The 144,179-nt window shown below is 43.1% G+C and overlaps 2 protein-coding genes across 3 annotated transcripts; both read right to left on the reverse strand.

Moving 5' to 3' along the window:
• Positions 1 to 1,151: 1,151 nt before the first annotated feature.
• On the reverse strand, positions 1,152 to 66,024 carry LOC147631006 (V-type proton ATPase subunit a3-like). 2 transcript variants are annotated; one of them, XM_086809339.1, is made up of 18 exons: positions 65,383 to 66,024; positions 64,927 to 64,971; positions 63,801 to 63,923; positions 62,960 to 63,067; positions 62,593 to 62,706; positions 62,337 to 62,510; positions 29,861 to 29,998; positions 29,641 to 29,748; positions 29,390 to 29,497; positions 29,137 to 29,285; positions 28,881 to 29,034; positions 28,579 to 28,739; positions 28,242 to 28,451; positions 4,215 to 4,398; positions 4,039 to 4,122; positions 2,625 to 2,806; positions 2,474 to 2,533; positions 1,152 to 1,789 (listed from the first exon to the last, which is right to left on the reverse strand). In XM_086809339.1, the coding sequence occupies exons 1-18, from the start codon at positions 65,515 to 65,517 to the stop codon at positions 1,588 to 1,590; spliced, it is 2,439 nt and encodes an 812-aa protein (XP_086665465.1). In that variant the 5' UTR covers positions 65,518 to 66,024; the 3' UTR covers positions 1,152 to 1,587. The 2 variants fall into 2 exon arrangements, with proteins under 2 accessions (XP_086665465.1, XP_086665466.1); XM_086809340.1 differs by lacking the exon at positions 2,474 to 2,533 and having other exon boundaries at positions 65,383 to 66,023.
• A 57,873-nt stretch (positions 66,025 to 123,897) lies between these two features.
• LOC147631007 (uncharacterized) lies at positions 123,898 to 126,259 on the reverse strand. Its single transcript, XM_086809013.1, has 5 exons — positions 126,168 to 126,259; positions 125,548 to 125,739; positions 125,040 to 125,114; positions 124,768 to 124,908; positions 123,898 to 124,460 (listed from the first exon to the last, which is right to left on the reverse strand). Exons 1-5 carry the CDS (start codon positions 126,168 to 126,170, stop codon positions 124,035 to 124,037), a joined length of 837 nt encoding a protein of 278 aa, XP_086665139.1. The 5' UTR covers positions 126,171 to 126,259; the 3' UTR covers positions 123,898 to 124,034.
• Positions 126,260 to 144,179: the final 17,920 nt, after the last annotated feature.

A 144,179-nucleotide genomic window follows, 5' to 3' on the forward strand; every position in this document is an offset into this window, starting at 1 on the left:
GTTGCAAATTTATAGAATTATTGAGGGATAGGGATCTCACACCCACTTTCAAGTGGGGGAATGGTTGACCCAATGTCCATTGCTTTACATCATCAAGAACTATGGAGTGATAGTGACCTGCAAATTATCTCCATGTGAATCTACGTGTTGTTACAATTCTAAGACTGATCAAATAATTGTTTTTTGATAATTATGATTATAAACAAAATACTCTTGAGTGATGGAGACAATTTGTGGACTCCTTTCCAAAAGGGAGCTGATTTTGTGGCTGTCAGAATTAACCACCAATGACCCTAGACCATGATATTGTGTGATGGAGTGGGATACGGGCAACAAGTGTAACTACAATATGTCAATATGCATGACCATAAGTAGAGCGGCATTGTGAGCAAGTTGAGTATACATTATATGGTTTTCAAAATGCATGTCCATAAGTAAAATGACATCGTGAGCATTTTGAGTATATATTGTCTTGTAGTGTCCCCATTGTATTTATAGTTCAAATCAAGAATGTCTAGAGCATATGGTGTTTCATTTATTATCATGTAGGAGTATAGAGACTCCAATGTGAGTGCTAATTAAACTTATACCATTCAATATTCAATTGAAAATAATGTAGGAGTATAGAGACTCCAATGTGAGTGCTAATTAAACTTATACCATTCAATATTCAATTGAAAATAATGTACCTACATTGACTCCATGTATATTCATTGATGTTTACCACAAAAGCGTTCCAAACCTTCACCTTGTGATGGACGCTTTAGGGATTCACCTTTCTAGTGAAAACAAGTGATAAAAAGAAGAGACTTTTATCTTATGCATACATGGTTAGTAACTAAAAAGGTTGGAACATTTTTTTACGAGCCTTGTCAGGCATTTTATTACTCAAGTATATAAGGGAAAATTTAATTCTTTTTAAGCAAAAATCAAGCATTCTCAACCATATAACATGGATGTATATAAATTGTGGCACTTTTTTTTAATGCAAAGTGGGAATTTTAGCATAAATGCATTAGCATCCCAAACTAAGTTACCACACACCAAGCGTGTCAATTCATTAGAGAGGGTCACAAACAAAAATTCAAATTTATATTATTCATGCGTTATGCAATTCCATCAATCAACAAGCCAAAAAAAAAAAAAAAAGATATGTTAAAGGCGTGCGGGGCCTTCAAACTACTTATTTCAAGATTTGAAATACTAATATGCCGAAATTGGCAAGGGAAAAATACATCGGATTCCAATATAGCAACCTGAATCTTCTATTACAAACAAAAATAATAATTGATGATCAATAGGAACGGACTGCTATCAAATGCCACACAAAAAAAAAAAAAATCATAAACATCCCTGGAGCCCTTCCGACTCAGCTTGTAAGATAGCATGAATCAAAAATGCTGGTAAAGGAATCTCGGGCCCCTTGAGCCTATCAAAAACCTGTCTAAGAATCTGAAGGTGGCCGGGAATTCCATGGGATTCAACAGGTAACATTTCCACTCTAATTATCAATGATGTCCGGTGCCAAGTGTTTTGTTTGTGTAAAGACCCTTAACATTGCCTGTCTATCAATGATGTCCGGTGCCCTTAATCATCCTCTTCGATGGCTGCAAAAGAATATGGGTTGAACTTGTAGCCATCCCCCTCATAGAACTTGTTTTGGAACTCTACCCAATGCAACCGCAATGCATGCAGAAAGGCACTGAGAGTCTCCATACACAGCAGCACACCAACAGTAGCACAAATAAAGACGATCAATCCAACAATGATGATAATCACGTTCTGGTACCTGTACATGCAAGACCAGTTAACAATAAAAACAGCGTAAGACTTCTAACTGTGTATGTCTTTTTTTGGGGGGGGGTTAAGTGCACCAGCTTTGATTTATGTCAGTCTTCCAATAAGAAGGCGTTATCATTGTTTATTAGCCTGAAGTGTTGGCAAACATGCATCCTGTGCTCTCTTCTCTACATAATCAGTGTACAGCAAAGGGTGTTAAATATTTGTATACATACACATAAATAAACATACACGCAGCCAATGAGGTAGGTGATAGCTTAAGTGGTGAAGGTGTTTGCCTAGGACCAAGAGGTCCTGTGTTCAAAACCCTCCTTGGTGCTTCCTTTGGCATAGCCTACGGGTGGATAAATAAGTGCCTATGGGCGGCTGTCTATGGGACAGTGAAATTTAGTAACTATGGGAGGATCTTGGGCCAAAAGGCCAGTTGAAAAAATTAAACAAACATACACGCGCACACACAAACATACATTTACATATACACATATATGTATATGTACAGAAAATTATATAAATATTTAAAACATAAGAGCTATTCACACACACACACATCCCCCACCCTCCAAATGCAGACAGTGTGCACACATGCGTATGCCACGAGTCTACTAAGTAATTCCATCAGCAATCATGCTTGCTTTTGATACACATCACAGAACTGTTGAAAGAGAAAACTTACCCCCAAGCCAGAACTAAAACTCTGTCATAAAATACAGAAGACAACTCTGAATGTGCCAGACTGACATAAAAAACATATATAATTGTTAGTATATAACCTTGCGCTAAAATTAAACTGTCCTTTAAGATCTACATAGAGAAAGTTCTCATACCTGAGGGCCCAGAGACGAAGGTACGAGGCAGTATTCGAGACAGCACCCAAGACAAACTCTATAGTGTGAATCATTTGATGCACAAAGATCTCACTGAACTCAAACTCCTCGAGGTCTGCATCACCGCTTTCATGGTCAAGGTCGACCGAATCAAGTATGGCATATGTATGTCCTTGCGATTTCTGCAACAATACGGATAAGCCATGTAGTGTTATCAAACTGCTGAACGTCCGTAGAAGGGCAACACATAGGATCATTGCTTCAAGCAACATTTCCATACCCATGCATACTGCTCGAATTTAACGATTTTCCTCAAACTCATTCACATCCATATATTTGATAACCCAAAAAAAAAAAAACTCAGTTGTTCACCAAATGAACACATACTGGGAACTCAATTTAAGCAATCTTCATATTACTCACATCCATATATTAACCCCAATGTCCTTTGTCCATTGGCTTTGGACTTTCTATGGGAGGTCCTGGGTTCAAATCCTCTTGGCGAAACCTCATACTAAGGGTGTATTCACTTGCAGGTGGGCACGTAGGCTGCCATCCACACACCTTAGGCTGTCATTGTCCGATCGTCCTCGGCGCTTGATTCCACCCTCCTCTTCGGCGATCTTGCACGACAACAGTGTGCAATGCTTGCCTTTCAAGCTCACGGTCTGTATCAAGGACAATGGTTGCTATGGACATCAAAGATCGTGACTCAACTTGAGATGCCCAATTCTACCAAAGCTGTGCAGGGTGTTCACTCCGATCGGCCGAGCGACTTACTTGTGGAGCTCGTCCCGCGCTTGTCCAGTGCCTACAAAGTGGTCAATATTTGGAAGGGTGGTATCCCCTTGTGATACTCCAGTGTGTGTGTGTGGTGAGTAGAGTATGGTGTGTGTAGCCAGGTGAAATTCCCATGTGCAACTAGGAATGGAACAAGACCTCATGAAAAAAAAAATGATGCATATATACACACGAGCATACATACATGTATGCGTGCACACAAACATTACCCATATTGTAACATGATTGCAAGAGCCAAAGTAGATTGATGCTAGCTAATGCTGATTAACGCTAATCATTAATGTTGCGAATACAGACCTAACCTACAGCATATTGCAAAACATGAATGTATACAATGGGTACATCCAAACTCAGATCTGTCTATGCATAAATGCACAAACAGCTACAATGCTAACTGCTGATTTGTTGTCCTCTACTTGAGCAACAGGTAAATGCTTATAGAAGCTGCAAAACTCTGTACATGTGCATCTTGCTCAAAGCATGCATGTGACATACATTATATACGCACGCACACGCACACGCATACATATCCATTTATTCGCTTATTATTTGCATATTGATAACACTGTGTATTCACACTATAAGATTCTAGAAATTAAATCTCAGTATGTACCTGATGGTGCCGCCATCTCAAAATCAATGGTTTTGGGAGAAGCATCCAAGGAACTGCCACGAAAGCTAAGAGGAGAAGTGTAATCTAGAAAGACAATCAGACTACGGTTTAGTCAAGATTCAGCACAGTCAAACACGACGGTCAGAAAAGAAAACCAATCCACCATACATAATTACCTGAAGATATCTTTGTCCCGGAAACAGTTGGTTGTCTCCTAAATCACTAGTTGGACTAAGGAACATGTAAATCATGACATGGTAGAGATCGGCCGTAGAGCCCGTACACCACTTGACGATGATCAAGATGGAAAGGTACCCAAAGAGGGCATTTAAAAAAATAACTTGAGGTATAAATTGATACCTGCAAAATAAACTTCATGCTTTCAGCTAACAATAACGATACACATGTAGCACTCGCGAGGTGATCTCCAAGGATGGGAACGTCTCACTCGAGAGAGAGACCATGGCCTCTCTAGTGACTCCCCAGGTGAAATGGTGCCAAAGGCACACGGCCTTGGTTCAGATGTCTATCCTCTCTCTAGTCCAGGCAAGAGCCTAGGTGGTGGTCGCCTCGTGGGCCCCAAAAAATGTCTACTGGAGGTCTGAGGTGTCCTACAAAGCCAGAGTCACAAGAAACATTTCGTTTCATCTCTATGGACGAAATGGAGAGGTTTGGAAGTCAAACTTGTCAAATTAAATTTGGAAATCAAGGAAAATGCAAGAAATTTCAATAGTTGGGTGTGAAGTTAGATGTGATTGGGGTTGAAAGTATGAAATTGGGATTTACAAATTAGGGGAAAGTGAGAAGTTGAATCAACAATAGGGTGTGAGCAGTTGAATCAACAATTGAGGCCTAAGTATGAAATTGGGATTTATAAACTGGAAGAAAGTGAGAAATTGAAGATCTAGTGGAATATGTCACCGTTTTGCGTATTTCCAGAATTCATGTGTGTGGATGGGCTTTGGATGCCCAAAAAATCAAGAACGTACAAGCTTTGGGAATGGGAGATTCTCCAGTATAGAGGACCAAGTGTTCGTAGCATGGTCCAAGCACTCGAGACGGTTTCTTGGACACAGAAATGGGCTTTGGAGCTCAAACAACAAGTGGAAAGTATGAATGGCGAACTCTTGAGGATATTTGGAAGAGATCGAGCAATGAAACATGTTTCTACATGGTGCTTACATGTATTTCTTGTGTGGTGGAACACAAAGAGATCATCTCCTAAATTTTAGGAAAAGTTGCTATTTTGGGCGATCTCTAATGGAATTTCCATTCGCGTCATTACCTTTGGGATTCAACAGAGATCAAGGATTGCCAAAGCGCCATTGTGAAATTAGCAATCATCTGGGATAATTTTAGAGCTAAAGATTGAAGGCACTCTATGCGTATGTGTAGTGCTACATGTGAACAGGCACTTACCAGGGACACTTTTTATCCTACGGGTTTTTTCTCCCTGGACATTCAGTGTGCAGGACACCTAGACTAGGTTTATTATTATCACTTGCACTTGTCTATTTGTTTATTATTGAGTGAACATACGTGCAAGCTCTTATGCCACCCTCTCTCCAGGTTCCTGTGTGAGTGTGTGAGCTTCTTTGCCCTGCAAACCCTGACATTAGCTTCTTGAGAGCCAACATTTGGTATCATAGCCCTTGGTTCCCACCCTTTGGGGGTTTCTGCAGATTTTAGGTTTTCAGCCCGTTTTAGGATTTCTACTCTAAATCTTCCCAAACCCTTCATACACGGGACACTACACGACATCTCGGAATTACAAATCTGGTCTAAATCTGAAAACCCTAATTTCAAGCCTGTACAACTTGCTCGTACAACTGCACAACCAATCCTAATTAGAGTTTCGCCTGCAGATCTGTGTTCGCCCAGCCCTGTACAGTTGTCCAAGACCCTATCATACAGCTTTCTGTACAAGCTCCTATACAAGCGGTCCTGTGGTTACGGATTGATACAGGTAATTTTCATACTTTGCAATTTGAAAATTTTGGAGCTTTTCTATTTGGGAGCCACATTAGTGCTCCATTGCAAGCATTTAATACAGGTTGTAAGCTTGGTGTTATTAGGGCACAAAACCAGCACATTGGAAGGAGGTTACAACCTCTATTTGCATTTTTTGTGGGCAAATCTTTGCACAGGGACTTCCAAGTTCCCTAGTATAGCGCAGCAGTGCTTTTCGTTTTGGCCTACAGATGTTTCTGGTCTACTTGCAGCTTGTGCATACAGTCATTATGGCACAGAATGCAACTGATGTAATTGGTGTACTCACTCAAGAGGATAAGTTGGATGGCACCAACTATTCACTTTGGAGCTTTATGGTCGAAAATCTTCTTGTGGCTAAAAGTCTGTGGGGTTATGTGAACAGGGATGAACCTCGTCATGCACAGACATTGCACCTGCCACTCCAAGGCGAGGTGCTCAGTAGGCTGCACAGCCTATAGGCCACTCCGAAGCAAAAAAGGTGGAATGCACGTGATGCCCAAGCCATGGCAGTGATCTCTTTATTAGTGAAGAGATCAATTATCCCACACATTCGCTCAGGTAAAAAACGTCACAGCATGCATGGGAAGTCTTGGAGACCATGTATCAGGCCAAGAATGAGGCCAAAGTTGCCTTTTTGAAGAAAGAGCTTGAAAACTTGGACATGAAAGAACATCACAGTATGGCTGATTATATAACTAAGATCCAAGATCTTACAAAAAAATTGCTCAATATAGATGAAGTCGTACCGTAAAAAGAACTTGTATTCAAGACATTGAATTCATTGCCAGAGTCGTACCTCAACTTCCACACTTCTCTCACCTTGTCATTGAAGGGCAACCCTCAACCCCTATTGTTTGAGGAGTTGGTTGGTTTGCTATTACAAGAGGAACAAATGTAGAAGAATAAGTCTTCCATAGAGTGGCTATCAACCCAAGGCTGATTCTAGATAGCCATGCAAAAGTGATGCAAATCAGCCCAAGAAGAAGGGCAAGTGTCACTACTCCAAGAAACCAGGGCACTACATTAGTGAGTGTAAGAAGACTAAAGAGAGGAAAAAGGAATCAAGTTTGTCAGTGGACTCTTCCAATATGCTTGCAATAAGGGCTGAGGATTCAACTCACTTTGTGCACGATGATTGGGCATTCTTGGTATGTAGTTATGATGCATCACAGGAGCACTTGTCTCTCAATGTGAATGAGAAACAAGTCAATTGGTACTTTGATAGTGGGGCTTCTAGACACATTACATCAAAGAAGGATTTGTTCATGTCATTGAGGGCTGCCCCAAGAGTGAAGAAGGTCACATGTGCAAACAATTCTTCATCTCCAATACAAGGCATTGGTGAGATTATGCTCACAATTGGCAGATGGTTCAGACCTATGCATTTCAGATGTGTTGTATGTGCCTGCAATCAAGATGAATTTGCTATCTATGCTGTGAACTTTGAGGATGACAGATGCACAGTGAAAAATAGAGAGAAAGATTATGCTATAGTCGCTTCTAGCACATTGTACCAAGGCTTGTATCAATTGGACACATACGAGAAGAATGGACAAGATGCATGCTTGGCCACCACTTATACTTCTACCATGCAAGAAGCAAAGTTATGGCATACCACAGTTGCACTTCGACCTAATGTATTTATGAGTGCTCCACATCTAGCTTTTGTGGAAGCAACAATGAACCCAAAGCATGTCACAACATGTATGTGAAGGATGCATTTTGGGCAAGATGCATAGAAATGCCTTCCCCAAGGATGGATCTGTAAGGTCTGTCTAGAAATTATAGCTCATACACAGTGATGTGTGTGGTCCCATGGGGACACCATCATTTGGGAAGCATCTATACTTTGTAACATTCATTGATGACTCTTCGAGATTTACTTCGGTTTACCCTTTGAGGGCAAAGTCTAAAGTCTTCATGTGTTTTTAGCATTTTGTTGCTAAAGCTGAAAATGAGATAGATTACAAAGTACAAACCCTCTCCTCAGATCGAGGAGGGGAATACATGGCAGATGCATTTAAGACATATTTTGCAGAAAGAGGCATAAAGCATCAATGCACTTTGCCTTACACACCACAACAAAATGGTGTAGCAGAAAGGAAGAACATGTCATTGATAGAGATGGCAAGATGTATGGTTAAGGGCAAGAATCTGCCTCAAATTCTGGATGGAGGCAATTATGTGTGCTACACATGTTTTGAACAGGTGCCCTACGAAGGCTTTGAAGACCATCACTCCTTTTGAGACCTGGTATGCTAGGAAACCATCTCAAAATTTTTGGTTTCTTTGCATATGCTCATGTGCCTTCACAGCTTAGTGGCAAGTTGGATGACAAGGCAATCAAATGCATATTTGTGGGCTACATCAGTAGCAGCAAGGGATACCGTCTCTACAATCCATGCAGTCAAAAGATTTTTGAAAGTAGAGATGTTGTATTTACTATTTACTGAAATTCAGCACAGCCACTTGCAAAGTTTAGCAAACACTTTGAAAATGGTCCACAGAATATGTTTGAGGGGCTGATTCCATTGGGCATAGATAGAACATGAAACCAACCGCAAGAAATGCATATTAGACAGCCTATGGGTACTGAAAACCAACCCCCAAATCAGCCTATTACTCCTCATATTGTACAAGAAGCTGTTCAGGAAGAGTGGACAGCCATGCAAGAAGCTAGAACACTGCCTCGTTGGCTGGTTCGTACATTGTAAGCGAGAAAAATTTCAGCTCCTCTACCTGGAAGGACACGAGCTAGCTCTAGAAGTGCTCAAGAACAAGCAAATGTATTATGCATGAGTACTATTTGTGATGAAGATAAGCCATATTCACTTGAAGAGGCTCAAGAGAATGAGCATTGGATGGAAGCCATGCAATCAGAGATGGATGCTATCCATAAGAACAGCACTTGGCATTTGGTTGACTTGCCTCCAAGCAAGAAACCCATTGGCACAAAATGGGTGTACAAAGTCAAACGGAAATCTGATGGTACTATTGATAGGTACAAGGCCCATCTTGTGGCCAAAGGTTATGCCCAACAGAAGGACATAGACTATGATGAGACTTTTGCACCTACTACTCAACTTACGACTATTAGATGTGTTGTTGCATTGGCTGTCCATCATGGATGGAAAGTGCATCAATTGGATATAAAAACAGCTTTTCTTATTGGAGACTTGCAGGAAGAAGTTTATGTAAGTCAGCCTATTGGATTTCTGATGCATGTTCAAGAAGGCAAAGTGTGCAACCTCCGCAAAGCACTTTATGGTCTCAAACAATCTCCAAGAGCTTGGTATGAGAAAATTCATGCATACTTGACCAGCCATGGATTCAACAATAGTCCAACTAAGAGCACCCTCTATGTCAAAGAGGGTCATGGTATTTTGATTACGCTCGTAGTCTACATGGATAACATGCTTTTGACACGAAATAATGAGAATGCAATTTCAGCTTTCAAAGCTGCATTAAAGGCCTCATTTGAAATGTCAGATTTGGGTTTATTGTAATATTACTTGGGCATACAATTTGTGCAGATGGATGAAGGCATTTTTATGCTTCAATCCAAATACATACAGAAACTCGTGCATACCTTTGGCTTCCAAGATTGTAAGCCTATTTCTACACCAGTAGAACCGGGCTCAAATTGAGCATGTATGATGCAAGAGAGCCTTATTACATGAGCCTGTATAGTCAGGCAGTGGGCTGCCTCATATACTTGTGCAATACACACCCAGATATTCAGTTTGGTGTGTCCCAGTCGAGCAAATTTGTGCACAGGACAGGGACAACATTCGCAAGCTGTGAAACGCATTTTTGCCATCTTCAGGACACCCTGAATCTTGGATTGTTCTATCCCGGGGAGAGGCAGTTTGCATCTCCATGCATCAATATTCAGACTGGGCTGGTGATTATGACACTCGACAATCTCCCAATGGGAATTGTATTTTTATGGGCGGTTCATGCATATCATGGTTAAGTAAAAAGCAACCCACTATTGCCACATCTACCTGTGAAGCTAAGTATAGAGCAACCTTCACCACTACGGTAGATTGTGTATGGCTAAGTTGTAGGCATATGCTCACTTATGGTAGTGCTATGTGTGAACAGGGCTTAACCAAGGGCACTTTTTCCCATGTGGTTTTTCCCCTTGGACATCAAGTGTGAAAGGACACATAATATATTTTGTAGTTCTATATTATATGGATGTGGCACACATGCAAGGGTTGACTTGCATTTTGTGGATACCACACTTTTGGCTCTCTCTCTCTCTCTCTCTCATTTCTGTGTGTGAGCTTCTCTACCCTGCACCTAACCCTAATGTGCAGGTTTGTGTGTGTGAGTGTGTGAGTCCAACACCCAACATTTGGTATCAGAGCTGGGAGCTTGCCCCGGAGCAGTGCTTGTGTGAATCTGCAGAAAAAAACTGTGAAATTCCGTCGACGCTGTGTTTTTTCCGTCGACTGCGAATTTCCGTCGACGCTGTGTTTTTCCGTCGACGTCCGTCCGTCCGTCCGTGGCTTCCGTCCACCGGTTCCGTCCAGTTGCTCAACCATCCGGCCGCCAGAGACGGGCGGCACTAGTGGGGAGCCACCACCTCCGCCCAGCTCGCGGGCGGCACCGTCGTCAATAGCCGCCGTAGTCCCGTCAGCGTCACCAACCCAGTCCCGTCGACGGTCAGCACAGGCATCGCCCCTCCGTTCCGTCGACGCCTGCAGATCAGCCACCGGACGTCTCGTCTCCGTCACAGTCGTCGCCCTGCGCTCCGTCACAGCAACCGCCGGCCGACGACTCCGTCGCTCCTGCCGTCCGGCATCTCCGTTCAGGCCGACTGTGCTCCGTCTTGACCCGCCGCCCACGTCGTCCCTCTGCTGCTCCGCCAACGCCCAGAGCCGACACCGGCTTCCGCTTCTGACCTGTGCTCGCCGTTTCACCGACGACTCCAGTTACATCTGCTCGCTCCCCGTGCTGGCCCACGGCTTCCGCTTCCGCCTGCTCGCCTGCCTGCCACCAGCTCGACTACCCAACATTCGACTGCTTGCACACCTCCCACTTGTTCGACTCCCTACAACAACTCCCTCCACAGCCTCCACCTTGCTGCCAGCTACACGCAGCAGCCTCCATATTCGTGTCCTTCTCATTGTTGAGTCTCCACCTGCAACGTCTCCCCGGCTGTGCAAAAATTGCTGCCCAGGTACCTTTGTTTCAGTAAACAAAATAAGGTTTGCAGGCAGATTCAACATATTTTGGGGGTTTGCCAAGAAGATTTGAATTTGCAGGCGGTACAGGAGTCAAGAAATTTGGGGGATTTATCAATTTTAGGACAAATTGAAAAAATTGAGCATTTTGCTTTGCCTGCAATTTGGGGGTTTTTGAAATTGAGGTCAAAATCAGCAAAATGAACCTCTCTAATTTGCAAAAATTTGGGGGTTTTTGAAATTGAGGTCAAAATCAGCAAATTGAACCTCTCTTATTTGCAGAAATTTGGGGGTTTTCAAAATTGAGGTCAAAATTGGCAAATTGAAGCTCTTACATTTGCAGAAATTTGGGGCTTTTCTGAAAATTGGCCAATTAGATGCACATTGAAGCGATTGGAGTGCATACAAATTGGGGATTTTCTGATTGGAGCATGTAATTGGGCATTACAGCTGCGATTTGTCGCGTATGTATACACATTGGGTGTAATTGGACAATTTGGTGCAGGTTTACACTTGCTTTGGTTTGCAGGCATACATTTGCTCAGGACATTTGGTTGCCTGGCAGTGCACATTGGTGCTTGGTTTGCTTGCAGATATATTTTGTTGACATGGCATAGAATGCTACAGATGTATTTGGTGTGCTCACCCAGGAGGACAAGCTCGATGGATCTAACTACTCACTCTGGAGTTTTATGATCCGTAATTTGCTGGTAGCCAAAGGGCTTTGGGGCATCGTGTGTGGTGATGACACACGCCCACAGACCATTAAGCCAGCCACGCCTCAAAGGAGAGGTGCTCAAAGAGCTCTTGATGTAGATCCTGCTCCCACACAAGAGCAGAAAAGATGGGACTCTAGAGACGCACAGGCCATGTCATTGATAGCCCTTTCAGTGAAAAGGACTATTATTCCGCACATTCGTTCATGCAAGACATCGAAGCTTGCATGGGACACATTGGAAGCAATGTATCAGGTACGCAACGAAGCAAGAGTTGCCTACTTGAAGAGGCAATTGGATCTTCTTTCTATGGATGAGGGTGACTCCATGGCAGATCATCTCACCAAAGTGAAAGATTTGCAGGAACAATTGCTCAACATTGATGAGGTTATCCCAGACAGACAGATGGTCACCAACACTCTTCATTCTTTACCGCCTTCCTACTTGGGCTTTCACACCTCTCTCAACCTCTCGATGAGAGGAGGTGGTGATCCCGTCACTTTTGAAGAGCTCGTGGGTTTACTCTTGCAGGAAGAGCAAACAAGAGCAAACATATCGAGCAACCGTGGTGGAGAAAAGGCATTTACAGCCAAGGACAAGGGTAAAGCAAAGAGCTTTAAGCATGGGGGACAACAGTCTAACAAGGCTGGTCATGGACAGCCCTCTTCTAGTGGTGAAAAGTCTGACAAAGGGGATGCAAACAAGCCCAAAAAGAAGGGCAAATGTCACTACTGCCATAAGCCTGGACACTACATCAGTGAATGTAGGAAAAGGATTGCAAAAGAGAAAAAGAAAGAAGCAGGCAATGCAGTAGCAGACTCTTCGGATGACAAAGCAAAGCAATCAGCTAATGTAATCCAGGAAGAGTACACTTTTTTGGTCACATGCACTAGTGACACACCAAGTGCTTCGGACACTGATATGTCTTGCATTGCATCTGACAGACAGAATGCATCATGGTATTTTGATAGTGGTGCTTCGAGCCACATCACTTCATGCAAAGATATATTTCAGCACTTGGTTTATGCTTCAAATGGCCGCACTGTATCATGTGCAGATCATACCACATATCCAGTAAAGGGAATTGGTAACGTCATACTTATTGCAGCCAATGGTGCCAATATATGTATGAAAAATGTATTGTATGTTCCAGGAATAAAGAAAAATCTGCTCTCCGTCTCAGCCATAAACGACCAGGGTTTCAAGGTTGAATTTGAAGACGGGAAGTGTTTGGTAAAAGACCCATCAAAGGGTTATGAAATAGTCACTTCTGGAACACGATACAAAGGCTTGTATAAGCTGGACAGCTATGACAAGCACACTTATGATGCAAATACAGTGGCTGCCCACACTTCTGCTATGCATGATGTAGAGCTATGGCATGCTCGTTTTGGGCATGTAAATTTTTCAGAGTTTGATGCTTTTGCAGAAGCATCATATGGTTGATAATATGCCGCCTCTTGAGTCTCCACCAAGACATGTATGTGAGGGGTGTATTTTGGGAAAGATGCAACGAAAACCATTCCCCAAAGATGGAGCTGTTAGAGCTGAAAGTAAATTACAGCTCATACATAGTGATGTATGTGGTCCAATGCGGACACCATCCATAGGGGGGCATCTTTACTTTGTCACATTCATTGATGACTACTCCAGGTTTGCTTGGGCTTACCCTTTGAAAGCAAAAGAAGATGTGTTTACATGCTTTCGACACTTTGTCGCAATGGCTAAAAATATGTGTGCATGTAAAGTCCAAACACTTTGCTCAGATAGAGGTGGAGAATACATGTCAAATGCATTCAAGGATTATATGCTTCAAAAGGGCATCAAACACCAATGTAAGAGACTTTTGCTCCTACTTCGAGAATGACCACAATAAGATCTGTGATTGCATTGGCTGCCCATAAAGGATGGAAAGTGCATCAATTGGATATCAAAACTGCATTCTTAAATGGGGATTTACAGGAGGAAGTATGTGTAAATCAGCCCATTGGTTTTGTAGTTCCTGGTGAGGAACATAAAGTATGCAGGTTGCACAAAGCATTGTATGGGTTAAAGCAAGCTCCAAGAGCTTGGTATGATAAGATACATGCTCATGGTTTGCTCATTACATGTACAAGCAAAGCACAAATTTCAGATTTCAAAGCTGATTTGAAAGCTGAATTTGATATGTCAGATTTGGGGCCTTTACACTACTATCTCGGCATACAGTTTATGCATACAGATGATGGCATTGTTATGCAGCAAACTAAGTACATAAAAAGTTTGCTAAAAAGGTTTCACATGGATGAATGTAAGCCCATTTCTACTCCGGTAGAACCAGGTGTACGGCTTACTATGCATGATATTGGAGAGCCTTTTGAGACCGGCCTTTATAGCCAAGCAGTGGGATGCCTCATTTACTTGTGTAACACGAGGCCAGACATATCTTTTGGGGTGTCTTTGTTGAGCAAATTCATGCACAACCCAGGCACAAAGCATTGGCAAGCAGTCAAACGCATTTTTCGATATCTTAAGGGTACCCTGGATCTTGGTTTGTTCTATCCCAGGGGGGGCAGCTTGCAGCTTTATGCATACAGTGATTCAGATTGGGCTGGTGATTATGATACCAGGCAATCCACCAGTGGGAATTGTTTTTTTCTTGGCAGCTCATGCATATCTTGGTTGAGTAAAAAGCAACCCACTGTTGCTACATCTACTTGTGAGGCTGAGTACAGGGCAGTCTTTACAGCTACAGTAGATTGTGTATGGTTGAGGAGACTATTGACTGATCTTCGTGAGTGTCAGCAAACACCCACCACCATTCTCACTGATAGCCAGAGTGCTATGGCCGTGGCACGAAATCCGGTATTTCATGCACGTACCAAGCACATAGAGATTCATTATCACTATGTCAGAGAGAGGCTACATGCAGGGGAGATCAGTTTATCTTATTGCCCTACACAGGATAATGTTGCAGATCTATTCACAAAGGCTTTACCTCGAGAAAAGTTTGAAGCTTTCCGCAAAGCTTTGGGCTTACTCTCATACAGAGAGTGATCTGCTTCCTTGTACAGGTTCACACTTCCACTACAGGGGGGATTTGTAGGCATATGCTCACTTATGGTAGTGCTATGTGTGAACAGGGCTTAACCAAGGGCACTTTTTCCCATGTGGTTTTTCCCCTTGGACATCAAGTGTGAAAGGACACATATAATATTTTGTAGTTCTATATTATATGGATGTGGCACACATGCAAGGGTTGACTTGCATTTTGTGGATACCACACTTTTGGCTCTCTCTCTCTCTCTCTCATTTCTGTGTGTGAGCTTCTCTACCCTGCACCTAACCCTAATGTGCAGGTTTGTGTGTGTGAGTGTGTGAGTCCAACACCCAACATAAGTAGGTTACTTGCAGATCTTCGTGAGTATCAGCAGACACCCACCACCATACTCACTGACAATCAAAGTGCTATGGCCGTGGCACGGAATCCAATTTTCCATGCTCGTACCAAGCACAGAGATACATTATCACTATGTCAAGGAGAGGCTCCATGCAAGCGAGATCGCTTTGACCTACTGCTCTACACACGATAACATCGCAGATTTGTTTACAAAAGCATTATCTCGAGAGAAGTTTGAAGTTTTCCGAAAAGCTTTAGGCTTGCTCTCCTACAGAGAGTGATCTGAATCCTTGTACAAGTTCACATTACCACTATAGGGGAATTTAAAGCACTCTATGCGATGTGTAGTGCTACATGTGAACAGGCACTTACCAGGGGCACTTTTTATCCTACGAGTTTTCCCCCCCTGGGCATTTAGTGTGATAGGACACCTAGACTAGGTTTATTATTATCACTTGTACTTGTCTATTTGTTTATTATTAAGTGAACATACGTGCAAGCTTTTCTACCACTCTCTCTCTCTCTCGGTTGTTTTTGCTTCCTGTGTGAGTGTGTGAGCTTTCTTTGCCCTACAAACCCTAGCATTAGCTTCTTGAGAGCCAACAAAGATTGTGGAATTTTTGGCCTATCGATTTGGGACATGTGGAAGATAAGAGGATTAAAGTGAGACAAGTGTTCTCACACTTGTCATTTCAGCTCTACACATAGCATTGTAGCATTTTCTTGCTTATTTTGAACATGAGAGAGTTATCTCTTGGGCGAGTTTGAGCTTCAAGCAAGTTTGTGAAGGCTGTAAACTCTGCTTTTTCACTATTGCTCCTCATTTCTAAGCCACCGTCGCCATATCCAGCTTGGGGAAGATGATTTTCATTACTCTACATCATCTTGCACACCCCAGATGGCTGTTTTTCAGCAAAACAATCCTAAAGCTGGCTGAAATTTCTGGTTGCATGCGATATAAAGGCTGTTCTACAGGTTTATGCGCTCACGGATAAGGTACATGTGCTGGTCTACACATTTATGAGCTCATGGATGAGCCACATCGGCTGGTTTACAAGTTTATTAGCTCATGAATGAGCCACATGGGCTGGTTTACAGGTTTATGTGCTTGTGGAAGAGCCATATGGGCTATCATACAAGTTTATACGCGTATGGAAGAGCCATGTGAGCTGTTATACATGTTTGTGCGCCTATGGAAGGACATGCTAGATAGCCATATTGGATGAAGGACAGGTTTATGGTTGTATATGGATAATTCGGCATCTCCCATGGGGAGAGAAAGCCCTCAAAGCTTGTACATAATATTTTATCCTTCGGTAATAAAATACTCCAAGAAGGGGGTCGGCCGATTCTAGCCTCTATGCAGTGTTATATGTGCAACTTTTATTTTCAGCTTTGTGGATTGTTTAATGGCTGCGATTAAATGCAGAAATGTTTAATTGTGCTCATGGTCAAGCGATGCACACCCACTCCCGCACTTCTCGGCCAAGTTAAAGAATACTTGGAGATTAGGTGTGAAGTTAGGTGAAATCAACTAAGAAGCCAAATTTGGGAAAAAATGGTGTTGCGAAACATTGAGGATGAACAAATTGGGGGAGAATTAGAGACTAAAGAGCTAGTGGAATACTTGTAACAAATTTCAACAATTGGGAGTGAAATTAAATGTAATTGACCTAGTAGTCAAATTTGGGAACTATTACACATAGTCACAAGAAAAGTTTCGTCTACTTCATCAGTTCATCTTTACCAGTTATTATAGGAAAATTGAGATGTAGAGAAGTCTCGAGAAGAAAGTGAAGAGGGAAATAAGAAGAAGAGGCGAAGAATAACTTTTTTAATTTGAAAAAAATCAAATTTGAATGAAATGGTGTTTCGTTTGGAAGTGTTTCGTTTTGTTTCAAAACGTTTCATCGATTTCGTCTATGTCATATACCTAGATTGTGATATGCAGCGGAAGTCTTTGTATTGGAAGATCCTGTCACACAAATGCTCACACTGTCTTCTGTATCCTGAGTTTCGTGAGTTTGGCAATCCATTTCAATACTTCAAACTTTAAAGAGATATGAGAGAGAGAGATGAGAACTGTACACCAGATTGGGTCCCGAATTACCCACTGAAGGGCCCCCTATCCCGATAACGAGATAGTATTTGCTTTATTTCTTTAGAGAGAATGACTCTGGACTATAGATAAGCCAAACGCAAGATCTCGGAGGATCGGAGCTTGGCTGAACCGTACACGGCTGTAGAAACACCTCGATGAACTGATCTCGAGCCTATGCACTCTTCCCAAGGGCATAAGGAAGGGCTGCACACCTGAGGCTGAGAAAAGAAGACGGTGGACTGTTCTAAGCTATGTTAGAATGCTGTAAATGCTTATGAATGCTATGTTACCTTCACCAGATGACTGTTGCATGTATGGATGATGCACAGAAGGCTAGATACTGATGTAAACTGATGATTCAGGGCTGAGAACTGTTGTGGACTGAAACGCAGACCTCTAGGGATGATGCTGGACTGAAACGCAGGTGTGCTACTACTGGACAGAAACGCAAGTGACTGTACGGCTGCTGAACTGAACTGTAAACGCAAAATAACTGTACGGCTGGTTCACATGCAAAAAACGCAGGCTGTATGCTGAATCAAGGACTGAACTGATGCTGAATGCAGGCACCTAGGGCTGTAGGGACTGCTGAACTGCAGGTGTTGGATGAACAAGGCTGGCTGAAGCAACCTCAAGCACTCCAAGGGCTAGATGAGACTAGTCTAGTGCTGAAGGCAAGGGAATTCCCAGGGCTGAGGAGGAAAGCTCTTAGCACACTGAAGACTGAATGAGAAACTAAGCCCTATGCAAGCCTATTTATACTAACTGGAGGTTGGTCAAGTTGGCTGGTCATTTAATAAAGTTTATATTTGTAAATGACAAATAATGCAAATAATGCTAAATAAATGCTATAAAATATGAAAAAAATACCAGATAAATCCTAGTAAATTCCCTAAGACTTCTGGGATGTTTTAAATGATGCACAAGCATATGAATGCATATTATGCAGGATGCAAAGTGCTTTCTGATGCAAACCCTCAGGCTTCTATTGACTCTACATGCATGAATGATTCTCTCCAAGTGGGTTAAGGGACTTGACTGACTGACTGACCCGCTAAGACTGAGGAATGACCTACGTAGCTCGTGCCTGACTTATCCTGGACTGAGGATGTACAATGGGGTCACGGCGTACAACAAATATCATCTTATTGGGTTCTAATACTGTACAACTATTGCACTGCTGATGATGAGCCATCTTGTCACCATGCACTGAGTGCAGAGTGCATGTGACATTCCCTCCTGATTAGCTTGGCGGCAAGTTCATGGCTTCCAAGTAGTCCGCCAATAACTGGGGGTACGCCTGGAAGAACTCCTCGTCGAGCCATATGGCTTCGTGGGTGCCTCGATCTTGAAATTTCGTATAGAACTGACGAATCCGTCGACCGGAACCATGCTTCCATCGATGAAGAAGGATCTGCTCAGGCTCAATCACTTCTGCCTCGTCTACCACGTCTGGCTGCTGTTCATCTGAAACATCAAACACTTCTGGACTAACATATGGTTTCAGCACCAAGAAACATGGAAAACATCATGCATTGTCCATTTGGCAGGCAACTTTAACTTCATGGAGACATCACTTAACTTCTTAACTATTGGAAAAGGGCCAAAACTACGGAATGAAAGCTTGGGACAATGTTTGCCCACTTGTTTCAATCTTTGTTTCATGTTGCATTGAGAGACCCAATTCCCTTCCTTGAAGTGGATATCTCGTCTAAACTTACATGCCTGTCTGTGAACTGAATGATGGCCAGGCTCAAAATTGGGAGCCAAACTGGGTTGAGTACCAAACTCTGCGGAATCGACATACTGATCTTCTAAGTCTTTTCCAGAGATGTTGAGAATGGTAGACTCCTGACTGGTCGGGATGCTGGTCTTTCTACTACAAACATCTGCCTGCTACTGGGTTATGCTGACCAGGGATGTACTTAATCATTCCTCCAACTTGTTGGAAGAGCTGACCCTGTCTAGTGTGCTGAGCACTCCACTGGGCACTTACCATCGTCGAGAGCCACTTCAGTGCTAGGTGGTCTGTGGTGACTGTGAAAATGTGTCCATAAGGAACATGTTGCAAACGTTTGAGAACTGACTGCTGTTCTAGCTTGCCCTTGAAAGTCTTGGAAAGACAAGAGGAAAACTTGCTAGGAGGTTCTGCTAACTGTGGGATACTGGGTAGGAGATCATCCTTAAAAATGTCTGAATGAGAAAGGAGATCTGCTAACTGAGGGACTGAAGATGATGAGACTGCGGGTATTGATGAGATAGAAGCTGTTTGAGCATAAATTAATGCTCCTTCTGCTCCCTTGCACATAGCTCGTCGGGCCTGGAGATGAGAAATCATAGGAACGCCGAGAATGCTCCTATCCCCCCGAATCATGACAGGCTTAGGAAAACCTTTAGAGATAATAAAGGTGTCCTGCCCCCACTTGGGAATAGGTTCATACTGACGAAACCACTGGATTCCTAAGATCATGTCACATCCCAAAAGAGGAGAGATGTTGGATAAATGTAATCCCAACTCCTTAGTCCAATTTAATGTGTGCTGGTTAGGCTAGTGGTCAGTGGTTGGTGTAAAGCCTGCAAATGGTTGGTGCATATGGTTCATGCAACTCATGCAACTAAAAATAGGGTAGAGGGGTCTCTAAATAAGGTACAAGTCGTGATCAAGTGATTATGTAAGTTTGGTTCATGCCTAATCATAATTAGTGTCTTTTTGTGTTAATCTCAACAATTTTCTGCATATACTAGTTTTTGTCTCTCATATTCATGATGTTTTGTACAAGCTTTGATCCACCTTGAGTATGTTTTGATCAATATTCATAGTTGAATTATCATATCCAACATTTGGTATCAGAGCATGACTCAATTAGGTTTAGTTTATTAGCAAAAACCCTAATCTATCTCTTAATCACCATAGCCTGATTTTTCCTATTTGGACAGCATGTTGTAGATTGCCTCCATGCTTGCATCTGAGGAGATTATACCTCAATATTTTGATATAGGCCTCTTGCTTTGCTCCCACGCAAGCCCTCAAACGCAGCTCAAAGACGGATTTGATCGCTTCTTCATGAATTCGTCGTCGCCATCAAAACGGGCAGTTTTTTGCTAATCGCGTTCATTCGGCGCCGTCTCTATGAATTAGTCTAATTCCTCTTAGGTGCTTCAAGTCTATAATGTAAGGATTCAGCATATCAAATCTTGTAGTAAATGGTCCACAGGAGCTACTGTACGAAGCATTTTTTCAGTCGCCTGTTTTCTGCTTCTCTTGCTCCCACAACATGGTGCTTATTATTTTGATCTATATTGATGATATTATTATTATTTGGGCTTAAATGATCTATATGAGCAAGTTATAAACATCAAGCATCATATTGCATCATCATGAGCTCCAAATTTCCCGACAAATTCAACGGAACTGGGTTTCATACCTAGCAAATCAAGGTGAAGGGCTACCTCATGAAGAAAAATCTGTGGAGTACGGTCAAGCCACTTCCTAAAGATGAAGCAGGTATTTCTGCTGCAGTTACAAGAGCTACAACAGCTGCACTTCAAGCAAAAGATGAGCAAGCACTTGGTATTATCATTACTGCTTTGGAAGATGATTTTATTCATTATATTGATAATGTTGAGTCATCTATGGAAGCTTGGGAATTATTAGAGCGTGCTTTTGGTGCAAAGGCAAAGCATTCCAAGATCAGTTTGAAGATGCAACTCTTTGATCTAACCATGGAGAGTAATGAAAACTTAACAGCTGTGATCAACAGGTTGAAGAGCTTAATGACACAATTGGTTTATGTTAAGTCTCCTGTTCCTGAAGAGGATGCTATTGTTATCTTGCTTAAAAGCTTACCTTCAAGCTTTAGGCAAATTGTGACGGTACTTAAAGAGAAGGAGCCAGTCCCTTCCTTGGAAAGTATCATAAATTCTTTGCAGGAAGAAGACAAGGTTACAAAGGATGTGATAGATCTTTATGCGTATACTATTACTTCGACATCGGCAAAGAAGAAGTGTACTATTTGTGGTCGTACAAATCATCTTACTAAGGATTGTTTCTCCAAACATCCTTGTGAGTATTGCGGAAAGACGAATCATCCATCCGCAAAGTGCTACCAAAGAGATCAAAAGCTAGCAAAGGCACATGTGGTTGAAGAAGTCAACCAACAGAAAGAAACAAATCTTTGTTCTAGTCTTAGTATAAAAGATGTAGATGATGATTATGCTTTTTAAATTATGTCATGTATGTGGTTGAGTCAAAACTTATGTTGTTCCAACTTGACGAGTTGTAGACGAGAGTACACCACCCTATGTTGTTGTTAAGGGGGGGCTCTTACTCATTGTGTCAAGGAGGTATGTTAGACTTGTTCATGTTCTTGTAAGAAGTTGGTCTTAAGAGGGGATTGTTGGATAAATGTAATCCCAACTCCTTAGTCCAATTTAATGTGTGGTGGTTAGGCTAGTGGTCAGTGGTTGGTGTAAAGCCTACAAATGGTTGGTGCATATGGTTCATGTAACTCATGTAACTAAAAATAGGGTAGAGGGGTCTCTAAATAAGGTACAAGTCGTGATCAAGTGATTATGTAAGTTTGGTTCATGCCTAATCATAATTAGTGTCTTTTTGTGTTAATCTCAAAGCAATTTTCTGCATATACTAGTTTTTGTCCCTCATGTTCATGATGTTTTGTACAAGCTTTGATCCACCTTGAGTATGTTTTGATCAATATTCATAGTTGAATTATCATACCCAACAAGAGACAATGAAATCTCGCTGGAATGAGGCCTTTTGAACTTGAAAAGAAAACTGTTGTGCCTTCTGAGAGATGTGGGTGCGGAGACCAGGTGTAAACCCGTCTACCTCCAAATGATAGGACACTAAGGTACAGCTCATGTTGGTAGCCAACTGGGGAGAGATGGCGTCCTCAGAACTGCCCATGTCAAAAAGGATTATGAACTGTCGGCCCCGGCAGAGCCATAAGCTCGGATCAGGCTTTTCTGTGTGGTTGTTGCCTCACCCTCCTGCTTAACATCAAGTACCACGAATGGCATGGAATGCATAGAAGGTAAGATCTAAACCGCATTGGTGGTAGCAGGTAGGTCTGGAGGAGCGGGGGATACTGCGGCAACTATGGCAGAAGGCTCTTTGGAGGCTTGCTTCGCTTGTCTTTTTGGACAATCCTTCTTACCATGCCCAATGGTATGACAGAAAAAACATCTGTTTTCTGACTGATACTGTCTTTGCTCCTCTGGAGGAAGATAGCCTCCAGTGATGCCTGCTTGAGCCTTTTCCTCAGGGATCTTCTTAGGCTTGGATTCCTTACCCCCTGAACTAGAGCTAGGACTGTTGTCTGTCTTAGTGTCTTTAGAAGATGAATTACCCTTCCCCTGTTGGGGTTTGGTACTGGACTGAGATGACTGCTTGGCCTTGCCTCCGTTCATCTTCATTTCTTCATTCTCAGCGAGAGTCAGAGCCCGGTCATATGTACTTGGTTCAAAGTTACGAACTGTGAACCGAATGTTCGAGTCCAATCCACGAATGAATTGCTCCATCTTGGCCTGCTCAGATAACCCTAACTGTTGTGCTAAAGTAATAACCTTACCGGAAAACTGAAGCACTGGAGATCCGTTCTGTCTGAGTCCATAGAACTCGTCTTTCAGACCAGTCATGTACTGGGGCGGGAGAAATCTGGTCTTCAGGTCATGGACAAAGATGTCCCAATCAAAGGCTGTGACACCTCTGGCCTGGTCTGTATGAATACTAGACCAATGCTGCCACCAAGTGATTGCCTCACCACTGAGATGGGAAGCCGCTAAGTGGACTTTTGTCTTGAGGATCTTTGATCCTAGCTAAAGGAAAATGAGCATTAAACTAATGAATAAATTGATTAACTGATGAATGATCACACACTTACCATCATACTTACTGAAGTTTGGTTGACTGCGAATGATGGTGGTTGATGCTACTGCAGACTGGTGGCTGGTGACACCTATGACTGGGAAGACTGAGAAGAGCTGCTGATACCTCAAGTGTATGGCCTCCTTTTCCCGTTGGTGTTCGAGTAACATACGTTCTCAATCAAGCTCACGTTGGTGTTCCCGAGCGGCGAGTTCAGCCTGACGCTGGTCTTCGTCGATCCTGCATTGGGCTTCCTCATAGTCCCGTCTTTCTGCTTTTTCTCTTTTCCTTCGGGCCTCATCCTCTCTCCTTTGTTGTTCCATCTGAAAGAAGAGGGAGATGTAGTCGGGTGCTGCTGGAGGTGGAGAAGAACGTGCTGCTGCCTCCAAGAGTTGGAGACGCTCCATGAGCAGCTGGTTCTGAGCTCTAAGAAGAGCTATGGTGTCTGCTATAGGCGAAAGAACATGGTCTCCTTCGGGGGAGACGTCTTCCGGCTGATGAGTACTCTCTTCTGTAGACATGATGCTGAAGTCGGTGGTCGTGCCGGAACGCAATCTAACCATCCAAGGATGCCCCCACGCTAGGATACGGTGTGTGTGGACAATCTGGCTCTGATACCAATGTGATATGCAGCGGAAGTCTTTGTATTGGAAGATCCTATCACACAAATGCTCACACCGTCTTCTATATCCTGAGTTTCGTGAGTTTAGCAATCCATTTCAATACTTCAAACTTTAAAGAGATATGAGAGAGAGATATGAGAACTGTTCACCAGATTCGGTCCCGAATTACCCACTGAAGGGCCCCCTATCCCGATAACGAGATAGTATTTGCTTTATTTCTTTAGAGAGAATGACTCTGGACTATAGATAAGCCAAACGCAAGATCTCGGAGGATCGGAGCTTGGCTGAACTGTACACGGCTGTAGAAACACCTCGATGAACTGATCTCGAGCCTATGCACTCTTCCCAAGGGCATGAGGAAGAGCTGCACACCTGAGGCTGAGAAAAGAAGATGGTGGACTGTTCTAAGCTATGTTAGAATGCTGTAAATGCTGTAAATGCTATGAATGCTATGTTACCTTCATCAGATGACTGTTGCATGTATGGATGATGCACAGAAGGCTGGATACTGATGTAAACTGATGATTCAGGGCTGAGAACTGCTGTGGACTGAAACGCAGACCTGTAGGGATGATGCTGGACTGAAACGCAGGTGTGCTACTGCTGGACAGAAACGCAAGTGACTGTATGGCTGCTGAACTGAACTGTAAACGCAGATGACTGTACGGCTGGTTCACATGCAGAAAAGGCAGGCTGTATGCTGAATCAAGGACTGAACTGATGCTGAATGCAGGCGCCTAGGGCTGTAGGGACTGCTGAACTGCAGGTGTTGGATGAACAAGGCTGGCTGAAGCAACCTCAAGCACTCCAAGGGCTGGATAAGACTAGTCTAGTGCTGAAGGCAGGGGAATTCCTAGGGCTGAGGAGGAAAGCTCTTAGCACACTGAAGACTGAATGAGAAACTAATCCCTATGCAAGCCTATTTATATTAACTGGAGGTTGGTCAAGTTGGCTGGTCATTTAATAAAGTTTATATTTATAAATGACAAATAATGCTAAATAAATACTATAAAATATGGAAAAAATACCAGATAAATCCTAGTAAATTCCCTAAGACTTCTGGGATTTTTTAAATGATGCACAGGCATATGAATGCATATTATGCAGGATGCAGAGTGCTTTCTAATGCAAACCCTAAGGCTTCTATTGACTCTACATGCATGAATGATTCTCTCCAAGTGGGTTAAGGGACTTGACTCACTGACTGACCCGCTAAGGCTGAGGAATGGCCTACGTAGCTCGTGCCTAGCTTATCCTGGACTAAGGATGTACAATGGGGTCACGGCGTACGACAAATATCATCCTACTGGGTTCTAATATTGTACAACTGTTGCACTGCTGATGATGAGCCATCTTGTCACCATGCACTGAGTGCATAGCACTGAGTGCAGAGTACATGTGACATAGATGAATCCAGGAACATGCCCAAATTCACCTTTTAGGAACGTGCACGTTATATACTCATGGTAGTCAACCCACAAGTCCATTATGCATAGTATGGACTAGATACTACGACATCCCCACTAACGTCATCAATGCCCAATAGTGGGTGTAGAACTCTGTATCAAGATATGCTCTCACACACGCACTCCACACACACACACACACACACACACACACACACACACACACACACACACACACACAGAGGAGCATATATTCACACAAAGCCCTTCGTACTGAGTTTCTATCAAACCTCCGGAGATGCAGGGCAGACTCAGTCATAATGAAGCCTAGCACTAAGGGAAGTAGCAAATAGAAAGAATTAGTACAACAAATAAGTAGTTGATAGGGCAAATGCACCGCTAAAGATAGAAAGAATAAGCAAATTTCGTCTATGTCATGCGGGTTTTCATGTGACTATGCCTTAAGCCCACCTCCCGGAGTGCGGCCTCATCAATCTCTCACTAATATCCAAGCTCTATTAAGTATAAGCCCAAACATCTCTAACCTATATTGCGTCACTCGTGAGAGGGAGGTAAATCTATCTCAGAAGAGAGAATGAAATCTCTTGTATCTCATAGTAGGCTCGCCATCTGTATCCATAATGCTCCTCTATCTTAATCTCTCCGATATTGCATAACTTACATACATGTGCCTCCAATGGATTACTTCAACTCTCCCAAACACATTTCAAAGGCAGTGGGAGGATACCTTTGTATGATGGAGATTCTCACCGCATGCAATGTGTGCTCTTGTACCACAATGAAGGCATCCTTTGAAACTCTCAAGCAATGCTCTCTGTCGACTTGAAGCTTTGTGAGAAGCACTAGCGGGGACATCCATATCCAACTCGCATAACGCAGAGAGTCAAGTTATCCCCATGAATTATTGTAGTCTCAAGAAAACCGTCAACTTTGTGATCCGTTTTTCCATTGGGAGCGTACATGTTGAGGAGACCAAGTCTGATCTCCCCAACCTAAAGAATCTGCCATTGAGGTCAGACGAGGACTAAAGTGCCTGTGTCCATCGCATAGGAACTCTCCAAGTGAAATGCAAACTCCACCATGATTTTCAAGGGGCTCCGAAGCTAGGGACTAGTAGGTGTGACACCAACTATGAAGAATCTTCCCTTGACGCGTGCAACTAGCAGTAAGGTGGTACTCGTGGATACAAGCAATAGTTCCCCCCAAGGGCCTTGTGAAGCTCCGTCATGACAGTCACAAAAGACACCTCCAAGCCCACGAATATTCTATGAGAAACTCCTCATGGTTGAAAAGCTAGGTGTCAAGCCTCTCCATGCCGAGCGAATCTTTGAGGTGGGTTTTGAGGGGGGGATAGAGACACTTAGCACGAAGGCGAAGCCTCTCCAACTGCTCTCGGATGCATGCAAAGAGATGCACCTACTCCTCTCGTTCCGTCTAGCAGAACCTCCTCCATGTCCGGTGTCTATATACTCCTAGCTTTATCCCATTTCCTTTGCTCCTATGTAGGAGGGGGTTGATCTGCAAGTTGTGCAACATTCTCCTCTGGCAGGAGTATGCAATGCAGCTGCATTTGCTGGGCGAACTTCATTTTCGGTGACGTTTCTCCAAAGCCCTTTGGCTACAAGCATATGCCACGTCATGTACGTCCAGAATGCAAAGTTGGACCCATCCAAACTGTCCTTTGCTGTCAACATTCCAAATATATCACTCTGAGCCAGTTCTGAAAAAATACCAAACACAAAATGCAAGTTGTCCCTCTCAAACTCACTGCAAGTAATGATGCTCTATTTATACCAAACCGCTGAAACCTGCAAGAAATTGATTAAAAAGCAGAGAACATTGAAAATTTCACCCAGAATTAGTGAAATTGATGGCTCCAAACGAGAAGCCCCAAATTGTTGATGCTCCATCCGATTTGATGCAACAGACTGATTTTTGCAAAAGGTACAAGATGTGACCTTTAAAGGTCACTTAGTCACTTACACATCATAAGGGTGTGTTCAGAAACTCTTTGATATATAAAGGTAAAAAGTGCCGAGTGTGAAGATTTATTACTCCTAGTTCACATGTCGCTGTTAGGAAGGACTCGAGTAACCCCTCTTCTTCTAGAAAGAAGACAAAGAAGAAGACGGTGAAATGCTATTACGACAAGTCCATGCAAAAAGCATGCAAGCAACGAGAGGCAGATGAGAAGAGCGGTACTTTGAAGCCGTCAAAGGAGTCAAGTAACAATATTGGAGCTCTTTGTGACAATTGAGGAAACATGTGCAAAGACAGCATTCTACAGCTTCCAGTGGTTCATGGATCATCAATAGCGAGGTTCATGGATCATCGATAGCGAAGTGTCCCAACAGATGACCAATAAGAAGGACTGTTAGAGGAACTTGCTCTCTGTTGCAATCACAACGGATCGTGTCATGCGAGATTTGAGCACCTGAGCTATGTGATCTTGCAAGAGATGGAGAAGTCTGCAATTGGGGCGCGCCTACCTACTTTTTCGGAGATGTCAAGTGCATATGAAGCTTGTATGATGGGCAAGCAACATCGATAACCCTTTCCACAAGAGAGGAGCAACAGGGCTAAGTTTCCTCTAGAGCTTGTACATGCTAATTGAGAGTCCTTCATAGCTATGGATCTCGAGCATTAATGTCCAGCTGTTAACATCAGCTATGTCTGCCTCGTGTGAAATCGGGTAAGGTTTGAAGTCAGGTCAGGTTCTGAGGGATGATGCAGTTGATCACAACTAATCCATGCAAAAAGGAATTGCAAACAAAAAAACTAATGCACAACTTTCAATACAAACAATCATATAAATATACGTTCTAAGCCTTGCATGCATGTGTGTACAATGACCAGATCTGTGCCACACACATCAACACTTACCATATATTCAAATCATTCTTGAAGAATATGCCATTAAAAAAGCTGAGGAAAATTCCCACATTCATCTGCGCCACACCGATCAGGATGGACATCTTCATCTTCAATGAGTTGAGAAACGTGAGCTCTGTGCTGGAGCCATGCCAGACAGGATCTACACCAAACGGATAGGGTGTCGAGCGCGTCTTGACAAGTCCCGTCGTGTATGCATCACTGCCATTGACGTTCTACAAGTGGATTAGGCATAGAACTATAATTTATATAGATAAATTATTGCTTAAAAATCATGAATAAATTCTTGTAAAATATGAGCACCAATTGTAAAAAAGAGAGAAAATACCTGCAAGTAGAATCACTACAGTGGTAGGCTGAAGATCCAAAGATTGCAAAAGGTACCGAGAAGAACTCATTGTAAATGAGCCCAGTGTATATTGAGAATATAGACATGAGCAAGATAACATATCGGCCAGAAAAGGCCATGCTCATCATGTCTCCTAGTTTCTGCTTAAAAAGAGACCATCAACACCAAATTAAAACAAGCTGTGCATATATCATGTATCCTAGTTTCTACCAAAAGAAGAACACGCGCACACAGACGGGTGTGGACATGGACACAGACTAGATCAAAAATGTCTACAATACCTGACTGCTGTACTTTCTCTCATTCCAAATGAGCCAAAGGACTCCAACCAACAAACAAATCCCATGGCCCCAATCACCAAACATGACGGCAAAAAGAAAGGGGAACGTCACAATTGTAAACACTGCTGGATTGGCTTCTTGATACCTTGCTATACTGCTCAGAACAACATCAAGAAAGTTTAGGCCTAAAAAAAGTTGAACTGTATTTGGCTTGTATGGAAAAATAAGTTTTAAAAAGTCGTTCTCAGGGACTGACCCATATGCATCAACAATCTCCTGGAAAGCCCCGGTAAATTTGTTTGTTTTGAAGTAAGTGGGAGGCATTTCCTTTGTTTTTATGACTTGGAATATAGTCACCACTTGAGAGTTACTGTCAAAGGCTGCACGCTGGAGGGCATCTTGAATCTGCAAGCAACATAGTAGCCCCAAATGCACACAAAAATATAATAATTTCTAACTTTCATTTGTATTTTCAACTGCAAGGCCAAGAAGCTTTGTTGGCATGATACCTGAGGCTCTGCAGATACTGGACACCACCCTTCTGCAACCAGGCACTTCCTCGTAACATCAATACTCAACATATTCAGAGTATGGTAAACCGCCTTTTCTCTTCTGACCTGCTCACACAATTTATGCATATCAAGAGAATGCAAGAGCCAAAGGGCACCAAAGTAAAACGAGGTAAGAGCATTCATGGTTAAATTGTACACATCCAAAAAAGCACCGATCTCAAAGCCATAGATCACTAGACTTATCTCACCATTGAAGTCCACAATTCAATTTCACATGCAATTGAGGAGAGCAGGTTATCCCTATGCCTGTTAGCAGCATCTACAGTAGTTTTTAGTTCCGATAACCTCGCAGAAACCTACAAAATTTGAGCAACTCATGTACCACACATGTAGCTCAAGGATTGATTTGCATGATACAATATTACATTGTCACATGGATAGTGAATTGCATTTTTTAACATCAAGTACCTCATCTATCATTTGTGCTTGTCGACCAGCATCTTCAGGAAATGGATATCTATTTGCACCAAATGCTTCGCATATCTTCGTTATCTTCATCTTTGCTCGTTCACCAGAGAAAAAGACAAGAAATACAATCTTCTCCAACTGTCATTCAAAATAGAAAAAGAAACAAGAAGAAATTTAATATTAAAACAAAAGCCAAAGAGAAAGAAAGAAAGAAAGAAAGTTATATTAAACGTCTCCTAAAGACCCAATGGGTCTATGAGACCAAAGTGATACAATGCTATCCATGGTATGTCTCATCATGGAAAAGAAAAACAAAACAAGTACAAATAACATGGCTCTTTCAAAGTGGAGGCTGATACAATGATCATCATGAGGAAGTACATGTTGGGTATTTCGGAGTCATATGTGCATCCATCATTAACATATAGCCTAGTTTCTGTCTGTGTGTGAACAGCCCTTATAGATATGTGTGAACCACCTCTTTTCACCGTTTTTGTGTGTGAGTGTGATAAGCAATGACGTCATTAGCCTAGCCAAGTGTCATTGCTTCCTTACATGTGATGTGTCGAAGTTAAGGCCTTCTAGCCTATTAAAACATATACTTGATACAAGGATTAATCATCAATCAATCAACAGATTATTGAGTCATGCAAATCTCTGAGTTTACTCTCTCTCTCTCTCTCTCTCTCTCTCTCTCTCTCTCTCTCTCTCTACACACACACACACACATCATGGCAATCTTCCATCCCCCATAGCTTCCAGTCACATGTGCAACTACAGCTCCTTCAATTGGTATCAGAGACGTGGTTTAGGGTTTTGGAAGATGGTTCATTTGTGTGCTGCCCGTTATGAAGCTCTGTGTTATCTTCTAAGGCTCGGCATTTTTTTTCCCGAGAAAAGATCCTTTCATTAGTTATATAAAAACGCCCGTAGGGCTACAAAAAGATCTCTCCTGCTCATAAGAGAAACAGAGCAGTGAATACAGCAAGGCAGCCCGGGAGACTCTCCCTAGGTGCTACAAAATACAAGCATCAGTACAAAGGACTGAGGGGCTAAATCATACAATAGGGGGGGGGGGGGGGGGAAGCCAAACAGGTGGCCTATAATGCCAACGGGGGGATCCCGTGTGTAAGGTATAGAAGGGGCCACTGCGCCAGGTGGTGCGAAAGGCCTGGCACCGCAAGATCGCCTCATCCCAGTCGCCCCGGATGTGGTCATACTGTCCTCGCAGGGTGTAGATCAACTCCTACCAAATCCCCCGTACAGTCTCTGCTGGTGGCTCCAGTCTCCCCTCAAAGGCCGTGAAACACCGGGCCCTCCAGGTGAACCAGATGGTGAGGCTGCTGAGGAGCTCCCATCGTAAATCCCTCTCCTGTGTCCAGCTGGCGGACGATAAATCCGGTGACGGAACCAGGCGAGGCTGGCCCCTAATGAATCTGAAGGCCTGACTGTCCTGATCCATCTCATAGCCCATAGCAGACCCTGACGAAGTCGACCAAGCAGCGGCACCCCACGTAAACACACCCTTTGGAGAGAGGGGGGCCAGAATACGCAGCATCCGCAGCCAAATCTGCTGCGCCTGAGGGCAATCCCATAGGCAATGTCTCTGTGTCTCCATAGGGTGGCCGCATCGGACGCAGGCCGCCGGAAGACTGCTGTAAACAAGCCAGGTGCCAACTGTTGAGCCCCTGTGGGCGACCAGCCACTGGAAAGTCGAGATCCTACGGGCCTATCGACTAGCCCAGAGCCGAGCCCAAAAATCCTCCAGGAACTCCTGTGAGAGTCCCTGTAGCCGCCAATGCCCCGCTACAGCTGGAGAGACCATCATCTTCCCCGTCAAAATATGCCACCCCAGCCGAACAGTATACTGGAAAAAGGTGATCTCTGTGGCCTCAAGGGAAGCATAAGGATCATGCCACTCGTACTCACCAGATCCCACTGTAGCCGGGCCAAGGGGCGCACTGCATATGCCCATATGCGCCAATCCGGGAGCACATCTGCAGGGTCGGGGTCAATATGCCACTTCCGAGAAGCGGCGGCCACTACCCGTATCCTCTGAAAGGTGCACTTTGCAACCAAAGGCGACTCCACCTCCACTCTCTGAAGTCAACCCACATCCTGAATCTCATAGTACAGGCATCTGCCATCCTCAATGCAAGCTCTGACAGCAATCAGGATCTCCAACTGTGTAAAGGCTCCCATCCACCGCGGGGCCACTAGCTCGAAAGGCGTGAAACACTCCTCTGTGAGTGCCTCCTGAATATCATCCCTCATAATCAACCCCCCTCTGAAGTGACTCAGCCTCTCCACCTAGATCTCCTCTGGGAGACTGCAGAAGGCCTGCCAGTCTCCAAAACTACGTGCTGGGCCTGCCGCTAAAGGTCCCCAGGCTAGACGACGGCCGAGAACCCAGCATATGACCCTGCTCTCTGCGAACCGCTGGGCTCCAGATGAGCGGCTGTCTGGCCCGCTCCTCAACACAAGAAGGAGGTCGCTGAGAGAGCCCTGGTCTCAGCCCGGGAGAGTCTCCCTAGGTGCTACAAAATACAAGCATCAGTACAAAGGACTGAGGGGCTAAATCATACAATGGGGGGGGGGGGGAAGCCAAACAGGTGGCCTGTAATGCCAACGGGGGGATCCCGTGTGTAAGGTATAGAAGGGGCCACTGCGCCAGGTGGTGTGAAAGGCCTGGCACCGCAAGATCGCCTCATCCGAGTCGCCCTGGATGTGGTTATACTGTCCTCGCAGGGTGTAGATCAACTCCTGCCAAATCCCCCGTACAGTCTCTGCTGGTGGCTCCAGTCTCCCCTCAAAGGCCGTGAAACACCGGGCCCTCCAGGTGAAGCAGATGGTGAGGCTGCTGAGGAGCTCCCATCGTAAATCCCTCTCTTGTGTCCAGCTGGCGGACGAGAAATCCGGTGACGGAACCAGGCGAGGCTGGCCCCTAATGAATCTGAAGGCCTGACTGTCCTGATCCATCTCATAGCCCATAGCAGACCCTGACGAAGTCGACCAAGCAGCGGCACCCCACGTAAACACACCCTTTGGAGAGAGGGGGGCCAGAATACGCAGCATCCGCAGCCAAATCTGCTGCGCCTGAGGGCAATCCCATAGGCAATGTCTCTGTGTCTCCATAGGGTGGCCGCATCGGACGCAGGCCGCCGGAAGACTGCTGTAAACAAGCCAGGTGCCAACTGTTGAGCCCCTGTGGGCGACCAGCCACTGGAAAGTCGAGATCCTACGGGCCTATCGACTAGCCCAGAGCCGAGCCCAAAAATCCTCCAGGAACTCCTGTGAGAGTCCCTGTAGCCGCCAATGCCCCGCTGCAGCTGGAGAGACCATCATCTTCCCCGTCAAAATATGCCACCCCAGCCGAACAGTATACTGGAAAAAGGTGATCTCTGTGGCCTCAAGGGAAGCATAAGGATCATGCCACTCGTACTCCCCAGATCCCACTGTAGCCGGGCCAAGGGGCGCACTGCATATGCCCATATGCGCCAATCCGGGAGCACATCTGCAAGGTCGGGGTCAATATGCCACTTCCAAGAAGCGGCGGCCACTACCCGTATCCTCTGAAAGGTGCACTTTGCAACCAAAGGCGACTCCACCTCCACTCTCTGAAGTCAACCCTCATCCTGAATCTCATAGTACAGGCATCTGCCATCCTCAGTGCAAGCTCTGACAGCAATCAGGATCTCCAACTGTGTAAAGGCTCCCATCCACCACGGGGCCACTAGCTCGAAAGGCGTGAAACACTCCTCTGTGAGTGCCTCCTGAATATCATCCCTCATAATCAACCCCCCTCTGAAGTGACTCAGCCTCTCCACCTAGATCTCCTCTGGGAGACTGCAGAAGGCCTGCCAGTCTCCAAAACTACGTGCTGGGCCTGCCGCTAAAGGTCCCCAGGCTAGACGACGGCCGAGAACCCAGCATATGACCCTGCTCTCTGCGAACCGCTGGGCTCCAGATGAGCGGCTGTCTGGCCCGCTCCTCAACACAAGAAGGAGGTCGCTGAGAGAGCCCTGGTCTCAGCAACTCCCAAGCTCTCAGGATGCTCAAAGCAAATCTGTCCTCCCATCCTCTACTGAGGCCTGTCCTCCTCATCTCTATGAAGATCCAGCGAATCTCTGGTGCCCAAGTACCCCCTGCTGGGGGAGCCCGAGCCTGCAGCCGCTGCAAGAGAAGCTCTTTCCAAGGCTCAGCGCCTGGAAGCAACCCCCGAACAATAAGCTTCCCCAATAAGGCTCTACTCTGATCGACTGGATCTATAATGCCCAAGCCTCCCTGAGCCAGCGGAAGTGTAATAACTGCCCATGCAACCTTTGCCCGGGCTGGCTGACCGTCCCGCCCAGACCAAAGAAAGTTCCTGATCAGCCTCTGTACTTGGCTGATGCAAGAGCTCGAGAAGATCCAGCAAGACGTAATGTACCACATGGTCGCTAACAGCACCTGATTTGCCACCACCACCCTCCCAGCCAAGGATAGTCGAGCTGTACTCCAATACAAAAGCTTCTTCCGAATGCTAAGAAGAAGCAAGGCAATCTGCTGCTCAGGTGACAAATCTAGTCCAATTTGGCATCCCAAATACCGCACTGCTGTGCCAGGAGGAATCGATCTAAAACCGGGGTCCGGGCTCCATGCCGGAGTGGGAGCACTACTGATCCAAAAGGCCACTGTCTTGCGCCAATTGATCAATGCTCCCGAAGGTGCACTAAAAACCTGGAGCGACTGCTCTGCCCGAAGAAGATTGGCCTCTTGACCATGCAAAAATAAGCCCGTGTCATCTGCAAACTCAGCATCGAGCAGGTCCTCCCCCCGGACTGGGAGCTGGAGTCCTCTCAAACCAACCTCCTCTGCCCGTCAAATACATGCTCATAGCCTCCGCAAAGAAGAGAAAAAGAGAAGGGGCAAGGGGACACCCCTGACGGACTGATCTGGTCAGCTCAAAACTCGGCCCCCGTCCTCCTGCAATCAACACCTGGCTACGAGCTGTGGAATACAGAGCCGCCACCCCTCTGATCCATCCTGGCTCAAAGCCTAGGCGAAGCATAGTGCCCTCTAAGAAGCCCCAATCAACTCTATCGTATGCCTTCTCAAAATCGAGAAGCATCACGACCAAGTCCTCACCAAGAAATCTAGCTCGGGCCGTCGCCTCCCAGAAAGTAAAGATGTTGTCAAGGATACTGCGCTCCTTGACGAATCATGTCTGGGTAGCATGAATCAACTCCCCCAGGAAGGGCTGGATCCTCAAACTCAAGGCCTTTGCTAAGACCTTGTAGACAGTATTGAGGATCGTAATAGGCCTCCAATGCCGAATATCATCTGATACTCCCTCCCTCTTGGGGATAAGAAAGATCAAGCCCTCTGAAAAGCTCTGTGGCATCACCCCAGTGTCCAAAACATACTGAAAGCCCCTGCGGAGGCCTGGCCAAAAGGTCCCAATAGCGCATAAAAAAGGCCGGCGTCAGTCCGTCCTCCCCTGGGCAACTATGTCGCGGCAGGACCCTCAAGGCCTCGGCAAGCTCAATCTCTGAAAGAGGCGCACCAAGAACTGTACGCATACGATCTGTGACTCTCCTCTGCACATGGGCCCACACAGTCTGTCTGCAAGCATCTCGATCCTCAGTGGCTGGCTCCGCTGAAAGCATGTCTCTATAGAATGCAGTGGCAATGGCTCTGATCTCCCCGGGCTCAGTAGCTACCGATCCATCCGGTCTACCAAGCTGACGGACTTCTGCTCCAGCATGGCGGGGTCCAGTGATCTCAAAAAACTCCCCAGTCACTCTATCACCAAGCTGCGTCCACTGAGAGGCCTGACGACGATAGTAAAACTCATGTCTCTGCTCCTCTGCCTCTCTAACCTCCTGGCGTGCCTGGCTCAGCTGTGACGCCACCCACTCACATGCACGCTGCTGCTCCTGAAGGCGCTGTAGCGAAGCTAGGCTGCGTCTCAACCGATGCTCCCGCTCGCGAATCTCTCCCAGCCGTGTCAAAGCTGCAGCGTGCAAAAAAGAGCTAAGCTCGATGAGTCCCTGGGCACACTGGCCTGCTGCATCCTGGTCAGAGCACTGACTATCATGCCAGATCCTCTCAATGTCCTCAGCGAGACTGGGATCTGTAACTACCCTCTCTGGGATCCTCAACTGCAAGCTGGGCTCCCGTGTCCTCTCCTCCAATGTCAAGATAACTGGCGCATGATCTAAAAATGAGGTGCCAGCGAGAATGCCGACGGAGCCCCCTCGCTCCCCTAACCAATCGCCCACATAAAAGCGATCAATCCGTGATAGATTAGTCCCTCCCTGCCGGCGATCCAACCGAGAGAAACTAAGACTGTCCTGAGAGCGGGAGAAGGCCCCATGCTGCCATGCATCAGTGATCCTCAGTGACATGCAAAACCGGTCCCAAGCTGAGGCTCCGTGCCGTGCACTGTAACATGACTGCCTCCCACCCTATCGGCCGGGTCCTCAAGCATGTTGAAGTCTCCCCCGACACACCAATGTGGGGCCTCTGGCAATGCATCCAAAACATGGATCCAGAACTCTGCTCTGGCACTAGCATGATTGGGCGCATAGACGTTGAGCACGCCCAGTAGCTCATCATGCATCCTCAGAATGACATATACTCCTCCCTGTCCACCCAAAGGACCAAACCCTGCAGACCAAAAGGTGTCCCATCTACCAGGCATCACCGAACCATATCTCCGGATCTTGCTCTCACCCAAGTGGTGCTCCTGCATCATCAAAATATCAATGCTGCCACCAACCAGGCATCTCTGAAGCTCCTGCCTCAAGCAACCACGATAGCGTATAAAATGTGCTCCGCCAAGGCCCTGTACATTCCATGAGATGATCCTCATGGATGACCTGCTGAGGTGGATGCTGTCTCAGCCGTACGGCGGGCCTTCGCAAGCGGCTTGGATGGAGAGTAGTCCCCATCCGCGAGCGGCTGCGAATCTGCCCACCCGGTGTACTGCAAGAATCACGGATCAGGCGCCAGTGGCTGTGGCCCATGGCGACTACCTCCCACTCTGACAAAGCAACCTCGTGTATACATACATATCCATGGTCGCGTGCTAAGTCTGCCACTATGCGAACGACCAAATGCCAAATCCCTGAGACATCCACACTCCCAGGATCCAAGAAAAAATGAGCCAACTCCCATAGTCGGCCTATCACATCTGTCACCTCCAGATCGCTCACATGATGAGAAAACTCAACTACCTGAGTCTTCAAAGTGCTAAGAGCGAGCTCTAGAGTCCACTCCCGGTCGCTAGGGCCACATAGAGGGAACGAGAAGGCCACCGCTGAATCAAGTGCCTCCTCCCCGCGGGCCGGAGGTATCACTACATGAACTCGGATGGGTGCTGGCTCATGGGGGCCCTCTGCTCCAAAAAGCCGTGTGAAGGCGTAATCAAAAGCCTCCGAGCGCTGTCTAATGCCGAGGCGACTCAACCGACTACGGATAGATGATATCCGTGAAGCCCGAATCGGCATGGTAGGTCTCCTCCGTGGTGCTCGAGCGAGGTCGGTGCTCAGCGCCCTCCGAACTGCAGGTGAACGCCAGGGGACTGCCAGGGCCTCCCGGGAAGGTGAGGCGGGCGGGGGGGGAGGAGGGGGGGCGAGGGGGGTGGAGAGGGAGCCGCTGCCGAAACCGAAGCGGGGACGGGAGGAGGCGAAGGTGGAAGCGAGGCGGTGGGAGGGGACGGGGGTGGGGGGGGGTGAAGGAGGGGGTGCTGGCATCTCCTGGTCCTCCGTTGTCGCCGCAGGGGTCTCCTCCTGGAGGGGAGCAAAGCTGTTCCTCACGGGAACCCAGTGAGGCTGAGACTGTGGCTGCTGCTGCAGCGGTCTCTGGACGTGCTGCTGTGGCTGTCTCCCTCGACGGCGCCCCTGTCCAGGCTGCCACTCCGAGGTCTCTGTGGCCTGAGCAGGTGTCCCTGAGGCAGCCTGCCGAGCCGCATCTGTGGGCGGGCCATCAGGGGCCTGCTGCTGTGGTGAGGGTCGAGGTCTCCTGCGAGGGCAGGCCTTGGCCAGATGACCGACCTGCCTGCAAATGAAGCACTGGTTCGGGAGCCCCGAGAACTCCACTCTCTGATCAATCCATCCCCCCCCTATCCTAGGTAGCTGAATGACCTTAGGAAGGGAGAAGATGTAAGACACCAAAACTCTGACCGAAGGTAGCCCAGCTGCTCTGGCCACCACTGAAGCTGTTGTGGGGCCAGTCTCTAGTACCGAGCCCACCAATGCTCCTAGCCTAGAGAGGAGCGGAAGATACTCCCGACGGAGTCCAGGGAAGCAAACAGTAACATGGAAAAGGCGCTCTCCCTGCTCAGCCGCTACTGGGTCAAAGCCATGCTGCCAAGGTCTGAAGAAAGCCCGAGCACCCCTGATGTCAAGGGGACTCATGGCAAGGACCTTTGCCATGCTCTGGGCGGTCTCGAACTCGATCTGGTAATGTCCACGGCCCAGTAGCTGTACGTCCAGGATCTTGCCCACATCTGCAAGAAGGCAGGCCTGGAGAAGATCCCGGATCTCCCCTCTACTAGGGCGAGTGCCGACTATACGGCAGATGGTGGAATGAGCCTGGAGGCGTTCCACCTCTGCGGTGAGGCTCGCTTCCTCTTCTGGCGAAAGAGAAAGCCTGATGGGGGTGTCCTCAGGGGCGGGCGAGGGGGCTGCGGGGAGTCCCTATGAGGCGGGGCGGGAGGAGCCTCCATCAGAGTCTGAAGCTATGGCGAAGGCGAGGCGAAAGCGGAGATCCTGCAAGAACCGAGCTGCACACAGAGAGGCGGAAGACGAAGGCCGGAGAAAAAGGAAAAACCCCCCTGGGGGCGGAAGTCAGCAAGAAAAGGGAGGGGGGGTGAAGCGACGAAGGAGTAGCCCTAGGGGGGGGGGGGGGGCGGAAGCTGCGCGCAAGAGGGGTGGAGTGGAGAAAGAGCTGGCGGAGGAGGGGGGTCGGGGCACTGCAGAGGGGAGGTGGGCGCGAAAGAAGGGGGGGGGGGCGTGAAGGCGAGGAGGGGCGGCGGGCAATGCAGCGAGGGAGGGGGGCGCAGTAGCGAAGGGGGGGGGGGGGGGGGGGCAATAGGAGGGGCGGCGGGCAGTGCAGCGAGGGAGGGGGGCGCAGTAGCGAAGGCAGGTGGGGGGGGGGGGGGGCAAGGGGAGGCGGAAGGACTGGGGGGGGCGCGAGGGGACGAGCAGGCAGATAGGCGGGGGGCGCAGGTGTGCAAGAAGCGCGAGCAGGGGGGGGCGGGAGCTTCAGCGAGCCAAGCCGGTTAATCATGTGCCACCTCTAAGGCTCGGCATTAATCATCACTGTAGCTGAACAGCGCCTTCAAGCCAAGCTGTCCCTGCTTAACTGAATCTGCCACTGCTCACCAATCTCCAATAAAAATTGAAAGCTTTCTGGTCCCGAACTGTGCGAATGGGTAGTGGCATACCCCGACCTAGCTAGAGGGAGTCCAGCACCACCAGCACCGTTCAGCCTCTGATCCCAGGAGCCAGTGTGACGCCCAGCTTTACCACGCTTCCAGTCTCCGTGTAGCATTGCCACTGATGCCAAGAGTCGTCACCGTCGCTCCTAGTGTGCAGAGGAGCACCTCCGTGTCCAGTGGTCAGTCCACCTCCAACTCCGCCTGGTACCTCTGCCAGATGCTCATCACCTGTGTACTGCAGTGCCTCTGCCAGCTGCTGGTCGCCTTTGTCGCCTGCCACCTCGATGCTAGCAGCCTACTGAATCAGATTTGACTGTGCGGCACAGCCTTGATGTTGCGCCAGTCGCCGCCACCGTCCTCTCAGCTCTGCTGCATCAACCAACGCGGGCGCCTCTAGTGCGCATCACCGGCGTTATGCTGCTCCTGCAACGTCTGGACTCTGCTGCCCGACCAGCTGAGCCTCTTCCACCGCCTGCCCAACAGCATGCTACTGAGCCGCCTCCTGCTGCTCCTCTTCAAGGCCTTCTTCCTCCAGCAGTTCTCGACCTTGCTGCCACCTGCACGGTGTTGCTGCCCATCTGTTGCTGTCGCCGCCCTCTCTATCTGATCCTCCTGTGTGTACCTGCTCTCCACGTGGGCCCCTCACACAAGCTTCTGATGCTTCTATACTGCCCACACATCCTCTAGCTTATCTACTTGTTAGCAGAGGTGTAGCCAATCACCCGTAAACTTGTTGCCAATGGCGACAAGTTCTCCGGTGCTGACTTTCCAACGTGGCAGACCAAAATCAGGCTGCTCCTGATGCGAGAAGGACTTTGGAAGATTGTCAAGGGTGATGAGCTGAAGCTTGAAGGTGTACCTATGGAGCCTGCCGGTTGCCTCAACAAACAAAAATGACACAGCCATGGCATACATAGGACAAGGATTAGCTGACAACCTCGTACATCACATTGATTTCAACAAGACAACAAACCAGGAAAGGACAAAGCTTGAGAATTTGTTCCGCAACAAAATAAATAACTCTAAAGTATTTCTCAAGCAAAAGTATTATGGCCTTAAAATAAAAGAATATCATACACTTCAAGAGCACTTAAGCATCATAGGGTCACTTTTGCTACAATTGACCTCAATGGCAGCACAAGTAGAGGCAGTCTTATTTTCAAGCCTTGAAGAAATTACCAAATATAACAAGGTCTTGCCTACACTCCGAGTATCGCGTACCATGCACTATGAGGAGATGGTATAGCAATACTCCTTGACGAAGTCCACATACTTCAAGACCAAGCCAACTCCGCTTTTGATATGGATAAGGATTTCTTCTCCAAGAATAGAAATCCACCTAGGGGAAAAGGAAAAGCTGTCAAATGCAAATTTTGCAGAAAACTAGGACGCACGGAAGATAGGTGCTTCAAAAGGCTGACAAAAGCACAAGATAAGAATCATGCCAACCTTGTTGCTGCTAAAGAAGAAGAAGAAGAAGATTTTGAAGATACTCCGGAGAAGCCCGAATCCTACACTATAATGGCTTCTCTCTCTCTCTCTCTCTCTCTCTCTCTCTCTCTCTCTCTCTCTCTCTCGTTCTCGTATAGATACAAATTGGAATTTTTAAATTTATGTGTGAGTCAATAAGGATTCTCTACCCGGGTTGTCCCCCAAAATTTGTTTGTACTTATTTGCGTTTTTGAAACGCCTTATGTTATAAAAGGCTCCACGATACCAGTTTATACATGTTTTGCGTGGCAACAGTAGTCTAAAGGGCTGAGGAATTTTATGTGTGGTCAATCCCCATATTAGGCTTCTCATGAAAGTGCAAGTGTTGGCACATTCTCTTCTTTTGTATCCAGTGTTGCAATCAAGGGCCCAAATCATCATAAATATGAAGGCCAATTCATAAGACACCACCTTGACTCCAAAAGGGGGGTTTGTTGGGTATTTCAGAGTTTGTATGTATCCATCATGTACATGTAGCCTAGTTTATATGTGTGTGTGAACATCCCTTATATGTGTTGGAATGAATTCTTGCCCTCTGCTTCTCATGCTGCCATGTGGCAATCTATTACCCCACATGGTGAGTTGGGGTCAACTTAACCCCTCTATATAGGGCAAAATGCCCCTTGGTCTCCCCTCATCCCCCACCTTTATCAGTGGTCTCATGGGATGTTTGGGTGGGGGAACCTTGCCGATGTGTACAATCCGATCTATGTTGGCCTACAACATGACCCACATATACCTAGACTCCTCGTCAAACCGGCCTCTGATATAAAACCAGAGTGCGGTGGACTAGCAGTCACCCGTCCACTTGTAGTCTAGATGTGAAAACAAAACAGATTGGAGCTATAGTGCCCAAATCTGAAAACAAAGTGACACCTGTTGGCCCCAAAACTTGGCGCCCCTTGCGGTATTTCTTTATTCAATTCCAAAAGTATGGAAGGCTGAGTACAACCAAAATCAGCCAAGAGATTACACCTGTATGTCCAATCTGACGGCCCACAATACCTCTTAGCACAGAGGATTCACGCACACAGATCTGTGTCTCAAAACAACACACTGTGCCTCCCTCTCATCAGCCAAGACCACTAAGCAGGGCAGCCATGAGCATACATCTGGCATATCTCAAGCACATGATTCAACATCTCAGCTCATACATACATTCACTGTTCAACCTCTGTCTCCACCCTTTTCAATATGCCATACCCCTCCTCTCACAAGGGGCCAGATAGCTCAAATCTGCAACAGACATAAAGCAATAGAAAGAGAGATAGATGAACAGATGCGGAGCTTACCAAAATCAGCTTGTGGATCTGCACCTGAGAAAGTAACGGTACCAATCTGTACTTGCAAGCACTTGTTTCAACAAGCCTGCTTCACACGTGTGAGTGTACTTGTCTATACCCTCCTTGTATCCACCTCAGTGCTGTACCTGTCTGTACAGTCCTGAAAAACAGCACTGTACCAGTCTGTACTTGATTGTACCTGTCCGTACAAGACTGTACGGGCTGTGCCTGCAGTAATCAGAAGTAACCCGCCTGCTGTCTGGATGCTGGACGCCTGCGCCGCCTAAAACAGATGATGCCCAGCACTTGTCCAGCACCTGTTCTGGCCGTACAGTGTACCTGCAAAAGTACAGGACTGTACTTGCAGTCGTACCAGCCTGTACTGCCTGAATTCTGCAGCTGCAGCCGCCTGTTGCAACCTGTACCTGTTCCACAGCCGCCGCCTCTGCCTGCAGCAGTACCTGCTGTCGTACAGAACTGTACGGATGCTGTACGGCCTGCTCCAGCACACAGAAAATCAGCAGCAGCACCCTATTCAGCAATCGACTCCTTCTCCTCTTGCTTTCCACGCTTCCCAACAGCACGTAGACTTCACGTTTCCAAAAAAGGAAGAGAGAGAGAGTGGAGAGAGAAGCTTACACTCCAAAAGTGGAGTTGCCCCCTCCCCATAATAATCCTAGGGCCCCAACTTTAATTGTTATTAAAGTTCCCTAGGGGCCACTAAGGCCTAGGGGCAACTTTCAATAAAACATTAAAATTCTAATGTTCTAGTTCCCCCCTTCACACCTAGGGATGTCCACACATCATTGACTCTGTCCGGGCACCCCCCATGTGAATCATTCAATATTTTGACTCAGCAACCACCATGCCCACACTTGTGCTGTTCCATTTTCACAGGGCCATGACATACCCCCCTCTTGAAAAATGGCAAGCGTCCTCGATTGCATTCTGGTGATACAGCAAAATATCCAAAGTGAAATATACAATATGGGCAAGATCAACGTCCCAATCTCTCTAAGCCATGCACATGTATCAACATTCACTGCAAACCAATGGCGTAGTCATAGTCCAAGTTGTATACCACTGTGAACCATACATATCCACAAAATCCCATGTGACTAGTACACATATATCATAGAAGTCCCATATCAGCCTCAGTACCTTCGGGTGAGATAAAAACTGCACCAAGCGACCTCTAGATGTCATCTGAGCCTGTCTGTATCAAGGGAGTGGAGGTGCTACCCCCCTCTTGAGCATCAGGTAATGCTCCAGACCCATGCTCTGCTGAACCTGAATGAGCCACAACAAGAGTCGGCTCTAACTCAAAGGCATCGAGATAAAGCTGCAAAACCTGAGGTGAATCTGTTAAGTCACTTTCCTCCATCCACTTCGCATCCATCGGTGAATAGTTCTTGAACTTCACAAGATAGCGACGGGAAACTTTACCTCGTACCTTCCTTTCTTTATGTGCCAGTATCTGCTCTGGAATCAGAACCTCATCAAGTTCCTCAACTTCCGGCTGAGCCTCATCTGATACATCCTCAGGCACATCCCCACGGAAAGGTCTAAGAAGACTCACGTGAAAGGCATTGTGAATCCTCCAGTGATCTGGTAGCTTCAAGCGATAGGCTACCTCACCAATCTTTTCCAGTACCTGAAAAGGCCCATAATAACGCATGCTCAACTTAGGGAATAAGCGCTCTTTACCCTTCATCTTCTTGAGTCTAGCCTTTTCAAAGCGCAAAAGAACCCAATCACCCAATGCAAACTGTAAATCACGTCTGTGACGGCTTTCTTTTGCTTCTGCTGAGTTTTCTGGAGTGCCAACTTAACTCTCCGATAAGCTTCATCCAGACTCTCCACATACTGATCAGCCTCAAAGATCTTTTCCTTTGTATGCAAAATGGGTGGTACCTTCTTCCCTCCTTCCACAATCTCAAAAGACGCCTTGCCTGTCGAGGTATGTACAGTGTTGTTATATGCAAACTCCACTAAAGGAAGATACTTTTCCCATTGTTGCTTGTGCTCTGACACATAACACTTGAGAAGATCCAATACTGTAGAATTAGCCTCTTCTGACTGACCATCTGTTTGTGGATGAAATGACGATGAAAACTTGAGAGTTGTACCCATGTTGTCAAAGAACCCTCTCCAGAACAAACTCGTCATCCGTGGATCACGGTCACTAATGATAGACGTAGGCAAGCCATGATACTTGAAGATGTTCGCCATGAACAACTTTACCATATGATCCACTTTGATCGTCTTACGCACGGGAATGAAATGAGCCTGCTTACTGAACCTGCATATGATAGTCCAGATGCCATCATTTCTCGTTTGTGTCCGTGGAAGATCAAATATAAAATCCATGGCAATGCTCTCCCAAGGTCTATCTGGAATAGGTAAAGGCTGTAATAACCCTGGTGTCTTTTGACGGTCAAACTTTACCTTCTGACATACGATGCATTGCCTCACAAAGGCATCAACATCTCTTCTCAAGGTTGGCCAATAAAAGAAAGTCTCCACTGCTTTGACCGTGGCGTCAATACCTCTATGACCTGCATACGGTGGAGCATGACTTTCAATCATAACCTTGAGTCGCAATGGCCTGGTAACACACAGTCTGCCATGCATCAATAGAAACCCATCTCTGAGAGTATAGTGCTCATGCCGTCATGATGATAAGCAAGTGAAACTGCAGAGACCTGTGGCTTGCGTGACAAAGCATCTGCCACTACATTCTTTTTGCCTTCCACATGCACAATCTGGAAGTGAAACATTGACAAAAAGTTTGCCCAAAGCATATGCTTCTCTGAAAGCTTAGTTTGCGTGAGGAAATAACGCAAGGTCTGATGATCTGTCTGTACAGTGAAATCAGCCCCAAGCAAGTAGTGTTTCCATGTAGAAAGAGCGTGAATTACAGCCAACATCTCTTTCTCATAAACCTGTAAATGCTTCTCAGCATCTTGCAATATTCTACTCTCATAGGCTATGACATGTCCCTCTTGCATGAGAACTGCACCAATGCTACTTCCACATGCATCACACTGGACAACAAAAGCCTTTCGGAAGTCCGGTAACACCAATACTGGGTCCGAAGTAAGCTTGTCTTTGAGCTTTTTGAATGCTGTAATTTCCCGATCAGCCCATCTAAACGGAGTTGCCTTCTTCGTCAAGGCATGAAGAGACGAAGCAATTTCAGCAAAGTACCGTATGTAACGCCTGTAATAGGAACACAATCCTAGAAAGCTGCGTACATCATGCACGGTCCTCAAATCTGGCCAATTAAGAATCGCTTCCACCTTTGTTGGATCCATACGGACTCCATGCTTAGACACAATATGCCCCAAGAAATGTATCTCCTGCAAAAAGAACTCACTCTTCTTGCCATTAACAACCAGCCTATGGTTTCTGAGTTCTGCAAACACAATGGCCAAATGCCTTCTATGCTCTTCCTCAGTTTGTGAATGCACAATCATATCATCAAAGAATGTGCCCACAAACTCTCTATGAGGCCTGAAAATCCTGTCCATCATTTTGTTAAATGTGGCAAGCGCATTTGTCAAACCAAAGGGCATAACCAAGAACTCATACAATCCAAACGTGGTTCGAAATGCTGTCTTATGCACATCCTCGGGTCTAATGCATATCTGATGATACCCGCTTTTCAAGTCAATGCGACTAAAGACTGTGGAGCCCTGTAAGCGGTCCAAAATGTCATCGATCCTCGGTATGGGAAATCGATTCTTGATGGTATTCTTGTTCAACGCCCTGTAACCAATACACATGCGCCAAGAACCATCCTTTTTTTGCACCAAGAGTACAGGTGAGCAAAAGGGTGATGAGCTAGGCTGTATCAACCCTTTATTCAAAAGCTCCTGCACCTGACTCATAATCTCTTCCTGTTGGGCTGCACTAACACGGTACGGCGGTCTATTCGGTGGAGAACTACCAGGAATCAAATCAATGGAATGATCTTCTGGCCTCTCAGGAGGAAGTTCTCGTGGCAATGACTCGGAAAAACAATCTTGAAACCCACATAAGAAATCAGTCCTGTCCTTATCTAACATAGACAAATTAGACTTAGACTCATCATCTTGTGCATCCTTTACATAAATCAAGTATGCGGAAAGATGCTTTTTCATTACTGATGAAATCGCCGAAGCGGATACAATAGGAACAGATTCCCCTTTGAGTTTTACATCCAATACATGTTCTTTCCCTCTATGAGTCAGAGTGATTTTCCTACTGTAAGTATCCACCACCGCATGTACTCTATGGCACCATGGCATCCCCAACAAAACATCACAGCCATCAAGTGGCATGATAAAGAACTCTTCGCTGTCCACATAACCCTGCAAATGAAGCCGAAGCTTCCCAATGATAGGAGTAACGGGTTCTGCATACCCTGGACAAGCCATATTAGCCTCATCTAACAGCCCCATCTCCTCTGCGCGAATCCCCAAACGGCCAGCCAAATCTGGTGAAATGAAGTTGGCTCTAGCACCTGTGTCAAAGAATATCAAGGCATTCTGATCTCTCACTTTGCCCCATGCCCTGCACAACCCTGTTGCTTCACCACCTGGCTGTTCCCCAACAAGATCAGGAATTAACCCTGCAGAAGGTTTTGGTTTCTTTGACTTGGGCTCTCCTTTATTGTCAGAGTCCTTTTGGAACTTTCTCTTGGGACAATTGAATGACATATGTCCCTCTTCAGTACAGTAAAAACACTTCCGAGCATCTCTCAAAGCCTGTCTTTCCTCACAAGTTCTCTTGGGCATTGGCAACTTCTTATACTTCGTCTCTGAAGACCCTTTAGCATCACGAGAAGCATGCCCAGATTTTTCAGCTTTCTTGCTCATGTTCTTACTGCCTTTAAACCCAGATGATCCTCCAGTGAGTAACGCATTAGCTGTCATAGCATTTTCAATCATCTGTGACATGTTCGTTACTCGTCTTGATACAATAATCTCGTACCTCTTTGGGCAGGGCAGCCCACAACAATACTTCTCTACCTGCTCAGACAATGGCACTGCACGGTAAGAAGTCACAGGGAGTAAAGCTTCCCAAAACTTCTTATTGTAATCCTCCAAATTCTCACACTTTGAAGCATCCAACTTGTGCCATGCGGTCATAACATCCACCTCAAACGTAGATGTGAGCCATACGGAAGAGAAGACCTGTTTAAATTGTACCCAAGTGGTGGGTGCTATGCCCTGCAAAAGAAGAGTAGACCACCACTGCAAAGCATTGCCCTTGAGAAAAGTGGCAGCTTTCCGCACCTTAGAGGACTCTGTGTAATTCCCACCAGAAAAAGCAGCATCAAACTGCTGTAAGAAGGTAAGTGCTTTCAATTTATCTTTGGCTCCACTGAATGTATCAAACTTCACAGCAGCTCCCCCTTCCTTATAATCCTTCGCCTTTCCCATAGGCGTTAAATTATCATATGGAAGTGGCTTTGCAAGATTGCTGCCCCCAACATTCATGCCCATCATTGGGTCAACATTTCCCATTCCCACACCAGGCATACCATACATTCCAGCCATGTTTCCAAACATTCCATTATGCATACCTGGCTGCATACCACCAAACATATTGCCTTGCATTCCAGGTTGCATGCCCCCAAACATATTTCCTTGCATACCGGACTGCATACCACCATACATATTCCCCTGCATACCAGGCTGAAAATTTGCTCCAAAAGGCCCGTGCATACCCATGCCTCCCTGAGGATAACCCCCAGTCATAGATTGGAACACCAAGCCACCACCAAAATAACCTGGATGCATATTCTGCTGAGGAATTGATGGCTGTCCAAAGAAGGAACTCTGTGAGTTTGCTCCATAAGCATGCTGCATGTTCGGAAACTGGCCAAGAGATGGTTCCTGTGGGATGGCACCACTATGACCCTGAGGAAGATTCTTAGAGCGAACCTTCTTCTTCTTTTTCTCGGGCTCTGTGTGGGATCTCATAAATTCAGCAAATCTCTCACTCTGAGTGAGCTGCATAAATACATCCATAACACTAGCCAAACGATCTTTGAACCGAGCATCATCATCCTCTTTACCATGAACATCTTCTGGCTGTGTTACATCCTCATAAGGCTCAGCATCTGCAGCCTGTTCTCCTGCATGAATATCCTCAGATACATCTCTCTCAGGAGAAGTCTCTTGCTCTTCCTCTTCATGATAGAAGTACTCATCCTCTGTATCAGACATGTTTGCTGAATTTTTCAGCGATGGCTTTCTTCGAGGCAACCACGAGCTCACCCCCTTCAGAAAGTTGATGATTGGTCCCGGCAACGGAACCTTGAAACCGGCCTCTGATATAAAACCAGAGTGCGGTGGACTAGCAGTCACCCGTCCACTTGTAGTCTAGATGTGAAAACAAAACAGATTGGAGCTAGAGTGCCCAAATCTGAAAACAAAGTGACACCTGTTGGCCCCAAAACTTGGCGCCCCTTGCGGTATTTCTTTATTCAATTCCAAAAGTATGGAAGGCTGAGTACAACCAAAATCAGCCAAGAGATTACACCTGTATGTCCAATCTGACGGCCCACAATACCTCTTAGCACAGAGGATTCACGCACACAGATCTGTGTCTCAAAACAACACACTGTGCCTCCCTCTCATCAGCCAAGACCACTAAGCAGGGCAGCCATGCGCATACATCTGGCATATCTCAAGCACATGATTCAACATCTCAGCTCATACATACATTCACTGTTCAACCTCTGTCTCCACCCTTTTCAATCTGCCATACCCCTCCTCTCACAAGGGGCCAGATAGCTCAAATCTGCAACAGACATAAAGCAATAGAAAGAGAGATAGATGAACAGATGCGGAGCTTACCAAAATCAGCTCGTGGATCTGCACCTGAGAAAGTAACGGTACCAATCTGTACTTGCAAGCACTTGTTTCAACAAGCCTGCTTCACACGTGTGAGTGTACTTGTCTGTACCCTCCTTCCTGTATCCACCTCAGTGCTGTACCTGTCTGTACAGTCCTGAAAAACAGCACTGTACCAGTCTGTACTTGATTGTACCTGTCCGTACAAGACTGTACGGGTTGTACCTACAGTAATCAGAAGTAACCCGCCTGCTGTCTAGATGCTAGACGCCTGCGCCGCCTGAAACAGATGATGCCCAGCACTTGTCCAGCACCTATTCTGGCCGTACAGTGTACCGGCAGAAGTACAGGACTGTACTTACAGTCGTACCAGCTGTACTGCCTGAATTCTGCAGTAACCCGCCTGCTGTCTAGATGCTGGACGCCTGCACCGCCTGAAACAGATGATGCCCAACACTTGTCCAGCACCTGTTCTGGCCGTACAGTGTACCTGCAAAAGTACAAGACTGTACTTGCAATCGTACCTGCCTGTACTGCCTGAATTCTACAGCAACTGCAGCCGCCTGTTGCAACCTGTACCTGTTCCACAGCCGCCGCCTCTGCCTGCAGCAATACCTACTGTCGTACAGAACTGTACGGATGCTGTACGGCCTGCTCCAGCACACAGAAAATCAGCAGCAGCACCCTATTCAACAGTCGACTCCTTCTCCTCTTGCTTTCCACGCTTCCCAACAGCACGTAGGCTTCACGTTTCCCAAAAAGGAAGAGAGAGAGAGTGGAGAGAGAAGCTTACACTCCAAAAGTGGAGTTGCCCCCTCCCCATAATAATCCTAGGGCCCCAACTTTAATTGTCATTAAAGTTCCCTAGGGGCCACTAAGGCCTAGGGGCAACTTTCAATAAAGCATTAAAATTCTAATGTTCTAGTCCCCCCCTTCACACCTAGGGATGTCCACACATCATTAACTCTCTCCGGGCACCCCCCATGTGAATCATTCAATATTTTGACTCAGCAACCACCATGCCCACACTTGTGCTGTTCCATTTTCACAGGGCCATGACACCTCGTCCTTTCCAACTATGGTACGTATCTACCATAGATACGACAAAATATTCCTAAAAAGGTGATCCTACTATATATATGTTGCACAAATGTAGAGCCAATGTATGTCACATAGCACTCCAATACAAGGTGCATGTGACAAGCATCGCACAAAGTTTTTGATGATAAGGCAGTGAAATGCATTTTTGTAGGCTACAATTCAAAGAGCGAAGGGTGTTGTTTCTACCATCCTACCTCATAGCGGATTATGGTTAGCAAAGATGCGGTTTTTGTGGAGAACTCATTACAACCCTTGCTTTCAGTGCAAAAAAACAGCCACATGTAGGGTCACAGGATCTCTTTGATACTCTTCTTCCTTTGTATGGTACACATTTACCAAGTGTTGGGCATTTGGATACTCAACCTATGGCTGGAAATCAACCCAAACATGCTGAAAATCAGCCCATAACAGCTGAAAATCAGCAGTCAAACATACTTGATGTTGACCCCAGTGGTCAAGCAGATGTTGATGATGCAGTGGGCAGAGGAAAGGAGAGCCATGCACGAAGCTAAAGCAATACCTCGTTGGCTGTTGCAAACCTCACTGGAGAGACACATGGTATTTGGCAGACTTGCCTCATGGCAAAAAGGCCATTGGTACGAAGTGGATTTACAAGTTGAAGAGAAAAGCATATGGTAGCATTGACCGCTACAAGGCAAGACTTGTTGCCAAAGGTTATGCCCAGCCAAGGTCACCGCGAAACATTTCACTATCGAAACGAAACGATGCTGAAACGATTTATTTTGGAACAAAACGTTTCAACAACAGGTAGGTGGACGATGAAATGTTGGACTGAAATGATCATATACATAAAACGTCAAGGTACTAGCCAATAGTTATAAGATGATATTAGCATATTTATCATCAATAAACAAAGAAGACATACAAAAGAGAAGAGAAAAGAACAAATACGATGAAAGAAAGAAGGAGAAAGAATTATAAAAGCTAAAAAGCACACAAAATCACAACCTTTTTCCCCACATGAAACGATATGGTTTCACTCTGCACATGAAATGTTTCAACACTGAAACGTGAAACGAGTTTCAAAGCCACCGAAACGAGTTTCATGGTGACCATGTGCCTAGCAAAAGGGCATCAATTATGATGAGACTTTTGCACCCATGTCTCATATGACCACCTTTTGGTCCATCATTGCATTGGCAGCACATCATGGATGGCATGTACATCAGTTGGACATCAAAACTGCTTTCTTAAATGGTGACTTGCACAAGGAGATATATGTATCTCATTCTCATGGTTTTGTACAAAAAGGGCAGGAAAGCAAAGCATGGAGGCTGAAGAAAGCCTTATATGGCCTTCAACAGGCTCCTAAGGCTTGGTATGAAAAGATTCATGCATACTTGATTAAACAGGTTTCGGCAACTGTCCTACTAAGAGTACCTTCTATATCCAAAGGACTTGAGATAGTTTCTTGGTCATCGTCTCTTGTACGATGATGACATGCTACTCACAGGCCCTGATAAAGAATAGATTTCAGCTTTCAACACTGAATTACTTTCATCATTTGAGATGTCAGATCTAGGCCAATTGCATTTTTTCTTGGACATTCAGTTCTTATAACGTGATGATGGCATAGTTATGATGCAGTCAAAGTACACACAAAGACTACTTAAAACATTTAAGCTTGAGAATTGTAAGCCTGTGTCTAGACCAGTTGAGACAAGTGCCAGGCTTAGCATTCGGGATTCTGGAGGGCCTTTTGATCAAACATTATATCAACAGACTGTTGGTTGCTTGATTTATTTAAGCAATACAAGGCCACACATTCAATTTGGGGTCTCTCAGCTTATGCATAGCTCAGGCTCCATGCATTGGTAGGGTCACGGGTGTCAAGCGGGTTTTCTGCTACTTACAGAGCACTCAACACCTCCGATTGTTCTATCCTGAGGGGGTGATTCACAACTGCATGCCTTTACACTGGGCTGGATGTCTGCTACCGACTTTTGCTTCCATCTTGGTGATTCATATATATCATGGCCCAGCAAAAAGCAACCAACAGTGGGCACTTCCAAATGAGAAGCACAGGGCAATTTTTACAACTACAGTTGCGTGTGTCTAGCTTAGACTCCTTATGACTAATTTGGGTTTTGGACAGTCATCCTCCACTACCATTTTCGTTTGTTAGTCAAAGCGCACTTGCAGTTGCCAGGAACCCAATGTTTCATGCTCGCACTAAGCACATTGAGATGCATTATCATTATGTTAGGGAGAGCCTCTCTGCGGGAGAGATCAACTTGGTTTTATGTGCCTACACATGACATGGAAGATTTGTTCACCACAACTCTTTTTTGTGAAAAGTTCGAAGCTTCTCGAAAAGCTTTGGGCTTATTGCCTTTCGGGGATTAATCAACCATCCCTATACATGCTCACATCATCGCTCCAGGGGAGTTTGTTGACATCTATGTCATATGGGGAGTGGTGTGTGAACACTAGGATCTGTCGGGACAATTTTTACTCTCTTTAGGAGAGGTTTTCTCCCCCGAGCTCTTGAACCGGCCTTTATTTCACTTAAGGGATTCAGGTATTATTGTACTTTTGCACATAATCCATACTCAAGATTGTGCTTCTTTGAGTGTGTGTATGGATTGTTGTGATTGGCTCCATCATCTCTCCAATAGCTGAGGCACCATTCTCTCTAACAACTGAGACATCATGCGATGACACAAATTGCACACTTCCACGAGAGTAGGCAACAATACCGTGGATAGACTGATGGCAAGTATCACTCCAGCCATCGGTGATGAGAGAAATCCCATTTCTCTGCAGTACATTTATGAATATCTACTATCCGCCTAAGGTTAAAAGCACTACTCAGATATTTGTTGGGGCAGCATCAATGGCAACTTTCTCCTCCTTCAAAAGAGTGGTTCTCAAGGTTTCTGACAATGGAAGACTATAAGTAGGGCCAAATTCAGCGATTGCATGAACCATCTATTGAAAGTAACGAGACCTGGCCACATTGAAGGCAATATGGTCATGGCAAAAGAACCTAGCAACTGCAACATCTAGTGCTTCCTTCTTTTTGCGAGGATCCCATGCACTTGCTAAAGTCCTTTGGCTACCTCTAGAGAGTAGTGGAGATGGAAGCACAGAGGGTCTAAGGAGAAAGGCGAGATAAGAAGAATTGCTACTAGTAGATGAAAAGTATGAGGGATCCACAGCCACAAACCTTGGAGGTGGAGCATGAAAAACGACAACATTATAACGTTCTTGAAGCTCCTTTTTCTTCTCTACAAGGATGGCATTGCAAAAGGTAATGTCATGACCGTCCCATACCACCAATGTTGCGTGCACGCCCGTGCCATGGCTAATCTTTGACATGAACATCATTAATCCCTGATTAATCATCACTTAAGTCAGCATCAGTGGTAGCATAAGTACCATCAGCATCAGTAGCCTCATCTTCAACCGCACATCATCATCACCATCATCATCGTCCCTACGAGGGCAGGGACCCTGTCGCAGCCTGTAGACACATGTCGGCAGGCAGTAGAAGGTCCCATGCAGCATGTGGCAGGCATCAGCTTGCATGGCAGCAGTTTTGGACAGCATTAAATAGGGCACAGCAGTTCAGAGCAGTAAGTGCCTCATTTATGGCAATTAAATGCCCATTTTCAGGTCCAAGCAACAGGCCGACTGCAGCTTAGCTACCCGACCAGCTTCCTAGCAAAGTATATAAACCCAAAGACATCTTTCAGCAAATTCATCAAGTCATATTCATCATTCAGCATTGTAGTTAGCAGAAGAAGTCATGTAAGAGGCCAGAGGTCACCCCCAAGGGTTTGGCCATGTACATTCATCGGTAACCTTTTTGTACCATATAAAATACAAGAAAAAAACTGACATCAATCTCCTCTTCTTCTCTCTCCTCTGTCTTAATCATGTTTATTTCGACATCTTGTTCTTAGTCAGGCTTTGGGCTGTGGATCAGTACAGCAAAGGCTTCCGCTCATGCAACAACCAAGACATAGCCACTAGCGCTAACAGCTCCATGGCCATGAGATCTTGCACGTTCTAAATAGACCTGAGAGAAATCTGTGCTACTGCTGTAAATCCGAAAATAGAGAATAAAACAGCATATATGTGTAGACAGTAGACTGCAAATGATCAAGAACATGATTCATGAATATGAATGAAGGTACAGCACGAGGGAGGCCCGTGAGTGCTGGTTTGTACAAGTCAAGGCTGAAATCAGAGATGAAATGATGTGGAAATGAGGCACCCATTTATATAGGTCCTCATGAGCTGGTTGGCCAAGTCCTACAGGCCGACCTACACAAGCGTCCATAAAATAAGCTAAAAATGCCCCTAAAAATGGTGCAAAAAATAGTAGATAAATATGGAGTTATTATTATTAGCCCATGGCTATTATTTCCAATCTCATGGCCAATCTAGACCTCCTCTTGCTGGCACCATTAGCCTACGTGTGAACCTTCCGGTCCCCACACCCTTGGATAAGCCTTACCTCTAATTTTGGGTTAACCCTAACCTTAATCTTGGGTTAGTACACGCGTCCCTAGCCCTAACCCTAGGCTAGTAGGGATGTAACACAAAGTTTGTGATCTACTCCCCAAAGTAAGTTTTCTCTATCTCCTCCACCTCTGCTTGCTGCTGGAACTCCACTTGATCCCCTTCAGGCACAGGATTCTCCTCGTGATCTGATAGGGTGTTATCAAATCAGAGATCTTCCGCCATGGGCGAAGCGAAGGCAGTAAAGTGTATGCCACTGAAAGAAAAGATATGTGCCAATTCTGAATTTAAATGGGAGAAAAGACCACGCTTTTATGCGAGAACTTGTTTTGCAAGCTAAAAAAGCTTCAATGCTTTTTTACTTCTTAAAAAAAAGTACGGTTTCTTTTTGTGCACGCGCAAGGGGGGGGGGAAACAGCCCCCTTTGTCTACGGTTTTGTAGAAAACAGCCCTTTATGCTTTTTTTTTATAAAAATAGCACATTTTTCCAAAAAACTGTGGTCCCTAATTCAGAAAACTGTGGTCCCTAATTCAGCATGTAATCTGTGCTTACTTGCCGGCTGCTTTGCATGTGCCTCCTCCTCTCTGCCATCTCTGCCCACCATAGGCCCACCCTGCTGCCCTCCTGTAAAGGCAGCATAACAGGCACCTGTACAGCCTGCTGCTGGAAGGCTTGGCTGGCTATGGGCACCTGCTACAGCAGCCCTGCCTGCCGTCTCCTAGAGGTCATAGCCTACATGCACCCTCTCTTCCATATACCCCATGATTTCTGGTGCAGCTTCCGACAGAGACCATCAAGGGAAATTAGGGTTCCACACATAGGGGTTTCCAAACAGTTTTCCCCTCTTGCATACATCTACGAATTCTTTTCTCTCTTCCCTCCCTCTCTCAGAATCCATATGCATCCTATCTTGCCAGCAAGATCAAAACACATATAAAGCGATTGAGAGAAATACCGGAGTTTGGGCGACACAATTGAAAAACACACATGGGACATGTAAACCTTGTTTTCATGCCTTCTAGATTAGGTATAAAGCGATTGAGAGAAATACCTGAATTTGGGCGACACAACTGAAAAACACACATGGGACACGTAAACCTGGTTTTCCTGCCTCCATGATTAGGTTAGCTCTGGTACCAACTATAAGATCCCCCAAGGATCAGGCTCAATACAAGGTTGGTACAAACATAGAAGGGTGCAGGCAAGCTCACCACCCAACCACGGTCCGCGTCCGCAAACTCCCTCGAGGCAGGAGCTAGGGCTCACTCCCACAAATCCATGCCAATCAACCCTGGCATCCCATACCAGCAATGTCTGCGCGTATAGGCCCTTAGCGCACACGCATGCGCGCGCGCACGCGCACACACACACACTTTTTTTTTTTTTGTAAAGCTTCATGTCATTAATTACAGGTGGGAAACCTCAAAACGAGGAAAACCCACCAAAAAGACCATATACAAGGGAAACTACTAGAGTGTTCACTATGTTCAGTGTGAACATAGTTAAACATCTAAAAACAATCTGTAAAAAGAGCATACAGAGATGAGTCTATCTCATGAAGAGAGAGACAGTCATATAAAGATTGCTGAAGAGAGCAACGGAAGAATGAGTAAGCATCCAAATGAGGCCCAGCAAAAACTATCCTGTTGCGAGACTCCCACGTAGTCCATAAAGCCCAATAGCGAACCCAATCAAAGAAGACTTTATAGGATCTAAGGGGTGAAGGGAGAAGGCCGAAGATCCAAAAGTATTTCCCAAAGGGTGCCTGTCGGAAGCGGGCTCTCAAACGTGTAGCAATCCAATCCAATAAAGTCCTGGTGAGAGGACAACTCCATAAAAGATGAAAGACTGTCTCTTGAGAAGCACCACAACTATGACAAGTTGAAGGTGCCAAAAGTCGCCTAGCCAAGAAAAGACCGACTGGCAAGACTCCAATCAAGCATCTCCATAAAAACAGTTTACTTTTCAAAGGTAGACTGCATTTCCAAAGAGAATGAAGCCGCTGTTTCCACCAAGCCTGGCTTTTATGAAGATGCCAAATCTGATTTGCATGTTCTTGAACCCAAGAGGCAGGCAACAAGAAATGATATATCGAATGAACCGAAAGTTTAGCCATTGATAAAGGGCCTCGTGCAGGTTGTTCTCTTTTAAGGCTCCAATCAACCAAACGATCAGAACGATCCAAATCTGCAATTGGTTCAAAAGGAGCAAGAAGCTCTCGAATAAGCTGCCAGATTGATCTATAATGCATCCCCAGACCAAATTTCCTGGCGGCAACCACAAAAGAAAGCACATGGCCAGCAGCATCCAAAACATCATCAATAAGATAAACTCCTTTCTTTGAAAGGAAATATGCCTTCCTAGGCTCACGTAGAGCCAGTGGTACATCAAAAACCTTCGACCAATGAATACTCTCAAGGCGAAGCGAAGAAGATTGCGCATTAAACCTCGGATTTCAAAAAAGATATTGCGTAATCTGTTTCCAGGCAAAAATTAACTTAGATAAAAGAGGACAGCCGACAATCTTTCCATTGAAATGGCTGAAAATTGCATCCCAATACGTAACAGTCCACTTTCCAAAAGCAGGTGAAGACATAGACATACACATATGACCCAACATAATAGCCCATGGCTGGCGTTGTTGCACAAATTCCAATAGCAAAGTGGATTTACGAGCAAGCACATGAAAATGAATATTCAATATGTTCAAGCCACCATGTGTCTTTGGAGAACACATCTTTGGCATTGACAAAAGACGAAGACCCTTTTTACGATGTTGAGTTTTCCACACAATTGCCATTGCCAGAGACATAAACCGATCTATATCAGCTTTCCTCCACATAATCAATGGAAGAAAGAACTGTATGTAAGCCATCACAATAGCCTGCACTATCCTGAGACGTACATGAAGAGGCCAAGTGGAAAGCTGCCAATAATCAATTTTGCGATTCAATTTTAGCATAACCCATTGAATCATTTGTGAAGATGACAGCGGCCAACCCAAAGGGTAACCCAAATGACGAACGATATGTCCAGCAGGAGGTATTCCACCGGGCCACAATATATGATGCCATTGCTGTACACTAAGCGCAAGCAAGGTAGACTTACGGAAGTTTACTTTCAAACCAGCAGCCAGACCAAAAAGTTCCAAAGCCTTCATTAATCTCTGAAGATCTTGTTGCGTATTCTTGGGCATAAAAAAAGAATCATCAGCATAAGCCTGAGCCAGGAAAGTATGCCCAGCAGGAAGCTGTAAGCCATGCACTTCATCAGTGGCTTGCAAAAAATCCAAATAACAAAGAAAAGGATGTGTGGCAATAGCAAACAACAAGGAACTAAGCGGACAACCCTGGCGAACTGAACGTCCCAATTTCCAAGAATCTGATAGAGAAGAGCTCAAAATCAAAGAAGCATCACTGTCATTATAGAGCCAATACACAATATTTTGCCACTTTGCACCGAAACCAAGAGAACTCATAGTCATAGCTATATAGTCCCAATGCACAGAATCAAAAGCTTTCTCAATATCAACCTGCAAAATGAGTACATCCTGCTTAGTGTATTTGGCATATTCAATGGCAATATAAGCATTGGCTAAATTATCATTGATTTGCCTCCGAGGCACAAAACCATATTGCGCAGGATGCAAACCATCATGTAAAAATCCTTTGATACGATTTGCCAACATCTTAGTCAGAAGCTTATAGATGACAGGCATAAGAGTAATGGGCCTCCAATCAGAGAAAACTTCACAAAGATCCCGTTTAGGGAAAAGCTTAACCAATCCTTCTTTCCAAGAAGATGGTAGTACATCATTTGCCCAAGCTTCATTAATCATATACAGCAATGATTGTTCCAAGTGAGGCCAAAAAGCATGGAAAAATTCCACTGTCAATCCATCCCATCCGGGAGATTTCCATCGACCCATTGAACGTAAAGCATCTTTAAGTTCAATATCAGTGAACGCAGATTCTAATTCCAATGCATCCTGTGGAGAAATAATGGACTGAACATGATGCAATAAAGCATAACGAGCATCAAGTATGTCAGACGAAGTAGTTGGCGGTTTAGCAAAAAGGGCTGCAAAATGCTGACTAGCAATATATGAGAGCTCCGATAAAGAATGAGTCCATTGACCATCAGATTTTTTCACCCTTCTGATGCATTCCTTTTGTCTTGAAGCATGTAGATTTTTGAAAAAATCTTTGGAAGAGAAACCCTTATCTATGATAGCTCGATGTCGCGAACGTGTCAACCATTTTTGCAATTTTCCTTGATCATTTAGCATGAGGAAGTGCTTAGCCTGCATTAAAGAATCTTGTTCATTAGTATTTAAAATCCTATACTGAGCAAGCTCAGCCATGGATTGACATGTTTCTTTAGCCTGCAAGATCTGATCCCGCAAGTCGGCCATGTAATAACGACCATAATCACAGATCACAGCCTGCATGCGCTGAACAAATTGAAACCAAGCAATGTCAATGTCCTCATGCATTTGAAGGGGCAAGGGCTCAATGGCTTGCAAAACCATTTCCTTGAAATCAGCATGGACAAGATAACTGTTGTTTAAAAGCAACAGCCTATGTTTCTGAAGAATAGAGAGATCTTGTGGCATGTCGAAATAAAGGCCTAACCATAAAGGAGAATGATCAGAGAGTAACATGGAACGATCAATCCATAGTTTGCAAACAAAATCATCATATTGGTCAGCATGTAACAAGTACCAGCGATCCAGACGTGTCCAGATATGTGGAAAAGCATTGTGGTTAAAAGTAAATCCTTGCAGATGAGGGAATACATGTTGCCATAGGTCCAAAATATTGCAAGAAGAGAGCAAATCATTCCATGTTCTGCGTTCAGCTCCAAGCATATGAGTTCTTCCAGTGGAGTTAAATTCAGGAGATGGAGCATTATTAAAATCTCCACAAAGGAATGCATTATGGAGCCAGGGATAAGCCAACATTTGTGACCATATATTTGCCCTGTCAGCTGAGCTTTGTGGTGCATAAACTGCTGCAAATTCATAAATTTGTCCATATAATAAACATTGAATGACCATCCATCTGCCAGCAGAATCATTGTAGGCCAACATTGGTTGTAGATCATGCTTAACAAGCATAAAAACTCCCGAGTAATGCTGAGTGCCCGCATAAAATATATCATAACCTGCAAAGTGACCTGATTGACCCACTAAGGTATGCTGATTGTGTTCTTGCACACACACTAGATGAGGCTGCATTTTATGTACATAGTGCCAAAACAACCTAAATTTACTTGGATCACAAAGTCCTCTAATATTGTACGAAAGACATTTTATTGGAGCATCAAACATCAGATCTGTACAAAGGTATATACAGTGAACAGCCAGCAAAATCAATGCTGCATAACAACAACTGAATCAGGGAGATAGCCCTCGCCCTGAATCAAGAGAGACTCATGCATATTCGTATCAACACACATATCCAAAGCATTTACATCGGCATCCATACTCGAGGAAGCACCTCGAACTACATCTGACCATATTCTAGAAAGCATAGTCGATGAGGTGGAAGACTGTGTAATAGTGGCAGATGCAGTCCAATTACGTGAAGGAACGGGAGCACGACGAACCATAGTACCTTTTTTCGGAGTTTTCCATTCAGCCGAAGATATTTTATCTTTTCCTTTATCCTTGGTTTGATTAGGCACTGCCAAAGAAGAAACAGCTTGTGGAAAAACTTTAGCTTTTCCTTTCTCTTTCTCCTTTTGAGTATTTCGAGTGGCTTGATTTGTTGGTATCTCCTTAATTTGAGTTGGCTGCTCATTCGCTGATATGGGAGGTACAGCAGATAACGGCGGAGGATGCAGCAGAGAAGAACATTCAGAAGCCATATGCCCAAACTTATGACAAGTGAAACAAGCACCTGCAAAGACTCCCCAATTTAATTTGAAGTAACGTGCACCCATGCCACGCACATTTTCTACTTCAACAGCAATTGCTGGTGGTTGCTCATGGTCCGTATCCCACAAGATGCAAAATCTGTTTTTGTTTCCTGTAGGACGAGGTGCACAAACCACTTTGCCCAGAGTGGCTGCTATACCTGGCAAATGTTCCCTCAAATATTCTGGAAAATCCACGACCTCGACCCAAACAGGACAACGATGCCTAATCAAGGACTGATAGTCCTTGGTTGGGGACCAAGGTAACACATGTACCAACTGTACACCAAACATAAGGGGAGAAGATTCAAGCATCTGCTGCTTATATTGACCATCAGACAGTAATACATCATAAAAACCCCTTGCTGCAAAGTGAACTCCATCTACAAAGGGTCCACCTAGAATGGACTGAATCCATTGAGCTACTTCTTGCGCAGAAGGCATTTTACCTGGAAAGAAGAGAATAATCCCTTTCTCTGAGTATCTACGCAAAGGAGACACAATCGTCGGCAATTTAATCTTATAACTGAAAGAAGGAGGCGGGTCCTTCCATTTGACACGACTGTCTACAAAGTCCTCACATAAAGCCTCATATACAAACTGTGCATCCGACGAATCTTGCTTGATCATGGTGACAGATTCAATTGCAGCATGCTGCCTCTTGTTACTGTCTGCAGCATTATCCCGGCGAGCATAGGTCACAACAGTCTCAGACATAATTGCAAGAGTAAAGTCTGTACAACACTGCTAAACAACTCTCTCTTTTTTTTTTTTTGAAAAGCTGTATGCTGTATACAGGAGGCTTTGAAATTTAGGCGAGTAGACTTGCAGCTTCGAAGCAAAAGGAGTCGCAGGCGAAGAGGCGAACAAGGTCGCAAGCAATAGGTGAGTTGGGTTGCAGGCGATAGGCGAAATACGAGCAGTCGAACAGGCGACCTGGGTCGCAGGTGAATAGAGTCGCCGCTTCGATGGCAAATGGAGTCACAGGCGATAAGCGAGCTGGGTCGCAGGCGATAGGTGAACTGAATCGCAGGCGATAACCGAGCTGGGTCGCAGGCGATAATCGCAGGCAAGCAGTCGAAGAGAGAAACTGGGTCTCAGGCGAACAGGCCTCTCTCTCATACACGCGCGCGCGCGCACGCGCGCGCGCGCACACACACACACACACACACACACACACAGTTATATTAAACGTCTTCTAAAGACGTTTAATATATTAAACGTCTTCTAAAGACCCAATGGGTCTATGAGACCAAAGTGATACAATGCTATCCATACAAAACAAGTACAACTAGCATAGCTCTCTGAGAGTAGAGGCTGATACAATGATCATCACGTGGGGAGTACATGGGATATATAAGTACTAGTAAAAGAGAATCTCATCATGGAGTGCCTGAGAATATGAAGCACCAGGGGCACATCACCCTCCAGTAGAGGGTACACCTCTCTCAAGTATATCGAGGAAAACAAAACAAGTACAACTAGCATAGCTCTCTGAGAGTAGAGGCTGATACAATGATCATCACGTGGGAGTACATGGGATATATAAGTACTAGTAAAAGTGAATCTCATCATGGAGTGCCTGAGAATATGAAGCACCAGGGGCACATCACCCTCCAGTAGAGGGTACACCTCTCTCAAGTATAACGAGCATGGGGTGCCGAGAGGTCCCCTTCTGTCATGTACGTGAGAAGGTGGTGTGGTGGCAGTGGAGCATGTCCTGGATCTGGAGCTGATGGCAGGATCGTGGTTGGTGTCCCATGGGCTGGGGACACCGGGTACTGAGAGAGAGAGAGAGAGGGTGGGGGGGTAGAAAGTTAAAAATGAATATGACTATAATAAGGGGCATTCCCAGGTGAGGAATAAGATAACTAAGTGAATAGAATGCAGAGCATGCAAACAAGCATTGACAAACCTTTTCACCCGTCGCAGGGTCTAATACAGGATCCTCAACTTGCACCTGTTTGAGAAACAGATTACCACGCGTAGCCCGGAACAGAATCCGCTCAAAAGCTGCAGCCTTGGATGTGGCAACTAGACCAGTAAAAAATCCTAGTCTTGCTTGCTTTGATGGCTCTGACTGCATTTCCTGCAACGGAAAAAATATGCTAGCTGTAAAAAATACACGATGCAAATAATTGGGTGAAGTAGTGGTGGGCAAGCTTCTCAACCTGTTCTATCAGAAGTGGACTATCAATAGACGTCTCGGCTGAATAAGACGATTCTTCAAATTCTCGTTGTTGGGCACTTGCATTGCTTTGGGCCGAATAGAAAAGCATGCCAGCCTGTGAATTTAATATACAAAATAAGAGGCTGGAAACCAAAAAAAAAATGTGAGAAAAGAAATGACATGCCTTGCTACACAGAAGTGCTCCCACCGGGTATGTATCCACCTACTTGTAAGTGGGCATGCACTTGTCTAAGCGTGTGTACATGGGTGCGCAGCACATGCATGCATGCATGTATGTGTGTGTTGTGTGTGCATGCGTGCACACAAGTGCATATGCTTCCTTTAGAAATGTGGACTTTTGAGAGTACCTTCTGCAGCACAAGCTGAAATTCCAAAAGTTCACTGTAGCTGCGTAGTAATTTATCACTGTTAGAATTGATTTCTGAAAGCTCTGTCTCCAGCTCACTCAGCTTGACCTAGTTGCAAACATAAAGATCAACCAATGATACTTGTTACTGATACAGAACCTCATTTTGACGAGGCATTGTGTAAAATGATATTGACTCCGTGAGAAAAGAAAGCAGTATTGTTAGGAACAAGTACGAAGATGGCGTGTAGGTCAAGATCTGATCTAAGCAATGAGGCAGAGGATAGGACTGCCAAACCCCCTAGTGGTTGCCGAGCATGGTATGGGAAGCAACCAGTAGTCATCTGCAAGAACGGTGGTCTATGGTCTTGAGGCTCCTCGTCCAGGTGTATTCACCCGATCACCTCCCATGCTCGGTTTCATTCTTCAAAGTGGTTCTAAAACCAAGCTTCCCCATGCTGCATTGTGACCATGTGAACATACAAACTCCCCATTGTAAGATGCACCAAAAATGCAGAGATAATTATGATGTTTAGGCAATGCCACAAGGGCAAGACAAATCAACGAAAACAACAAATGTGAGCATTGTCTGCTCAAGCAAGATAACTGGAGTTAAAATGCCCCAAACAGAGATGATCAAAGAAGAATTCAAGTGCATATTGAGAGGGCAGACAACCCACAGGCAGGTCCCTTAGGATGTTCTAGTAACAGTTGAATTTTCTACCCAACACTAATGACTTCCACAAAAAGGGCTCTTGAAAGTACAATGAGCTTGTTCCCCAAATGATGCTTGCATGTGCTAGTAAATCAACTTTTCAAACTTCTTGAGAATCAAATTTCACCTCAAGCTCATCTAAATCAATGTCTTTGCTGGCCAATGCCCCAGTGGAAACAGAAATGCCAGCCTTTGTGATTTGGTCCTTAAGAAACCGCAGCTTGCGCAGCATTTCCCCACACCGTTTAACCTGAATTGGGAAAAAATGTAATCAACACCTACAAGCATTAGACCTTCTCGCAAAAAAGTAAACTAAATTCACAAATCTAATGTGAAAAGTTAGGCCAGTCTTCCAATATCCAATAGCAAAACATTCAACTATATTCCTTGCAAAGCATCTACACCACTTTACTTCCACAAACCTAACACAGCCCTTACAAATGCAGAATAATATACCCTAATTAAATTTATAGTTGACAAAACTTGGCATTGGCAAAGATGATGCTAAGGACTCCAGCTCGTAGTTGATCAGCTTCTTGAACGAGCTTTTATGGCATCTTCCAGCCTTCCATATGCTTGACGCTATGTGATCTAGCTCATGTAGAGCTATAGTGCCCTTCCTAGCTCTTGAATCTCCTTTCTCTTAATGCAAGGACCGGTCAATGTCCATCAACTTGTCCCTCAAGAGATTCACAAAGAATCATTAAATTTGTACCCATTCCATTGGATGGGATGTATGTACATGTAATATAGAGCTTCCCTCTGTTCCAAAGAGGCAGAGAGTACTCAAGCCTAGCCCCTACTCTATAGCTTGCATAGAATATTGTGTAGAACAATCCATGTCCAGATTCTGACTGTAAGGAAACTATTGCAGTTAGTTAGCAAAATGTTGGCCATTGTGACACCTGTTTAATAAAGGGACAGAAGCCTAAAGTAGTGATGAGGTTTAGGGAACCGTGTTTGGACAACAGTGACTGCGCATCAAAAGCTGCAGGTTTCAGCCACATAGTCAGCCCAAACTGGCACCCAACGCTGGGCTGGGGGCTCAAAATGTGAAAAGCACCGAAAGGAGGTAATAACCAGGATGACCTAGAAGGAGGATCATACTTGCATTGTTCCTCGCCTGTATTAGCCTTGCCAATATAGTTTCTGCAATTGGACTTTCATTCTTATATAAGTTAAGCAAGTAAATAATCACAAGATAGCTAAACAGATCTGCATCACATTAAGAAGAACAAGTAAGAGCTTGTTACCTGTTTGGCATAGGTCCGTTGAAAAGGACTCTTGTCGGTGTTGAGCTGCACAGAGACAAGAACCCTACATAAGGACTTGGCTTACTTGTACACAATAACTAAAATGACCAAAACTAAATATGCACACCCCCCCGCACACACATTTCATACATACATACACATAATGCTCTCTCTCTCTCTCTCTCTCTCTCTCTCTCTCTCTCTCTCATGCATGCTGTATATATTTATCTGTTTATTTATATTTTTATTACATTCTTTATTGTTTATTTATTTACATACATTTATATTATATTTAGTATTACATTTATATTATATGTTGTGTCTATCATTTCAGGTTTTTACTAAATAGAATAGAAAAATAAAATAAACAGGTGACCCTGAGGACACTGGTTTTGCTTGGTACAGGTTAACTTTGATTAGGAATGAAACCAAAAAACACAGCAGGGGGGATCTTACATCTTTGAACTGAAGGAGACCCAGCTCGCCCAGGTAGGTCATGGCATGGTGTGCAGACTCAACAGGGATGATGAGCTGCACCAAGTTCATCTCTTCTGACCGAAACAGGTCCATGGAAGATCTGCTGCTCGCCATTGCAGACTCTTCAACCTTCGTCAAGGTCCCTACTCCATAGAAACTTGTCTGCAGAAAACCTCCCCCCAACAAAGCTTTTGCCGATCTGGGATATCCAATTCTGCAGCAAAACAAGCTAACCTGTGTATTTGAAGAGAGCGCCTGTGCAGGATGAGGGCGCACAACAAAGAAAAACTTCTGAGCAGGAGAAGAGGAGCGTTGACGAGGAAGGTCACAAGGTTAGGGCCAGCACACAGGGAATTTCTGTTCAGGAGACGAAGAAGACAGAAGAAGGTCCGTGTCCGCACGTTGTTGCAGAGACGATTTTCCTCTTTTTTTCATAACACCACATGGCATAGATAATTCACTCCATACTTAATACTAAATTGCCAATGGTAGATTAAATGACAAAGTCCACGTGATCTACCATTACGTTCGTCCACAAAGAAATGCCTCCTAGGCTATGCCCTCGTGCAAAGGTGAGGTTCCAACTCCACGATGGACTTTGGAGCGATTTACAAGTGTGCAAGAGTGTGTGTGTGTGTCATGAGATATATATGTGTGTGTGTGTGTGAGTCTGATGCATCTTTTGACGTTTTAGTCAAGGCATCCAAAGCACGTATGATCCATATAACAACACCAAAGTGCACGAAATTGAACTTGATGTTGAACTTGAACCCAAGATCTCTTACATGATGCATAAACCGGTTTGTGTGTGTGTGTGTGCACGCGCGCACATGCATGTGTGTGTGTGCGTGCGTGTGTGTGTGTGTGTGTGTGTGTGTGTGAAAGTCTAACATAAAAATGTGTGTGTGTGTGTGGAGAGAGAGAGAGAGAGAGAGAGAGAGAGAGAGAGAGAACTAAAATGAAAAGGAGAGAAATTGCTATAGATCTTCGATATGCAAAAGCAACTTATATGATATTATCATCATTCAAGCTTTCAAAAGTACTCATCATCCTATGTTCTAGAATAGAGGAGAAAAAGATAAAAGTAGGGTGGAGATCTCCCCACAAAAGACCCAAGAGAGAAGTGAAGAGTGAACATTATCTTGCATAGGCCACCAAATATTGAATAGGCTTGTAAATGTGGTCTTACTCGTGCCAAATATAATTGATTCAATATATCTAGCAATAGGTCTTTCTAAAGGTGACCACAATTTTATTTGTTTTTTTAATGTGGATCATATTCATCCAAGGCCATAAGAAATCACAATTTGTGTTATATTATATAATAATAGTTAGGTCTGCATAAGTACACTCGATGAATCAAAGGAAACGTTAACGCCTTTGTCATTATTATAACACTGAGATTTAATATGAAATTTTCATAACTACTTTTATTAAACGTCTCAAGTTAAAAACTATTATGTGGACCAATGCATGCATGCACTTTCATAACAAATTCATTGCTTTGCAAGAGTATAATAACTATAACTAAGAGTACTATAACTATAACTATTATGTGACTATGTCATGTTGCAGTATTATCTTGACCCCCAAAAAAATCTATGAAATAAAAAAACAAATTTTTAAAATTTATTGTAAGGAAACAAAATCTCCATATGCATAATGCTGTGAAGGAAATCTTACTGATGTTAACTACAGTTTCAACCTTAAAATTTGAAGCTACATCCATGTGAAAGAATGAGAAAATAAAGTTAAGTTTCAATTGATGAAAGGTCTTATAGAGCACTCAACAACTTAATGGTTTACTCTATTTGGGGAAAGAAGAACAATGATATTACATAACAAGCATAAAATTTCCAAGATGTAGCGTTACGTATGTGGAGAGTTAGAGCTCAAAGTCACTCAGTCCCTACACATGCCTAGCCTAATATGAACACCCCTTTCATATACAAGTTTCTTTTGTACGTTTTCTTTATTTAATAAATATATTCCTTTCTCACCAAAAAAAAACCTATGAGCTCTTGATTGTCCTTTGTTATTACTAAGAGGGGACCCGCGTGCTCTCACTTCCCCTCACACTTGAGCTGGGGAGCTAGGGGATTTGCCACACGTATGGACATATTTAATAGTATGGACGATAACTCAATCATATATACTTGTCATTTTAGTTTGAATAATAGTATGGATGATAACCCAATCTAGTATCACTATCATTTTAGTGTGAATAATAGTATGGACATATTTAATAGTATGTACTTGTCATTTTAGTTTGAATAATAGTGTGGATGATAACTCAATCAGATGATGTCACACTCATTTTAGTGTATAAAGCTTTATTTCTTATTCAAGATAGTACATCCTTTTGTAGGCTCAAAAGAGAATTAATATGCACACACTTAATGTGACTACTATTTTCCAAGTGACTTGCACACTCCATGTCTAATCTCTACACCTTTTCTCACCCACTTGCATTTGCCAAAGTTCAAACAACATCGGGCCGTTTAAACCTTTGCAGACATAAACTCAATGATTATGTTCTTCTTTTAGATCTTTGCACACATAAATTCAAGGATTATGCTCTTCTTTTAGATCTTTTCACACATAAATTCAAGGATTATGCTCTTCTTTTGGATATTTGCACACATGATTTGGTTGTAAAATTTTTTATATAAAATCTTTCTTTAATAATTCCAAATCTTTTAGAGGCTAGCTATTAAGGTTGTGTTAACGTTATAATATTGGGTCTCCTTACGCCAAACCTTAAAGCCTTCACAGTTTTGGACCAAAATAAAGGAATATGTTTGTGGAGACGTGTTGATGAAGCTTGAGCCACTGCTTATGATGGAGACATGTGAGTGGATGCATTGCTTGTTGTGTCAACTTGAAGAATACAGAGAACAATTGTGTTTATATAAGTAAAGTTGGCTTCCCTCTTCTCTATTGAGCTTGTGCCTATATAAGTAAAGATGTGTAGCTACATGTCATCAAGCCATATTGTTACAACTATGGTTACTTCTTAAGTGTGACAAGCCCTTATCCACTTTAACCCTTTGAACTAAGGTTTGTAAAACTTGTTTATCTGGGTTTACAAAGTGCTATTTTTTGTGAGTTGAGCTAACAAATGCTATTATTGCAAAGGTGAGCTTAGAGATGCCATTATGGTCAAATTAAAGGGCAAGGAATGAGTGCCCTTACACCCCAGTTGTTATTATCTGCTTGTGGCCTTATATACACCCAATTCTAGGAATTCTAGTATAGAAAAATCACCTCAACCAATGCATACAAAGAGTCATCTCGACAAGGATAAGGTCCATGGCTGTGAATTCATGCATAGAAAGATTCAACTTGATAAAGAGAAGGCCAATGGCTATGAATTTACATGCTAAATGTAGACATAGCCTTATGTTGATTAGAGACCAAATGTATCCACCATAGATGAGCCATGGGTATGAAATCAAGAGAAGGTCACTACTTATGAATTCACATGATAAAAGTAGGTTGTAAATATAGCCCTATGTTGATCCAAGTGTTGTGATTGGGTTCAAACTCTCTCTCTCTCTCTCTCTCTCTCTCTCTCTCTCTCTCTCTCTCTCTCTCTCTCTCTCTCTCTCTCTCTCTCTCTCTGGAATCTCTACACCTTCTCTCACCCACTTGCATTTTCCAAAGTTCAAAGCATTGGGCCTTTGAAACCATTACACACATAAATTCAAGGATTATGCTCTTCTTTTAGATCTTTGCACACATGATTTGGTTGCAAATTTCTTTTATAAAATCGTGTTATAAAGCCTTTTATTTTTAAGCTTTTTAAATGGTTCGTACTTTAATAATTCCAAGGCTTTTAGAGGCTAGTTATTAAGGTTGCGTTAACCTTATAATATTGGGTCTCTTTATGATGAGCCTTAAAGCCTTCATAGTTTTCGACCCAAAGAAAGGAATATGTTTGTGAAGATGTGTTCATGAAACTTGAGCTAGCCGTTTTGTTACTTATGATGGAGACATGTGAATGGATGCATTCCTTGTTGTGGCCACTTCAAGATTACAAAGAGCTATTGGAGCTATGTTTATATAAGTGAAGCTAGACTCCCTCTTCTCTATTGAGCTTGTGTCTATATAAGTGAAGGTGGCTCCCCTCTTCTCTACTCAAACTATGCCAAATGGTTTCTACATTGAGCTAGGGAAGGTCACCTCAATGCTAGATTCTTATGTAGCCATATGTCATTAAGCCCTATTATTACAACTATGATGATAAGCCCTTATCCACTTTAACCCTTAGAACTAAGATGAAAGAAGAGGGAAACGGGGAGGCTCGTTTACATGGAGTCTAGAGTCACGAGACGTCGTTAACATGGAAGTCTAGACATGGGTGAAGGTCACCATGAAAGCTCGGGCATAAGGTCCAAGAAGACAAGATGTCTATAGAGTAAAATATCATAAAAAAGGGTATAATTCCCATGAGACCTATGCCTAATATAGCCCAAGGCCCTAAAAGTACACATGTAAATGACCCTAAGCCCGAGTGCCTAGGCTCTATGTGCATGTGCGTACCAAATCTACTTCATTACAAACCATCCCCTCGTGCAATGATTTTGTCCTCGAAATCGAAGGGTGGTTGTGCATAAATCAAATACAAAGGCCATATACAAAAAGCCCAATACATGACCAAGTGTCACCATCGCAAAGAACCAATACCAATACATGAATCTCATGACCGAGGTCAAATGGAAAAGATAAAGGGCTCTTGTCGATGATGAGGCTAGTCAGGTATCCTCCATGATCAAATGGAAAAGATAAAGGGCTCTTATCGATGATGAGGCTAGTCAGGTATCCTCCATGATCAAATGGAAAAGATACGAGTATCGCCCTAAAGATGAGGTAATCCATACAACCATAACCGCATGGATGAAATTGAAATCCAAGCCATGTAGACTCCAAAGCATTGGCTCTCAAACTGCCTGGATCAAACAAAAAATATAGAGAGTCCATGTCAATGACGCGATTGGCCGAATGGATAGCCACAATATAGATTATCCAAACATGAAACAAATACGTGACCTCCTCGGATCAAAATGAAAGCCATGATGATCCTGCTTGGACCACTTTCATAAGTGCTTTGATTGATGCATTTTTAGGTCATGATATGATGCTTTGATTGATGCATTTTTAGGTCATGATATGATGCCATGAGATCATGAAGACATGATCATTGAGGATGTTTTGGATGTGCATACAATTGTTGTTAACACAACGGATGATGACTCATGAATGATTTTATAACTATGCTTTAGATAATTATGCATTGGGTGACACATTAAGTGATTCATTGAAGGCCTATGGGAATGCATTGTATGATCTATTCTTGAGTTTAAATTGGATGACATATGATGGTCTATTATTTGATTATGGGGACTTGAAGGATGTGAATCTTGATGTATATGAGAGAGAACTTTCTCATGGACAAGATTGTCTATACATGTGTTGATGATCATGCATATACGGGTGGTACACATGTTGTTCATGGAGATAATGATAATCTTGAGGTGACATATTCTACTCCTAGTAATTATGGCTCTCACATGGATTTTATACATGCCATTGACCCACGAACTCATTGGTGGGTGACTTGTCAAGAAAGAACTGGCATTGAGGTATCCTTATTTACTTGTTGTCCACAGATTATAGCTAGTGTCTTATCCACTTAAACACCCACAACGTGTGTATAAAAGAACCACATAGTCATACTATGTGCATTGACCACATAGTCATACTCTGTGCATTGACCAAATGTGAGTGTATGGAAGTCCTCTTTTGCATTTTCTCAAGCCCAAATCTTACACTGCATAGTATATCTTCTATTCCCACTTAAAGCAAGAGGGAAGCCAAGTGTCGATACTCCAATCACTCCCTTTGAAGAAAAGAGTGTCTAACTATGTGCCTCATTGTTAGACAAGGGTGAAGTATATTGTTGATGCTTCCATTTTTTGAACCACTCTGCTTGAAACGGCATTAAAAGACATCATTAGACTATTAAATGATTCACCATAAGCGTTTTAACTTGTTGCAAGAACACCATCACCTTTTGCTTGTATTACATTTGTTTACAGGTATATATTTTATTATATTTTTGATGCATAATAATCGTACAAAAAGATGCTTGATTAAATGTGTGCAGAAATGAGCTTAATAAATGGAATGTGCAAATGTGCATAAGGTTATTATATGTGCCAATGTGTATAAGGTTATTTGATGAGTTATTTCTGTTGGCCATGTGCCAAATGTTTGTACAAATTATTTATGCAAGCTTGTGCATGACCGTTGCTATATTCCTAGCACATATGTTAGAAGAGGTTTTGACTATTTACACTTAGTGTGTGAACAAGCTCTAGTGCTTGAGCTATTGTTGTAAGAGTGGAAAAGTAAGCCCATTTTTGTACGCACAACTATTAATAGCTCCTTGGGCTATATATTGAATACAATCCTCAAAATACTCATGTCGTGGAAGTGGAGCTATATGTATGAGGGGGAAGATTACACCCAATAGTGTCTTGATGGTGATGTTGTCCTATTTCTCTTGTTTTATGCTATGCTATGCTCTATCATATTAGTTTAGCTATACATAGAGAAACTACAAAAAATTCGCCATAGTTTCCCCTAAAATCGATGCATATTTCATTTTCCCATTATCAAGTGATTATCCCAATATATACATCATACATGTGACCCATCATTCCCAATCATAATCTTGCATGTGTTATTGAATTCCAAGATAGATGCACCAACACTCAAGTAGTGACCTTGCCAAATCTCACCCATGCGTCTTGCCATATGTGATCATTTTGTCAACACAATTGTCAATCATGTAGAGTGGCTACCATAGCCCATGGTCATCAGATGACCACGATTCAAATCTTAAGGCATTTGTGGCAAGGAGGATTCATGAAAACACTCCCCAATGGCTCCCTCTTACTCCTCTAGTAGCCATGGGTACTCCTCTTCCACAAACTAGATTCTAGTTTGAAAAGAGAATACAATGAACTTTGCTTCAAGTGGATAGAGTTAAACCAGTTACTTCAAATGCATATGCTCATGCTTACATAATCCCATGGCATGGACTCATGCTTATTTCACCATTAATTACAACAACTCCTTGCTCCCATAGGCATCAATAGATCACAACACACCACATTGCAATGTATGCCCTCACCATGACATCACATGAGCATAATCATAGGCTTTGGCAAGCCTCTTTATCCCCAAATTCAACTTATTCCATATGCAATGTTAAACTTGATGAAGGCGCCCCATGGAATGATTTGAAAGCATGATTAGAGTCATGGCAAGGTAGATATGGAAAGAGGGAATTAGTGATATGAATGGGAAGAGAAAAGCAAGGAGAAAAGGATTCTGGCTTCAATTTTTAAAAAATTGGTTGGAAACCCTAATTTTGAAAAGAGGTCACAAACCCTAATTTCTCACCAATATTCAAACATTGAAGCATATTTGTGAAGAGGAAACCATGGAGAAGAAAAGAATGGCGACTATGTAATCATTTCCCCAAATGAAACCCTAAGATGTAAGCATAGCCTGTTTTCCCCATTTGGAGCAAGATGATTTTTAAATCAAAGCATGGCACCCTTGTGTGAATTATAACATGAGAAAAAATAATTAAAAAGCATGCTTTGATGATTGCAATGGCTAGGGCTTGGAGAAATTACTGGAACGTCGCCGTGAGGCTGTAGTGGCAAAATAGTCTTCATTTCTCTCCATTGAGGCCTCAACAAGTTGCTACAATGCTTCGCGGTGTCACCCAATGCTTCAATGATGAACACACTTGCTCTCAATCACCATAGCCTTCAAAAACGTGAAGGGGAAGAAGATTTACATCCACACTTCCAAAATTTGCTTGCCCTAATCAAGTTTTTGGTCCCATTGAATTTCTCTAAAATTGATGCAATTTTAACCAAAATAGACTCAAATCTTGACCAAGCTCCATGATCCTCGTGCTCATTAATCCATGTATGATTAGCTTGAATATGTAATAAGATTTTCAAGAAAATTTGGAGAAATTTCAAGAAAACCAAGAACTTCAAGAATCACACATTTTTTTATTTTTGACTTTTTGTAATAATGAATTGAGGTGAAGAGTGAGATGATGGATCAAGAGCTAGGCTTTGATACCAAAGAAAGAAGGGGGAAATGGGGAGACCCATTTATGTGGAGCCTAAAGACACGAGACATAGCTTGCATGAAAGTTTAGACATGGGTGAAGTTCGCCATGAAAGGTTGGGCATAAGCTCCAAGAAGACAAGATGTCTATAGAGCAAAATATCATAAAAAAGGGTACAATGTCCATGAGCCCTATGCCTAATCTAGCCCAAGGCCTCCAAAAGTACACATGGAAATGACCCTAAGCCCAAGTGCCTAGGCCCAATCCCCCATGTCCATGTGCATACCAAATCTACTTAATTACACTAAGGTTTGTAAAACTTGTGTATAGGGGTTTACAAAGTGCTATTTTCTTGTGAATTGAGCTAACAAATGCTATTATTGCAAAGGTTAGCTTAGAGATGCCATTAGGGTCAAATGAAAGGGCAAGGGATGAGTGCCCATATGCCCCACTTGTTATTATTTACTTGCAGCATTATGTGCATCCAATACTAGCAATTCTATCATAGCAGAGTCACCTCAACCACCGATGCATAGGAAGAGTCACCTTGACAAGGAGAAGGCCAATGGCGATGAATTCACACGCATAGAAAGAGTCAAGTTGATAAAGAGAATGCTAATGGCTATGAATTCACATGCTAAATGTAGACATAGCCTTACGTTTATTGTTGGAAACCAAATGTATCCATAGAAGAGTCATGTGCATGAAATCAAGAGGTCACTCACTCCCTATGAATTCACATGCTAAAAGCAAGTTGTAGATATAGCCTTATGTTGATCCTAGGGTTGTGTTTGGGTTCAAAGATTCTCTCTCTTGGCAACTTGGATTTTTTATGTGTGGAGCTCTTGCTCACAAGCTTGTGCAACACTTGCCTCCACTTTTGGCCATAATACCATCCATCTCTATGGAATCTTTACACCTTTTCTCACCTACTTGAATTTTCCAAAGTTCAAACAACATTGGGCTTTTTAAACCTTTACACATATAAATTCAAGGATTATGCTCTCCTTTTAGATCTTTACACACATGGTTCAGTTACAATATTCTTTTATAAAATCTTGTTACAAAGCCTTTTATTTTTTAGTTTTTTAAATTCTTCATACTTTAATAATTCCAAGGCTTTTAGAGCCTAGCTATTAAGTTTGTGTTAACCTTATAATATTAAGTCTTCCTATGTCATAACCTTAAAGCCTTCACAATTTTGGACCTAAATAAAGGAATATGTTTGAAGCTTGAGCCAGCCATTGTGCTGCTTATGATTGAGACATGTGAGTGGATGCATTGCTTGCTATGGCAAATTGAAGATTATAGAGAGCTATTAGAGCTATGTTTATATAAGTGAAGTTAGATTTCCTCTTCTCTATTAAGCCTATGTCTAAATAAGTGAAGGTGGCTCCTCCTTCTCTATTCAAACTATTCCAAATGGTTCCTACGTTAAGATAGGGAAGATTGCCTCAATGCTAGATCCTCATGCAATTATGTGTCATCAAGTCGTATTGTTAATGACTATGGTTACTTCCTTAAGTGTGATAAGTCCTTATCCACTTCAACCCATTCGAACTATGGTTTGTAAAAGTCATGTATTGGGGTTTACAAAGTGATATTTTTGTGAGTTGACCTAGCAAATGCTATTATTATAAAGATGAGCTTAGAGATGCCATTAGGGTGAGCTAACAAATGATATTATTGCAAAGGTGAACTTAGAGATGCCATCATGAGGGTCAAATTAAAGGGCAAGAAATGAGTGCCGTTATACCCTAATTGTTATTATTTGCTTTGCGGCCTTATATACGTCCTCGATTGTAGCACAAAAGAGTCACTAATGCTCTCTCTCTCTCTCTCTCTCTCTCTCTCTCTCTCTCTCTCTCTCTCTCTCTCTCTCTCTCTCTCTCTCTCTCTCTCTCTCTCTCTCTCTCTCTCTCTCTCTCTCTCTCTCTCTCTCTCTCTCTCTCTCTCTCTATATATATATATATATATATATATATATATATATATATATATATATATATTTTTTGTCGTGGGGTAACCCGGATTTTGTTTTGTGTAGCTCTTGCTCACATGCATGTGTAACACCCACCTCCACTTTGTGCATGACAACATCCATGATCTATGGAATCTCTACACCTTTTCTCACCCACTTACATTTTCCAAAGTTCAAACATCATTGGGACTTTTAAACCTTTACAAGCATGAAATCAAGGACTATTCTGTTCTTTTAGATCTTTGCACACATGATTCGGTTGCAAAATTCTTTTATAAAATCTTATAACAAAGCCTTTTATTTTTTAGTTTTTTAATGGTTCGTACTTCAATGATTCTAAGGCTTTTAGAGGCAAATGATTAAGGTTGTGTTAACCTTATAATATTGCATCTCCTCATGTCAAACCTTAAAGCCTTCATAGTTTTGGACCTTAAGAAATAAATATGTTTATAGGGATGTGTTGATGAAGTTTGAGCCAGTCGTTTTGCTGCTTATGATGGAGACATGTGAGTGGATGGATTTCTTGCTATGGCAACTTGAAGATTAGAGAGTAGTTGGGGCTGTGTTTATATAAGCGAAGCTGGCTTCCTTCTTCTCTATTGAGCCTATATGTATATAATTGAAGGTGGCTTCCCTCTTTTTTATTGAACCCATGTCTATATAAGTGAAGGCGGCTCCCTATTCAAACTATGCCAAATGGTTTCTATGTTGAGCTAGCGAAGGTCTCCTCAATGTTAGATTCTCATGTAGCTACATGTCATCAAGCCTTATTGTTACAACTATGGCTACTTCTTAAGTGTGATAAGCCCTTATTGTTGGGAGTCAAAGACTCTTCAATATTAAATTGATAGAGATAAAAACACGATATTACGTCCAATTTACCCCTAAATAAGAATGAGCCCACGGTTCCTCTCGGTGTATGTCAACTTTAAACAAAAATAACTTGCTTTATTGAATATACAATCCATCTACTCAAAATAGGTGTGAACGCTTAGCCATATGAATATATACAACCTTTGTAATAAAATCATATGTCCATAAGGAAGCTTTTATATATCCAAATAAATATATCTCGTGCTAGTAAACATGAACACCACCCAAAAATGTCCATAAATAGCACGTGTTCACAAAATCAAATAATAATCCATCGACACCCAAAGTTGAGTGTCTCAAAATCTTTGTGATAACACCACCACTAGTTTGCCTCCATTATCCAACCCAAGAATTTACAATTACATCAATTATGCCAATTAATTAATAAATGAGTTGATTAAAAATATAAATAGTTAACCACATAAAACTCAATAAATAAAGATGATGCAACCTATACTCTCACGCATGTATAGAATCACCCATGTACGCGTAAAGTAAGCTATTATTGCTTGAATTTAAAATGGCATCCCAATCTAACCCATCTTAGAGAATTCATAAATAATGAGAAACGTGGTAATATTAAATCATATGAATTTACTCCTCATAACATGCCCCAATAAGGGTAAGAAACAACTATCCTCAGTTATCATGAAATCTATAATAATCATAGACTAGTATGAATATAAGATGTAATCAAGGATGGATTAGCAGCACGAGGGCATGATCAAGGAGCCATTGAGCCTCTTCAATAGCTTACTCATGCCATTGCCTATTCCTGATTTTCGTGGGAAAGAAATTTGTAGGGATTTTATTACTGGCTTGCATGTTACTTCTTCATGACATGATATGCTTTAGACTATTGTTGATAGATTTAGTAAGCAAACACATTTTCTTGCCTGTAAAAAGACTTTGTGTGCTTTATAAGCTACCAATCTTTTCATTAAGCATATTTTTACATATCCTGGTTTGCCTAAAGTTAATGTATCAAATCGTGATTCCAGATTTTGTAATCATTTTTGGATTGCTTTATTTTCTCATCTTGGATTTAAAATTGATTTCACATTTACTTTTTATCCTACACTATTTTTAGACTAGACACTCGGGACCAACACCTTCGTTTGCTACAATTTGCTTATAATAATACACCACACTATGCTACTGTCAAAGCTCCTTTTAAGCCGTGTATGGTAAGAAATTACCAACACCTATTTCTTAACTTTCACATGCTACTTTATCTATAGGAGATGATTTTACTAGAGACCATACCCATATTCTTCAATAGGTACATGAAGCTATTGCCAAATCCCAAACATAATATGTGACCCAATCTTACTTATATCTTACACTCATACTTATCTATAGTTATTTTAGATTTTGTGATATAACTGAGGATAGTTCCCTGAGGCATGTTATGAGGAGTAAATTCATGGAATTCAATATTTCCATGTTTCTCATTATTTATGAATTCTTCTAGACGATTTTAGACTAGGATACCTTTCTAAAGCCAAACTATAGTAGCTTACTTTATGTGTACACAGGTAATTTCATACATGCATGAGGGTATGGGTTGCACCATCTTGATTTAATGAGGGTATGGGTTGTACCATCTTGATTTAATAAGTTTCATATGGTTATTTATAATTTTTGTCAATTAATTTATTATTTGATTGGAATAGTTTGTGTAAGTGTAGATCCTTGGGTTGGATAATATTGAGTTTCTTATGGTTATTTGTATTTTTAATCCTTTGATTTTATTACAAAGGTTGTACATATTTATATGGTTAAGAGTTCATACCTATTTTGAGTAGACAGACTTGCACGTTCAATAAAGCAAGCTGATTTTTTTTAAGTCAACATATTTGTAAAAATGGAAGCTATTTTGAGCCGCATAAAATATTTCAAGTGAATATGATTAAAAATACACCAAGAGGAAGCATGGGCTCACTCTTGTGTGGGGGAGAGCCCTTGATTAGGGAAAGGAGATGAAAATCAAGCTTTGGGTGATGTAAGAGTGATTTAGTAATCTTAAAGCCTAGCCAAACACATTTATGAAGCCTAATTTTGAAGAGGATTAGGCATGGAGAAAGTGGTTTTGGGATTTTAAAATACAAGCTTTTAAGCTTTGAAGCTAAAAAAAGGCTTATGAAAGCCTTGTCCATGGAGTTTGGTGAAAGATTTGAATGCTGAAATTTTTTTGATAGCTCTCCAAGGGTTCCAAATCAATCATAATATTTTTCAAAAGTTTTTTTGTATTTTAAATATTTTTTTGATCCTGAAATAGTATATTTTGGTAGTTTTCAAGACAAAAAAGCTTAAAAATTACTATTAAAATTTAAAAAATCCTTGTAATTTTTTAAATTTTTTCTTGAGGTTTTGTAAAATTTCCTCGCCACTTTCAAGTGCTAGACCAAGTTTCTTGAATCCAAATCAATGGATTTTTGTTGCCATATATATAAGCAGTGATGTGTGTGAACACACTTACACTTTTTTTCCTCTTTAGGAGGTTTTTTCCCCGGCTTTTATATACGCCCATCATTCTAGGGCTAACTTATCTTTTGTACATTGACACAATCTAATACATTGTGTGTTGTGTGCATTCTTGCTTCGTCTTCTCCAAGCTTTGTGTGCTTTCCCTGCAACCCTAATTCCAACAATTGGTATCAGAGCAGGCATTGGCTCCCAGGGCTACGCCGCTAGCACCCTCCGACTCACGTTCTCCGATTGAGGTGAGCTTTCACGAGCGCTTGTAGGTCCCTATACTCTGCAGATATACCCGTAGGACTTTGCGTTTTCAAAAATTGCATCTGAGGTCGTTTCGGGCTCCGTTTTTGCATGCAAGTTCTGTATAGGTGTTTTCGTCACTTTGTGCAGAAATTTCGACAGTGCAGTTTTCTACAAATAGGCATACGTATTCCATTGTGGACCGTGCTACATAGCACGAGTTGTTTTTTGTTCAGTCTTTGCCTCATTAACAGGTAGCTTTTGCATCAGTTTCAGTCAGTGGCCATGGTTGATAACAGCAATGATGTATTTTGTATGTTGTTTGCTGATGACAAACTGGATGGAGACAGCAACTACCCACTTTGGGCATACATGATGCAGCATGTTTTGGTTGCAAAAGGAGTGTGGAACATTGTGCAGGGTATAGTGGATGCTTCTACAAATGCAAATTCTGCAAATGTTATGCAGGATACAGAATGGGCGTTTAGCGTGTATTGCCAGTATGACCCATCTATACATGATGCATGTTTGGCAGTTTCTGTTGACTCTGATGTATGGTATTTTGACAGTGGTGCTACAAAGCACATTACCTCGCATCGTGATATGTTCACTTGTCTTGAGGCTATCCCTAATGGGAATACTGTCACATGTGCCAATAATGCTTCTTACCCAGTGAAGGGCGTTGGTAAAATTATGCTTACTGCTGCAAATGGCAGCGCTTTTACACTTTCAGATGCTTTGTATGTGCCAGGGATAAAGAAGAATCTATTGTCTGTCTCTACGCACTTGCTAGACTTGGACTTGTCGTCAAATTTGTGGATGACAGATGTACTGTTCATGATTTGACTTCTGGTGACACGATTATTGTATCTGGCACCTTGTTTCATGGGTTGTATAGGCTCAACTCTTATGACAAGTGTGTGGAAGATTCAGCAAATGCAGTTTCTGATGAAAAGGCAGTTTCAGATGCAAAACTATGGCATGCATGTTTTGGTCATCTGAACTTTGCTAGTTTGCTGCGTTTGCAGAAATTTGATATAGTTGCTTCATTGCCCCCTCTTGAGGCACCATTGAAACATGTTTGTGAAGGCTGTATTTTGGGCAAAATGCAGCGTTCTGCGTTTCCAAAGGATAGTTTTGTGCGGGCCACTCGCAAATTGCAACTTGTACATAGTGATGTATGTGGGCCTATGCAAACTCCGTCATTTGGTAAACACTTGTACTTTGTGACTTTCATTGATGATTACTCAAGGCATGCATGGGTATATCCACTGAAGGCAAAGTCCGAAGTATTTTTGTGCTTCAAACAGTTTTTGCTTATGGTTGAAAATGTATCCAATTGTACTGTGGGCACCCTCCATTTTGATCGAGGGGGGAGTACATGTCTAAAGAGTTTGATGCATTTCTGGCTAGTCGTGGGATAAAACACCAATGTACAGTGTCGTATACCCCTCAGCAAAATGGTGTTGCTGAGAGGAAAAACAGGTCACTTATTTTTGAGATGGCACGATGTATGGTCAAGAGCCAAGCTTTGCCACATGCGTTTTGGCTTGAGACTGTCATGTGTGCTGCATATGTACTCAACAGGTGTCCCATTAAGGCCTTGCATTCTGTTACTCCATACGAAGCTTGGCATGGCAGGAAGCCTTCTATTGGTCACTTGCGTGTCTTTGGTTTCTTAGCCTATGCTTTAGTGCCTGTGCAACAACGTAGAAAATTGGATGATAAGGTTGTCAAATGCATTTTTGTTGGTTACAGTGCTGAGAGCAAGGGTTACAGATTGTATCATCCACAGTCAAAGCGTATCTTGATTAGTCGAGATGTTGTTTTTGTGGAAGATGCTTTGCAGCCTTTGTTATCATGTACCAAAGAGACAGGTGTGAGCTCATGGGATGTATTTGATACGTTGTTGCCTCTGTTTACAGGTGGGAATTCAAATGTAAGTCCTGATGAGGCAAATATTCAGCCTATGCAGATTTCAAACGACATCATAGATTAGCCTATTTCTGATGCAGATTTATAGGATGTAATTTATGAGGATAGGATTGAAAATGAGCAGGCTAGAGGTATGCCTAAATGGCTGATGTAAACCTTGCGTGATAGTAAAATTGATGCACCTATGTCTAGTCATACTCGTTCAGGTTTTCAGCATGCCTCTTATGCATCAAATTGTTATGCTTTGGTTGTGTCTAGTACGTGTGAAGAGGAAGAACCTCTTTCATTTGATGAGGCACAAAAATCAAAAAATTGGTTGGCTGTAATGCAAAGTGAGTATGATGCTATAATGAAGAATGGTACATGGTCTTTGTGTGATTTGCCTATTGGTAAAAAGGTCATTTGGTATAAGTGAGTTTTTAAGTTGAAACGAAAGCCAGATGGCAGTGTTGATCGCTATAAGGCTAGACTTGTTGCAAAGGGTTATGCTCAAGAAAAGGGCATTGATTTTGATGAGACCTTTGCTCCCACTTGTCGTATGACTACCATTCGTAGCATTTGTGCATTGGCAGCTCATAATGGTTGGAATGTACATCAGTTAGACATAAAGATTGCGTTCTTGAATGGAGATTTGCATGAGGAGGTGTATGTATCGCAGCCTCGTGGTTTTGTTCAAAGAGGGCAGGAAAACAAAGTGTGCAGGTTGAAAAAGGCTTTGTATGGTTTAAAGCAAGCTCCACGAGCTTGGTATGAAAAGATACATGCATATTTGACTGCACATGGTTTTCAGAATAGTCCAACAGAAAGCACTTTGTATGTTAAATGTGTGGATGATGTACATCTAATCATTGCTCTCTATGTCGATGACATGCTGCTCACAGGACCAAATGAGAGTCATATTGCTGATTTTAAGGCTGATTTGAATGCCTCTTTTGAGATGTCAGATTTGGGGCATTTGCATCATTATTTGGGGATACAATTTAAGCAGTGTGATGGAGGTATTGCTTTGTGTCAAACAATGTTACATTCCCGTAACGCCGCTACGGGTGTTACCACAAGAGGGGACGGCCTCTGGCTCACCACCCAGCCATAGAGGAAGAATGAGGATTGCCCCTCATCCCCCAGGCTATATAGCGTGTGGCCTGCCGTCCACACTAGCCTGGCCGCCCATGACTCCGCATGGGCGTCCTCTCCCACCACTGAACCCCGGACATGGCCATCCGGTCTGCCGTCGGTCACACAGGCATTACAGCCTACGTGACATTACCCCCCCTTAAGAAGAGTTTTCGTCCTCGAAAACAAACTGGGGAACCTTTTGGAAATTGCACTACGGCATTCTTAGGTAGCTACCTCCTCATCCCTATCTATCCATTTAACAAGTACCTCCTGGTACACTTTATGTCGGGTTTGTCTGTCTCTCGATACCCAAGAATCCTTTCCGGTTCATGTGGTATCTTTGGTGGAGTGATCAATTCTACCAAAATATCTAAAGAAACTACGTTCTCTAACCCGTGAACTAATTTCTTCAGTTTACTAACATGGAAGACAGGATGAACTTGAGAACTCTCCGGTAACTCAAGTTTGTAGGCTACGTCCCCAATCTTCTTAAGGACCTTGAAAGGACCGCAATATCTAGGAGAAAGTTTATCACACTTTCCCGTTTGCATGGTTGCTGACTGTGCAGGAACCTTTAAAAATACAAAGTCACCTTCTGCAAAGGTCACTTGTCTGCGTCCTTTATCGGCAAATGTGTTAGCGCGATCCTGTGCGCTACGGATGCTCTCGCGTGCAGCTTTGAGCATATCATTCATTTATTCAAGAAACTCCTTAACAGATTGAATCTTCTCCTTTTCCAGGCCTACAGCCATCGGAGATCTCGGCTGGAATCCATACATTGACATGAATGGTGTAAATCCAGTCGCTGAATGCTTGGAGCTGTTATAAGCAAATTCCAATATGAGTAAATATTCTTCCCAATTTGATTGCTTCTTACTTACATAAGAACGCAACATATCCTCGAGTATTTGGTTAACTCTTTCAGTTTGACCATCAAACTCCGGATGATCTGCCGTACTCATACTCAGAGTAGTATCCAACTTTTTGAAGATTTCCCTCCAAAAATGACTGTTGAACTTTCTATCTCTATCCGACACTATATCTGCGGGCAGGCCATATAGCTTGTAGAGATGTTCAATAAAGAGTTTTGCCAACTCTGGCATTTTTACAGTTTTCTTCGTGGCAATAAACTTTGCCATTTTAGTTGTCCACTACTACCCACACCGAGTCATTCCCTCGACTCGTTTTGGGTAAACCGGTAATGAAATCCATGGAAATGCTTTCCCATTTCCCTTGAGGAATCTCCAGCGGATGGAGTAGTCCTCCAACCTTAAGACGTTCATGTTTATTTACCTGGCACTTATTGCATTTCAGCACATAAGTTTGGACGTTCTTAAACAAACTAGGCCAATAAAACTGTCTTTTTACTAGTGCATAGGTCTTCTGAATCCCAGGATGACCCGCACTTGGACTATCATGACTTTCTTTAAGAATTTGGGCCCGAAAGTCACCAATAGTTGGTACACATACTCTACCCTTGTAACGTAAGTACCCGTTGTCAATGGAGTAATTAGCATGTTTCTCCCCCTGACGAAGTTTAGCATCATGTTTTGAAACCGTGTAGAAAAACAACAAAGGTGATGAAGGGCCTACGTCTGAGCTCTCCGGCTCAAAACTATACCCCGAAGACTTGGCTAGCCTCTCCGGACTAACTTTTGCCTCGCTACCCGCCGCACCTACGGCCAGTCTCTCCGAACTAGCATTACGTGCCGGTGAGGAAGGTGGGTGCGGCTGTGACAAAGTGCGTACGCGTACAGCGCGCCAGACCTCTGTAAAGACAGGATCATGCTCACACAAGCCATGATTTGGTATTTCAACCAAAACCTTAAGGCAAATTTCATGCCTTGATTTTGCATCATGTCATTAGCACAGAAGCTAATGTACTGGAAAGCACTCTAGTAGCGCAAGTTCTTAGACTATGCTACTAGATATTTATAGACTACGCTACCATGTTGCATCACCAACTTGTTAAAACTTCTCCTTGGAAAGCTCTACGGCCATAGGAGAAATAAACTAGAGTCAATCTAATCATGTATCACAAGGATTAGTTCCAAAGCTTAGAGATACTTTCTCTATTAGAGTAACATCTTTGCACAAGCATATGCTCTAGAATCTTGTTGAGTTTCTAACTACCATCAATCTACGGATGGTTAAACTCCACTCTAACTCAGAGTAAATGTAACTTTTTGAAGATTTTCCTTCAAATATAACAATCAAACTTCCTATCTCTTATGCCATACTATATATGCGGGCAGACCATATAGTATGTGGAGATGTTTGATAAAGATTCTTGCACCACTACGGGTGTCTGGAGTTACATCCAATAACTTACAACTCTTTGTTGCTATTACCAGACACATCCCTTCAAGTATTGTCTGGACTCACATAACTATTCTAGTTTATGTGATATTTGAGGATATCCCTCAAGAAAGGTTTGTCCTCAAAAACTCTACTCTCAAGCGACTACGCGCTAGTGTCATAGAAAGGTTTTTGTCCTAAAAAACTCTACTCTCAAGCGACTACGCACTAGTGTGATAGAAAGGTTTTTGTCCTCAAAAACTCTACTCTCAACGCTAGTGTCATAGGTCCAAGAACAAATCTAGATCGTGTTTAATATCATATGTTATATTCTTGAGTCCTTCCAAGAAACTTTTAAACATCTTGCAACAACGAAGATGTCGTATAGTGTCTACGGACATATGGTGGTACTATTGATAAACTTTAGTGGTTTCACACTTGTGACAAAGTGCTTCATTGTTGCATATTATTACCCTTCATAAGCGGTTACACACTTATGAATTATTTGGGTGGGTTGTACCATTTATCAAGACAATTTCAAACTACTAATAACCACATTATCAATCCACAGATAATGACTGAGCTTGCTGCGAAGCCTGATGGTAATTACAGAAGCCCAATGTCTCATTACATCATACATTCAATATAAATGCAAACATCACAGTACTTCGTGATGATGAACTTAGGAATATCATCCTATCCCTGTTTGGTGTTGGTATGAAGTAGAACTATAAGAACATTATTTGCTGCCTCCTCATTATAGCGGCAAAGCTACCTACCCATCACAGGTGGCAATCTCTACCAAGCGATAACCAATGACAAGCAAATAAACGAGTACTCTTGTAAGAACTTCATAACCATATTTCACACCAAACTCATAATCACTACGGATTAAATGCTAGGGCTTGCAAAATTGAATGTTGTCTGATAGGTAGAGGGCATCATCAAACTACGGATGACCTTGACAACTCACTAGGACTAGTGATGTGTAACTTTTAAGTTACTCCACTGTCCTTGCTTATTCCATACCATCAAACAAATCGGTCCCTTGATTTGAGCAACGTCAACATATTTATGAGTACTTTGATACTCATGGATTGTGGTTCGATAATTTAAAATGTTGATCTAGAGTATCTTTTACTCAAAGATGTTAATTTTATTAGCAGCTATGTATTAGTAGTGAGTAACTACGTACCCACTATCATCACACTAGTAGCTCCATACTAGTCAGTGAGAGTAACTCCGTACCCAATGGCGTACCTCCCCCGCGAGTGGGAGTACCATATAAAACCATCTATAACAAGATGCTTAAGTCACTTGCTGCTAAGAAGTGACTACACAAATTGACCCCTCTATTGCACATTGCAGTACAATTCTTGGTATTACAACACGAATTTTTGGACGTCCTTATCATAGAGGTCAACTTAAAAACTAGTGCATAGGTCTTGTGGAGTCTCGGCTGACCTAACCACACCACTGGTGACTTCTTACAAAAAAATGTGGCACCAAAGTCACCACCTATGTACTTTAACTCCATAAAGTACATGGTCTTCGTCTATCATCTATGGAAAGTTGTAAAACATTCCTGCGATGGATTTTTATCACCCTAAAATTATTGTGCACTATTTTAGTGTGAAGAGCTTTTTTCGTGGGTACCATGGTTCACCCCAAGCTCATCTGTTGCTAAATTCTCTGATTTAACAAAAGATATGTCTGCCTCCGAACACTCCAGTTCAGCCCCAGACTTTGAGTTTACTTCTTAACACTCCGGTTAAGTCAAAAATCACCAGATACAGTAGGATTTACCACTAAGCTCTCCGGCTTAGCCTTCTATCCTAACTCAGCCCAAGTTTATGTACACTACATATGTCGGATCCGATACTAACAACAACCAGGCTCATCTGGAGTGAAATACTACTCACTATTGCCATGTAAAACCTTATTAAATCCTAGAAATGCTCCACTCATTTCCCAGGGTCATACGACTTATAGGGTTTACACGCACATGAACTTTGTAAGCAAAATAGCCTGTCATGCAATATTACAATTGCGTATGTAGGAAAGTAATATATTTCCTAAATTCATATGGTAGCAACTAAAATGTGCTCACAATCGCACACTTATGTTGAACATAGGCAAGACTACGCTTGCAAAATGCTATAGGGCGTCCCCCATGCATGAAACTGTCCAACCAAACTAGTCTTACTGCTAACCTCTAGATTTAGATCACTCCGGAACTAAATCACTCTGTTAGCACTAGCACACCATCATGGTCTTGCTACCTAGAGCTTCTTCGAACTCTGTAACTGGGTTTTATCCCAACTTATGGCTATATTTGGTAATTTTCAAAGTTCAAATTTTATCTTGCACACTTTATCACTACAGACAAGTGTACATGCAGACCTGCCAAAGAGTCAAGTTACATGCACAAGCCTTGGCGTCCCATTCCACCAAGACTACAATCGATTCCGTGAGAATTTGATGTCCCATACAAATTACCACCAAACCAATTGATGTGACATATAAAAAGGCTCTTTCCCCCCTCGAAAGATCACCACAAACTCTCGAGCAGTGGGATGTCGACACATGGCAATAAAAAGAGAAAACCATGCTAGTAAGTTTAAGAACAGTTCTCTTCGATCAACTTCTATAAGGGCATTGAGCATTACATCTCAAGACTATACCCCTTCAGATTTACCTTTGATTCCTACAAATCAATCCTAAATATGCTATTATTATCTAGGCGTATGCTAATCCTTCAGATTAGTACTCCTAGATAAACCATTTAATTGAGTACTGCTAGCAGCACTACTAGCCCCTTTATCCCAAGTAATACACACCTTAGGGATTACTTTTACCAGGCAATCACGTGACTAAATCAAACTAGTCACTCCTCTCTAGGCCCAAGTAGTGACACTATTTTGTTACTTTTAACAAGGGCCAGCTTGCCTCTACGGGCCAAAGCTCTCTTGTTGCTCCAAACAGTAAGCAACTTGTTTGGACACAAGGCATAACCACATCAAGACTACGCTTGTACATGGTTTTCCTTGCCAAAGTTTATCACAATCTTCTAGCAACTGTTGAAAGATTGTGAAGGGTTATGAGCACTACGGCTCAATTAGGCTTACCTTGAAAGATTGTGAAGGGTTATGAGCACTACGGCTCAATTAGGCTTACCTTGATTTTTCGTGTGATAAGCACTTTGTCTAATTTGGGCACAACTGACGCCATTGCCGGTCCTTTTAGTTCAAGTAAAACACACCGCAGTTTTAGATTTACCTATAGCCAAACTACGTGACTTTGATGATCAATACTAAGTCTATGCTCACCAAATGTGTGATCACCACATGTGCTATTCTCGCGGCGCTACGGCCATAGACGTGTACTAGGCACAACGGCCATAGAACGGCCCTCTCTCGAAGGACTCGGCACTACGGCCGTGGGATTTGTCTCTCTCTTAGCACGTGGCGCTACGACCATGTGCAGTGGGTCTCTTTCGTGGAAAACAGGCACTACGGCCACACGGTGCGACGGTCGTGTTGGGTTTGTTTCGTGGGGTGTATCGTTGTTTTGTGTGTTTTGTTTTTTTTTGTTTCAAAAAAAAATAAAATAAAAAAATAACGGGCCGAGCTGACCCTTGCCGCTTCGAGCGTGGCCGCCCGCCCGTCCGTGGGTGGGGAGTGTCCTTTTGGCCGAGTCTGGCCGCCGCCGCTGGCTGGCCGCCTGCTGGGCTGGCTGCCCGCTTCATTTTTAATAAATTAAAAATGAACAATTAAAATATATGTTTTTTTTTGTGTGCGCTAGTTGGCTGCTTTATGGTCGTTTGCTGGCCGCCTGGCCGCTCGCTGGGCTGGCCGCCTAAGGTTGGCCGCTCGCTGGCTTGGCCGCTCGCCTGGCCGCCCGCCGTTGGCTGGTCGCCTGGGCCGCCCGCCCCGCTGGCTGGCCGCCTGGGCTAGCCGCCTAAGGCTGGCCGCCTGCTGGGCGCCTAAGGCTGGCCTGGCCGGCTGGTCGCCTGAGTTAGCCGCCTAGCTGGCCTGGCTGCTACGCAGCACAGGCAAAGGCGCTTCAACGCAACTTTGTTGTTTTGTTCACGCATCCCCCACATTACAGCAACTGGCCTTCGCCCCCCCCAACACACAGTAGAGACGGAGCTTCGTCTTCAAAGCGTGGGTCTTCGCAGTGGGGCTACTCTTCACCCCCCCCCACTCAACGCAAGTCATGGGGCTCTTCAGGCTCTTCAACGCAGCCGTGGGGCTGGGGTCCGCCCCCCCCCACACACACACTTCAATCGCAAACAGTGGGGCTGGTGCCGCCGTGGGGCTCCTCTTCGCCCCCCACGCACAGTAGTGGGCTCTCGCCCCCCCCACTCCCACACACAGCATACAGATAGGCGATTTCTCTCCTACCAAACGAATTACAATTTCAACGCAGAGAGACAAAACAAAACGAAAATTCTTTTTGCTTACCTGCGATGTTGCTTGCTATGTGTGAGTGGGAGAGAGAGAGAGAGAGTGAGAGAATTCTTCCCTTCCATTCTTCCTTGGCCGCCTCCCTCCACACCCTCCATTGGAGATAAGGGTGAGAAGATTGTGGATGAAAACCATCGAGTGGGCTCCGGTCCCCCAATCACGCGCGGACTCTCACGATCCCCTCAAACCACGCTCTGATACCAGTGTTACATTCCCGTAATAACGCCGCTACTACGGGCATTACCACAAGAGGGGACGGCCTCTGGCTCATCACCCAGCCATTGAGGAAGAATGAGGATTGCCCCTCATCCCCCAAGCTATATAGTGTGTGGCCTGCCGTCCACACTAGCCTGGCCGCTCATGACTCCGCATGGGCGTCCTCTCCCACTGAACCCCGGACATGGCCATCCGGTCTGCCGTCGGTCACCACCACAGGCATTACAGCCTACATGACAAACAAAGTATATTGAGACATTGTTACGGAGATTTGGCCTTGAAGATTGCAAGCCTATTGCTACTCCAATGGAGACAGGTTTGAAGTTGAGTCTTCATGATGCTGGAGATCACTTTGATGTCACACTCTGCTGTTGGTTGCCTCATTTATGTATGCATTACGAGGCCGGACATTCAGTTTGCAGTCTCACAGGTGAGCAGGTTTATGCATAGCCCAGGGTCTCAGCAAGGCAGTTAAATGCATCTTTCGCTACTTAAGTGGTACCATACATCTTGGGCTATTTTATCCCAAGGGGGGATCGTTGCCGCCAGATTTACATGCTTTTTTCGGACTCAGATTGGGCTGGTTGCTATGACACAAGAATGTCCACAAGTGGTTTTTGTTTCATGCTCGGTAGCTCATGCATATCTTGGTTGAGAAAGAAGCAACCTACTGTGGCCACTTCTAGTTGTGAAGCTGAGTATAGGGCAGCTTTCACAGAAGCTACGGTTGAGTGTGCGTGGCTCATATCTTGGTTGAGAAAGAAGCAACCTACTGTGGCCACTTCTAGTTGTGAAGCTGAGTATAGGGCAGCTTTCACAGAAGCTACGGTTGAGTGTGCGTGGCTCAGACGGCTTTTGGCTGACTTGGGTGTTGGACAGGAGTCTGCCACCTCTATCTACACTGACAGTCAGAGCGCATTGGCAGTTGCGAGAAACCCAGTTTTTCATGCTCGCACAAAGCACATTGAGGTGCATTATCACTATGTCAGGGAGAGACTCTCAGCAGGAGAGATCAGCTTGGCCTATGTGCCAACACAAGACAACCTCGCCGATCTTTTCACAAAGGCGCTTCCTTGTGAGAAGTTCGAAGCTTTCCGCAAAGCTTTGGGCTTGCTCCGCTTTGTGGACTGATCTACTTCGGGCATGGCACTTCCCTATACATGAGTGCCAGCTCTCGTTCACACCATCACTCCCAAGGGGGATTTGTTGCCATATATATAGGCGGTGATGTGTGTGAACACACTTAGGACCGCCGGGGCACTTTTTCCCTCTTTAGGAGGTTTTTTCCCCGCCTTGTATATACGCCCATCATTCTAGGGCTAACTTATCTTTTATACATTGACACAATCTAATACATTGTGTGTTGTGTGCATTCTTGCTTCTTCTTCTCCAAGCTTTGTGCGCTTTCCTGCAACCCTAATTCCAACAATTTTAACCCCGCTTTTAATCAAGCCGCCAACTATTATACAACACCAACAATGAGGTTGCTGATTCCAATTCTTCATTTCCACAACCAACCTTTGAAGACAGAATTCAACTCCTTGAACAATTACTTAAAAATGTGCAATAAAAATGCCTTGTCCTAGAGTAACACTTTATCGACGATAAAGTTTTTGCTCGTGTGTCTAAAGATACACATCACGAAGATCATTAAGGCTATTTTTGACACTCAAGTAACTCAAAAGATAGTAAGATTAGCCATCGGTATCTTTCTTTTATCAAATTTTATGGCAAGAAAGATGCTCATCTCATGCTTTCATGGTAAAGTCAATTTGATGATTACTTCTCTAAAGGGACTTTTTTCAGAATGAGATAATATTAAATGTGCTACCAACCATATGATTGATTGTGCATCACTACGGTGGAATGTTCTTAGCAATAGCCTTGACAAACCTGGAATTTCAACATAAGAAGGCTAGCTTTTTACCTCCATAGTTTTTCCTCAATGCTCGTTTTGTATGGGACACTTTATGATCCCTTGATATACCGAGAGGTTTTGGCAAACTCTACTTCAACTTCGCACGTTTGAAGACCTGCCCAAAGATACTGTTCAACGTCGCTATGAATCTGGTCTTGAAGGAAGAGGTAAACATGTTTAAACATACTTCACTCAATGATGCTATTGCTTTAGCACATGATGCAGAACCCAAAAGAGGTTTAAACAAGTTTTCTCGACACTTCAATGCCTCTTTTCTAAATAATCGACAAACTTCGGGGTTTTAACAACAATCGACAATCTTTTCCTTGTCTCTATACGAGTGTTTAGATCGCATTCTTTAATGAAAAGATGCAGGGGGGAAGAGAACTTGAGCTCTTACAAGCACACACACACACTCACAAAACCCTAATAGAGAACACACAAGGTGAGAGGCTGAAAATCTTCTTCTTCTCTACTCCACACTCAACATACAATATACAAGAATAAGAGTACACATAATATGAAAGGTACTCAACCAATACATACACGGGTTCTCTATAGTGTGAACCCGACTAAATGAGCTGGCGCTATAACTATGCTAGTCTCTAGAATGGTTGTCACACAGCCTGTCATCCCACTGGTCGCATATCACCCAAGATCTCACCAACCATGCTAGTGGTGTAAGTGTGGGGCCTATCCCCCAGGTGGGTCATCAGTGGCCACCGCCTCACTAGACGAGCTCGATATCTCAACACTCCCCCTCGAGCTCAACTCCATCTCATGTACACCAAGCGAAGCCCTGAATCTGCGGAGCTTCTCTGTACCCAATGCTTTGGTGAAGATGTCAGCTACCTGATCCTCTGTGCTGACATAAACAAGGTCAAGGTCTCCTACTAAGACCTTCTCTCTGACGAAGTGGTAGTGGACCTCTATGTGCTTCGTACGAGCATGAAAGACTGGGTTCCTGGCCAACTGTATACTGCTAATGTTGTCACAGAAAATGACAACTTGTCTATCCACTGATAGACCCAAATCTGTAAGTAGCTTTCTCAACCAAGCTACCTCACATGCTGCCATAGCAGCTCCTATGTACTCGGCCTCTGTACTTGATAGAGCAACCGTAGGCTGCTTCTTGCTACTCCAAGTCACAGCAGCACTCCCCAAATCTGTAAGTAGCTTTCTCAACCAAGCTACCTCACATGCTGCCATAGCAGCTCCTCTGTACTCGGCCTCTGTACTTGATAGAGCAACCGTAGGCTGCTTCTTGCTACTCCAAGTCACAGCAGCACTCCCCAAAGAAAACATGAATCCACTGGTAGATCGTCTATCTGAGATATTACCAGCCCAATCAGCATCTGTGTACCCATGTACACATATCTCTGTCCCAGTCTCATAGAATAGTCCACAATGCAAAGTAGACTTCACATACCTCAGTATGCGTCTCACTGCATTCAAATGCGGTTTTCGTGGAACCTACATAAACTGACTCACCAACCCAACAGCATAGCTCAAATCTGGTCTGGTGATCGTCATATAGATCAAGCTTCGTACTACGTGCCTGTACATAGTAGGATCCTCCAAGATCTCTCCTGAATCTGCACTCAACTTGCCATTCTGATCCAATGGCACAGAGATAGGCTTACAGCCTGTCATACCATACTTGGACAACATGTCCAAGCCATACTGTCTCTGCAGTAATCCAATACCATGTGGTGACCTAATCACCTCAATGCCCAAGAAATATCTGAGCTCCCCCAGATCCTTCATCTCGAACTTCTGTCTAAGCAAGATCTTTACATCAAAGATCTCTGCATCATGGTCCCCCGTAATGATGAAATCATCTACATAGATGACAACAAGCACAACCCCTCTATCACCATGTCTCACATACAATGAGAAATCTGCATTGGCTACATGAAAGCCAATAGTGACAAGATATTCAGAAATCTTGTCAGACCATGCTCTTGGTGCTTGCTTTAAGCCATACAAGGCTTTCTTCAACCTGCAAACATGCTCGGGGTGACCCACATTCTCATAACCATGTGGCTGCAACATATTACACCTCTTCTTGCAAATCCCCATGCAAGAATGCATTCTTTACATCCATTTGATGTAAAGACCATTACTTTGACGCAGCCACTGCTATCACAACTCTCACCGTTGCCATCTTGGCAACTGGGCTGAAAGTTTTCTCATAATCAATCCCATATGTCTGCGCATAACCTTTGGCTACCAATCTAGCCTTGTGCTTCCATCACTGTTATGTTTAACTTTGTACACCCACTTGCATCCAATGGCTTTCTTGCCTTCAGGAAATTGCACTAAATCCCAAGTTTCATTTCCATATAGTGCATCCATCTCCTCATCCATAGCTTTCTCCCAACACACATTTCCAACAGCCTCATCAATGCATGTGGGCTCTACAACCTACACAACCTTTACCATATATGCATAGTGATGTGCCACATAACCATCATATGTAAATCTCTACACAGGGTTTTTCACTCTCCCTGATCTTCGCAGCTTTTCATTCATGGCTTCCATAGCCTTCTTTACACCAGGTGTTCTCATAGCTGGGATCCCAAGCTCCTCATCAAGGCTCATATCTGAGCCACTAGACTCTCCATCAACATGAGAATGCCCTGCAGAAATGTCAGGCATACCAAGGGGCTCAACCACTTTCTCTTTTCCTTTACGTGATGTAGTAATCACATTTGCAGGACTGGTATTATGACGCGCCTGCTGCCACTCCATGGTCTATCAACAGACCCACTAGATGAGGACTCTCCTGGTCCACTCAAAGACTGTGATTGCTGACCTGCATTCTGTGCAACCACACTTCCACTCACATCAGCCCCAACAGCTTCTTTTTTAGCAGCATATCAGCTGCTCATCTCATCAAAGACAACATCCCTGCTTACCCTCAACTCACGTGTAGCAGGGTTATAACACCTGTATCCCTTTTGCTCAAGGGAATATCCAATAAACACACAGGGTTATAACACCTGTATCCCTTTTTCTCAAGGGAATATCCAATAAACACACATTTTTTAGCTTTCGGATCTAGCTGAGTTCTCAGCTCATCTGGCACATGCACATATGCAATGCATCCAAAAACTTTCAGATGAGACAAATCTGGTTTTCTGCCAGTAAACCTCTCCTCTGGAGTTACATCATGTATGGCTGCAGTTGGAGTCCTGTTCATGATGTATACTGTTGTAGAAACAGCCTCAGCCCAATAGCAATGCGGCATATTCTTCTCTTCCATCAATGCTCGCGCAATCTCAGCAATGTGCCTGTTTTTCCGCTTACCAACTCCATTTTGCTGTGGAGTGTATCTGCATGTGAACTGTCTCCGAATACCATTCTTCTTCAAAAATTCAGAGAACTCATTGGAGAAGTACTCTCCCCCTCCATCTGACCTTAGGCACTTTACATATTTTCCTGTTTGCTTTTCAACCAAAACTCTAAAATTCTGAAAGTGAGTGAACACCTCACTCTTCTCCTTCATGAAATATACCCACACTTTCCTTGTGTGGTCATCAATGAAAGTCACACCTGCAGCCTCCCATAGATATGGTCTTCGTAGGACCCCATACATCTGAATGCACAACATCTAGTGCATTTCTGCTGACATATCTGTTACGTGGAAACACATGCTTTGTTTGCTTCCCAAATTGGCATGCTTCAAATATTTTCTGCATACCTTCCACTTTAAATTTTGGCAGTCCTGTCACAATTCCTTTTGTCTGCATAGACTTCAATCTCTGCACATTTACATGTCCAATCCTTTTATGCCAAATGTCTGTGTCTGCAACAATTCCTGAACCATTTGCAAACATCGCAGCACTCATTTCAGGCATGTCTACATTCAACGTAAACATTCTGCCCACTCTGTTGCCTTTTGCAACCAACCTGCACTTGTCTTTGAAATCTTCAACATAACACCCATCAGGGTTAAACCGAACCTGCAAACCCTGCTCAATCATCTGGCCAACTGAAACCAGATTCTTTGTTATGTTCGGTACATGAAGTACATCTGCAAGGTACTTCACTTTGCCATCCTGCATAGACGATGGCACATCTCCAACGTGGGCAATTGGATGAGCAGTGTCATCCCCTGTTTCCACAAAACCTGGTCTTTCCGGGTTTTTCATCTCCTTGAACCACTCCCCATGACTCGTCATGTGGTTCGAAGCACCTGAATCCACATACCATACATTATCTTTTTGTGCTGCATCAACATTTTCAGACATGGCATTCACGACATACTGCATAACAAACAACCTTTCATTATCCTCATTATTTCTGCTTGAGGATGCATAGTTGTTTTGCTGCACTTTTCCATTTTGCATGTCAGCCTGCTTCTTATAACATTTTGCCTACACATGTCCAGCCTTACCACAATAATAGCATTCACGTGCATCATTATATTGCCTTTACCAATTTCCACGGCCTGCATGTTGTTGTTGTTGTTGATTCTGGGACTGTTGTTGTTGCTACTGCTGTTGGCCATAATTCTGATTACCTGTTCGGCCACCTCCTTGACCGCGTCCACGGCCTCCTCTACCTCGTCCTCTTCCTGAACTCATGTAGAAGGCCTGTTGCTCTGAACTGTTTTTACTTTGTGAAGACTGTTGGTCTTCACCCAAGCTCTTCTCTTCGATAATCAACATAGACACCAAATCTGTAAAGCTGGGAATGTTTTCTCGAGTCTGAATGGACGTCTTGAACGCCTTGTATTGTGGCCCGAGACCACGTAGACAGACTTCCACCTTATCATCATCATCTACTGACACACCAATAGATGCAAGGGATTCCACAATACCCTTTATCTTCAACGCATAGTCATTCACAGACATGCTCTTTTTCTCCACAGTATGAAGTTCATTCTTCAACTGTATCTTACGTGCCTTGGTATTTGTTTCATAAAGCTTTACCAAGGTGTCCCACGCCTCCTTGGGGGACTTGGCATCCTGAATGTGCCCAATCATGGTGTCTTGTATACTAATGGAGAGCCAATACATAACCTTCTTGGCTCCTTGGTTCCAGTCTTTAAACTCTTTCACATCTGCAGCAGTCGCGGATTTATATCCGGTATCTCTAGTGCCTCTTCATGCTCACCTTCTATGTAGTCCCAATAGCCTTTTCCCATCAGGAAATTTGTCAACCTGAACCTCCAAGCATGGAAGTTATTCTTATCCAGCTTCTCAGCCACAATCTGTGTTATGCCATCATTAGACATCTTGCCAAACACACAATTCTACCAGAAACTGCACTCTGGTTTTTCCTGCACAACTGCTGTATTTTCTGCACAGCGGTACTGTAGTACTCTCAAATGTCACAACCAGTGACTTCAATGTGCATACATACACCCAATGGCAACTGTAGACCTCTTTGCAGCACCCACAGTGTCTGCACAGTCAATCTGTCTTTTTGCAGTTCTTAAAACAGAGTTCTGCAGAGAATTGATAACTTACCCGCAGTGCTCGAAAAACTCCCGACCCAAGTTGGGTTTTCCAGACCTACTCGTAGCCTGTTTAACCACATGGCTAGTTACCTGAAGGGCTTGATTTCAGTGCCTCTGAGCCTATTCATGACACAATTTGGCTAATAAGTGTAGAAGTTGAGGTGAACTCTCGGGCAACACATGATGAGACCTCATTACCAAAAGGGAGCATCCATGTGGATATTCCTAGCTAGATAGACCTCACTTCACCAATAGTTGACCCCACAGCTATTGATCCCGCACATATGCAATAACTTATGGGGCTAATGAAGAATACTAGAGGAAACACAACAAGTAGAGACTAGCATACAAGTTGCTAGAGCTATAGAGTAAGAGACCTTGAGTAGAGGTCAACAAAGATTAATAGCCCAAGCCACTCAAATGGCACCTAACCAAGTTGTGCCCTCAAACATGCCACCGGATACTTGTAATACACTAGAGGATCTACATGGGTTACACCTGATGGTGAGGAGCTCCCCAAGGTTGCCCTATTACAAATGATTCGTGCTCTACCTTCACATGTCGAGAGGAATGGTTATAGTGAACTTGAGTCCACATGGGATGACTTGAACACAAGCACCAATGGTGGTGCACTGAGGAGTCTGAAATAGAGACCGAAAGCGACACCAACTCCTCAATTAGCATAAGTAAAATAGAGCTGACAACATCAAAAGAAACTGCATAAGGAGTAACTTTGAATCTAATACGGATTCCAAATTTGAGAAGGAAAGGGATGAAGTTCTTCAAAACAAGAAGGAGCGTCTTCAATAATGGTAGGGACGTAAATGGCCAATCATCATAGAAGGCTATAAGAAAGGACAACCACTACCTAATGGCTATAATATGTTGGTGCATTCGATGCACATCGCAAGTTTATTGACAACTAGGGAGAGGAATCATAAAAAATTATGTATTGCAACCCTCCTCCCATTGAGTTGATAGCCAAATTAGATGTCGCAAATGAACCAAAGCTTAATCTTTCCATGAGGCAGAAGAAGAACAAAGAGTTGGCCTAGAAAGAGAAGGAAGCAAAATCTACAGCTAAGGCAGCTGAAGAAAATTAGGAGCCAACACCTAACTTGCACCGTACCCCAGAGCATTATAACTTGTTAAAGAAGAGATAGACAAGCTCATCGAATGTGGATTCATCTATGAAATTGAACCTTCGGATTGGGTGTCACCCATTGTGGTTGTGCCTAAAAAGAATGGAAAATTGTAAGTATTTGTCGGTCTCAAAAAGGTCAACCTAGAAACAAGATGCGATCATTACCCCTTGTCGTATTCATAACACGTACTCCAACGAGTAGCTATCAAGGAAGCATATATCTTCTTAGATGGGTATTCAGGATTTAGCCAAATTTCCATTACTCTGAAGGATCAAGCGACAATTTCTTTTGTTACAAAACATAGAGTTTATGCTTATAGATTCATGCTATTTCACTTGGCAAATGCACCAGCCAGGCTTATGAACACTGCTTTTGTTACAAAACACGGACTTTATTCTTATAGAGTCTACTATTTCCTTGAAATAAACTAACTTATGTACTCTATTGTGCCCATATTCAGGCTACATGGTAATAATTATTAATCAAGTTGTATCAGGCTTGATTAATTAATTAATACCTTATTATTCTCTAAGGTTTCGTAGCCATACTAAGGTTTCGTAGCCATACTAAACAAAACAACGAATCGTAGCTTTTTTTTTCCCTCTCATGCAACTCATGCAATTATGCATCACACAGTTTTTTTTCCCCACCATTGAAGCAAAGCCTTGTTTCCCTTCTCTCGCAGCACATTCCCCCCCCCCCCCCTCTCTCTCTCTCTCTCTCTCTCTCTCTCTCTCTCTCTCTCTCTCTCTCTCTCTCTCTCTCTCTCTCTCTCTCGGAACCTATTCTCGCAGACAAAATAAGTTACATAGTTTATAAAAACGACCAAGTCTGCAGACAATGCAAGGTGAATCTGTGTGTGTGTGTGTGCGGAGACCACAACCTCAAAATGGCCTCAGTCTCTTTCCATTTATTGCCACCTAAGGAGGCGGTTAAGGAAGGATCCATAGAAAACGCGAGAATTCCATTTTTGTTTAACCTCTCATCTCCACACCTTACACTCTAAGGTCACAACCCATTTCTAACTCCTAAGGTTATACCACCTCAATAAATTAATTAATTGCCAAACAAAATTTGGCACCCATATTCATGCCGTTTCGCTTGAAAAATGCACCAGCCACAATGGCTTATGAACACTGCCTTTAAAGATTTTCTAAGGACGTTTCTTGGAGATTTCTTAGATGATTTGTGCATTCATTCATCATGGAAGGAGCATTTATCCTATTTATTTACAAAAGGTATTTAAACAATGCAAACATTATTGCCTATCTCTAAACCCATTCAAATGCTAATTTTGGGTTAAACACATAGTCATATTAGGACATATAGTGTCCAAAAATGGGATTTCCACATATGAAAGTAAAATCAAAATTATCTTGAAATTACACTTGCTAACAAACTACAAGAGAGTCCAAAGGTTTATGGGACATGTAGGCTACTACTTCTACAGGTGATTCATCGTCTTTCTATGCCAAGATTGCACTTCCCTTGTATAAGATTCTCATTATATTCAAGTGGATAGAAGAATGCCAACAAGCCTATAACACATTAAAGCAAGCTTTGGCTAGCATTTCCATACTACCGAGTGCCAAATTGGGATGCCATGTTTGGACATGCCAAGATTACAAAGCCACACTAGACAAATGTACATACTTCTCTTTTTACAAGCCCAATATTTTCATAGAAGTGGACTTAGGGGTGATATTGAAGCTTTACAAAGCTTAAAAAGAGTCAAATGTTGAAGCTACAATCCAAAAATTCATAGATAATCTTTGCAAGGAGATCAAAAAGCTTTTGACACTGGGAGGGAAATACCTCGGTGCTGGACTACTCCCTACATGAATGATGTATTCTATCCTTGAAGCTATTCCACTACAGCCCCAGAACCCATGGTTGGAGAGGCCAGCCAAAGACTAGGCATCCACTCAAACTCCCAAGAATCAAAACAAAAAAAGAGGTAGACTCACTAATGTTAGAAATGCATTTTCTCAATGCTCCACGCTCATGTTGTTTGTGTGGGTGATGGATGTGCTCTATTTTGTAAGGCCCCATTTATGAGATGAGTAGCCATTGTGGTGAGAAACCATTCCCAGTTTTTAGACATGGATGGTAGCGAAGTGTGACTAGATGTTTAGGATATGGCTTATGTAGACTTGGCACTCTAGCAAGTAGGATACATGCTTGTGCAAGCTAAGTGAATGCACGCTGAGAGATAGCAAATTGAAGACACACCATTTGAGGGTCTAGACAGTCTCAAATAGTTGTAGGAGTTGCATAAAGTAACAATGGGATCATGTTTTAGTGCAATATGGTCCCATTTAAATGATATGGTAAGTTGATCATCTTGGACCAAGGAGTGGGTTGGCCAACATGGCTAACCTACATCCATGCCGACCCTGGGTACAATATTTAAGCTAGTTTGGTAGCCTTAGCTCATTATTGAGTTCATTGTGTTCAAGCACTCTTGTAAGCAAGAAATCTATCTAGGGTTTGTCTAGATCACTATTAAACTGATAGAGTTCTTGCCTTTAAATATTTTTTGGAAGAATGTTACTAGATTTTAAATGGATATATTTTAAATATATCCAACTGTGTTAGCATTGAGATTCATATGTCTCAATATCATCGATATCCTTTGATTATGATTAGGGTTAGTAAGAAGCATTGCATTCTAAATATATCCAATTGTATTAGCATTGAGATTCATATATCTCATTATCATTGATATCCTTTGATCGTGATTAGGGTTAGTAAGAAGCATTGCATTCTTGTATGCCATTTTGATAGGTGGAGATGATATTGAAACTTTTGATGATATTAGCATTGAGATTTATATGTCTCATTATTATTGATATCCTTTAATCATGATTAGGGTTAGTAGGAAGCAAAGCATTGCATACTCGTATCTAAGTGCCATTTTGATAAGTGGAAATGATATTGAAACTTTTGATGATTTCTTTGTGTGCTTGAAGGGTTCTTACAGGTTTTCATGGAAACTAGTTGGTTGGGTTGCTTATTCTACTTTCCAAGTTTGTACAGATTCAACCCAAGATTTTTTCAATCGCATGTGAGATGAACAATAGACCCAATGCATAATCTTCCTCTTAAGCCATAATAATGTTTGATATACCACTTTCCTTTTCTTTGCATTCATGTTTCTATGGTTTCTCTTCTTAACTTGATGCTTCTTTCTTGGTTATCACATAATCTTGAGACCCTAAACACTTTTGTTGCTTCTCTCATCATGGTATCATCTCCAAGGGAAAAAATATGGGCTAATCTTTTCCAATTGGCTATTTTTGGGGTTTCTCCCCAAAGTATGGGCTAATCTTTGCTAATGGGCTATTTTTTGGGGGTTTCTTCCCAAAAATTCACCCGGCATCTTTAAACATTCGCCCAAATTTTACCAGTTTTCAAAGGTTTTAAAAAATATTCACCCAATTTTGCACATTTTAGGGCATTTTTTGAAAACATTCTCCCCATTTTCTAAAATTTTAGATTTATATGTGAGGAATAATCTTGAACCCATCTACGCTTATATATTCATGGAGAGATCTGATTTTTTCCCTAATCATCTCTAACATATGTGAGGTTAAGATTTCATGAGCAATAAGTTCCTTGGGAGCCCACACATTTCTAAACTTTGTTTTTTGCATGATCCATGTTGCATGTGCTTGTTGAAGTGTATCTACTATAAATTCACACATGTTCCTTTCTTATTCAAGAGTTTTTCATACTTGTTAAAGATTCACCTCCGGATGTTGGCATCTTGTTGGTGCTTTATTTATGAGTTCTCCCATAGTTTATCTCTTGGAAAGCATAAACAATCTTGGTTTGAGGGTGCTAAATATTAGTATGTCAATAGTGATGTCCATCTTGTAATTACAAGAAAACGACACATCTTGGTGTGATCTTCTCTTGATTCACAATAATTTCATTGTTACTAGATGAGACAGAGAGATAAATATGTAGGAGTGAAGTTTTCAAGAGCATTCACAATTCCACTGGTGTAGTTTTGGAGTAAAACTATTCCTTTAATTGTAGACATAGTAATCATTGTATTTGAGATTATAAACTTGATGTTCAAGTTCAAAGAAAGATATGATCGTTAATGTAATGGAATAGAATTTGAACTGGCCATTCCCTCACCATTCCCAAGATGGTTATCAGATGTGAATCTACATGGAGGAATGTCAAAAATGTTTGCTCCATGATGGGAAGTGACCCTCACATCGTCTAATGGACAATGACATGACATTGAATCTACATGGAGGAATGTCGAAAATGTTTGCTCCATGATGGGAAGTGACCCTCACATCGTCTAATGGACAATGACATGACATTGATGATTGAGCGTATCAAAGAGGGCTTAATAAAATATTTTCCTCTCCCAAGAATTAGCATGAAGTCCAATGATTGGTTCCTAATTGCTAATTTTCATAATAGGTAGTGACATATCATGGATGTTATCCTTAAAGAACACCTTTATCAATGTAGGGCCTCTATGTTTATGAGAATCTAGACTCGTCTTTCAGTACAGTAAGTGATTTTCCCACTTTAATTCCCTAGTATGAAAATCCTCCTTTTCATTTGTCATTATGATTTGATCTTGATTTTGATTCATTTCAACCATGGTCTTCATATAATGATTCATAAGCATAATAAGATTCGTTAATTTCCACTAGAGTAAGGGTCATCTTGAACATGTGCAATAATTTGTACATGCTAATCCTTGATCTTATTTTTGTTACCCAAAATGGTTTAATATTTACTACAAATATGGAGCAAAAATGTCTATTCTACATGGGCAAGTGGTGGTGACCATGATTTCTCTATAATCAAGTAGATATACTATTATGATATGATATAGCCATTTGAGTCTAATGCTTCCTAAAAAGGAATATTGAGTTAGGGTTGAGCACCCTTTGGTTTGTTAGGTTCTAGCTTGCGTTTCTCCTCCTCAATCTTTGGTGATTTTAGTTGTTCCTCCTCAATATTTGGAATGGTATCCCTTTATTGTACTATTTATGTAACCATTAGCACTAGTTTGCTAACACTATATGACATAAAAGTGTTCTCTCAATTCCTTCAATAGATAGGAAAGGCTATCTCGGCCAAGGGAAAAGGCTCTCAAGATTGAATGGGGAAGGATCCGAACAATATTGGGGAGAGCAAAAAGGATTAAAGAGTAAAATGACTAGGCTAGAGACCATTAAGGAAAGTTCCTTGAGAGGGAAAGGCTCTCAAGAAAAGGCCATGGCTTTCCTTCTCTTAGATATCCCATCAATTGTACATGACTTTGAGCAAGAGTTTGTAAAGCTACATTAGTGTCCAACTAGAGCCCCCAATAATAAGCCTATTAGGAAGCCTACATACTAGGTAATAACTTACTAAACGATCACAAGGTTTTGAAGAAAGTTCTAGGTTATGGTAATATGACATAAATAGACTCAAACCTAGATGTCTCTTTATTTCTCTAGATTGTTTTCCACGTTAAATGTATGGGAATCATTTATTGTGGAATGAGTAAAAAGAAGGAAGGTTTGGACTCTACAAGTGGATTGATACCAATACGCATACTTAGATAATAATTATAAAGATACTTTTATAAAATGAGTATAATTTTTTTTTAAAATTCTAATATGTATAGAATTCGTGTTTAGACTTTGAATTCGTTGTCATTACTTTGTTGTATGTTTGTGAGATGGTTTTTTGAGAGCTTATGTGTTTTTGAGCTGGTTTTCTGAGAGCTTTTCTTGCCATGGAGAGAACTTCTTTTCACATTTTTGTGGGAGGTTTGGAGAGTGATCCTATTGTTATAGAACCTACAGAGAGTCATGTGAAGTTTCCTGGGGCTATACGAAAGAGTTCTTGAGGAGGCTTATTCAAGTGCACTTATGCCTTGTGTGGAAGCAGAACTATGAACGGCACACCGAATATAGGTAAGCTTATTGTCTTGTCTTAATTTCAGTAAACTTTGATTTATAAGAGTATTTATTAAAACTTTGTAATTTTCCACATAATAGGAAAGCTCACACAAAAACTTCTCTCTTTGGGCTTAACAACGGAAGGATATGTATCACTAGCTTGTTTCTACTACAAGAACAAACCTGTATATAGAAGAATGTGTAGTGCTACGGTGTACTATTTTATGCCTGCTTATCCACATATGTCGAGATTGATGATACATCAAGGGGAACATTTGCATGAGGTGAAAAGGGGCACATCAAGGTAGGCATTGCAAAAGATAAGAGAACTTGTGCAAGAGGCAGTTTCAAAGGTTGCTACAAGTGGTCCAAGGAAGGTACAAATGGATATCACCAAATAACTCGTATTGGATGCAGTTGTTAGAAAGCATACGAAGAATGAATCAAATATTAGCAACATGGAGTTGTCACTATTATTAGAACACATGCATCCCCTAATTCAATGTCAAAGGTAATGTTCTTCTTTCTATATTGATTTTAATTGCTTGGTAATTCTTGTGAATGAACGTTTACATAGTTTGTTAATTGGTCCAATTCTCTTGTAGATTCACGAGGATGGTGCATGCTTCCAAGATCAACAGTTGAGTGCAAGGAGCAAAGTCAAGTATCCTAGAATTGAAGAGACAATGTGCTTTTGAGTTCTTCCATGGTAGTCATTTTTCGGGCCGAGTCAGACCGGTGTTATGTGTTTAAAATGTCAACCACAGGGCTTGCATCGGGTTTAGATCTGGTAAACCATATGTGCCAAGGAGACGAGAATTTGAGGAAGGCTTGGGTTTATTTTGATCACGTCAGGTGTATGCAAGGATGGACAACAATGGCTGCACATGTATATGATCCAAGGTAGAACAGTGGCACAAGTGCTTTTCTGAGAGATGATTAACAATGTTTGGTCCAAAAAGGCTTCTTCAAGCCATATTTTTTTGGCTTCATGGTGGTGGTGGCTGATGAGGCTGGAGCCAACTGAAGGGCAGTTAGGACTGTCTATAATAATAGACCAGAGAATATATTGGAAGGTCATGAGTGTTTGTGTCTTTTTCATTGGGAACAAAGCTTGAATATCTATCTGATTTGCATCACATATCATCACATCCATTTACCTCTCATTCTCATCACTTCTATTCTCATCACATCCATCCATCCATTCTTTTCCATCTATCTGATTCACATCCCATCTCATCACATCTATTTACCTCTCATTCTCATCATTTCTATTCTCATCACATCCATCCATCCATTCATTCCCATCTATCTGATTCGCATCCCATCTCATCACATCTATTTACCTCTCATTCTCATCACTTCTATTCTCATCACATCCATCCATCCATCCATTCCCATCTATCTGATTCGCATCCCATCTCATCACATCTATTTACCTCTCATTCTCATCACTTCTATTCTCATCACATCCATCCTCTATTCATTCTCATCTATTTGATTCATATCACATCTTATCACATCTATTTATAGAATGTAAGAGAATTCTTATTTTTGATATAAAGATTCTTTATGCATCTATTTATGCATAAGAATAACTTCAGTGGGAAATAACACTTTTATAAAAATCCATTTTTGCATCTATTTATGCATAAATTCAATTTTAAGGAGAATAACACTTTCGAAATAGTCTTTTATGCATCTTTCTATGCATAAAATCAAAATTGATGAGAATAACTCTTTTGAAATAAAAATAAATTTTTTTATGCATCTTTCTATGCATAAAATCAAAATTGATGAGAATGGGAATGAATGGATGGATGGATGGATGCGATGAGAATAGGAGTGACGAGAATGTGATGTGAATAGATGTGATGAGATGTAATGCGAATCAGATAGATGGGAAAGAATGGATGGATGGATGTGATGAGAATGAAAGGTAAATAGATGTGATGATATGTGATGCGAATCAGATAAATGTGAATGAATAGATGAGATGTGGTGTCATGTGAATCAGAATGTAAATGAATGATATAGGATTTGAATGAATGTGATAACATGTGAATCGGGATGTGAATGAACAATAAGGGACGTGAATGAATGTGATAACATGTGAATCGAGATGTGAATGAACAATAAGGGATGTGAATGAATGTGTTAATTGGGATGTGAATGAATGAGATGTGATGTGAAATGGATGTGATAAGATGCGATGCAAACTGGATAGATGTTAATGTATGTGAAGTGATGAGATGTATGGGTAGATGCAAGTAGATGTGATCTGATGAGGATAAATGAGGAAATAAGTGATGAGTTAGAAAAAGATGTGATTAGATGAGAATGGGAATACTTATGAAATGAATGTGGATTGATGTGTGGGTAATGTGGATTGATGAGTGCATAATGTGGATTGGTGTGGATGGATGTATGGAAGATGTGGATGGATGAGTGGATAATGTGGATTGATGTGGATGGATGTATGGATGATGTGGATTGATGTGTGGGTAATGTGGATTGACATATGGATTGATGAGGATGGATGTATGAAAGATGTGGATGGATGTATAGATAATGTGGATGGATGAGTGGATAATGTGGATTGATGTGGATGGATGTATGGATGATATGGATTGATGTGTGAGTAATGTGGATTGACGTGAATGGATGTATGGATGATGTGGATTGATGTGGATGGATGTATGAAAGATGTGGATGGATGTGTGGATAATGTGGATTGATGTGGATGGATGTATGGATGATGTGGATTGGTGTGGATGATGTGGATGGATGTATGGATAATGTGGATTGATGTGTGGATGATGCGATTGAATGTGATTTGATGTGGGAATGATGTGATGTGATAGGGATCGATGAAGAAAAAAAAATTATGAGAAGATGAGAAAAGATGGGGACTAATGTGAAAGGATGTGGAGTGATGAGAAAAAATGGAAATATTGTTGGAACTGTATTTGTATGTGAAATCTGTTTTTAAATGACTGTTTTATGTCAAGAATGCTGGGGAAGCATTTTGACCGTCTTGTGAATGAGGGCGTGGAGACCTATCTGTTAAAGTTGCAACTGCTAAGACGGAGAGTCAATGGAGGACGTCTCGCGTAGCAAGGTCGGCCGAGGTCTTGACCTGCCTCGGTTTGATTTAAATGGTGAGCTTTCGGTCAGTGGATGAGGGACCAAGGAAGCGGCCTATGAGTAAAGCGCTAGGTGACCTGCAAAGGATCCTAGAGGGTGCTGACCATATGGTGCTTGGGCTTTGGGTCGTCGAAGATACCCACACGTACGTCGGGGAAGATATTGGAACAAGGAGTAAGAGTTGTTTTCTGAATTTGGGCATGGATGTGGTTGGTTGACCTTGCTGGTCCTCAATGGATGAGTCCATGGCTCTTTTATATGGATCCGTTGGTTGATCTTACTGATCTTCAACGGAGATTCCATTTTGATATGTGAATATATTGCCAGTTACTATGAGCTAGGAACTATCGAAAATGCCCCTGAGTGAACAAGTGGTGAGCGTTCTAGTTGCCAATGATGCCATAGGTACACCGATGAAGGAATGATTGGAAATAAGGATTTAATCAGAGATTTTGAGGATTGTGATCAGTGACACAATGGTTTCATTAAATGATTGTTTTAAAGATAGCTGATGCTGAGAAACAGGCAATTTTATATTGGGTGTGTAAGTGGTGTGACTAGTTTTAAGTTTGCATGAATATTCGGCTAGGGGGCATGGGAACTCTTTTCCCTGGTACCTGGGACAAAACCTAACCAAATTCTTAATTGGATTCCATCACTATAGTGGTTGGGCGGTTGGCTAACCCACGGGACTCTGGATGGGGTTAGGTTGGATTGATGGATCCTTAAATTGAGACTCAATTCTGTTATGGTACGATAGATGAAGTAAATCCCGGACAAAAATTCTTCTATGGAAAAGAACCAACGGCTGTGCCTCTCAATGAGGAAAAAAGCGTTGGTCTCTATGATCCAAGTGCAATCTTTTCCCTGATCTAATTTGGGACTTACGGGTTTGGTTAGATCAGTTCAGTTAGTTAAGGCTTTTGACTACGTTAGAGAAAAGTTATCCTGGAGGAATCGCCCGTGCTTTCCGGGCAAGGGAAGTTTTTCCGAGATCGGTTTTGGAAGAACCGATGGATTAGTCTCTTGTCCGGATATCCATGGGCGAGGCCCCGAGTGTGAGACCCTGCCCCGCACAAGAAGTGCTACTTCCGCTACTAGAACCCCTGAATTCATTGTGCGGTGGGGATAGGGACCTCACATTGGGGATTTAGGTTGAATCCCTTGGATTATCATCAGTTACTAGGGTTCAAGCAATCTCAAGATCTATTTTTAAGGATTAAAGGCTTGACTTCTTCATGAGATCCTTCCAAATTCATTACTTGCTCTCAAGGCTTTGACATATCACAAATAGTGTTCTTTGTCATCATCAAGGCTTAGTGGGTCCCTAGTTCTAATCTAGATCAGTTTTTTGGATTTTTTAAGGTGAGCTTCTCTTCTTTCAAAGAATCCCCTAAGGAGTGCTTGGTTTGTTCTACTGACACTTTTTCATCCTTCTCATCTATGTCGACCCACCTCTAGGCATAGCTAGGCTTAAAGGTTACACTAAAGCCTTTGAGTGGGATGACTATGTCCTCCTTGGAAGACACAACTTCTCCCTTCTTCTCTATCCTTACTGCACGTTTTGTAGGTGATACAACCCCCTTAGGTTTTGAGACTGTGGAAGATATGGTTTTGATTGGGATGCAATCATTTTCCTCTTCACAGAATTGGGTTCATGTGGTTCTTAGATAAGTGTTTATTGTAGCCAATAGATGTATCAAGTTTTCCTCTTTATCAGGGCAGGTAGTGAAGCAATAGTTTCCTCCTAATGCTCATATATTTTACAACTATGTCTATTCACATGATGACATATGTTTATGATTTCTGAACCTTTTCTCATACTAGAACCTAATTCATCAATAGGAGTCCTGGTCCCATCTATGTACGAATGGTTCTTTAGGTTCATCTTAATGAAGGTGATATCATTTTATGAGAGGTATATGTCATCTCTTCCCCAATTGTGGATTACATTATTTAATGCATCAATGGGTGTTTGAGAATCACATCATAACTTTTGGGCCTTCCATAGTTAACTACAACAAATATATGTTCATAAGTCAAGCCACATGACATTACTTCTACCTCTTTCACAATTTCTACGAGTGTCCCTAGTTACCATCGACGCTGATTTGAGGACAATCTTTGAAGGTTTGAGGGGCTTTCTCCCCAATCTTTGAAAGATGTCTTTGGTGGCTATGCTCACTCTTTCTCCCCTGTATAGGATTACTATTGTGGTTATGCCAACCAATTTGATTGGAATGGTGGTGTTAATGTCATCACCTTAGAAATACTCACCCACTACATTGACTTTGGTATGTCTTTGCATAATTTTTATGGGTTTTCTTTGTTCTTATGGTTGGGCGCATCTAATGCCCCTTATGGTTTAATCCATTGATAGGGACTTCATTCTTGGCTTGTTACTTCCTTGTTCCATTGGGATAGACATAGGGTAGAGAGGATTGCTCTCAAGGATATTGTATCTTCTTTGAGATCTAGCCTTATTAAAGGCACATTGTCTATGGTAATAGACTCATCATCTAAGCTAATTTATGAAGGCATGGTCTATTCAATGAGTGTGACACCCACACCCATTTAGACATTGGTAGGGACTTCATTCCAAGCTTGTGACTTCCTTATTCCATTGTGATAGACATAGGGCAGAGAGGATTGCTCTCAAGGATATTGTTTCTTCTTTAAGCTCTAGCTTGATTAAAGGCACATTGGCTATGGTAATAGATTCATCATCTGAGCTAATTTATGAAGGCATGGTCTATTCAATGAGTGGGACACCCACACCCATTTAGACAAAATCCATTCCACGTTTTCCCTTAGCATTGATTCCTTAAGCGCAAGTTACCTTTCATGAATCACCCTTCGCTCAAGATATGTTCATCTAACACTCTTAAGTTTTCCATGTGTCTTTTCACGATCTAAAGTCTTGTTATAGATTTTCTCCTTGTTTCCAAGCTCTTTTAGCACCTTTTTTAATGCATCCTAAGTTTCTCGTTGTTGTTCAGGTGGTCTATTAGTAGTCGATCCTATTTTGATTCTCAACTCTAGACACTACCTTCATGGGATACTTTTAAGATTAGCTCTAGTGATCTCCATGTAGGAATTTGATATGGAAACAACATGTTGGTCCCATAGGTCCTTCTATTTTCATAGGTCCCATAGGTCCTTCTATTTTCAACTCTAGACACTACCTTCATGGGATACTTTTGATTCTCAACTGAAGAGCTACTCCCCCCCTACCTAGACCTCGTCCTCTTCCTACATTGGCTCTTCTAGGAATTTCGGATCTATGGGTAGGTTTGGCCACCTCATTTTGGCTTGGCTCATTATTAGCAGCCTCCGTCTGTCTTTGTAGAATCAAGAGCTCCATGTCCTGCAAGAATGTGGATGATTGATCATTTGCTCTATGTCTTTCTTTGTGTACAGGCAGTCCTCAACTTCAACAGTTTCCTTAGGTATGTTGTCCCCTTCATTCCTCCGCTCTTGGCTCTTCATTAATGGGTTCTAAATTTGGGATGGCTAACCCAGTCCTGCCCATTTCCATACTATCGATGGCATTCCTGAACATTTCTAGTTCCTTGCCACGTGACTGAAATGGATCTACCTTTTCCATTTTCCTTTGTTCAGTCCTTGTTCGTTAAGTATCGAGCTCTTGTTTCCTTAAGCTCAATGCTCGTAGTTGTTGCTCTACTTCATCCCTCTTTAAGTCTAATTCTAATTCCTCTGAGGCTGGGAAGACGATGACCAAACTTGGCTGCACTTTCCATGTCCCTCTTCATCCTAGGAGTTCCAATGTTAGATAGCCTAGAACTAGAAGGATGGGTTAGTACTTCTGGTCTTACACCTTGTCTAGCGTTGGTTGACGGGCATGCACCCGCGGATTGCGCTTCGTCTTCTGTGCTTGTTTGGAGACCAAAAAATCTCCCATCTATGTCAAAGATACCAATGGATCTTGTAGGGAAAGATGGTTTTTCTTCCTCTCCAATCCCAGGGAATCATAGCCCTTCTTCCATGGACTCTTCACTACTTGTATCAATGGTGGATAGATTTCTCTGAGCTGAAATTTGAGTGCTTGCAGAGTGGCCTGAACCAAGACTCTTTTGATAAGAAGATCTTGGGTGGTTCGATGCACTATCGTCGGGAGTAAGGTCGTCTCCGAGGAGTTTACCAGACCTCAAGTGCATGTGAATATAATTTGATAGTCTAAATCACTATCCCAAATGAATTTTTGTAGGGTTCTGTTGATCTGAATTTTTAGGCCGTGAGACTGCACAAGTAGTAGTTTATGTTGTGAGACCAAAAATGGTTCATGTCGTGATCTATTTTCTACACTTTCACGTGTTCAACTGTCACTTTGAATTTTGGGTCCACGTGCCCTGATCTGAGTTGGTTGGTCTCAACTTGCTTATTTTAAAGCACTTTCCTAACTTGATTATGACTGTCCTTGGTTCGTGAACTAGATCCGTTACTGATAGTTCACGCTGTGAAACCGAAGAAAACTAATCACGTCGTGAAGTAATAAAGCAATTGTTTATGTCATGAAGTGTTAAATAGTTCACACCGTGAAAAGAATGACACTTCACGTCGTGAAGTGTTGAATAGTTTATGTCGGTGTTTCACGTCATGAGGCCAATATTGGTTCATGTCATAAAAAGGTAGATAGTTCACGTCGTGAAGTATTCTATGCTAATTCATGGGATAAGGTTCCATAGGATCCATTGTGTCAGAGGTGTTAGGATAAGGTACCCTATTTTTAGCAAGGTAATCCCACAAATTGCGACGCTGATTGTGGAAGTGGTTTCACACCATGAGATAGCAGGAAAGGGTTCACATCATGAACCGTTTTCCTACACTTTCACATGTTAACTCCCGCATGGATGTAAATTACCTATCCAGATGCTCCAAAATGGTTGTGCTAGTAATAAGGAGTGTAATTCAAGTTTAAAGCACATTCAATGGCTCCTTTTTTTGTGATTTTTTTCGAAAAACAAAAAACAAAGTATCACCCTGCTTGTTCACGCCAACAAGTTTGGTGATACAAACATTAAAATTTAAAAGAAAAAACAGTGTAGTTTTTCTCTAAGGTCACCCAAGTACTCACCCCGCACAACAAAAACAAACAATTTCTCACAAATTTTTACTTCCACACAAACCTTATCCATTCATTCTTTACACAATGCACTACCTGAATGCAAGGGCAATGATGAAACATGTATAGTGGGAGCTGAAACTAAAAGACGATGAAAGAAACCTTATCCATTCATTCTTTACACAATGCACTACCTGAATGCAAGGACAATGATGAAACATGTATAGTGGGAGCTGAAACTAAAAGACGACGAAAGAAACAATGGTGCTTCCCCGACAGCGGCGCCAAAAATGTTATGGGCTACCACACCTCTCAAGAAGGAACTCTAAGCATTCATCATTGGAAGAAGCAATAGATCACAACCGTCATAGGGAACTTGCCAATCCCTTGAGGTCTCCAAGCTCACTTCGAGAAGCTCCAATCCTCGAAGCTCCACCTCCACACTATCACAGTAGAGTCGCTCGCACCACCACACAAGGCAATCTCTCTCTCTCACTCCTCTTTGCAAGCATACAAGCATAGAGAAGGCACATGTACTAGAGCACACTCTCACACTCTCTCTCAAAACAAGGCAAGAGCTCCTATAGCACAAAGGGGGATTGTGTCCATTCATTATGAGAAAATGACTTATATACAATTGGCCCATATTCACACTTAGGTACCCAAAACTTACTAACTAAGGCCTTGGGTGGCTAGTGTCTCATAATGTTATAAGTTTTATAGTGCCTTTGCATGACACTTATTAATATCCTCAAATGGAGGAGCATACTTGTTAATCCAAGATGGGATTAATATTTATCTTTTGTAACCGCACAATGTGCTTATTGTATAAGAGACATGGGATGATCGAGCTTACGGCTTGTGTATCGCCAGTCATAAGTACATAATAGAGCTAGAGAAACTAGGAAGACTAGTTTTGGTTCCCCAATTGTAAATGGGCGGTTGGCCATTGTAATTATGAGCTCTTGTATATAAATCATTTTATGGAATATGAAAAGGGACAATCCCATTTGTCTCATTTGAGCTTGCCTCTTCTCTCTCTCTTTCATTTGAGCTTGTGGATGCATGTTAGCTTGTGTTCTTGCTTGCTTGCATGTTGTGATTGTCAGTGTATGTAATTAGGGATGGTAATGTTCTCCTTTCTCTTCCTCTCTACTCTCTCTTTTCTATCTACCAAGTCCCTTTTGCATGCTAGTTGCATGAGGTAAAGGTTGAGCTCTCCATAGCTTCCTTCCTTCTTACTCTCTAGCTAGCCATTGGATCTCTTCTTAGGTGACACAAGAAGAGGTGGAGTAAGCCCCTAGCGACTTCACATCGAGGAGTTAACCCTCTTAGGGTTGGCCAAGTGCAACTCTCTGGACTCGACCCTTGCATGCATTTCTTTTCTCTCCTCTTTCCTTCTTGTGTGCAAGGTAGCATGTTTTTCTTAAGAGGGGTAGGCTCCTATTACTCTAGGATTTGAAAGATATCGAGCTAGGAATCCAACTTCCAAACCTTTGACAATGGCTTCATCCACTCCATCGACAACAAGTATATCTGCCCTATTTCTTTGTCCATTTGTTAGCTGACAGCCAATTATGTACGTGCAAAGCATGATCACAAAGCATAAGTTTCACAAAGCTGCCATGTGGGAACAATTCGGAGGTTCGAGAAGAGGAGGAGGAGGTTCGAGAAGGGGTAGAATTTAAATTTGGAGGTTCGAGGAGATGTGCGAAGCACACCTCCTCTCTCCTTCTTACATGTGAGCAAGGCAATCGGCCATCCATGGCGACTACAAGGTAGGTTTATCCTTGAAATCTAGAAACTAGGGTTTGCCCTGTAACACGCACACAGCACAAAACAAACTCCCCCATCCAACTAATCAATAGAAGGTAGCATATTACCTTTGAAGCGAGAAAGGGAAGACAACCCATTTACTTTTCTCTCGCGGTTGTTCCACCACCATTGGTAGGGATCCCTCAAGTACTCCTTCCACTAGCTTTCGGTCTAATGTGTACATCTCATGCTAATCGAACTTCTAAGCATAAGCCATAGCCATAGCCATAGCCATAGCCATAGCCATGGCTGCTAAAAAACAGCGGTTCAATTTGTGCCACATATGTTCACCTAATAGAGTTGTAAATGCAGTGAATTGGGTCTTTCAATAATTTAAATCCTTTCACAGCACTATAAAGAATTGAATCTCACCACAGTTTGCTCCAAGAATTCCTAAAGTCTACTAATTAATTATAGCAAGCCTTAAAAACATAGAATTTGACTGAAGCTCACATATTTGATGTACTCATGCTTTGTGGTTATTGAATGTAATTATCAAAAGCTAATCCCTGGCCTTAATCCAGCAGCTCATAATTTAGGGCTCATCACTCTACCGTGCTATCCAATTCTTAATGCCTCAATTGCTCATCTCATTAGTGCTAATTATTAGTTCATTGATGAATACAATCTTGGGCTTTGTTTGAGATGATCATCTGGAGCTATGCAACCTTAATATTGTGCTCAATAGTGGTCATAATTAATCTGAATAGCAATCCGAGCGCATGCACCTGCATGCACGAAAGTAGGCTAAAAAATCAGAGATCACTAGGGAACTACCTTGTCTCCATATTAGTGGAAGTTCGAAGCATGCGCGTGATGCTCCCTCATAACGTGAAGGTGAAGGCGAAGGAGACATGAATTTGAAGCACGCCAAACTCTGCAACAACGGCAGGGTAAATTCTCTGCAACGCAGAATGGAATGGAAGGGAGGGCGGCGGCATAAACTCTGCATAATGAAATCTCCGCCCTTCTTGTCTTTCCTCCTCCTCCTGCCCTTCTACTCCACCTCCTCCTCGCTCTTCTTCTACGCTTTCATCTTGTACTCCTCCTCCTCCTCCTCGCTCTTCTCCTATATGCCTTCATCTTGTACTCTCCTCCTCGCTCTTCTTCCACTCCTCCTCCTCTGATGCTCCTCTCCGACACCTTCTCCTCACTCTTCCTCGTCGCTTTTCTTCTATGCCGTCTCCTACCTCTTCTTCTACACCTTCATCTTGTACTCCTCCTCCTCCTCCTCCTCCTTGCTCCTTCATCTTGTACTCTGCCTCCTTCCCTTCCCTACTCCGCCTTTTCTTCGCTCCTCCTCGCTCTTCTTCCACTCCTCCTCCTCTTCCTTTGCTGCTCCTCTCCCTTGGCCATTAGTCTTCGGTTGAAAGCATACATGGTAACCCATAACAACAATGACGCACACAGGGTAACCCATAACAGTAATAACGCACAGCCCATCCTGCTCTTCTCCTCCTCCTTCCTCCCCCACCTCCATCCTTTTATAGTGTGATCAAGCGCAACAGCAAGGATTAAATGTCTCCTACTTAAACCGCCCTCAACTACCGCCAACAAACTAATCCACAGATGGCCTTTATATCTCCTATTAAAATTTTGCGAAGTGCCGCATTCTCATGACTTTCCAACTCGCATTTGCACGCCGGATATTGTGCAATTTCCGCCCCTGCGCCATGTAGGTGTTCTGTTGGCCGCCCGTTTTCACCACTGACGGATGCCCGGGATCAAACCACTGCTGCTGTCGACCAGACGCTGATGGGTGCTCACCCTTTGCAAAGGTGCAAGCTTCTCTGTGTTGCGTCCTCCCACTCTCCAACACCTCCATCAACCTCCAGCACTCGGCCTTAAAGGAACTGGGGATGTGGCTGGCTTCTGCAAGGTCACCACGAGAAGTGGTTGCGCTGCCTCTGTGCGTCATTTCTCATACAACAACCAAAAAGCAAAAAAACGGCTCTCTCAAAACGGAATTTGAAAGTTGAAAGTTGAAAGGGGAAGAAGAAGATGCATTCAAAAAAGACTCGCCCCTGACGATTACTTCGCTTGACAACACTGCCCCTAACGATTACTAACGACAATTACTGCCCGTGACGACGACATGGCTAAAAGACATGACACCTTCAAAAATCATTGCATTTTTCCTCCTTCACGCGGACTGTAGCTCGCTCTTCTGACCGTTGCGCGTGCTGTCCGTGGGCGATGGAGGGCTGCGCCTGAAAGCCTTCGACACCATCTTTCTCTCCTCTACGCCTGTTGCCCAGAGGCTCAAATCCCTCTGTGTACCCTCTTCACTCTCCACAGCACCCCCCCCTCAGGTGCATGGGCACCGAGTGAAGGGAAGCCCCTACTCTGCTCAGAGAACAGGGAACTTGCTCTTGGAATACTCAGTCCTCTCAGCCTGTTAAGAACACACAAGCTGCTTTTCAGCAGTTCCTACAGTGGCCCCCGGCCATGGATGGCAACAGAGAAGCCATGCTGAAGTATGAGCAGGTGTTAGAAGACTTCATGGACACCAAAAAACAGCTGGAAGATTCCAAAGCCCGAGTGGAAGAGCTAAATCTGATGTTGTTGTAGAAACAAGTCGAAGAAGAGGTTCAAATCAACAAGCAAGCTCCAACAAAGGTAATGGACACGTCAGGTAATCCCTCTTCCATTAATCCTGTGGTTTGTCTTCCACCAGAGCTGGTTCATTCGTTGGAAATTGATTACACAGCCCGTTATTTAGTTGGGTTAATGTTCGGGCCAAGACCACTAGTAGATTTCCTTAGGGGGTGGGTCAAAGACAACTGGATTTCCATAGGTATCGAGGTAGAGATCATCCAAGCCCTCCCAAATGGGTACTACCTCCTTCTATTCAAGGACCCAAATATGGCTCTTAAAGTCCTAGGTTCAGGGCAATGGATGTACAGGAACATCCCCTTCTGTTTCTTCAGTTGGTCCAAGAACTTTAACCCTCAAGGTCCAAAACCCTCAGCTTGCATGTGTGGGTTAAGCTTCCTAACCTGCCCTTTTACTTGTACCCTTGGCTCAAAAAAATTGTTTCCCCCATAGGGAAAGTGCTAGGCATGAGTCCCAAGAATGACTACAACCTGGCTTGGCATCCTCAGGTCCTTGTGGAAGTGGATCTAGATAGGCCCCTTATTGATGAGATTGAAATCAATTGCGGTGAGTATAACATCCAGCAAAGCATTCTATATAAACACCTGCCCAACACATGCTTCCACTGTGGTGGAAAGCAAGGGCATGTTATCACAGAGTGTCCTTCCAAATACCCCAATTTGAGTGCCACTAGTGCCCCTAATCTTCTATCAGCCAACGACCAAGCTCAGCCTACTGGAGTGAATAAGAATATGACTGTGCCTTCTCCCCTTGTTCCCTCTACCTCAAAAGACAAGGGAGAAAAGTTTACAGTACCCAATAGGAAGAAGACCTTTAGACAGAATAGGGCGGAAAACCAGAGGGCATTTGCCAACTCCTTCGCCTTACTAGACAGCATCTTGGACCCTGAGATTCGGTTGACTCCCAAGAGATCAGTCAATCCACGCCTTTGGATAGATCTAGAATTCTGGCGGAAACTAACCAAATGGACCATGACCAAGTGCTCCCACCCCACGCAATGATGGTTGGCTCTTTGGGAGATGAGCAAGACAGGGCTATACAGTCTCTGTCTGATACAGAAAATGGTTTGCCCAAAGAAATGGAGATAGTCAAGGAATTGAAAAGAATGCATGCTCAGGTTGGATCCACCACACCTTTGCTCAACATCTCTAAAGAGCACATCTGGATCTACACAGCCCACTATCAGTGTTCTGGAGGAGTGGCTGTGGGTATGCATGTGGACCATCAGAATGAGCTGAAAGATGTGAGGATTGATACACTTGATCAATGGGTTGCATTTGAAATGACAACCTTCTCCTTCATTGGTATTTATGCTGGAGGTCCTCAGGCGATCAGAATCAGAACCTGGGGTACCCTGAGAAGCGTCCCTGATCCTATCATTCTAATGGGAGACTTCAATATGGTGGAAAAACAAAAAATGACAGGTTAAGAGGGTTGGGACATCATAAAAGGGGCAGAGCTCCTAGTCTGGCAACGCACTCTACTGATCACTTTGAGCTATGTGACGTAGGGAATATGGGAGACTACACGTGGCAGAACTATACCCATGGGGAATTGACCAGGAAAGCAAGATTGGACAGAGGATACATTAGCAAAACCTTCGGTAACTCCTACATCATATGTGAATGTAGAACTGACATTTCTACTTGCTTCTCAGATCACTACCCCGTTATATTAGTGTTGGGGAACAACCATGACAAAAAGGTCTCTAAACAGTGGTTCCACACGGATGTTGCCCTGTTTAAAATGCCTATTGTTCAAGAGGAAGTTAAAAGAATCTGGACTGAATTCTTCAGCTGTGGTATTACCCCGACGAGGGCATGGAGTCTAGCCATCAAATCTACCCAAGCTCTTTTGATTTGCATTAGGAAAGAGGTAACCAGAATCTGGAAAAACAGAAGAGACCTGCTCTATCTGAAACTAAAAGAATTGGAAGTGATAGCCAATAAGGAAGATCCGGCTATTCAAGAAGCTGTTCTTGGTACTAGGATTGAAATTAGGAGAGAAGAGGAGGTATCCCAGAAGCAGGCCCTTCTATTCTTTAGAGATTGGTGGGCTGGGAAAACTGACCTTCCCACTCTCGAGATGTTCAAAATGCTAAAAGTCAAACAATGTAAGGATGCAATCCCTACATTGCATGATCCTAACTCTCCGGATAACTCCTTTGAGGAAACGAATAGAACAAGAGTCTTCAAGCACTTTAACAACATGTTTAGTAAAGGGGGAGGGGTGACCAATGACCACCTCAAATGAATTGCACTCATAGGGCAGGCCATGAAGCCAATGATACCTGACACACTTGCTACTAAAGAGCTAGAAAATAATATCTCGAAAGAAGAGATTGGCAAGGCCATAGACTACCTAAAGGTGAGGAAAAGCCCAGGTATAGATGGCATGCTCGCTGAATTCTACAAGATGTTCAAGGATCTCTTGTTGTCTCCCTTACTAGCGGTGTGGCAAGAGGCTGTCTCTTTTGGGGCGTTGCCTCGCCCGACCAATGAAGGGTGGATAAAACTTATCCATAAGAAAGGGGAGAAGAATGACGAGCAATTAGAGACCTATTACCATGTTAAACTATGCTTACAAAATATTTGCCAAGGCCTTAGCTCTGAGACTATCCAGTCATCTAAAGAATTGGATTAGACAAGAGCAAAAGGGCTTCATCAAAGGAAGGTACATTCTGGATGCCATTATCACATTGTGGGAGGGTATGGAGTATGCAGAAGAATCTGAACAGGACTATATCTTTTTCAAAATTGACTTTGATAAAGCCTATGATAGGCTTTGTTGGCATTATGTTCTAGAATCCTTTAAACACATCGGTGCAGGTTAGTACTTCATCCAGATGGTGAGTACTCTCTTTGGGAATGCCATGGCTAGGGTGAACGTCAATGATGTGCTCTCTGGCACTTTCTCCCTGACCAAATCTATGAGACAAGGCTGCCCTCTAGCACCACTCCTCTATGCTATTGCTGCAGATGGTCTGAACTGGCTGATTAAAGATAGGATGGACAAAGGGGAAATGAATGGTATCTCTCTTCCCAACAATAAACAACTATGCACCCAAATGTTTACTGATGATACTAATGCCATGGTTGCCAATAATGAGCTAAGCATTAAGTGCTTTTGGGAGTGCTTGGACATTTATTGCAGGGCTTTTGGCTCAGTCATTGACCATAAGAAAACAAGTATCAGGACCTTTATTGACAAGCCTCCTGACTGGCTGATTCAAGCTGGGCTTGGTTGATCACTAGAAATCTTGAACAATTCCAGCTCAAACAATTCCCCAAGTGGAAGAAGCTCCTCCCACTCACAATTATGGCTAGCAAATACATGGTGAAACCGGTTGGCAGCCAACTGGTCCATTCACTTTGGTCGGCTTGGAATGCTATTAAGACTTACCTTATCCTTTCTGAGAAGCCTAGTCGGCTTGGAATGCTATTAAGACTTACCTTATCCTTTCTGAGAAGCCTAGTTACACATGGGGTATACATGGGAGAGACTCCATCTAGTGGCTTAGCATTCCCCTCCCCCCTGGATTGATAATGCCCAAGCTGAAGTGGCTTTGAGGATGTATAGGAAAGGAATCTGTTGGTGGGATATTTGGGATAGAGACATCAATTCTTGGATGTCCAAAGCTGATCTGATCAGAGAATATAATGTCTCATATGTAGAATTAGACCTTTATTGGGGTAAGAATCAGCTTATGGCACCAATCGGACACCTGGCTGCTATCGATTAAAGATATGCCAGCTCAAAAAGCTTTCCAATCAAAAAGGACTTCTCCCTATTCCCCCCCAAACAGAGGACTGATCCTATCCACCATTGCACTCTGAACAAGAGATGGGGAATCCTTCTGGACAGATCACAATGGTATTTTCTATTTAATAAGCTATGAAATAAATATGTGGAACCAAAAAAAGTGTGCCTAGCTTAGTTGGTTATGTTCAGAGCTATTTGGATCCAGCTTAAAGCCCTCAGACTTAACATAGGGGATGGGAAGTGCCACGGATGCAAGGAGGTGGAGGATGACCTGCACATTTTCATGCACTGCCCTATTGCAAAGAAATGTTTCGAGTCATTGGCCAATTGCATTCAGGTATGGAATGGCTACACCCTTGGCTGGAAAAACTTGTTACTTGGAGAAGGCATCGGTTGCACCTTGGAACTATGGGCTGTCTTGAGAACTGAACTGTTATGGTGCTTGTGGCTACATAGACTTGATTCCATTTTTAATAGTATGCCTACTAACAGTTTCAGGCCAAAAGAGAACTTGATACATGTAGGTGAAAGATGCATACAAAGACGGTTGAAAGACCTGGACACGAAGCTTCATCGTCCGCAGAAAAAAGCTAAAGGAAAAAAAGCTTGCAGTAAAGTGGATTCAAAGGGCCATCTTCTCCAAGGATGTTTGGGCAGACTTGCTTAAAAGGAATGTGGACAAATTTTATTTAAAAAACAAAAGAGCTTGGAAAGGGTTCTCACTCAATGAGGTTCTTTTCTCTAAGGCTCACCTCTCTCCTACTGGCAGCAAGCTCAGCTGCTCTGCAGAATGTGGGAGTCTTGGGATGGGCTTCAAAAATCTTTTTTCTTTCCAGATGTATACCAAGAGGGGCCGTTATGCGTATGCAGCTGATTTAGTGTGGTTTGGTCATCTTGTCAAGCCTATTGCCAATGCTCACTTACAGACCGGCTTTTCTTGTTTCAAAGCAGGGGTGAAGGTGTGGGCAGATCTATGCGACTCGTCTGGTATGTTAAACAGTGTCCAAAAAAGAAACAAGTTTTCCTTACAGCGTGGCTGTGTTGAGCTTATTGTTCAAAGATGTAATGAATTGAATGTTTTCATTCCTCATGCAGGTAAATGTGATTATAAAGAGTTTTCAAAAGCTCTTAGATTGGGGGGGATCTTCCATGAACCTTCTCAAACTCACAAACCCACATATTGCAACCAATTTGGATTTCAAACTCAACAAAAGGTGGTCTCTGAACTGGAATAATCATCAATGGTCATTTTGCTTCAAAATTATTTGGACCTTTTCCCAAGAAAGGAAGCATGCAATTTTGGTTTGGCTCGTGGTCCACAAAGCAATTTGGACGCAGGAGAGAGCTCGGAAGTTGAGTCATGGGAATGGTATATGCCCTCGTTGCAAAGCAAATCTGGAGACTGTTTCTCATCTCTTTTACACATGCCCAGACACTAAACAGTTTCTGAAAGTGCTTAATGATGCCTTCGAGAAGACTAGAAGCTCCCTGCTTAGCTGGAAAGAAGTTCTTTTAGGGGAATGTCGTCAGCTAGACCCCACTTGGCAGTCTGTCAGATGTCTCCTGTTGTGGCATGTGTGGAAACAAAGGAATGAAGCCCTCTTTGGCATAAAAACTAATCACAATTTCTTTCTATTTCTTAACAGTATTCTCAAGTTGACCAAGCAAGTCCAACCTAGAGGTGAAAGTTTTGAAGCTGGTTGCTGGCAGGATCATCCGTGGAGAAAGTGGAGGAAAGTTCTGAGTTCTTCTAACTCCAACACTAGGGCAAGCATGTGTCAAGGATTGGAGAAGGAATGCTTCAGAAGGCTCCAATATGCTGTTCATCGGGCTTAGTCCACTGAAGATTACAGAGAGGAACATCACACCTTTTCATTCATGTCCTATGCATTTTATGTAGGTGGTTCACCCTCAAGCCACTGGATTCTTAGCCATCCGTCTATGGGTCAGATCGGTGCTCTCATCTTTGGATTGTAGCTAAGGCCACCTATTGGCTTAGTGTCTTAAGGGTCCCCCATGGACTTTCCTCATGGGTCGCTGTAATCTCATCTTTTTTTAATATATTTTCGTGTTTCTACTATTTTTTTTTAAAAAAAGCAGGAGGTTGTTTACGTATAAATTTAAAGCTTTTTTTCGAGAGCACACTGCTGTATTAATGAATGGGGCGACTAAACTTAGCAACGATATGAAAGGCGCCGAAAGGAGGCCGGAGCCGCAAGCGCCGCTTGGTTGAAAGCAGCCTAATAATCAGTTGTAATTAGCTCAATATCCGTATTAAACAGTCACAATTAGCTCTCAATTGCATGAGAATCAGTTGTAATTAGCTCAATATCCGTATTAAACAGTCAGAATTAGCTCTCAATCGCATGATAAGCGCCGCAACAGCTGCCAATTTGATAATAACCAGTTGTAATTAGCTCAATATTCCGTATTAAACAGTCAGAATTAGCTCTCAATTGCATGATAATTAGTGAAATATTGATCTGACCAGCTTGTGAAAAGAATTCCCACACATAAAATCAGTCCAATCCCTTTTAATTTCAAGTCAAGAAGAGCCCCCCCAATTTCGCAAAAGCCTTCTAATTCTTTATATTATATGCCTGCATTCAATGCTGATAAGGCTTTTCTATGGTTCCACAAAATCTATCAGCATAATAAAAATTCCCACTGATAACATGTGGCCCCCTTTTTTTTAAAGGCAGTTATGAAACATTCGGTGCATGATGCCCATCGCCCACAATGATAATATTAATAATTATCATCAAATAACTTTGTATTGTTTTCTCTGGATTTGATATTTTCTTAAAAGACAGACACTGTCGCTCTCACGATTGGATACGGAGGAAAAAGATACAAATAAAAATAAAAATGTCAAACCTTTTTCTGAAGGAAAAACAAGGTTTTGCACTGTTGCACACACAAAAAATTAAACAAATAAAAAATAAATAAATTAGGCGAAGTGGGCCTACCACTTGCAGGCGTTTAAATAGGCTCATTAATCAGCCATCACAAATATGATGACTCATATTCTGATTGCATTAAATCCTCCACCTCATTGGCACCACCCAAAGTCTCCATTGTAATTTGTACAGAAATGGTAACATTGATGGCATAATACGAGGAAGATTTGAAATTTGAATAGTGGAATTGCTGCACAATTTACTAACCCAAATGCTTAATTGTACAGAAATACAGATATGGGCTACTTGATTGCATTGACAATAGAAGGATCACTTTGAAGTTTGAATAGTGCACTCTCTTTTTTACTAGTCCAAATTCTTAGTTGTGGAGAACAAACCTCATTACTGCTAATTAATCCAAGTGAATTGCCACACACTTGCTCATTCTGCGCACTTGTCTTAAATCATAATGCTTAATTGTAGAGGACAGACTTCATTAGTGCTAATCAATCTAAGTGAATTGCAACACACTTGCAAGTTGCTAAGTTGCTAAATTGTGCAGAGGAACAGTCTTAGTGAATTGCAACACACTTGCTACAATTGCTTAATTGTGGAGAAGAAAATTACTTAGCGCTAATCAATTTAAGTGAAGTGGAACAAACTTGCTACAATTGCTTATATGTGGAGAAGAAAGTTAATTAGTGCTAATTAATCTAAGTGAATTGCTGCAATTCTAAATGCTAAAATAATTGAGGAAAACAAACTAAATTAGTCCTAAGCAGCAAACGATTTCTCTGCAAATTGCGTTGAGCGATGGCACGATAGGGAAATAATACTACATGGATTAGTATGAAGAGAGAATTTTCTTCCGCTTGCACATCAAAATTGTGCTTAATCTTCCAGCACAAAGCTTAATCCAAAGTGATTAAGCCAGCTGTCAATAGCTCTATATACACACAGATATATATCTATATATATAGTAATCAGAGGTAACCTTCTGATGCATCATTAAGCTGCCGGTCAAGCAAACATAAACCTAACGGCTTTGTTGTTTAATCCTGAGAATCAGGCCAGATTAGCAGAAAGGCGATCTCTGCGGCTTGCTTTTCCGCCTCTTGATAGACGAATTAGAGATGACAGAACGCGGCGACCTAGCAGCTCCTGAGAAGATTAGAGATTCCGCGTTTAGATTAGCGCTGGATTTCGCCTGGTAATAATCGTGATTGGGAGAGATCATTGCTGCTGTCACTGCTGTGTGATTATTGCCAAGAGATTTAGCTACGCCTGCAGCGCCAACCCCCGGCGGCCACATATCTCCGGCAGAATTTGCCGTCGATCTCGAATCCGCCGTCGAAGACGTCGATTTCTGTGAGCAATCGTCGGAATTCCTCTCCGGCAAATAACAATTGCTGGAACCAATTCTGTCGACAGACTCGTTCTGCGTGCGAGGAAGCAAATTGTTGCTTTGCTGATCGTCATCATTGCACCATATTGCTTTCACCTGCATTGATATAAATCAACAGAACTTTCTTAATCCAAAGCCCCAATTTGAGCAGCACACCTTCATTGATCAAAGCATAACCATTACTAAGCATACCATCGCCATCGTTAATCATAGCACCACCAATTACTAATCATACCATCGCCATATATATTACGGCATTCGATCAGCATGGAGAAAATCACTACGGCAAAGCAATAATCTCCCTCCCATACTAAGACAACACTGGTGATTTAGAGATCTAGACACATGGTTGTGCGAATCAAATCGCTGTTGCAGATTGATAATTAGATTACAGATTATTCACCTTGCACGCTAGCGAGCAGAAGCGATAAGCATCCTGCAGGCTCCTCTCGCAGCTTCGGCAGGAATTTCCCAACACTTTGTTCGACTTCAGCTGCGGCCTTTGATTCAAAAATACTGCCCGAGCGCTGTTGATGACATAAGCCTGCTCAAACACACCAATAATGCACCAATTAGCAGCTTGTCGATCTTAACACAAAACCTTGTTTACATATCGCAAATAATGTTCTTTAATCGCAGCTTTTGATTACACTATTCCAGCTCGTTGATTAATACCTGCACGCGCGCGCAATCGACCAATTTCTGAAGATCGTGCAGCCTAATCACATCATGGTAGACATATCTCCGAATCTACAATCCAATCGTTAACACAGGTGATTTGAGCAGTCTAATCAACTGTAATTAGCCACGAAATTCATTACAATATGCCGAATGCATGAAAGGTCAAGTCATCAAATCGTAGCCACTGCCAGGACTTATAAATTGATCAACTGTTCTAGGAAGGCCTTAATTAAGCGTTGGATTAACTGTTGCCTTCCGCATCTAATTGAGCTTTTGCACGGAATGCTTGAATTTCGAGAATTCAAGAGAATTCAGGAGAGGTTAATCGGCTTGGAGCCATCACTAAATGCCTGCTTAATCTCCACCATTTGAAGTGAATATATTGAGTAGGAAAATTGGGCAATAGAGGCGGGTAGAACCACGATTACCTCCTAAATGTACCTCATTAGGGCAGATTAAGCAGGAAAATCGAGCCATTAACGTCCCTATTTGCGCTAATTACCTGCAGCAGGCGGTGTGAAGTGTGGTCGGAGACGCAATGCTGGCAAATTCCGACGCTGCAGTCCACGCAGAACATGTTTTTCTCGTTTTTCCGTTCGCCCAGATGATTAGCACAGGCCGCATAAAACTTCTCGGAAAGCAAGAAATCCAGCCACACTGCCTTACGGACTTCACCTCGTAACGCATATCCAACCTGCATAAACACAAGATTAAGATCCAGATTAGTCCCAATCGTCAATTCTCAGGGCCCAAGCACATGCAATCAACACATTCAAAAGCAGAGCAGTCCAATTATCAATGCTGAGGGCCTACTTGACACAAAATTAAGAGCAGATTGGTCCAGTTATCAATGGCGAGGGCAATTAGACATGCAATTATAGCTAGCCCTGTGCAAATACCAGAAAATCCTAGTTGTGCAGTGAGATCACTAGTGCGAAGGCTTCCGATTAAAGCTAATCCAAAGAAAAAGGAGATAGAATTGAGAAAAATCACCACCATAGATCAAAGGATGAGCAAAAAATTGAGAGGAAATGGGAAGATTTGCAGAGATTGAATTATGAAAAACCCATTGGTAGATTAGCAGAATTGGAAGAGAGATGGGAGGACAGGCAAATAGCAAACCATAGCTGGCGATGGAGAAGACTGCGAGCGGAGAATGATTCTGAGAAACGATCAGATGAGGGCCACTGTGGGCGAGTGAGGCGAGACGTGAGAAGAAATGAAGGAAGGGAAGGGGGGGCATACAAAAGGGCGGGGAACAGGAGGGCTCGCCCGATCGTCGATCTTGAGAATCGGACGACTGTGCTACGCCCATCAACAGAAACTGCGTGCGAAACCAGGGCCAGCCCTTTACACAGGAAAAGAAACCGCGCGGTTTCAGATTCTCTCTGTTTATTTTTTTGTTTTTTTATAGTTTTTTTTGGTTGTATGGACATGTTGCCTTCTTTAATGTTTTTGCCAACTCAGCACAGCCCCCCACTCCCTCACATAAAGGCACATCATTTTGCCACTTTGTGCATTTAAGAGCCAAGTCTCACATGCCACTCTCTAGTCACCAGTCTCCTATTGTCTCCACCCAGGGGATTCACACACTCGCGTCGCACTGTGCACATCATCCCGGAACTCCTCCCTAAAAACAAGATCGCCCACACAGATGACATATGGAAAGGATGGTTGTCATTCTTTCCCTGCAAGATGAGGGGCAACCATGGGAGCCCCTTTCCTCCGCGCAAAACGCAACCCCGTCGCCCTTTCCCGAGCTTCATGGCCACCAAGAGGGGAGTTAGAGACAGAGATTTCTAGTGAATGGAGGTGCTCCTGAATTTGGCCATATCAATGTTCCCACAGAGAGAGAGCCTCCTAAGGATAGGAGGTGCTCCAGGAACTCACCACATCAATGTTCTTCCTAGGAATCAATTCCACGCTCATAAGGAGCTGTTCACACCATCCACCAGGAGCCCCACCAATGGCCCTCCGAACACTGCCACCGAAGGGGATTTAGTTCCCACTAGACTGAGTGCCAATGAGTGGTCAGGGGTTTGTTCAAGATAAAAAAGATAAATTTTATATTGAAATTAATAGGCAATGATTGGCTGAGACTTAGAAAAAGCTGTCAAAAACCTGTAATGTCTGAAGGTTTGAAGTAGAAAGCTAACTGCTGGGGAGGTGGGAGATCTGACCAGCCCTTTCCAATGTTGGTTACATTTGCCCATAGGAGGGCAGCTGAAGTTTTCTATTTTTATGCTGTGAACTACATGAAGGGCAACCAACTGCTCTCCAACCTCCCACTAGCCCCCTGGCGTGAACAGCTCCTAAGTTGGCCAAATCTGATGTGCACGTTTTGCACAATAATGGCTTTTGATTGAACGACCAGGATGGCGATTCCCACAATCAATGGCCTAAGTTGGTCAGATCTATTGTGCACGTTTTGCACAATAATGGCTTTTGATTGAATAACCAGGATGGCGATTCCCATAATCAATGGCCATAATGAATCAAGGAGACTCCCCATCCACAAGCATGAGCAGGGGAGATCTCCCCCAATTTTTGGGATTCCATGCACTTTCTCCCTAAAAACCCTGGTAAATTTGTAAACACCCTAAGGGCAGGTTCCATGATTGTTCATCGCCTATGGAAAATATAGAGTTAAAGCCTCATGTACCTCATGTAAGGGGTGGGACCTAGTTAACCCATTCCACTTCCAATATGAGTGGGGATCCTAGTGAATCGATGCTCTACTAACCCAGCTTGCACCCATCCAAAAAGATACCCCAAATTTAGGGAAAATCCACTTGCATAGGAGTGTTTGCTTTCCAAATGAGGTGTAAAATGTAACAATTCTAAAAACTTTATAAAAAAGGAATCCCTTGAAAGTATTTGCCCTCTCAAGAAACTAGTGGGCAGACCCATGCGCCACACACGTCTTTTGAGACCACCAAATTCAAATTCTACCCGAACCTCCTCAAACCTCCTCCTCCAAATTCTTGCCATGTGGTAGCTTTGTGAAACTCTTCCTTTATATAATATAGAGGTATAGAGATATTGGGGTGGCCCCACCAAAAAAGTGCTCCTTGGTAATTAGTAGGATCACTAGAGATATCGGGGTGGCCCCACCAAAAAAGTGCTCCTTGGTAGTTAGTAGGATCACTAGAGCCCGTGGCTATATTCTAGGTATCCTTCTATGACCTGATGTGAGACAAACTATGACCTCTTTTGTATCCACCCATTGCTTCAGTAGTGTCCATAGCTTGGAGCTACGACCTCTTTTGTATCCATCCATTGCTTTAGAAGCCTCCATAGCTTGGAGCTATCACTAACAAGCAAACCCCTAATGGGATGCTCACTTGAGAAGTAATCAAGGACCGTAAGGTTTTATTTATCATGCATTGACAACTCCTTGTGAAATTTCTCTATTCATTTGAGTGGTTACAACATGTACATCATGTTACAGTTGTCCATGTTTTCGTCATTCTCACAATTTTAATCTTATGTCATGTCACCATCGATGTTGTGCCTACAAGATTGGGATTATGTTTCCCACAACTCCTCAAGATAATATGATCAACAGCTTGTGAATGGAGGCCTTTAAAGATGATGTTATTTACAATCTATGTGGCTCTTTCAAGCTTACCTCTCTCAAGATTGACCTCCTTTAATTGCAACTAATGTAAGTGCATGCATTTGACTTTGTTAGTCTATTACACTCTTCCTTGCTAGAGTATTTCTCCTCTTCAAAGTAGTCCTTACTGTATTCCTTATAGTACTCCCAGTCTCCTTGTTCTGATACTTCTTCTGATCTTAAGCCTAAGTCACGATTCTCTTGGTTGAGGGACTTCTTCTACTCCTCAAAGTCGACCTTACGATATTCCTTGCAGTACCCCTTGTTTCGATACTTCTTTTGATCCTAAGCCTAAGTCACAATCCTCTTAGTTGAAGTCTTCTTCCTCTTCATTGTCTTCTCTCGAGAAGCCTTCTATTCATTGATATTGATGGCAATTGGTACTGCATACAAAATATATGAGTTTTTGAATTTGATATGCTTTGTTTGTCTCATGCAGATGTCAGACTAGAAGTTTAAGGAGCCTATTAGACCAAATCACCTTTGATCAGTGTTCACACAAAACCTACAAACTATACAATGGACCTATAAGATTGCCTTTTTATTTATCCTATATGCAAATGTTTTAAGGAGCCTATTACTTTTGCTATAAGGAAGACTGTGACACCTTTGATAAGTGTTCACACAAAACCTATATACAATGGACCTACAAGATTCTCCTTTTATTAGTCTTATATGCAGATGTCAAACTAGTAGTTTAAGGAGCCAATTAATTTCGTTGTAAGGAAGGCTATGTCACCTTTATCTTATATACAATGGACCTATGTACAATGGACCTACAAGATTCTCTTTGTATTTGTCTTATATGCAAATGTCAGACTAGCAGTTCAAGGAGCCTATTACTTTCAAGGAAGGCTATGTCACCTTTGATCAGTTTTCACACAAAACCTACAACTGGACCTGCATGATTCTCTTTTTTCCCCAAATTTTAGTTGATAACTCAATAAATTTTTTCAATTACAAGTTTTATGATTTGTTAAGCTCTGAGGTTCCTTCATCATCAGCATCCTTTGTGAACGCTTTACACCTGACTAGCAAGCTATGACCACCACTAGTGGTGGCCAAAAAGAATGATTTACATTTAATGATTATTCCATAACTAACTTCTATATAATGATTATTCCATAGCCCACTATTATATAATGATTGCATAACTTTTATATCTTTGTCCTCATGATCCCAATTTAAGTTTTAACGTTTTTATCATCTCTTTTATGATTCCATCCATTTTTACTTCAAACAAAGAGTACATCCTTGTATTGCCCAACAATGCATGGGAGAATTTGAAAAGATTCAAAATGCAACATCTGAGCATGTCTATCATCATCATCATGGTCATTGTCATCATCGTAATAATAAAGGCCTTTCCTTTAAGTTTAGTCACAATTACAAAGTTATGCTTACAAAGTCAACTCGTTGAAAGATAGCAAGTGACAACTCCTCATCATTAGGAATGATGGAAGAAAATAATGTACTGCCTAGCCCCTTAAGTCCATGTTAAGCTTGTCCCCACTAAAGGCAGCCCAGTCACCCTTAGTGGGCAAGCCCCACTAAGGGCGGATATCACTATTACTTACATATAGATGTCTTGAACTTCAATTTTTTTTAAGGTTTTGTAGATGCTTTAAATTGATCAACAGAATGTAAAAGAGGTCCATAGTTACCACTTATTTTTTATCAAGATCCCATGGCTACATGGTACCGTTGAACGCATGTTATTTGGAAGGGAGGAAGAGAGCGCGTTATTTGGAGAGAGAGAGAGAGAGAGAGAGAGAGAGAGAGAGAGAGAGAGAGAGAGAGAGAGAGAGAGCATGTTAGTGGGTGCTTGCCCTTAGTGGGGCAAGGCTTTCCCACTAAGGGCAACCTGGTCTCCCTTAGTGGGGCAAGGCTTGCTCACTAGCCTGCCCACTAAGGGAGACATCGCCCTTAGTGGGGCAAGGCTTGCCCACCACTAAGGGAAACGTCTCCCTTAGTGGGGCACCCCCCCCAAATAACACACACTCTCTCTCTCTCTCTCTCCCCCAAAAAAAAAACAAAGCTCTCTCTCCCTCCCTCCAAAACAAAATGCTTTCCGTACTTCCCCCAAAACCCTTCTCTCTCTTTTCAAAAAAGCTTTTCTTTCTTTCCCAAAACCCTTGTCCTCTCTCACCAACTCACCAACTCTACTTTTCTAAATCCCAAGCCTTGTCCTCTCTCACATCAACCCTTGTCATCTCTCACCAACTCACTGTTAGATCCTTGTAGCACCACTACGGGTGCTACCATAGGAGGGGACGACCTCTGGCTCTGGCTCAACCACCCAGCCACCACAGAGGAAGAATGAGGATTGCCCCTCATCCCCCAAGCTATATAGTGTGTGGCCTGCCGTCCACACTAGCCTGGTCGCCCATGACTCCGCATGGGCGTCCTCTCCCACTGGATGGCCACGTCCTCGGCCATCTTGTCTGTCGTCGGTCAGGCGTTACAACCTACGTGACATTACTCCCCCCTTAAGAAGAGTTTTCGTCCTCGAAAACAAACTGGGGAAACCTCTTAGAAATTGCACTACGGTGTTCCCAAGTAGCTGCCTCCTCATCCCTGTTGTCTGTCCATTTAACAAGTACCTCCTGGTACACTTTATGTCAGGTTTATCTGTCACGATACCCTAGAATCTTTTTAGGTTCATGTGGTATCTTTGGTGGCTCTATCAAGTCCACCAAAATCTCTGGAGAAACTGCGTTCTCTAACCCGTGAACTGATTTCTTCAGTTTACTGACATGGAAAGACAGGATGGACTTGAGAACTCTCCGGTAACTCAAGTTTATATGCTACGTCCCCAATCTTCTTAAGGATTTTAAAAGAACCACAATATCTCGGAGAAAGTTTATCACACTTTCCCATTTTCATGGTTTCTGACTACGCAGGAACCTTGAGGAATACAAAGTCACCTTCTGCAAAGGTTACTTTTCTACGTCCTTTATTCGCATAAGTTTTAGCGCGATCCTGAGCGCTACGAATGCTCTCACGTATGGCTCTGAGCATAGCATTCATATCTTTAAGGAAATCCTTGACAGATTGAATCTTCTCCTTTTCTAGGCCTACAGCCATCGGAGATCTTGGCTGGAATCCATACATTAACATGAATGGTGTAAATCCAGTCGTCTCACTGCGTGTTTGGAGCTTATAGGCAAACTCTAATAAGGGCAAGTACTCTTCCCAATTAGATTGCTTCTTACTAACATAAGAACGCAACATATCCTCTAGAATTTGGTTAACTCTTTCAGTTTGACCATCAGACTCCGGATGATCTGCCGTACTCATACTCAGAGTAGTATCCAACTTTTTGAAGACTTCCCTCCAAAAATGACTGTTGAACTTTCTATCTCTATCTGACACTATATCTGCGGGCAGGCCATATAGCTTGTAGAGATGCTCAATAAAGAGTTTTGCCAACTCTGGCGTTTTAACAGTTTTCTTCGTGGTGGTGGCGATAAACTTTGCCATTTTAGTTAACCTGTCCACTACCACCCACACTGAGTCATTCCCTCGACTCGTCTTGGGTAAACCGGTAATGGAATCCATGGAAATGCTTTCCCATTTCCCCTAAGGAATTTCCAATGGATGGAGTAGTCCTCCAACCTTAAGACGTTTGTGTTTATTGACCTGGCACTTATTGCATTTCAGCACATAAGTCTGGACGTCCTTAAACAAACTAGGCCAATAAAACTGTCTTTTTACTAGTGCATAGGTCTTCTCAAATTCGGGATGACCCGCACTTGGACTATCATGACTTTCTTTAAGAATTTGGGCCCGAAAGTCACCAATAGTTGGTACACATACTCTACCCTTGTAGAGTAAGTACCCGTCGTCAATGGAGTAATTAGCATATTCCTCCCCCCGACGAAGTTTATCACTCCCCTTTGAAGCCATGGCAGTCAAAGGTGATGAAGGGCCTACGTCAGAGCTCTCCGGCTCCAAACTATACCCAGAAGACACGGCTAGTCTCTCCGGACTAACTCTCGCTTCCCTTCCCGTTGCACCTTCGGCCAGTCTCTCCGGACTAGCAATCCGTGCCAACAAGGGAGGTGGTCGCGGCTGTGAAGAAGTGCGTACGCGTATAGCGCGCCAGACCTTTGTAAAAGATGGATCGTGCTCACATAAACCACGTAGTGACTCCAAGAAATCATTCTTGAAGACTGTGAAACTAAGTTCATTAATCTGTGGCATGCGACTAAGTGCATCTGCCACCACGTTATATTTACCTTTCTGGTAACGTATCTGAAGGTTAAACTCCTGTAGAATCTCTGCCCACCGAGCTTTTCTACCCTTCAGTTCACTTTGACTTGAAAGCCATTTCAGACTTTCATGGTCCGTTCGGACCTCAAAAGAAGCACCATATAAATAGTGTCTCCACTTTTTCAGTGCATGAATTATCGCTAGTAACTCTCGCTCGTAAGCCGACGAGTAGTTACGCTGCGCACGATCTAACTTTTTACTCTCAAATGCAATTGGGCGTCCCCTTTGCATAAGTATGGCCCCAATGGCCTCATTACTAGTGTCTGTTTCCAAGACAAACGGCTCATTTGGATCGACAATAGTCAAAACAGGTGCAGCTGCTACGGTCACCTTGAGCTTATCAAAGCTCTTCTGTTGGGCTTCCCCCCAACTAATGTTTTTAGTTTTTGACCGTTAACTGGTCAGTCAACGGGACTGTGATCTTTGCATAGTCCTTCATATACTGTCAATAGAACCCCGACATGCCAAGAAAAATCTGCAATTCCTCGAGATTCTTCGGCGCTAGCCATTTAAGAATAGCCTCTACTTTTTCTGGCTCCATCCGCGTACCATCGACGGATATAATATGGCCAAGGTAGTGAATTTCTGTTTCAAAAAAATTCACATTTGCACTTCTTTGCAAATAGTTTGTGCTCTCGCAACAACTCGAACACTAGACGCAAATGCTCTATGTGTTCTTTCTGTGTCTTACTGTACACAAGAATATCATCTAGGAAAACTACTTCGAATTTTTCCAGATATGGATGTAAAATGCTGTCCATCAGCGTCATAAGCGTCGCTGGAGCATTGGTTAGCCCAAATGGCATAACCAAAAATTCAAAATGCCCGAAACAGGTCCTAAATGCTGTCTTCGTCTCGCAACATCTTCTGCTTTAATTCTAACCTGATGATACCCTAATCTCAGGTCTACTTTTGTAAAGTATCTCGATCCATAGAGTTGATCAAACAACTCATCCATGCATGGCATCGGATACTTGTTCTTAATCGTTATCTGATTAAGAGCCCTATAGTCTATGCACATCCGCATAGATCCATCTTTCTTCTTTACCAGAAGAATAGGCAATGCCCACGGACTTGAACTAGGCCGAATAAAGCCTTTGTTCAAATATTCCGTCAATTGTTTTTCCACCTCCTGTGCCTCGGAGTGGCTTAATCTATAAGCAGGTTTGCTTATAGGTTTTGATCCTGGCATAACTTTGATGCCATGGTCTACTTCTCTAGATGGTGGTAAGCCATCTGGCAAATTATCAAGAAAAACATCCTGAAATTCCTCTAATAAATTCATTAAAGTATCTATGTACTTTTTCTTTAATGTCTCTTTCACCTTGGATTTTTTCTTGTTTGAATCGCATGCATGCCAAACAGGGTTTTAAAACAGTGGGTCTCGTCCAAGGCTATTTTGTTTTCCTTGTTTGTCTACGCAAACATCATTTACAGTTTCATCTACGAAAACAGAATTTAAAAGAGGGTAACAAGCATATACCTCTGCTATTTGGCCTCTGCGGACCGCTGTGCACAGCTCCATGGAGGAAATAAGTGATGTGGCGGGGACAGTACGGTCGCCCTGCAAGGTAATGATTCTACCTCCATGCTCAAAACGTAGCCTATTATGTAGGTAGCTCCGAGCTAGACTAGGGCCCAAGCCATACAGCCACTCCCTGCCTAGATATACGTCTGCTCTGGCTAAGTGCATGACCTGAAAGTCAAGCGGAGCCTCGTAGTCCTACATAGATAATGGGACCCCCAATACTACGGTATTCCATACCGTTTTGTCATACCCGTTGGCTAGGCCAACAGTATACTCATGATCGCTCTGGGTCGTCTCAGTCAACCCCAACTTCTTGACTAACGAGTAGTTCAAGAAGTTGTGGCTAGCTCCATCATGATAAAAACTGTGACTCTACGGCCACCTATGGTGCCATACATGCACACCATGTCATGCGGACCTACAGTAGGCTGCCACATCGCTGGTGTCACCGAACAAGCGTGATGCTCATCACAATGACACACTGTCACCTCTCTGAACTTTGCGGAACTGAGAGGGAGTCTCTGCACTGTATGCAACTGCCTAGAGGATTTACCATCTCTTTTGGGCTCATTGTCGCTCGTGCTGACTTTAAGCTTTGTACACTCAGCCTTCGTGTGCCCTACATCATTGCAATTAAAGCAACGATTTTCCTTTCGCGCTTTAATATACTGCTCTTTCTTTTGGACTTCGCTGTCTCTTTTCTTCCTGGATGGTCGCGGTTTTTTAGACCAATGACCACCCTGTCCTCCCTGGTCCATCCTATCCCCCTGCTTATCACTGCAGAACCCTTTTCTTTTAAGGCCTGACCTCCTCTTCTCACTATCCTCGGCCCTGCTCCGAACCACCACACACACTTCGGCGTTTGATGTCATCAAATATATGCGCTTACTTAATTGCCTCTGCTAAGTCTTTAGGTTGTAAGGGCTCTACGTACTCAAGGTAATCATCTTTGAGGCCTCTTTTAAAGCCTCGCAATGTCTGGAATTCATCGATCCCCTTTAGCTTAAGTACTATCTCCCTATAGTCTGAGATGATGTACTGAGTCAGGGATTTGTTCTCCATCGAGCACTTGTCCCATAACTCCCAGCTTCTCTCCACCTCATTAACAGGCAAAAACTCTTTTCGAAACATCGTTTCAAACTCTGTCCAAGTGGCAGGACGAGTTGTCAAGCTCATCCACCACTTGTACGCTTTGCCGGTTAATGAGAGGCTAGCTTCTACGGGTTGCACCCGGCTAGGCTGCGTCGCAGTGCGTGCAAGTCTGACCACTTCGCTAGAAACATGTTGACCGAGTTCTTGTTTCTCTCCTTCTCCTCGCCACCAAAACTAGGCGGCTTCAAGTTTTTCAATAATGATGAAGCTGTCTCTACGGACGACCCCGCAGGCGCATCGGCCTGTACTCCTGCAACCACTGGCGAGGCTACACTCACCCGTGCTGCATGAGCTCGTCTATCACGAGGAGTCGGAGTACGAGGCGACTGTCAGTGCGTCTAACCATGTGGAGATGCTCTGTAGCATCGTGACTAAGTCAGCCTGGACTTTCCCATATTGTTCAGTTTTGCATTAAGATATTTAAAAAGTCCACTAGAGAGCTCCATCTCTGTCAGGACGTCGGCGGCAGGGTCCAATAGGTCATAATCGTCATCGTCGTCATATTCTAAGAGGTCCTCCTCGGTCCCCTCGGCGACGTCGGTGTTCATGTCATCTCGCTCATTGGCCAGAAAGGGGTCATCTACTACTGCGGCTGCTGCGGGCTCACTGGGTCCTAAGGCGAGGTTAACAGACAAGGAGGGCGTTGGCGGATCACGCGTGATCGATGAGCGCACTCTGGACCGAACAACGGTCGGGCGTATACGGCCTGACAATTCGGTCGGGGTCAAACCCGCGATCGAGGACAAGAGATTTGAAAACCCTAGAGAAGTAGAAGGCGGTGGGGACACACTACGCCGAGCAGACATATTTTAATTCTTACACAAATAAAAATGCGAGAACTCAGAAATTACAAAAACGCTAATAAAATGAGCAGTGGAGAGAGAATAGTCACCCCCTTATTACGGTCGCCTGCGACTGTCGTCGACTGCCGATTTGTTGCGCTGCGAGCCTCTACTACAAGCGTCGCTACTCTGGGATGTTCCGATCCGAGAGAAAGGTGCTTGCAGTAACTCATAAAAAAAATTATTCCCCGGTCGCGCGGGAACCTGTGCCTGAATCACCCTGGATTATCCCTCCACTACCGGGAGAGAGGTGTTTGTTGGATTAAAAAAAATAAAAAAATAAAAATTTATTTATTTTTGCTTGACACGCGGTCCCCCCCACTGCAGGGAAAGGTAGACCCTTCACCGGGCCGGGCTCTTGCGGCATTGGCCTGGCCTGGCCTGGCTGGCCGCCGGCTGCGCTGGCCTGGCTGGCCGTCGGCAGCACCGGCCTGGCAGGCTGCCTGCTGGGCAGGCCACCGATTCCCTCCACACAGTCGATAGCACCAGACAACCGCCATTACAAGGTTCCCTCCACATATGACCTCTTCCCCACAAACAAGCTCCAAAGCTTTAAAAAAACAGAAATTGCTTACCTGCAATGGAGAGCTTGGGTGTGTGCAACGGAGAGAGAGAGAGAGAGAGAGAGAGAGAGAGAGAGAGAGAGAGAGAGAGAGAGAGAGAGAGAGAGAGAAAGAAAACCCTTCCTTCCAGCTATGGCCAACCTCTTCTTCCCCACGACTTCTTGCTGTAGGACCTTTGGGATAAGGTTATCCCCCCAAATTTGATGGAGAGCCAATCATTTAACGGCTGGGCCTGCTTTGCACGCCACTCGCGATCTCGACGCCAAGCTCTGATACCAATGTTAGATCCTCGTAGCACCACTCTACGGGTGCTACCACAGGAGGGGATGGCCTCTGGCTCACCACCCAGCCACAGAGGAAGAATGAGGATTGCCCCTCATCCTGCAGGCTATATAGTGTGTGGCTTGCCGTCCACACTAGCCTGGCTGCCCATGACTCTGCATGGGCATCCTCTCCCACTGAACCCCGCATGGCCACGTCCTCGGCCATCCGGTCTGCCGCCGTCGGTCACAGGCGTTACAGCCTACGTGACACTCACCAACTCTACTTTTCCATACTCCCCCCAAACAAAACCCTTCTCTCTCTTTTCAAAAAAGCTTTTTCTCTACTTTCCTAAATCCTAAGCTTTCTCTCTCTCACCAACTCTATCTTCACTCTATTTTTTCCTCTCTCTCTATACCTTTTTCTCTCCTCTTTTTTTTTTTCTCTTTTTTCTTTGTTTGTTCCTTCTTTCTCTTCTTTCAAAACCCTAATTTCAATACCGCTATTTATATCACCTCTATTTATATCCATTGCTTTTTTGCTCTATTTTGCTCTTATATCTTTTAGGACTCTTTCTTTCTTGTCTATTCTCCTTCTGTGTTACTCCTCATAGCGTCTCCCCAATTCCAAAGAGGGACACAAGTATCCTTGATGTTCAATGATACCAAGGTAGCTACTAGGACCGTTTTGCATGTAGACCCCACTGTGGATACTGTCCATACGGAATTGCTTTGCCGCATGGTCATGTTGGCATGTCAATAGAAGATGTTAAAGTGGGATAAGTTCCTCTTCCTTTTCCCCTCGAAGATGGTGATATCAACAAGTTAAATCAAACCAAAGGATACATCATTGTGTGGCCAGCCAGAGATTGTGTAAGTCTTATTTTATCTCTCTCCACTTTTCCAATTATGCTCTTTTTAGTGATTTTTTTTAGAGCAATTGTCTTGTATATGTCAATGTGTTTAGATTGTTACAAACACATCAAAGGAAACCCCACATCCAAAGCGTGCAAAACATGTAAAGAGCACACCTGCCCCAGCAGAAGCAGGCAACAAAGACAAGAAGTAACAACAAGTACCAAGAAGAGGAAGAAAGTGCAAGATCGGAGTCCTCCTAGAAGGAATCCAAGTAGAGTTGCTAAGTCTTCGAAGAAAGGTGCTTCTTCAAAAGTCATTAAAGAAACTAAGGAAGCAGGAGAGGTGGATGAAGGAATTGAAAAAGAAGGCGAGAATGAAGAGAGTTTCATGGTGACTCCTGCAACTCACTTGTGATTAGAACTCCTACAAGAAGACAGTCTTAATAGAGTGAAGGTAATTATTAATGACTTTTTATCAAATCTTACATAAGGTATCTTTTGGATTACCAAGCATAACGTGTGTGTATGCATGCATTGCAGGTGGTGAAATCCACACCTTTGCCACCTATTCCCTTGTGCAAACTTGTACCTAACCCCTCTATACGAAGAGTGCAGTTTAGGTACAAGAAGCTGGCAAGGGAATTTTATACAAATGGCTATGTTGTTGATAGATGTAGGTTCATTTGCTCCATCTCCTCATCCCGTAATCATGTTAGAGAAGTGACTCAAAATGATGTTATTGCACGGGATGACATCTGGCGATTGAAAAACGAGGAGTTCGAGAATATAATCAAAGACACGGAGTGGTAATTCATGAGCAACAAGATGTTATATGTGTGGGACGGCAATCATCGAGTTGTGGCATGGATGGATGAGATTAATAAATGTGAGTCTACTTAAACTGCCTACTTTTTTGAATGCGGTCTTTTGTTTTATAAAATAATTTTGGGACTAATTAGATTTTCACTATCTAACTATAGCATTCAAGAATCTCACATCAAGACATCCTTGTGTTGACGCTATCCTTATTAAATTCAATGAGGATAGTGAGGGGGAGGTTCTCACAGAGTGATCGCTCGCTTAAATAGGTAAGAGAATATATGTTTTAAGACTCTTTGAATTAGGAATATTCGACATACTATATTTCAATCTTTCATGATAACCTTTAATTTTATTGTCGTAGTATGAATGAAGTGGGCTATGTTTCTTCTTCCCTTGTGGATAAAGTGTGCCTCATTAGGGCACTTAGGTTGGAAAACAAAGAAACAATTATGAAGCACACTAGAGAGATAAACAAGGCATAGATCGACAAGCATGCCTCGACATAAAAAAAGGGCCGCCCATTTTGGTATAACTGTGAGCTTTCGGAACTTTCCCAAATAGTATTCCAGGTAAACCTTCAATCTTTAGACACTTGCAATATATGATAAACATTTGCATATCAGCTAATGTTGCAACTTATAAATAATAGGATGAGCACCTCGCAAACCACCCGAGATATTGACCCCCTAGTAGATAGTTTGTATGCACAAGAGTTTGAAGAGAGATGGAGAACGGAATTTTATAAAGATGAAAGAAAGTGGAGACATGCTACAAGGCAACTTGCGGTTGTTAATCTCATTTTGGATTAACAACATGATTCTTAATTGAGGACATTAATAAGTGTCATGAAAAGACACTATAAAGGTTGTACATTATGAGATATTGGCCACCCAAGGCCTAGTAAGTAAGTTTTGGGAGCCCAAGTGTGAATAAGGGCCAATTGTATATAAGGCATTTTCTCATAATGAAAAGGGACAATCTCCTTTGTGCTATTAAGAGATCTCCCCTTGTGACTTGAGAGAGAGTGAGGAGTGAGAGCATTCTAGCATTGTGCATTATGAGATATTGGCCACCTAAGGGGCCTAGTAAGTAAGTTTTGGGAGTCCAAGTGTGAATAAGGGCCAATTGTATATAAGGCATTTTCTCATAATGAAAAGGGACAATCTCCTTTGTGCTATTGAGAGATCTCCTTTGTGCTATTGAGAGATCTCCCCTTGTGACTTGAGAGAGAGTGAGGAGTGAGAGCATTCTAGCATTGTGCCTCTTTCATGCTTGTGTACTTATGCTTGTATGAGAGAGTGAGAGAGAGTGTGATTGGTCTATGTAATGGTGTAAGCGACTTCACGGTGACAGTGTGGAGGTGGAGCTTGGAGTTTGGAGCTTGACAAGCGAGCTTAGAGGCCTCAAGGGACTCGAGATTGAAGCATTGGTAAGTATCCCACAACGGTTGTGCTCTATTGCTCATCCATTAGGTGAATGTGTAGAGTTCCTTCTTGGTGGTGTAGTAGCCCATAACATTTTTGGCACCGCTGCCGGGGGAGAAACACCTTTGTTTCTTCTATCCTCTTTGAGTTTGAGCTCCCATTGCATAGGATTCATTATTGCCTTTGCATTCTGGTAGTGCATTGTGTGGAAAATGAAGGGATAAGGTATGTGTGTGGTAGAAAAAAAAAGATATGGTTTTGATGCTGTGAATGTTATGGTGGAGTAGTTTAGGAAAGGATTTAGTTACTTTTAATAATTTTGAATTTCGCATCACCAAAAACACCAACGTGAAGGAGCAGGTTGTGTATTGTTTTCTTCTTTTTTTTAAAAAAAATTCATAAAAATCAAAAACATAAAGTACCATTGATTGAGCCAGGAGAGTAGACTGCCGACGACGATGCGGGAAGCTCCACGTGAAAGTGTAGCAAAGTCGTTCATGTCGTGAACCATTTTTCTCTGCAGTTTCACGCCGCGAATTGCTCACGTAATCAGTGCCGGGATTATCGCTGAAAATCACGGGATTACCTTCCAAAAATAGAAACCCTTATCCTGACACCTGTGACACGGTGCAATCCGCCAAAATTTTGAGCACGTGAAAGTTCAATAAACCGTTCATGGCATGAACCATTTTGAAGGGGTTCACGACGTGAAAAAATTCCTGCAGATTCACGTGTAGGCCAAACCAACGAATAGGCAATACCAAGGCTGCGAAGGTCGGCTAAGGAAAGGGACCTTGACTAAAAGAAGGAATTTAACCCTAAGGTGGTAAATTTTTTAGCACGAGAGTGCAGGAAAACAATTCACGACATGAACCACTTCTTGCATTTTCACGACGTGAACCAAATCATGCATTTTCATGACGTGAACCAAATCATGTAGTTTCTGTTGAAATTTGAGCATAATGATGAGCTATGGTGGATCATACACTAGAATCAACATCATTAAGAAAGTGATTAGCAAATGATTAACATGTAATTAGTGAATAATTAGCAAATAGATTAATGTAGGCATGGATACTCAAAAACCAGCAAATTCTCATTAGGGCTATGCCTCAATTTATAGTGTTTACATCAAGCATCTAATCCCATTGATTTCTCCATGATTCACTCCCAGAATATCTCCACCTTTTGCCTGATTCTCTCCACCTCTTCTCTTTTCCCTGAATATCTCCCAGAATATCTCCACACTCCTAAATTCCCTCATGCTACCCATTATTCTGTCCCAGTAGATTCTTCTCACCTTTTCACAGGTTCTTTCACAATTACTCAATCTCTTTTACAGCCTCTATCCAAGAGCTTGTTCCCACACACACCCTATTCACTTGTATATTTCAACACCTCCCCTCAAGTGAATAATCCTAGAACACCTAGACCCTATACCAAGTTTGCCTCCCTTTACTTGATCGTCCGCGACCAGTGTCTACTCCTCCCCTCAAGTTATCTCAGCACACCTGGACCCTATATCAAGTTTCTCTCTTACTTGATAGCCTGCGACCAGTGCCTCAGATCCCTAAACTCATAGTCCTTGACACTCTCTCTCTCTCTATGTGTCTAAGGCTTACTATAGTTGCCCGCGACCTTGACTAAAGTGCTCACACATACATCTCTCTACCACGTGGCCTACATCATCGGTGGCTCAGAGGTGGTTTTACTTTGTTGGGGCAGGTTACATTGGGTTGTGGGGTCTCTCTCTCTCTCTCTCTCAGAGATTTTCACATGGCTCCTCACTCTTTGGAGCCTCACATCTTCTCTTTTCTTCAGTCTTCTTGTTGTGGCAGCATCTCTCCACGCGTCCGTCTCTTCTTTCAGTCTTCTCGAGGCAGCTTCTCTTCTTGTGGCAGCTTCTCTTCTCGTGTCCATGTCTTCCTTCAGATCTTCTTCTCGGTGTGGATCCTCTTCTTGGGAAGAGATATTCTTCTTCTTCCATGGCTGGGGCCATGGAAGAAGAGATATTCTTCTTCTTTCATGGCTGGGGCCATGAGCTCGTCCGTCAGGTCATTTTGCTCCATGTGAGCAACATGTTTCAATGTTTTGCTGACAGTTCCTTTGGGTTTTTGACGTTTATCTAGTATCATTATGCAATGCAAACCCAAATTTATGCGGGAGGTCTTACCTCTTGCCTTATTCTGGACAAGGGCAATGTCTGTTCCCATTTTTACACTGATAAAATGTGCCCAATACATAATGCGTATAGCATTCATTCTCATGCACATTCCAAATGCAACTCTGGCTGTGAATAATCTTGAATTTGAGTGAGATTTACAGGCATTAACCAAGGGTTAAATGCAAAATGATGATTTTCACAATTTTATCAGCACAATTTTTCCAAAAATTACATTAAATCAAGGGTAACCAATTTGTACGCGATGGTTGGAGTATCAAACCAACTCCGATTTAAAATATGAAGTTATAGAGATCTGTATCAGATACCTAATGGTTAATTTGAACCCAGAAATCAGCGAAAATCGGCTGCTACCGTCGGCGGTTTGATGCGTGGAGTAGATGGGCTTGAAGCCAAGTAGGTTAGCTAGCTTGTGTTAGAAGGGCAAGACCTAATGTTGACTGTGCATGGACAATGGAGTCCTCCACTGGCTGGGGGTGAAGGGGAATATGAAAAACTCACTAAAAATTGATTTTTTTACTAATTACCTACTAATCCTAATTAATTCACTAATGGGCTCATAAATCTGATTGATTCTAGGCATGGCTCTGATACCATGTTGAAATTTGAGCATAATGATGAGCTATGGTGGATCATACACTAGAATCAACATCATTAAGAAAGTGATTAGCAAATGATTAACACGTAATTAGTGAATAATTAGCAAATAGATTAATGTAGGCATGGATACTCAAAAACCAGCAAATTCTCATTAGGGCTATGCCTCAATTTATAGTGTTTACATCAAGCATCTAATCCCATTGATTTCTCCATGATTCACTCCCAGAATATCTCCACCTTTTGCCTGATTCTCTCCACTTCTTCTCTTTTCCCTGAATATCTCCCAGAATATCTCCACACTCCTAAATTCCCTCATGCTACCCATTATTCTCTCCCAGTAGATTCTTCTCACCTTTTCACAGGTTCTTTCACAATTACTCAATCTCTTTTATAGCCTCTATCCAAGAGCTTGTTCCCACACACACCCTATTCACTTGTATATTTCAACAGTTTCATGATGTGAAACATTCTCTGCTATTTCACAGCTCCTGAATAGAGCGATAGAATCAGAAGTGAAATCAATTTGGGTTGATTAATAGCTTATCAAAAATCGTACATACATGCACTTAAGATCTGGAAAACTTATCTCAAAGATGATCTTACGCCTGACGATAGTGCATCAAATCACCCAAGAACTTCCTACCAAAGAAGTGTGGGATCAAGACATTCCACAAGCACACACTTGAGTGTTTTGAGAAACTTGACCGCCGCTGAAACTAGTAGCGAAGAATCCATAGAAGAAAGGCTGAGGTACACTAGGTTTGGGAAGAGGATAAACCACACTCCCCAACCAAGTCCAGTGGGATCATTGATATCGCTCGGGGATTTTTTAGTCTCCAAACCAGTTATGATGAAGAAGCGTAATCTACGGGCATGGGTCTGTCAACTAGCGCTGGACTCGTTCCAAGACAAGAAGTGCCATTCCAAACGTTGAATTCTAGGCTGTCCAATACTGGCACCCCTCGAATTAGACGAGATGTGGAAAGTGCGGCTAGGACGGGTCAAATATT

Source organism: Cibotium barometz, chromosome 15 (assembly GCF_041138505.1).
Source record: "Cibotium barometz isolate CiBa-2024 chromosome 15, ASM4113850v1, whole genome shotgun sequence".
Taxonomy (NCBI): Eukaryota; Viridiplantae; Streptophyta; class Polypodiopsida; order Cyatheales; family Cibotiaceae; genus Cibotium; species Cibotium barometz.

Coding starts and splice junctions, on each gene's coding strand:
- LOC147631006 (XM_086809339.1), bottom strand. CDS start 65,517: ATGGCGAGCAGCAGATCTTCCATGGACCTGTTTCGGTCAGAAGAGATG. Junction 29,035..29,136: donor GAGATTGTTGATGCATATGG/GTCAGTCCCTGA, acceptor TGTTCTGAGCAG/TATAGCAAGGTATCAAGAAG. Junction 28,452..28,578: donor TGTAGTGATTCTACTTGCAG/GTATTTTCTCTC, acceptor CGTCAATGGCAG/TGATGCATACACGACGGGAC.
- LOC147631007 (XM_086809013.1), bottom strand. Junction 124,909..125,039: donor TCGATTGCGCGCGCGTGCAG/GTATTAATCAAC, acceptor GTGTTTGAGCAG/GCTTATGTCATCAACAGCGC. Junction 124,461..124,767: donor TCTGCTCGCTAGCGTGCAAG/GTGAATAATCTG, acceptor ATATCAATGCAG/GTGAAAGCAATATGGTGCAA.